The sequence below is a fragment of the Bufo gargarizans genome, chromosome 2 (genome assembly GCF_014858855.1).
Source record: "Bufo gargarizans isolate SCDJY-AF-19 chromosome 2, ASM1485885v1, whole genome shotgun sequence".
In the NCBI taxonomy this organism is placed as follows: domain Eukaryota; kingdom Metazoa; phylum Chordata; class Amphibia; order Anura; family Bufonidae; genus Bufo; species Bufo gargarizans.
In genome coordinates this window covers 554,943,344-555,087,522 of record NC_058081.1, presented here as the reverse complement: position 1 = coordinate 555,087,522, position 144,179 = coordinate 554,943,344, and the positions used below count along the sequence as shown (strand labels likewise).

The following is a 144,179-nucleotide window of genomic DNA, read 5'->3' as shown; positions in this document are numbered from 1 at the left end:
GCCACCTCCATCTTGATTGAAGCTCTAGAGTGAAATCTCGAGCAACCTGTGATAACATCATCACATCGGGCGGCGTGGTAATTTGTGGCAAATCAAATTTTCCCTGATATTCTTATCAAAGTCTACTTTGTGGACTACGATTCGTTGAACACTAAATGTAATGTAACCTATTTCTACGCGGGCGCAATAGATACCCAATTAAAAACACATTACTAGGGGCAAATGCATAACATGGATCTCCTGGGCTTCTGGGTACAATCTGTTAGGCCCCCAAATACCACTTGTTCATTATCATTTATAATATTGGTGTGTTCTTACATGGCAACAGAAGCCTTTGACAGGGGCGTAGCTAGCATGGTTGCCAACTGTCCCAAATTTGGCTGGACTGTCCCTGATTTTCAGAGACAGTTCTGGCAAATTTGCAATGTCCTGAGACGAAAATAGGTGAGGCAAACTTAAACCCCGCCCATTCTTAGAGGTTCTAAGGTGGTGTCAGGGCGTTGCCAGGGGCAGGGCTTAGATGCCTCTACTTTACCAACTGAAACGTTGGTAAGTATTAGTTAGGGGGCAGTAACAACCACTTTGCTCTGGCCAGGATATTAAGATAAAGAGCTAGGACAGTGAACTAAACTTTTCCCCTTGGTGAAAAAAAGCCTAGCTATAGCTCTGCCTCAGTGTAACTGCACCTCTAAGGGTATGGCCACATAGTCAGGTTTCTGCATGCAGTTTTGGAAGCCAAAATCAGAAGTGGATCATAAAAGAGATGAAATTATAAAGAACAGATATGACATCTCCCTTTTTTAATTGCATTCCTGGTTTTGGCTTGCAGAACTGCATCAGGAAACCTGACCGTGTGGGTGTACCTTTATAGCTACACCCACGATTAGGGGAACCAAGATTCCACATCAAACATCTCCCAATCTAGGTGAGTCTTCTGCTTGGTCAAGAAGATCTCTGCTCCCTAACATGGGGGAAACTGAGTGAACAAAAAATGACATTCCTTGCCTAACATCAACTCCTTTAAGTCCTAAAAATAGTGTAAAGAAACTCATGACATACTATTTATCAACACAATGATCAATTACCAAAATACCCAAATTATCAAAGTTTATTGTAATCACATTAAAAACATACATACATACAGTACAGACCAAAAGTTTGGACACACCTCATTCAAAGAGTTTTCTTTTTTTTCATGACTATGAAAATTGTAGATTCACACTGAAGGCATCAAAACTATGAATTAACACATGTGGAATTTTATACATAACAAAAAAGTGTGAAACAACTGAAAATATGTAATATTCTAGGTTCTTCAAAGTAGCCACCTTTTGCTTTGATTACTGCTTTGCACACTCTTGGCATTCTCTTGATGAGCTTCAAGAGGTAGTCACTTGAAATGGTTTTCACTTCATAGGTGTGCGCTGTAAGGTTTAATAAGTGGGATTTCTTGCCTTATAAATGGGGTTGGGACCATCAGTTGCGTTGTGGAGAAGTCAAGTGGATACACAGCTGATAGTCCTACTGAATAGACTGTTAGAATTATGTATGTATTATGGCAAGAAAAAAGCAGCTAAGTAAAGAAAAACGAGTGGCCATCATTACTTTAAGAAATGAAGGTCAGTCAGTCTGAAAAAACTGGGAAAACTTTGAAAGTGTCCCCAAGTGCAGTCACAAAAACCATCAAGCGCTACAAAGAAACTGGCTCACATGCGGACCGCCCCAGGAAAGGAAGACCAAGAGTCACCTCTGCTGCAGAGGATAAGTTCATCCGAGTCACCAGCCTCAGAAATCGCAGGTTAACAGCAGCTCAGATTAGAGACCAGGTCAATGCCACACATTCTAGCAGCAGACACATCTCTAGAACAACTGTTAAGAGGAGACTGTGTGAATCAGGCCTTCATGGTAGAATATCTGCTAGGAAACGACTGCTAAGGACAGGCAACAAGCAGAGGAGACTTGTTTGGGCTATAGAACACAAGGAATGGACATTAGACCAGTGGAAATCTGTGCTTTGGTCTGATGAGTCCAAATTTGAGATCTTTGGTTCCAACCACTGTGTCTTTGTGCGACGCAGAAAAGGTGAACGGATGGACTCTGACACTGTTGGGGATTTATTCAAAATTGAAGGCATATTGAACCAGCATGGCTACCACAGCATCTTGCAGAGGCATGCTATTCCATCCGGTTTGCGTTTAGTTGGACCATCATTTATTTTTCAACAGGACAATGACCCCAAACACACCTCCAGGCTGTGTAAGGGCTATTTGACCATGAAGGAGAGTGATGGGGTGCTGCGCCAGATGACCTGGCCTCCACAGTCACCGGACCTGAACCCAATCGAGATGGTTTGGGGTGAGCTGGACCGCAGAGTGAAGGCAAAAGGGCCAACAAGTGCTAAGCATCTCTGGGAACTCAATAAAGACTGTTGGAAGACCATTTCAGGTGACTACCTCTTGAAGCTCATCAAGAGAATGCCAAGAGTGTGCTAAGCAGTAATCAAAGAAAAAGGTTGCTACTTTGAAGAATCTAGAATATGACATATTTTCAGTTGTTTCACTTTTTTGTTATGTATATAATTCCACATATGTTAATTCATAGTTTTGATGCCTTCAGTGTGAATCTACAATTTTCATAGTCATAAAAATAAAGAAAACTCTTTGAATGAGAAGGTGTGTCCAAACTTTTGGTCTGTACTGTATATATAGACATGTGGAAACATAATAAAATGCCAAAAAGCGACAGCTCGCATATATCCTGAGACACCACAATATGATATTAATAATGGACTACCATCTGAAATAAGTAAAAATGTGGGTATATATCTATATCCTCTCAGACTGTCCTTGCAACCAAATGTGGTGCATGTCATGTGGTCACATAATACAATACATACTATACCAATCCAAGTACGTAAAAAATCATAAGCCGGTTCATAGTAATCAATGTTAACATGTATCTAGACACATATCCTAAGAATGTGGTTGCATGATCTTATCCTCTCTTACCTGGTTACCCAGGAGTGAGTCAGTCAGGATTCGCAGTCGCTAGCTGGCATGACATACTATGTGAACTTCTAGGAAGCTAGTGAATCTAAAGGGGGATTGTATGGCCATCAGGTTCCTTACCTTCCCACAACTCCTTAGCTTTGGGGGAAGCGACCCAGTTATAAAAGCCCTGATGGGATGTTCAGATGGCAGCTGGAAGATCTCAGGGCCCAGCATACCTCCTTAAAGTTGCAAGGGCACTATACCTAGCTGTTGTCTAAGCATGCACATGTTTTGAATGGGCAGAGCGAAATCAGCCACTGCCATAGTAGAATCAACCACTGCCAGATCTGGCAGTGTCTAATCTTCTGTGGGAAGAAAGGATCCAACATGTCTGGTCCTTTTTTTCACCGACATCAGCAGTCAGGGGAGAGTTAGGGCACTTCAGTACAAATTAGCCAGTTAGCTGGTCCTGACAAATTTGGTGAGTTCAGGAAACTTTTATTCAATGTGTATGACTACCTTAAGTTTGAGCAGGGTTTGCTAGTTCTAGTTCTTGGCTGACCCTTGCACGGCCTTCTGGTTCACTGAAGTCAGATTACGGTACCTACATCATCTCTGCCAGACCACCATCATATAAAGAAGGTTTTATACTGTGCATTTCATAAAAGCATAATACAGGCTGCAATAAATTGTAGCCTACATTCTTCTGCCAGATTTGCAGATTTACAAATGCATTTAGGGATTACTGTTAAAAAAAAACAGGACCAAACGATGGTGGACGACTTGGTGTGACCTTTATATAGGTATTGCATCCACCTACTAGTCCTCCTCTTCTTGCTACTTTACTCCTGAGCAGGTCATTGTAAGCTGGTATTATTCACACTCACAGCGCAAGGATCCGTCGTCGACGGAAGGTATGTGTCACCAAGGTTCCTGGCCTCAGTGAAGTAAGAGCCGGTATTTTCAGGTGTCAGCGGCACCTAATGCTGATTGACACTTTGCTATTTTAATATGGCTGTATAGCTGATCCGGGACAGCTCTTACTGGGAGTAGTCAAAGTGATGGGTGGGTGACTACTCCCCACTTTCCAGATCGGGTCTTGACTGGCCTAAAAAAAAACAGCCAGCAGTGTCAGCTGTAAGTGATTACCTCTCTCTGACAGAGGAGCTATGGCAATCGCTGGTGTGGGAACTGAGCTCTGTGCTGGGTTTAAAAGCTGAGACCTGTGTGTTGGGAGAGCAGGTCACCTAAAGTATGCATTTTGACTGCTGTAGGCAAAACCGCCGACAAGGTGACTTATTTTGTTATGCACAAACTTTCTACTTGGTGTGAACAAACACCAACCTTGCAAAGAGTGTTTTTTGTTTGACTTTATGTGTGAATAAACAAGGACATTTGAATTACAGACTTGTACTTTGTCTCTGTACTGTACCCGCTTATCCCACCTACCAGAGCGAATCCCCACACTTGGTGGAGGATGCGGCAATGCAGTGAGGCTGGCGCGAAGGCAAAAATATTTTTGTTTTTCCGGGCACGGTTGTATGTCTTACATCAAACCAGCGAGATTACAACCGGTGTCCCTAGACAAAATGGAAGCCGTCTTGAAAGCCCTCGTGGAAGCTAATCTGCAACAGCGGGAGGCCAATAAGCAACAGCAGGAAACAAACCAGCTGCTGTTACAACATGTGATGGCTTTACAAGTGCAGCGTCCGGACACCCTAGGGGTGATGTGCGTGAGCATACTAGTGATAAGGTGCCGAGGATAGTAGTACTCATGGTTAAGTTGTCCCTTTGGGCCGGCATGCAGTGGATGGGAAGACAGCACAAAATCTTCCAGGGCACTCTCGGTTGCAGGGAACACCAGCCAAATGGAAGTTGAGGTGACCTTGATGGTGGTGGTGTTTAGGGTGCTTGTGGCAGCTGGGCCCCAGGTTCATGATGCCAGCACCATTAGGTGCAAATGTTGGTGGTAGTAGTAATGATAATATAGGATAATGAGACTAGAGCTTTCAACAAACTCTCAGTACTTTAATGAAGCTGATCCCCAGGTCATTAATGTATGCAAAAGTAATTTACATCAAGGCGGCGTTTACAGTGATTCACATTAGTTCCCAGAAGTTGCATAAGGAATAGTCCTCTATGACAATCAGTCTTTCTCTCTCTTGTTTCTCCAGGCTGGAGGGATGAACTATCTCTGCTGTCCTATACTTCGGTATCCTCTTCTAGGAATACTATACTCTGACAAATGGCCTTTTTGTCTTTTATATGGTGGATAGCTTGTAGCTTGAGATCTCTCCACCTAATGCAAAGGAGTCTGGAGTCTGATAAATGACAGTTACCTCCCTTTGTCAAAATCCTCATCCCCTCTCAGAGTTGCCTGGAGATACTGTGATCTTTTCCCTTATATGGGCTGGTACATGAAACTAAGTATGGAGTTTGGCTAACTCTCCACAATGGCTGCTGAGGTTCAGTTTGTCCTCAGATATCACACAATGACCTTCTACTTCCTGCACTGTGCACTGAGTGAGGGGCAGAGTTAGCCCTGAGAGGCTTGTTAGAACCTCTTTATGAGAACACATTTACAAGTACAGTTTACAAGAAACACAATCACAACATTAAAGGGAACCTGTCATCGGGATTTTCTGTATAGAACTGAGGACATGGGTTGCTAGATGACCGCTAGCACATTCGCAATATCCAGTCCCCATAGCTGACTTATCTCAGGGACAGGACTTATCTCAGGTTAATTTGCATATGTATCAAATAGTTTTTTTTACACAATAAAAGCACAAAGAGCTATGGGGACTGGGTATTGCGGATGTGCTAGGGCCATCTAGCAACCCATGTCCTCATCTCTATACACAAAATTCTGGTGACAGGTTCCCTTTCAGCAGTGTGTTTCAGGGCACTGTACAAGCAGCAGGAGCATCCCAGAGCGTCCACGATGCCCGGAAAGCAGTCTGTGCGGCAATCCCCAAGATGACCCCCACAGACGTCATCGAGACCTATTTGCCAATCTTCGAGAAGGTAGCCGTGAGAGAGAAGTTACCCTGGGAGCAATGGGCTGAGATTATGGCTGAGTGAGATCCTGGCAAGACTGGGGGTGACTGTATTAGTCCAGACCCAGCGGGTGCATCAGTGGGAGTTTAACCCGGCTGAGCCTGCGAGGCTCCAGTATTATAACCTATTACACCTGTTGCAAAAATGACTCCAACCTGACGTGCTGAGTCCTACTGCTATGTTGGACCGTCTGTTGGCTGATGTGTTCTAGAGGGCTTCGTCGTACCCCTTCCAGCACTGGATCGGCCAGTTTTCTCCTGGTATTGCCCTTGAGAAAGTGGACCTGGTGGGAACGCTATAAGGCTAATAGGAATTTGAAAGGGGGTTAGTTTGGGAGGGGGGCAGACAAACCCCAGTAATCTCTATCCCAGACCCAGAGACTTGTGCCAGCCAAGGCTGCCTGGAGTGTAACCCCGATAGATCCGACTCCGATAGTATGCTGGTGGTGTCAGGAGCCTGGCCATGTAAGGGATGACTGTCCCCATCGGGGTGAGCCTCAAGTATCCCAGAGACGATAGACAATATCCACCTGTGCCAGGTAGAAGTAGGAGACACTCTGGCAATGGCTTTGTTGGACTCAGGGAGTCTGGTGTCCCTGGTAAGAGCTGACCTGGTGCGGCCCGACGAGTATACTGGCAAAAAAATCGGGTCGTGTGCATACATAGAGATTTAAAGGACTATCACACCGCCCTGGTGTCTCTATCCACGGGAGGCGGCAAGTGGACCCACGAAGTGGCCGTTGCCACCACTTTACCTTATGAACTAATAATAGGGAGAGGCTTCCCTGCCCTGTGGCCGACTGTGAGAGTTATTGATGCCCCTGAGTCATGGGTAACTTCAGCAGAGTGGCCTGGCGCGGGCAGGAGACCAGAACCCTGGGAACCCGAGGTCAAAGGGCCAGCGGTAGGGGTGACCGCCACTTTGGTGGAAGAGGGGGAGACAACTCCGCTGAGTGTGTTGGTAGGAGACATTGAGGACTTGCCACCGGGTCCTGAATTGGCAGACCTCAATGTCTCCGGTGAAAATTTTGTAACCACACAACACCAGGACCCAACCTAATCCTGGGAGAATGTGTTAATAATTGATGGTGAACCACAAAAATCTGTGGCTGAGTCGATGTTTCCCCGTTTTGTCGTTCACCAGGAAATGCTGTATTCGCTAAACCAACCCAGGGGTGAGCATATTAAACAGCTGGTGGTGCCCAAGGCGTATCACAAGCTCGTATTGGAGCTTGCCCACCAACATGTTCTTGGGGGTCACTTGGGGTGGCAGAAAACGCAGGACCACATACTACAGCGGTTTTGCTGGCCCTGTGTGTTCAGAGAGGTAGAAGAGTTTTGTAAGTCTTGCCTAACCTGCCAGATAAATAGCCCCCAGCCCCCTGGTGCCTCTCCCGATTATAGAGGTCCCGTTCGAGTGAAACGCTATGGATCTCATAGGCCCAGTACAGAAGTCTGCTAGGGGGCACCAACACATCTTGGTCGTCCTCCACTACGCCACTCGATACCCGAAAGCGGTGCCACTGCGACATACATCAGCCAAACTCATAGCTAAGGAGTTAATGGAGATGTTTTCCCAAGTGGGCCTACCTAAAGAGGTTCTGACTGACCAAGTGACCACTTTTATATCCAAGGTCATGAGGGAACTCTGTAAGTTGTTCCACATAAAACAGCTACGGACGTCCAAGTATCAGCTGCAAACGGATGGCCTGGTAGAGAGATTTAATCAAAAATTAAAAATTTAAAAAACATGTTAAAAAGAGCGGTGTCTAAGGATGGGAGGGACTGGGACCTACTTCTGCCCTATCTCATGTTCCAGGCCGGGTCTTGACTGGCCTAAAAAAATAAACTGCCAGCAGTGTCAGCTGTAAGTGATTACCTCTCTCTGACAAAGGAGCTCTGGCAATCGCTGGTGTGGGAACTGAGCCCTGTGCTGGGCTGAAAAGCTGAGACCTGTGTGTTGGGAGAGCAGGCCACCTAAAGCCTGCATTTTGACTGCTGAAGGCAAAATCGCCGACAAGGTGACTTTTTTTTGTTATGCACAAATTTTCTACTTGGTGTGAACAAACACCAACCTTGCAAAGAGTGTTATTTGTTTGACCCTTATGTGTGAATAAACAAGGACATTTGAATTACGAACTTGTACTTTGTCTCTGTACTGCACCCGCTTATCCCAACTACCACAGCGAATCCCCACATACTTTATAAGAGAGGTGTGTGGCGCACAGGCTAACAGGCTATAATGGTTTAGCAGGATAGAGCATGCTTCACAGCTGAGGCGGACTGGGAACTTAAAGTGGCCCTGGAAAAAAATCGCAAAAGTGGCCCCATCTTGTAGGGGGGGTCCAAATTGACAGAAGGCGAGGTCAGCAATAACATAGCACAAAATACTGTCTCATCAGAACCATATACCGCAGAACAGCACAATATATTATCACAAAATCTGTCCCTCTGTCATGGCCATTATTGGCTGCCATTTTCTGTCCTCATCCTCTAGTTCTCTCTGATTAAGATACAGTATGAAGTAAGGGGCTTAAGAAGTGAGATGTGGGCGAGATTCAGTTGGATTCACAGAGGGCATGTACAGTCACTGGCCGTGTACATGAATACCTGATTCTCACAGCGGCAGAGAGGAAGGCTTGGGCAGCCCCCTGGGCATCAGCCCATCGGAAAATTTCCCTGTGAGGTCTAGGGTTAATCCGCCCCTACTTCACAGGGAACACCCACTGAGCTTTGAACTTGCTGCTCCACAAACAGGCAAATTAGAAAAAGCAGGTTGTGCAAGTAAAAAGTAGTTCAGAAACTAGGCAGGAATATAGTGCAACCTGAACCACTCCAGGTACTCGGTACAAGGCTGACTTCAAAATGTGACAGCTTCCATTAGTAAAAAAAATTGGACAGGAGGAGGCAGGCCACGGGCGGGAGCATCTTGGCCCGACTAATTTACCAACATGTGCCACAGAAATGTGGTCCACATTGCACCAGAAATCTACTCCAGTTTCTAGCTGTTGCATTGTTCTTTTCTGGCGCACGGACAGCAGAAGATGGCACAAATTTGTTACCTTCTTAATAGACTTGTCGCATCATAATGTGAAATGCTGATCTTTAGTAAATGGCCCCATTATCTTACAACTAGAACAAGCTTGCAAGAAGTCTTGACCATGAGTGATAAATAAATCCCTTTTTCCTATTCGAGTGTACACAATGCTGGAATGAACCTTGACTAAGTTATGGCCGGACTGGGGAGCAGAGCCTTTAGGGGAGGCCATCATGACAGGGGGTTTGGTTCAGGGAGACCCCTGGGAAACAGGGATGGGCTAGGTGGTTAGAGGGGTGGGTTTAAGGAGACTCTGGGGAGCAGGAAGTGTCCGTTTTGAGTTTAGGGGGAGTGGGTAAGGGGTTAAATAGTTAAGGTCAGGAGAGGTAAGGGGCCATTTTAGGTATCTTTGAAAAGAGCTCAGACACGCAAAGTAGTGCAGGCTTTACCTTTCAGATGGAGCAGCTTGAGGAGACCATTAGACAGCTGAGGACGGCAGTGGAGTTTTGCAGTGTCGGCTGGATACAGGAGCAAGTGCAGCAGATGCTGCGGGGGACAGGTGAGGCACCAGCTTCGCCTCAGCCCATTGCAATCCGGCCGTGGCGGGGCAGGCCGCCGGTGCGCTACAGCCCACAGACTTCCCAACCTTCCCGGGCTCAGCGCCGTCAGGGATCCTCCACACTGGGGGATCAGCGGGGACAGCTTCCTCCCGTACTCCCTGATGTGGGAGGAATCTGGCATGTAGCGGAGCTTGCGAGATGGCCAGACTCGGTCACCTCGGTCTTCTGTGAGGAGCAGCGTGGGAGCAGTAGCAGGTATGGCGGGTACCTTCCCAGGACCAGGGGAGGAAGGTGGTCCCCAGCGTGAGCAGGACATCAGGAGGAACAGGGCTGCTGCGAGTCCAGTGGTGGCATGCAGCAGGCCCCCATCACCATCATCCAGACTACAGCACAGAAGAAGCTCCGCCCCCTCTGAGCAAGCCCAGGAAGAGAGCAGATCTAACGTCCCTGACTCGTGCCTAGCCAGGGGACTGGATGAAGATGCAGCATCTGAATCCGGAGGGTCATCGCAGAGGTTATTGGGGGGTTAGCGGGCTTGTTAGCAAGCTGGGGTATGGGGGGGACATCCCTGTTGCTGGAATGGGGGGTGTCGGGGCCCCCGGGAGGATCTGGCATGGTGCGGGGAGGCAGGTTAGGGATAGGGTCCACGGTGGAGTCGGTACAAACGCAGGCGGGGGCGCGGCGGAGGAGGAAACGGTGAGGTTGGATGATAAGGAGAGAGGGGAGGTTTATGTTTGTTTTGAGGGCCCGTTGGGGGCGCATTTAAAGCAGGAGGTGAGGGCACGGATTTGGAAAGTGGAATACGGGGAGATTTTTTCCTTGCTCCTGTTGGATAAGTTTCATCTGTATAGGGTACGGAGGGAAGAGAGGAAGAAGGAGATGGAAGAGAATCAGAGATATCGGTTGATACCTCGAACTTTCACAAATTGGTTGCAGGCGTTTGCGATATTGGCAAGCGTGATAGGGGAGAAAGCACCGCAGTGCTGTTCAGCACTGTTCTGTTACTTGGACGCAATTGGTGAGGCGTTTAGGGTGTATGGGGGAATAGCATGTTTGCATTACAATGAACAGTTCAGGCAGTGGAAGGCATAGCGTCCAGAAATGAGGTGGGACCATAAGGATATAGCTTTGTGGTTAAGGGTGACTGCGCCTGTTAGGCCAGGCCAGTCCTTTTGGGGGGGAATCAGGAGAAGCCTCAGTGAAGGGTTTGTGCTTCACGTTTAATGACAGGAGCTGTAAATTCGGAGCTAAGTGTAAATTTAAGCATGAATGTTCCATATGCGGGAGGTCTCATGGAGGCGCGGTGCTTTAGGGGCATTAGACAAAAAGGGGGGGGACACCGGTCTGTCTGGAAAAGATGGAGCGGTTTCTAGATAGCTATCCGGATAGGGAGGCAGCAGCTTTGTTACGGGAGGGGTTTTCAGTTGGCTTTAAAATTCCATTTGTGCCAGGAGAGGCGATGTTGTTAAAAAAGAATTTGAGGTCGGCTAAGGAGCATCCGGAGGTAGTGGCAGAGAAACTTAACAAAGAAGTCATGCTAGGCAGGATGGCTGGCCCGTTTTTTGGAACTGCCATTAGTGAATTTGCAGGTGTCACCTTTGGGGGTGGTTCCAAAGAAGGAGTTAAATAAGTTTCAGCTTATTCATCATCTGTCTTTTCCAAAGGGATCGTCGGTCAATGACTGTATTGATCCAGCCTTGTGTTCGGGGGTTTATACCTCATTTGACGCGGCAGTTGGACTAAGAAGTTTGGAGGAGGGGCGCTGCTAGCAAAGACTGATATTGAGGTGGCGTTTAGGTTACTGCCAGTGCATCCGGATTGTTTACATCTGTTGGGGTGTTTTGGGGATGGGGGATATGTTGTGAATTTATCATTCACTACTTGGTCGATTTCCTGTGTATTGGCCCCCAGATTCTAGGGTGTGTGCACTGTTGTTACACACATTGGGTACGCTGTTTGGGGCGTTTGGGGTCCCATTGGCAAAGAATATGACGGTAGGGCCAGTTACTGAGTTGACGTTCTTTAGGAATAGTGATTGACACGATAAAGATGGAATGTAGATTGCCTAAGGATAAGTTGGCAGAGTTAAAGGGGAAAGTAGCGAGGGCAAGTCGGTTAAGAAAGTTAAAGTTGCGTGAGCTTCAGTCACTTCTGGGACAACTCAACTTTACGTGCCGAATTATGCCATAGGGAGGGTATTTAGCAGATGGCTAGCAGAGGCGACAGCGGGGGTGGTTTCGCCACATCACTATATTCGTTTGGGTAAGGAATTGAGAGCGGACTTGAAAGTATGGAGTTCATTTTTGGAAAATTACAATGGTCGCTCACTATTTATGGGTGATGTGGTGAACTCTTTTGATTTTTAGTTATTTTGGACGCGGAGGGGAGTGGGGGTTTTGGGTTTACTGCGGTGGTCAATGGTGTGCTGGGGTATGGCCAGATAGTTGGGTGGAAAAGGGCTGGGTTAAAAATTTTGCATTGTTGAAGCTTTTTCCCATAGTGGTGGCGATTATGTTGTGGGGAGAAGTTTTTCGGGACAAAAAGGTTCGGTTCCACTGTGATAATCTGGGTGTGGTTCAGGCGATAAAGGGGTTGTCGGCCTTGTCGTCGTTAGTTGTGCGGCTGCTACAGCGGCTGGTATTAGAGTGTTTGTTGCTCAATGCATGGGTGGTGGCTGTGCATGTACCAGGGGTTGACAACGGCATTGCTGGCGCTCTTTCTTGTTCACAGTAGGATCGTTTCCAGCAGCTGGCCCCAGAGGCAGAAGAGTTTGGGAGGGAGTGCCCGAGTTGTCTGGGGGGACTTTATTGGGATAGTTGGGTTTCTTATAGCAGGATTGTTCTTTGCTTTGGTCTTCTGGTTCCAGGTGCAGTAACAGCACTAGTGTGGATCCTTGGACATTCTTATGTCTTCTGGGGGCTGTTCGGGCAGCGATTCGGCTGGACGGGCAGCAGTTAGGGTTTCCACGGTTGACGGCATTGGTAAGGTGGTTGGGTCGTAGGGGCATGGTTTGGGCCGGGGTGTTGCCGGAGATACATTGGTTTGTTAGGCAGGATAGGGCACCGGATGTGTTAGTGCTGCATGTGGGCATTCAATGATTTGGCAGCATTAAAGGGGTTCTGCACTTTCATTTAACTGATGATCTATCCTCTGGATAGATCATCAGCTTCTGATCGGCGGGGGTCCGACACCTGGGACCCCGCCGATCAGCTGTTTGAGAAGGCAGTGGCGCTCCAGCAGCGCCGTGGCCTTCTCACTGTTTACCGCCGGCACACTGACGTCACGACTATTATCAACTAGCGTTGATACTAGTCGTGACGTCAGTGGGCCGGCGGCAAACAGTCAGAAGGCCGGGGCGCTGAGGATAGATCATCAGTTAAATGAAAGTGCAGAACCCCTTTAAGTTTGACTGAGGCTATGGGCGCTGTTTTCTAAAATGGTGACGGTATGGTCGGATATAGTGCCGAGGATGGTTTGGAGGGGTGCCAGATCTGTGGAGGGTGTGAACAGGGCGAGAGTTAAGGTGAACGGGGCAATAGGTCGTTTTATGGCCAGGAATGAGGCTGTGGCAGTAAGGCATATGGAACTCGTGAAGGGGTTGGGTATGTGGAGTCTGGCGGTACAAGATGGGATCGAGACAGCTTTGAATTTATGGAGGGACGCGCAGACTTAAGGGGTCAAGTCTGGGCATCAGTGGACGGAGGAGGTCCTTGAAGTTGGTTATATTCACAGGGGAGGATGATGGGAGGGCACCATGGTTGGGGCTGAACTCCCAGTTGTGGTGTACTTAAAAGGGGCCTTTCAGTGGTGCTTCCAAGCTGGTGGGGAATGTCTGGAGGCAAGATGGCTCACCCCGGTGGTGTAATTTCAGTTGTTTGGGGTTTCAAGGACCTCTCCTTGGAGGGAATTATTATTTAAAAGTGTTCATGGTTTATATGTTTTTATGTTAATAAAACGGCTGCTATGGCCGATTCATTCCAACCTGGTGTCCAAGTTTTATTATGGTTAAAGGGAGACCGATCACTGGGTGGGGGAATTTTTAGGTGGGGAAGGGGTCAGATGAGGGGCAGGAGAGGATTAGAGGGGTCAGACAGAAGGTAACCAATACCTCAGTCAAGTATTTACTGTACAAACAGATAATTTCAGATTCCTGTGTAATGAATGAGCTGCACTTAAAATGAACATTGATTATAAATTACTGTTTAATTAATACTGTAGACTCCATATAATTGTGATGAGACTCTTAATAATGGCAGTGGGAAACATGGGGTGGGAAGACTGGTTAAACATCTACAATTAACTCTTCAGTTATATTGAAAATGCAGAGACAATTTCCAGAGTTTGCAGGATTATGACAGATTAAAGAAACGTTCCTGGAAAAACGGATACACTAGGTTATGTCTTGTGCGGGGCAGTACACAGGGATTTTCCCTTTGGTTTTCTTTAAATCCCTGTGTCATACATTGTCCCTCAACAGTGATGGTCAGTTCGCAGTGTTCGCCAACGAACGCATGCGGGCGGCCATCTTGACTCACCCATCTGGCGATGCACAGGTAAGCCCTTACCTGTGCCTGTGTCGGGAGCCGATCTGAAATCAAATGCGGTCACAGGGAGCAGGCAGTTCCAAGAACAGCCGCAGGGGCCTTCATCGGGCTGTTCTCGGAACTGCCTGCTCCTGGTGACCGCATTTGATTTCAGACCGGCTCCCGGCACAGGTAAGAGCTTACCTGTGCATCGCCGGACGGGTGAGTCAAGATGGCAGCCCGCATGTGTTCGTTGGCGAACACTGTGAACTGACCATCACTGCCCCTCAAGCCTTGCACTAGGCATTAGGCCTGATACACGCGACATTGTTTGTAGATCGGATTCAAACCCATTAATTTAAATGGGGCCACAAAAGATACGGACAGCACACTGTGTGCTTGAATAGATTCTCCTTATCTCATATATCCCTTTTATAGAATCACAGTTCTTGTCATTGGTTTGAAGGGGTACTTCAGGATTTTGATATTGATAATCTTTAGGATAGGTCATCAATATCTGATCGGTGGGGTGGTCAGACTACTGGCAACGCCACCTATCAGCTGTTTGAAGATGACACAGCACTCTAGTAAGCGCTGCAGCCTCCTCACAGCTTACCAAACCCAGTGCTGCAGCCTCTTCAAACAGGTGATTGGCGGGATCCTGGGACTCAGACCCCCACGATCAGATATTGATGACCTATACTGAGGATAGGTATATCAAACTCCCAGGCAACCCCTTCAATAGTTGATCATTTAGATTTTTTTTATTATTCTTAACCAGGGTCGCCTATCAAAATTTTTATTTTTCTGGACAATTCATGCAAAACTCACAGAATGTCAACATTTTGTTACGAATACATTGGAAAACTATAATGAACTATACAGATCATAAGTAATACATTGTCTATAGGTTTACTGTGAAGTGTAAAATGCTTAGAATTACAATCAAATTGACCTGCTCAAGTACCACCAACCTCCCCCAAATTTTTTATTTTTTTCACAGACAATGCAATTTTTACGGACTGTCCAGGAATTTCTGAATCGTTGGAAACCCTGTTCTCAACCCATCATGATTCTGGTGCATTTTTGCCCCTGTAGCCTGCAGTTATTCCTGTGGGTCCCAGCATTAGATTAGGTATGTGACTTTTACTGCAATGCATTTGCAAGCAGCATTCAAACGGTGATATTGGCATGAATCGTGAGAGAATATAGACATAGGACTGAACAGAAGGTACATTGAAAGATTAAATAACCAATACAGAGGAAAGATAAATAGCTCGAAAGATAGATAAAGATAGATCAGCAAAAAAGACTATGCGGCTCGTATGTAACAGCCAAGCGCTTTCCTTCCCAACATCCCATAACTAATTAATGGTCCTTTATTGATCCCACCTAATGCCTGGAGGGGGTTGTGTGCACAGAATGTACTTACACTGCAGTGTCGACATGCTTACACTATCCGGCACTCTGCAGGCGCCACCTCATCCTCTTAAAAAGACAGTACACTCAAAATGATGCGTGCAATGGGGTACAGTGGAGTCAATAAGTAAGGCTGGGTTATACTTTACAATTCTGCAAAAATAAAACCTGCAATGTCATTTTTATGCTGATTGTGAGGATTCTTGTTAGATGCAATTTGAATGAAAGAGCTTATGTGAGATTAGAAAAACATGGCTGCTTCCTTCTAGAAACATTGCCACGCTTGTATAGAGGCTGTGTCTTCTGTTGCCGTATTCACTAGCATGTGACTGAAAGGTGGCAGCAATGTTTTTTCAATCTCATACAACCCTTTTAACCATATCACCCTACAACTCCTGCAAGGCTAGCAGAGATACTAGAGGGCACCACAACAAAGTCAAGAATGGGCCCCTCCACCTGGCTGACAGTAACCCCAACTGTAGTTATTCAATAACAACATGGACTAAGGATATGGATGTAAATGCCATAGATGAGAGCTGACATAAAATGTCAGATACCAGAAATCCAGCACCTTGCTTTTAACCTAGACTCTTTCAGCCTCTGGGCCCCATGCTATCTGCTATAGCTATAGTTACACTGATGCTTAAAGGGGTATTTTTATCTTAGACAATGGGGGCATATCGCTAGGATATGCCCCCATTGTCTGATAGGTACGGGTCCGGGTCCTATATTGAAGCTTGTTCGTAAGTGCTGTGGGGATACAGGGGAACATGGGAACATGGGAGAGCGCAGCGTTAGTTAAACTTAATAACAGGATAAGGATTAATGTTTATAAATACTTCAGTGAGCGGAGCCCAGTGTAAGAGCCCCTAGTTCCGGACTCCAGCCCCTCCTCTCTCCCGGCTCATACATCGCCTGGATAAGTGTAACGGATCTCCTGGCACCCCGACCGGGTAGATGCTCCTAGTGCTTTCCGAGGACTCCAAGCACTCCACTTGACACTGTACGCACTGCAGACCCCACGAACCGCCGAAGCTTAGTTGAGGTCTCACCGTCTCCTACCCACCCTGGACCTACGACAAGGCTCCAGGCTTCAGTGGGTGAACCTCTCCTAAAACCAGAGAGCAGGAACAGCTCTTACAAGAGCTAGTAGTAAAGCCAGGGGAGTATAGCAAATCTTCAGTTACCCAAACACCAGCCTCAACATGATGAAGGATAAAACAGGCACACTTTATTGAGGGCTACCCACCCGTATTTATGCAGGTCCCCATCTGGTCCCTAGGGGACCAGATGGAAGACTGTGACACAGGACAGATATGCAGCAATTCAGGATACACAATACATCCCCACAATGCATCATGGTTTCCTCCTCTCTGCCCTGGAGACACCCAAGGAGTAATTCAATTATCTCTCAGGACAAAGGGAAATCGCCAATACACATGTGGGGACAACAGGACAGAAATCACCATTTAAACATACAATGTCACAACCCTTACAGTAAACACAGACATTTAACATATCCCCAGATAGCTCAAGTCTGAGTGCATATTATTAGGTGAATGGCACTCAGACTACACAAATACACTAAAATTAGCTATCTGGGTACCCTCACATAACATAAAATACAATTCCAAAGACCTATTTAAGCTGTGCGGCCGGTCTGTCTTCTCCTTTAAAGTTAGTATGGGCCATTATCCTGAGGCAAGAGGCTGGTAGCCAGGCCCCTCCAAAACCCAGTGGGGAGGTTGGTTTCGCCACAATAAGTAAAAGCGTTTTAAAGTTATTCACACATAAAGTGACACTGGTCCGATTTGCAAAAAATGGACTGGTCCTTAGGGTGAAAATGAGCCCCGTCCTTAAGGGGTTAAAGAGATTGTCTGACTTCAGCAAATGGCATTTAGGCCTTATGCACATGACCGTTGTGTGTTTTGCGGTCCGCAAATTGCAGATCTGCAAAACACGGATGGCATCCATGTGCGTTCCGTCTGCAAAACAGTCAAGAATAGGATAGGTTATATTTTTTTTTGCAGACCAAGGAACGGGGCAACGAATGCAGACAACACACGGATTGAAGTGAATGGGTCCGCATCCAAGCCGCAAAAACTGCAGCTCGGATGCGGACCAAAACAACGTTTATCATGTAGACAGAGTTAATACAAGTCACTTACTAATGTATTGTTATTATCCATATTGCTTCCTTGGCTGGCTGGATTAATTTTTCCATCACATTATACACTGCTTGTTTCCATGGTTACGACCACCCTGCAATTCATCAGTGGTGGTTGTGCTTGCACACTATAGGAAAAAGAACCAGCCTCTCTAGTGACCGGACCGTGGGACTGCACATAGGCTAGTATCGTGGCTGAGCAATAAGCAAATAACCTAAACCAGGGTTGCTCAACTTGCGGCCCTCCAGCTGTTGCCTGGACAGCTTACAGCTATCAGCCTACAGCAGGGCATGGTGGGAGTTGTACTTTTGCAACAGCTGAAGGGCCACAGGCTGAGCATCCCTGACCTAAACCATGGGCAGTAAGTCTAAAGCCATGCATGTTATTTTTACTCACTCAGTCCAAGCACAGCCTTCATGATTTTCAGCTAGGGATGAGAGAAGCAAGCTTCAAATCCTAGACTTCGGTTTAATGCTGTACACAGATCTGTCGGGCCTCCGTATGGGCTCCGACTAGGCCAAGTCAGTTATTCCTGAAGTCTCGTGAGACTTTGGTGAATAACTTTGGTATTTGATTTTTAAACTGAAAAAAACTATTTTAAAACTTGGATCCAAACTTGGCTTCGGTTGCGAGGTACCAGTCAGGTACATTCCTGAAATATTTCACAGACTAGGCTTTTCCCAAGAGGCTGCATACAGGAGGTGGCTATTATGATGTTAATCTACCCTGAGTCTCGCTCTTTATAATCACTAGAAAATAAGGTGTGCAATTCCTCAATATTTCTCTGCAGTGCCCAACTACGGGGTACAATCCTAGGTTGGAAGGCCAGTCACCGAGACTTCGGTATTTCGTTTTTAAACTAAAAAAAAAAAAAAAAAACATTTTAAAACTTGGATCTGAACTCGGCTTCGGTGATTACAGCCAAGTTCAGATACAAGTTTTAAAATGTTTTTTCATTTTAAAAATCAAATAAAGAAGATAACTGACTTCGCCTCGTCAGAGGCCATGCATTTTAATGCTGTATGGAGATTAATCTCTGTACAGTATTAAACCAAAGTTTTGAGCAAAGCAACTTTGGATCTAGGACCTGAAGCTCGCTTTGCTCATCACAATTCTCAACCATCTCCACAATTCAATGTCTAGTTTTCCTGCCTTCTCTTCGCAAGACTTTCACCTACATTATAATAACCTCACTATTTCAATCAAAGAGATTGCCTATGTAATTTAAAGACCTGTAAAAATTCCCCAAAAGGTCACTCTGCTAGTAGAGGGCAATGTCAGAGTGGGCTTCTTTTGGCCCACCAGAGAAAACTATTCTGATACTGTTTAGACCAGGCAAGACAGGCAGAAACTTCACCAAATTATCACAATGGCATATCCTGTGTGATAAATATGGTGCTTCCTAAACATTAGACTCTTTTCCTTATGCCAATTTTTGGCTGGCATATTTTATACCGGTAGACACAAAGGTGCCCTCACCTGCTTATGTGCACGGTTGTACGACTGAACAATAAATGAAGCTATCGTGGCTGCCTCTAGGGAGGTGAATAGCCGGGGTCCTTTGCGATGTCATCCTCCCTGGATGCTGAGGGACTCCACTGTGACACACACAGTGTTTTGTATATGCATGCTTTCATGAGAGCTGCCATACTGATGGCTGCCACTTTGGTTTGCACTTGGACAGACCTGTTAATCCAATGAATTAGCACTTTGGTGAATGGGTTGGAATGGAATAGAGAAGCCAGCAAGTAGGCCTCCTAGCCTCCACGCACAATTGCTTGCAGCTGCACCAGAATGCTGGGCTGAATCCTGCTTTCAGAAACCTGGACCAGGTAGGGGGGTACAGTGGTCCTGGGGAAGTGTGGTACCAGCAGAGCCGTGGATCATACAGATAGTCTTGTCTCTATAGAATCCATAGAATCCATGGTATCCTACAGAAGGGGGGTGACACAGACGCTAAAGTGATGTGAACCTGCAACACTAGCTCCCCTGCTTGAACCAACAGGAAGTAGGTGCATCGGTGCACTCTCGAACTCCATAGGACTATCCCATCAGCTGCCCTCCTTAAACATAGCCAGTACATAACTCCCATAAACTGCATTTAAGGCAATCACTCAACCAGTCAGAATCGTTCTCTGTACTGATGAGAGGCAAACACCCTGAAATAGCTCTCTGAGATATAGTATATGTCTTGGCTATTTTCCCTTGTTGAGCTCAAAGACTTGTTAAAAGATTGGATATAGGCTAATAGGGATCAATTTCCCAAAGGTGGCACTAACAAGATGGTTCTCTTTCTCTGGGAAATACCTCTGCATTCTTATGGTCTGAATATCTATTGGCCATGTGTTAGCTCAGCGGTCTGTGTCGGCGCTGCTGCCCCTAACAGCGGGCAAGGGCGGCGGGCTCCCTCTTTCACTGATGCCATGCGCCGTGCTGACAAGTCCGGGCAGCAGATAGCTTAACTATGGTATCTGTGTTCCATGCCAGAGTTTCCTTCCTACTGGTGTTTGAGCTTGCATAGGTGTGTCTCTCTTCACCTATGAAGCAGCACATACACGCCCTCTGTCTCACCAGCTTATGGCTGGATTGCAGGAGGTATTTAAAGGCGCTTACTATGACAGAAAGATGCCTGAGCAACTCATGGTCTCTAGCTTGTCTAGATTCAAGAGCAAAGGTGTTTCTCTTGTCTGCTTCGCTGTGTACCGGACTCTGCTTATTGAACTCCTGGACTTTGCCGCCGCCTGCCTCTGACCTCATTTATGGACTTTGCCTGTTTTCCGCCTGCCTCTGACCTCGGACTTCGCTTACTGACCTTTCTTGATTGCTGCCTGTACAGACCCGGGTCCTCCTGGCCACGCACATCCCCTCGGTGCTCGGGTACTCTGACTGGTCAGCTGCCATTGACTCAGGGACTGCTATGGAGTGGCACCTGGCAACTACCCAAACTGTTCAAGCCTATCCTCACCATCAGAGGCTCTAGTGCAGTGATGGCGAACCTTTTACAGACTGAGTGCCCAAACTGTAACCAAAAACCTGCATATTTATCGCAAAGTGCCAACACAGCAATTTACCCTGAATGCTACAGTCCAATAAGGAATATCTTCCATGCACTTTATCATTTAGCTATAATAGCCTGCCTACATTCAATGTGCTACCCGTGCTGTTCATAGTGTGCCCTGCGCTAATGAAGGAGAAGCCTAAGGCATATTGGTACACAATAGACTTTTTCCAGGGCGCGGGTGCCCACAGAGAAGGCTCTGAATGCCACCTCTGGCACCTGTGCCATAGGTTCCCCCCCCCACTGCTCTAGTGAAAACCAGGTAGTGTCTTAGTTACCTGCTTGCGTAACAACCTGCTTATTTTTCTTGCTCATATGATTAACAAAAGTTCTTATGAGGATAAGTGCAACAATTAAAATGTTGAGGATCTTATAAAATGTCCATGGGACAATTTTTATAATCATATTGTTCTGGCTTCTTAGGTAAGGCATACTTTCCAACAGTCCTGTGAACTAGAAATTTGCATGGAAAAATACATTTCTACCCATTTGGAGGCATTCCCTGGTGGAATGGGGTCAGGGCTAGAAATGTCCTGCAATTTGGGATTCAAATTAGAGATGAACAAATTGATTCTAGCAAATTGATTGGTCTCATCAGTGGGACTTCACCTGTCGAGAGCTGTCCCTGCAGGTTAAGAAGCACCCACCTACCACTAGATTGAAAGAGACGGGCATTTATCCCAGCCCTGACAATTTCCTGCCTGTGCCACTGCTGTGAAGCAAGAGCTTCTGCCCTTGTAGAGCCCTGGAGCAAGGATACTTTAAAGTATGGACATTTACCCCTGTTTCCCCTATGCAAAGTCATCAACTCCTTGCTTTATTTCATTTTTAAGGGTTTACCTTGCACTGATTTATACTGTTTAATACTGTGTAAGTCCATTTTATATGTTTGTTGTGATATATATCCTGTTCATTTGCGCAGCATTGTGGAAAGGGTTAATGAATACTAAGAGACTTTTGGAACTTTCTAGCTAATAAAGAGAAGCTAGTCATTTTCCACAGTTACCATAAGAGTTAAAATAGAGTATGTTTTGGAGAGAAAAAGCCAGACTTGTTTACCACCTAGGTTGGTGTCCTTAAGAAGCGCAAGAGCTCTGTAATATTGTATTTGTTTAGGTTGTGTTTCTTTACTTCACCCCTCCCTTAAGAAGGTTCTAGCTCAGTTAGAAACTGTATATAAGGAGATCAATCAGAGTCCCTAGTGTTCTACAATTGGGGATCAGTGCTTAGAGGAAGAGACTCATGCCAGTCTGCATGGGTGACCAGACATTGGTCACCAGCCCTCTGACCAAGGAGCCAGCCGGACTACTGAGCCACAGACTGTGGGCCTCTAGCCCTTTGGCCAGGGTTCCAGCCTTTTGAGAGATAGAGGGACAGTGATCTCAGGCCTTTCCTTAGCAATGAACCCTTCTTCTGCCAGAGAGGAGACTAGACTAGCCAGCCCAGTCCCTTCCCTGTATTGTTTTGCACTTGAATTCTTCCATTAAAGAAGCACGCTGGTTCACTGCAGACCCCGTCTCTCTGGACTTAATTCCCATTGCTTTACCATCCCTTCCAGAGTGTAGCAACACGTGGAGACACCTTAACGGTGTCCGGAAGACCCAGTGTAGCCTTGGGGCCATCCCAAACCTGGTCACTGCACTCTTGCTCTGCTAATTGGAGCAGCAGTGCAGGCAGGAAATTGTCAGGGCCGAGTTAAGTGTATGGCTCTGTCAATCTTGCAGCCAGTGGGTGTTTCTTCACTTGCAGACAGCCCCTTCACAGGTGAAGAAGTCCCACTGATGAGACAAATCGATTCATTAGAATCAATTCATTATTTCTAATTCAAATGTTAGCATGTAGGTATAGTGTTTTGGATGATTTTTTGAATATACAATAGATACTGAATTTCTTATCTCATTGTTCCCCAAAGGGCTCTTGAGCTGTAATAAAACTAGTTGTTATGGCATGCTGTAGCTCTCAGGTTGTGGAACACTGCTTTATCTGATAGGTGGAAACCTCATATCTACCATGACTCAAGGAAGACATACACAGGTCAACATTGGTGGGCATCATGTCAAGTCTGTTGTTATGGTTCCTCAATCCAGTTGATTGTCCAGGATAGATAAAACTCTCTCCATAAAGAAATCACTGTACACATTGAGATTATTGACTCGTCCTGAGCTTCATCAATCTTCTTTTACAACCACAGATAAAGTGTTATGACATAGAACAAGCAGAGGAACAACTGGGAAGAGAGGCTGCTGCCCAGCAGCGCTGTCATCAGTCATCAGGCGAAGTTTAGTGAAGCTGCAGCGTCCGGGTGCCAGGCATCAGATCTATTCAATGTGCTTTTAGAGTCTAAGAGTTAAAGGGTTTATACCAAGATGAAAATGTATCTCCAATACACAGAATAGGGAATAAGCACCTGTTTGGGGGGCTCTCTGACTGCTGGACCCCCATTGATTCCTAGAACAGAAGTCCCAGTCCTCTGAATAACTAGAGCAGTGGTCGAGCAGGAACACTGCCGCTCCATTCATTCTCTATGTGACTGCTGGCAATAGCAATGCATCGTATTCAGCTATTTCCAACAGTCTTGTAGAAAATAAATGGCAATGGCAATGGGCATGCAGTGGCAATGGGCATGCCTGCCCCCATTCATTCGAATCAGCACCCCTGTTCTCAGATCCCAGAGGTCAGACCCACACCAATCAGTTTATCCCTTATCTTTATACTTGCTTGAAGTTGTAAATTGCCTTGATGTTTGGCATTTAAGCTAGTAGAGGGCATTACTACTGTGAAGGGGTGCAATTAGGGCAGAGAGGGCACTCGCTGCTCACAATGAAGGTGGGCGCTTTGCATGTGGAATAGGTGGAAAAGAGGGAAGACAGTACACAGGGTGATAGCCAAACCACCCTCAGTTCGTCTTCTCAGCGCGAATTGGATGATGATGAGAAGGAGCAGTAGATTGTTGCCTCCGCTACAGAGGGTAGTACCCAGGGTAGTACCCATAGCAGGTTTACTCCATCTGTTCAGCGTGGATAGGCCGAAGAGGAGGAAGAGGATGAGGAGATTGAGAATCATCCTCCTGATGAGGACAGCGAAGTCTTGTCTGTTGGGCCTCTGGCACACATGGCTGACTTTATGTTATGCTGCCTTTCCCGTGACCCTCGCGTTATACACATTTTGGCCAACACCAATTACTGGTTGTTCACCCTTCTCGACCCCTGCTACAAAGAGAACTTATCATCTCTCATTCCTGTGGTGGAGAGGACTAGCAAAATGGTGCAATACCAGAAGGTCCTTATGAAAAAATTGCTCCAAAAATTTCCTGCTGACTACGCTGGCGGCAGAATACATAGTTCCTTGGGCAACCAAGGAGGGGAGACGAGGGGAACACACAGCAGTTCCAACAGAGGCAGGGCAACACTCTCCAAGGCATGGGACAGTTTTATGACACCCCGCCAGCCTCCTCACCCTGATGCGTGGCCTAGTGTCACAAGGAAGATGGTGAAGGAGACCATAGCAGACCATGTCAGTGTCCTCAGTGATTCCTCTGTGCCTTACAACTATTGGGTGTCCAAGCTGGACACTTGGCACAAACTGGCACTCTATGCCTTGGAGGTGCTGGCCTGCTCTGCTGCCAGCGTTTTGTCAGAGCGGGTATTTAGTGCTGCTGGGGGCATAATAACTGATAATCGCATCCGCCTGTCAACTGAAAATGCTGACAGGTTGACTCTTATCAAAATGAAGAAGGCCTGGATTGCCCCTGACTTCTCTACTCCACCAGAGGAAAGCAGCTGAACATAAAGGCACTCTAAATGTGGCTTTTATGGTGTCCTCCTCCATCATATCAACATGCTTATTAGGCTGCCCTCGCTCATAATGTTTTAGAGGGTCAGCTCAGCAGGAGACCCCCAACCCGAAATGTTTTAGAGGGCCACCAGTAGGCCCTCACCCATAATGTTTTAGAGGGTCAGCTCAGCAGCAGGTCCTCGCCCCTAATGTTTTAGAGGGTCAGCTCAGCAGTAGAGCCTCACCCCTAATGTTTTAGAGGGTCAGCTCAGCAGCAGACCCTCACCCCTAATGTTTTAGAGGGTCAGATCTTCAGCAGGCCCTCGCCCCTAATGTTTTAGAGGGTCACCAGCAGGCTCTTGCTCCTAATGTTTTTAAGGGTCACCAGCAGGCCATCAATCATAATTTTTCAAGGGTGTGTATGATGCCCTCCTTTTCTGTGTAATAAAGGATGTATTGGAGTGACGGTTTTGGGCATCCTTTCACTTAGTGCATAGGCTTTATGAGTGTAGGAGTCCCACTACATGAACATCTGTACCACACTGTGAATTTATGTGATATACAGGTTGTATCGGAGTGCCTCTTCCATGTAATTTTTGGCAGCACTTGCACTTTATATACAAGTAAATATACAGGAAAGAATGTTCCCTAACAATTTTTCCTCTAAAATCGATATTATCTTCGATTTTGTGCGTATTATTGTCTGTAAAAGTGGCTTACAACTCGGACAACATTGTTCCCAGCAGCAACCTGGGAGTCCAAGATGCATCCAGACATCCTCCCCATGCTGTTCCCGAACCATTTCAGTGGTGTTTCCATCAATTTCTGACCTTTTCCTGTGAACCAGACACCCTTCCCTCTTCAGAGCAGGGGGTGCCTGGTTTAATGCTCTGGTTCTCCTATTGACTTCCATTGTGCTCGGGTGTTTTCTAGAGCAGTGTTTCCCAACCAGTGTGCCTCCAGCTGTTGCAAAACTACAACTCCCAGCATGCCCGGACTGCCTTTGGGTGTGCGGGCATGCTGGGAGTTGTAATTTTGCAACAGCTGGAGGCACACTGGTTGGGAAACACTGTTCTAGAGCACCCGAGCATCCCAAAGTGTTCTACTCGAGCACCAGAGCACCAGAGCTCTTTGGTGCTCGATCAACACTACAGCTTTACCTGTCTGAAATCCATTTGCAATGTCACAGCATCTTTCCTGACTGAAACCTAACTGAACTGTCTTGTGATGTCACAGCAGCTTACCTGAATGAAAGCCACTTGTGATGTCACAGGAGCTTAGATAAAGCGCCCTATACTCTCTTTTTATTTTGATCGGTCTCTTAATGTAATTCTGGCAGTCCAGTGATTGTCCAGCAGGAAGGTGCAGCAGTCTGGTTCTCCGGAGATATATGCCTTGTTCCGGTGTTTGTGCCAGGTGTTGCACAACAGAACCTGGTCACAAGCTGCTGTCATGAAAGCAGAAGATTCATCACCTGAGGTGCACTAGGGGAACACCCCTATATATTTTTCTTTAGAGCAACTTACCTGACTGAAACCCTATTGTGATGTCACAACAGCTTACCTGATGGAAATCAATCAGCTGACCTGACTAAAACCCACCTGCGATGTTACAGCAGCTTAACTAACTGAAACCCACTTGTGTTGTCACAAACATTTACCTGATGGAAATGCACTTGTGTTGTCACAAAAGCTTACCTGACTGAAATCTACTTATGATGCCACAACAGAGTACCTGTCAAAGACCCGCTTGTGATGTCACAAAAGCTTACTTGATCTAAACCTCCTTGTGATGTCAAAGCAAATTACCTGAATAGAACCCACTTGTGATGTCATAGCAGTTCGCCTAATTTTAACGTACTTGTGATGTCACAGTATGTTACCTGACTGAAACCTACTTGTGATGTCACAAAAGCTTGTCTGATGGAAATCCACTTGTGATGTCACAGCAGCTTACATGACTGAAAATAGGGCTGTTATCTGTCACATGGCTAGATAAGCATCTCACCTCAGGCGGCGGTCGGCTTACCTCTGAGGGGGCAGCAGTTGATGGCAGGGCACAGAAGCCAATGGCTCCTGTCCCTGCCATTCACACTCATAGACCATACAGGGAAATTTTCCGGTGGGCCCTCCTCAAGCAGCCAGGTATGTAACGATCTGACACTCCCAGCATTAATTAACTATGGGAACATCAGGTACTTATGTACCTGGCTGGGCACCACAGGTACCATTCTCAATTCAACTGTATCCCCATTATCAAGACAGTGACACAATTTAATACTGTGCCAGGCAGAGGAGCCCATGGCTTCCTACCCTGCCGTTCACCCTCACAGAAAATAAGCCTGCGAGGCCGTGTACAGGTGACACAGGGATGCAGGCACCCAAGGCCTCAGGCTGGATGGGGTCTGTGGCCTGCACTGCAGATGGCATTTCTGACCCCACCTACTTGTTTTGCCCCATCTTCTATGAATTTGGTTGAGCCAGTTTTTTTCAGGTCCTCTTTAAGTTGCCAGTCTGCCCCTGACTAGGACTGAGACTATGAGGCAGTATACCGCCACAGGTGGTTGTGATCACTCATTACAGCCCCCCTGATCCACATCCATATGCACCGGGGTCAAGTCTACATGTGGGTGTCGGGACAAAGCCCTGCAACTCATGCGGAAACATGAAGCTGGAGTCAAATGAGTATTTAGTGTTTTGTTTTTTTTCCCTTTCACAACACTACTGGGAACACGAAAGTAGGGAGAAAAGCTAAATACTAAGTAAACAAAAGAGGGGAGTAATGCTATATACTGGGTGCACTAAAGAGAGGCCATGATAATTACTGGGGACACTAAAGAGAGGGGCCTTGCAAAATAGTGGGGACACTTAAGAGAGGTGCCAAATACTATGGACATTAAAGAGGAGGCCACACTAAATACTGGCGACATTATAGAGGGGAGCCATGCTAAATACTGAGGATGCAAAAGAGGGAAGAAAGTCTAAATACTGGGGACACATGCTGAACACTGGGAGGCACTAAAGAGGGGGGGGGGCATGCTAAATACTTGGGACACTAAAGAAGTGGGCCATGCCAAATACTAGGGACACTAAAGAGGGGGGGGCATGCTAAATACTTGGGGCACTACAGAGGGACTGCCATGCTAAATAGTGTTGACACAAGAGGGGGTCATGATAAACAATGGGGGCACTACAGAGTAGAGTCATGCTAAATTCTTGGGGGCACTAGATAGAAGACTGTGCTAAATACCAGGAGGGCAGTGCTAGGAGCATTAGAAACATTGGGTGAATTACAGGGGCCATTATAATTACTGGGGGCACTACAGTGGGTTATTATAAATACTGGGGACATTACACATAGTGGGGGGCTCTACCTGGGCAACCATTATAAATACCGGTGGCCCAACTGGGTTACATTATAAACATTTGGTGCACTACAGGAGCCATTATAAATACTGGGGACACTAATGGGGCATTACACATACTGGTGGCACTACAGGGGTTATTATCAATACTGGTGGCACTACTGGGAGCATTATAAATACCAGGTGCATTACAGAAGCCATTATAAATACTGGGGCACTACAGTGGGTTATTCTAAATACTGGGCACTACTGGGGACATTATACATTCTGATGATACTACTGGGTGCATTACACATACTGGAGGCTCCACAAGGGCAGCCATTACAAATACAAACTGATGGCACAGCTGGGGTCATTATAACTACTGGGAGCACTACAGGGGCTATTATAAATACCAGTGGTGCTCCTGGGGGCATTATAAATACTGGGTGCACTACAGAGGCCTTTATAAATACTGAGGGCACTACTGGGGAATTATTAATACTGGGGGCATTATACATTCTGGTGGCAATACTGGAGGGCATTATAAATACTGATGGCACTACAGAGGTACATTACAGCTACTAGGGGCACTGGGGGGGGGGCATTATAACTACAGGGGGCACTGCAGGGGATATTATAAATACTGAGGTACCGAGGGCATTACAAGGGGGCAATCTAATTACTACTGGGGGTATTGTGGGGACATTATTATGGGACACTACGGAAGGCACTACAACTATTTGGGCACTCTTGGGGAGCATTATCACAATTGGGGGCACTATTACTAATGAGGGCAATCTGGGAGAGAATTATTAGTATTGTTGGAATTTGAGAAGCACTATTAATATATGGATGTCTATATGTATGGCACTATTATTTCTGGGGATATTAAGAATTACAATGGACACAGTATTTGGGTTGATAGCAGGATAACACTGTTGTGGCACAAGGATGGCGACAATGATGGGAAACTGAGGAACCTAAAATGCCTGTATCGTAAACTCTGAATAGAAAAAAAGTGGCTGAAATAATTCATCATTGCGGCCTGGTCCAAATGGAGATGAGAAAAGAGAATGTCTACATCAGAGGAGACATCATTGCAGAGAAGTATTTAGTGCTGGATGTAATGTTTATCCAAATATGCCTTTAGCAGTAGGACTGGATAGTAGGGTTTGGACTGAATATTTGAATGGGAAATGGGTGCCATTTCATTTTGACTAAATCCCCCTTGTGATGTCACAGCAGCTTACCTGACTGAAACCCGCTTATGATGTCACAGCAGCTTTCCTGACTGAAACCCACTGGTGATGCCACAGAAGCTTACCTGACTGAAACCCGCCTATGATGTCACAGCAGCTTACCTGACTGACACCCGCTTATGATGTCACAGCAGCTTTCCTGACTGAAACCCACTGGTGATGTCACAGAAGCTTACCTGACTGAAACCCACTTGTGATGTCACAGAAGCTTACCTGACTGAAACACGCTTATGATGTCACAGCAGCTTACCTGACTGAAACACGCTTATGATGTCACAGCAGCTTTCCTGACTGAAACCCACTTGTGATGTCACAGAAGCTTACCTGACTGAAACCCACTTGTGATGTCACAGAAGCTTACCTGACTGAAACCCACTTGTGATGTCACAGAAGCTTACCTGACTGAAACCCACTTGTGATGTCACAGTAGCTTACCTGACTAAAACCTGCTTGTGATGTCACAGCAGCTTTCCTGACTGAAACCCACTTGTGATGTCACAGAAGCTTACCTGACTGAAACCCACTTGTGATGTCACAGAAGCTTACCTGACTGAAACCCACTTGTGATGTCACAGTAGCTTACCTGACTAAAACCTGCTTGTGCTGTCACAGTATCTTACCTGGATGGAATCTTCTTGTGATATCATAGCAGTTCACCTCACTTGTGATGTCACAGTATCTTACCTGACTGAAACCCACTTGTGATGTCACAACAGTGACCCAATAGTGGTGGATTTACTGTTATTGTTGCTACCTTAATACATCTGGACTGGGGATAGCGTGTTATAGGTCTCCATCTACCTCATATCTAATTTATTAAACTTGCTCTTTTTTGTGCTACCATTGGACAGAACATCAGGTCTCGATACAATGATATCCAGTGCAGATCACAGTAGACTTCATCTTATCAACAATGGAAACAAAAAAACAAGTGGCCAAACAAAATCAGATAAAGGTGATAAACTTGAAAAAAAAGGTCAATGTAGATAAGATGGTCCAATGCATTGGCAACATTTCAATAAAGGTTAGGTCCCTCTTAGTACAGTCACCGTTTCAGCAATTCTTAAATGACACCACCAGTTCTAATGCCAACACTACACTAATCCTAAATACACAATTCCACTGGTAATGCCCTCTGTATATGGCAGAGTTCATGATATTTGAGTAAGTGACTCGACTCTATGTTCTGACGACAGTGTCAGCCGGGCAAGTAAAGTATTTACTGCAATAATTACATTTTTATACTGTATTCAGTGAGAGAAATCTACTGCTACTTGTAAATAGATGGAAAGGGAACAATTTAGTGGGATTTCAATTGCATTATGTCACCACCTTGTGGTGAATTGTGATATGACCGCTTCTTATAAATCTGCAAATTGCTTGGTGTCTTCAGTGGAAAAGGGGTTAAGAATGCAGCACTTGTTCAGTCCATTAGTCTATTTTTATTAGTACTACATTCCCTTTCTCAGGATTGCTGTGCTCCTTGTAAGTATTCATCCAGCATTAAGTGGGCAGGCCAAATAATGATACCACTCTTGGTCATTACAAATATCAGACGGCAAATATGCACCAGTGGTCTGGCACCTAGGGTGCATTTCTTGTATGCGGTGTAAATGGTAAACGTTGGTAGATTTAGAATGTAGGCATTTTAGTCTAAAGTGAAGTGAAGCTACAAATTAAATAGACTGGATCTTCTCTAGCAATGGAGGACAGTTTAGGTCTAGTCTAGTGACATCTCAGATCAGAACAAAATCAATGTGCTGCGCATTAGATGGGGCAGTGGCAGACCTCCACATGATCTGCTGGATCATAGCATGAGCTAAAAGTGTAATTTTCTAGAAAACGAGGTTCCCATTACTGACCAATGTAGCGCTCCCTTCCTCCACTTGCCATTTTTAGAAAGTTTTTTTTACTAGCTCTATAATACCGTCATACAGTGGCAAGACAATACTGCTACAAACATCCCACATAATACAGCAAATTAAAGAGGCTTTTCGGGATTACAATATTGATAACCATCATCATCAACGGTGGGGGTTTGACTCCTGAAACCCTGCAAATCAGCTGATTGAAGGAGCCACAGCACCGGGGCAAGGCTGCAACCTTTTCATTGTAGACAGTTCTCCAAACACCATACGTTAAGTAGCGGTGGTATCGCATTTTAAAGGGGTTTTCTGGGATTTTTATATTAATGGCCTATCCTTAAGATGAATCATCAATATCAGATCGGCAAGTGTCCAACTTCTGGCTTCCCTGTCGATCAGTTCTTCTGCAGTAGCTACGGTGCTGGAAACAGGCACCTAAACTATTCACCGCCATCCAATGTGTAGTGGATAGAGCTGGTTACTGCAGCACTGCGCCCATTTACTGGGATGAATGAAAACAGTGCATCACTCGACTAAGTGCCCAAGCCCTATCAGATGGCTGATCAGCAGAGGTGCCCAAAATGAGGCCCCCCAAACATCTAATATTGATAGCCTATCCTAAGAATATGCCATTAATATTGTAATCCCAGAAGGCCCCTCTAATTCTAATATTAAGACTGGCATTTTAGATGATAACCCCTGCACTGGCGGTGGCACCGGCCTCTACATAACTTCGGCGCATCCACTACCGGTCTAAATCTAAGCCCCGTGCTGGCGCAGATTAAGAACATTTCTAAATCCCTCTTCCCTCCACACCCCACACCCACATTTTTAAACCTGGTGTGGGCGGCAAGAAGTTGCAGACTGCGGCACAAATATCCTTTGCGCCAAAAACTGTGACAAATATTATACGCCAGAAAACTGAACCCCATAGTCCATTCACAACTTCCATCCTTGTGAGTTAGGCTACTTTCACACTAGCGTTCAGGTGTCCGCTTGTGAGCTCCGTTTGAAGCGTCCCCGAACGCATCCGTCCAGCACTAATGCATTCTGAGTGGACGCGGATCCGCTCAGAATGCATCAGTCTGGCAGCGTTCAGCCTCCACTCCGCTCAGCAGGCGGACACCCGAACGCTGCTTGCAGCGTTCGGGTGTCCGCCTGGTCGTGCGGAGGCGTGCGGATTCGTCCAGACTTACAATGTAAGTCAATGGGGACGGATCCGTTTGAAGATGACACACTATGGCTCAATCTTCAAACGGATCCGTCCCCCGTTGACTTTACATTGAAAGTCTGGACGGATCAGTCTCAGGCTACTTTCACACTTAGAAATTTTTTAACAATATAATGCAGACGGATCCGTACTGAACGGAGCCACCGTCTGCATTATATGAGCGGATCCGTCTCAGACGGATCCGCTCTGAACGCAAGTGTGAAAGTAGCCTTATCTTGAACCTCTGTCATGGCTCATGCTGCAGTATTATTTATGTATGGCATTGTTATATGTAAATTGCCTACTAGTATTGTGTGAGCATTGTATGGTGGTATACCTCGTGCACCAAGTGGCGTACTAGACTAGGCAGCATGGGGGGCCATGTTTATTATTGGGGGCCCTTTGCTGGCACTCTTTTTATGGAGGTACAATTAATTATTGGGGGCCCTTTGCTGGCACTCTTTTTATGGAGGTACAATTAATTATTGGGAGCCCTTTGCCGGCACTGTTTATAAGGAGACACCATAAATTACTGGGGCATTTTGTTCACACTGGTTATGGGAAAGCACTATGGTGGCAGTATTATTTATTGGGGGCTCTTTGCTTATACACCGCTTATGCACCGCTTATACGGAGGCCCTATTAATTATTGGGGGCACGGTTTATAAGGAGACACTATACTGGGGCACTTTTCCAGCACTGTTTATAAGGAGACACTATAAATTACTGGGTCACTTTTCTGGCACTGGTTATGGGAAAGCACTATGGTGGAAGTATTATTTAATGGGAGCACGTTGTTTGCACTGCTTATACACAGTCCCTATAATTATTGGGGGCACTTTGCCGGCACTGTTGATAAGAAGACACAATAAATTACTGGGGCACTTTGCCGGCACTGGTTATGGCGAAGGACTATGGTGGAAGTATTATTTATTGGGAGCAGTTTGCCTGCACTGCTTATACACAGTCCCTGTTATTTATCAGGGGTACTTTTCTTGCACTGCTTATACGGAGGCCCTATTAATTATTGGGGGCACTTTGCCGGCACTGTTGATAAGAAGACACAATAAATTACTGGGGCACTTTGCCGGCACTGGTTATGGCGAAGGACTATGGTGGAAGTATTATTTATTGGGAGCAGTTTGCCTGCACTGCTTATACACAGTCCCTGTTATTTATCAGGGGTACTTTTCTTGCACTGCTTATACGGAGGCCCTATTAATTATTGGGGGCACTTTGGTGGCACTGTTTCTAAGGAGACACTATACTGGGGCACTTTCCCAGCACTGTTTATAAGGAGACACTAATAAATTACTGGGGCACTTTTCTGGCACTGGTTATGGGGAAGCACTATGGTGGAAGTATTATTTAATGGGGGCACTTTGCTTGCACTGCTTATACAGAGTCCCTATAATTATTGGGGAATTTTCCGGCACTGTTTATAAGGAGACACTATAAATTACTGGGGCACTTGTCTGGCACTGGTTATGGGGAAGCACTATGATGGAAGTATTATTTATTGGGAGCACTTTGCCTGTACTACTTATACACAGTCCCTATTAATCATTGGGGGCACTTTGCTGGCACTGTTTATAAGGAGACACTATAAATTACTGGGGCACCTTGTTCGCACTGGTTATGGGGAAGCACTATGGTGGCAGTATTATTTATTGGGGGCACTTTAGGCATTCTGCTGGCAGTAGTGTTTCTTGGAGGCACACTGCTAGCATTGACTGGAGGCACTCCACTCGCAGTTTATGGGGGTATTTTGCTGACACTATTGTTTGTTGGGACAGTCTGCTGGCAGCATTGCTTAGTAGGGACTTTGCTGGCGCTGTTTATTTGGGACTGCTGGCACCGGTGTTTCTTGGAGGCACACTGCTGTCCCCATTTATTCCATTTTAGTGAAAAGGATTGTAACGCTAGTTTCATACAGGTAATATTTGTGAGAGCCAAAACCGTGGTAAATCAGTAGACTGATCTGTCAGAGAGCTGCACATGGAGGCATTTTTTACATTGTGGTCAACAGGAGGCTGTTCATGACATTTCTACTATAGAATTCTGCAGCCGCAGCCATAGTGGAACGTGCGGTGGAATTAAGTAGTGTGAACCTAGCCTAAGAATTAATGCCGCGCAGGCTGTGTGTAAGCGATCCACCTACTGTCACGCTGGGCAGTGAAGGCCAAGTGTTCAGACCGGCACAAAATGAAGGCATTTTAATAGAAACTGGTATCAGGGTTTTACAGAGTCCAGCGCCTGAAGTCTCCAGGGCTGTCTGTCCTGATTACACAGCATGTTAAGCAAATTTCCCTTTACAAAGTATATGTTTATGTAGCACAAGGAGCATCTGCAGTCATTTCACAGTATAAATACAGCACAGGAACAACTGTGTAAATACAAGGCTACATTATCACACTCTTAGGCAAGCAAGCCGTCCCTCCGGCGCCCACTGCTAATATGGGGAAGATCCAGCTGCAGCTCCTGGCTGCCCGTCATTCTTGCCACATGGCAAATTATACAGTGAAATAATTCAAAGTGCACCTTTATTCAATACCAAAAAGTTACCTAACATATTAGGGAATTGCAGAAAAATAGCAATTCCCCAATATATTGATCGTAACATCATCTTACCAGTTTTCTGTAAATAGGTCACCAGTATCTGATCAGTGGGGGTCCGTCGCCCTTGAACCCCCGCCGATCAGCTGTTTGAGAAGGCAGAGGCTTCTCCAGTTTTTCCTAGGCCATGTAATGTCCCTTTCATCGGTCACATGGCCTAGGTCAGTGGTGGTGAACCTATAGCACAGGTGCCAGTGGTAGCACTCGGAGCCTTCACTGTGGGCACCCGCACCCTGGATAAAGTCTATGGTGTACCAATATGCCTTAGACTTTTCCTGTCATTCATCAGCAGCGGGCGCGTTATGAACGGCACAGGCAGCGCACTGAATGCAGACAGCTATTATTATTATAGCTAAATGATGAAGTACATGGAAGATATATTATATTGGACTGTAGTATTCAGCTTAAATTGCCATGTTGGCAGTTTGCGATAAATAAGTGGGTTTTGGGTTGCAGTTTGGGCACTCAGTCTCTAAAAGGTTGAAGAGAATGGGGCTGAGCTGCGATACCACACACAACCGCTATACAATGTACGGCGCTGTGCTTGGTGAGCAGAGTGAAGGACGTGATGCTACTGATGGGTGTCCCAGGTGTCAGACCCCCACCAATCACATACTGATGACCTATCCAGAGGATAGGTCATCAGTTAAAAAATCCCGGAAAACCCTTTAAAGCTACAGTATGTGGCAATGCGCTATTGTCTATGGCCAAATTGTCCCAGAGCCTAATAAATAGATCTGCTATTTGGAAACTGTATAGCACTATTATATAGGCTTTAGGTAGCAGTATTATATGGGAACCTCATGCTAATATAGCACTGTACGGTGGTATTTCGGTACTATATAGCACTTGCATTAGGGAGTGGCAGCATTACTCCCCAAAAACAAAGGTACAAAACCCTATACAGTCGTGGCCAAAAGTTTTGAGAATTACATAAATATTGGAAAAGTTGCTGCTTAAGTTTTTATAATAGCAATTTGCATATACTCCAGAATGTTATGAAGAGTGATCAGATGAATTGCATAGTCCTTCTTTGCCATGAAAATTAACGTAATTCCCCCAAAAAACCTTTCCACTGCATTTCATTGCTGTCATTAAAGGACCTGCTGAGATCATTTCAGTAATCGTCTTGTTAACTCGGGTGAGAATGTTGACGAGCACAAGGCTGGAGATCATTATGTCAGGCTGATTGGGTGGACAAACAAAAACCCACTAATTCTGACAAACTCCAAGAAGTGATTATGACAGAATGGGTTGCTATCAGTCAGGAATTGGCCCAGAAGTTGATTGAGAGCATGCCCAGTCGAATTGCAGAGGTCCTGAAAAAGAAGGGCCAACACTGCAAATACTGACTCTTTGCATAAATGTCATGTAATTGTCGATAAAAGCCTTTGAAACGCATGAAGTGCATCTAATTATATTTCACTACATCACAGAAACAACTGAAACAAAGATCTAAAAGCAGTTTAGCAGCAAACTTTGTGAAAACTAATATTTGTGTCATTCACAAAACCTTTGGCCACGACTGTATAATTACCCAGGTGATTCCATGGAGGTTCATCTGGTCAATGCAAATACATAGCAAGGGTCATTACACATCCAGGGTGTACATCATTATGGCACAGCGTGGAAGTCTGGTTGCATAGAAAGACACGTTGAACCCTAGCAGCAGACCCAGAGCTTGGACATGCTGGGAATTGTGGTTCTGTTAACAGTTGGGGAGTTACAGATTGGAAAACACAGCCTTAGGGAGCATTCACACGACTGCGTTGGTTTTGCGGTCCGCAAATCACAGATCCGTGTGTTCCGTATGTCTTCAGTTATCTTTCCGTTCCGTAAGTCTGTATAATAATAGTCTGTGTGTCATCCATTTTTCACGGTCCGCAAAAAACTGAAATGGGACTGAAATGGGGTTTCCTAGAATGTTTTCAGCCCAGGGGTCTGCAAAAAAACGGATGCATTTCCGTGTGCTATCAGTTTTTTACAGACCCATTGACTTTCTATGGGGCCACGGACTGCAATTTGCACCAAGTATAGGACATGTTCTAAAATAAAAGGAACGGACAGCACACGGATGACAATGAAAGGCATTCCGCAATATTTGCGGACCCATAGAAATGAATGGGTCCGTGCATTGTCCGCAAAAATTGCAAAACGGACACGGAAGAAAAACGCGGTCGTGTGAATGCTCCCTAAATGGAATGAAAAGAAGCTTTTATTCCATTGCTGTGAACCAGAAGATTTTGTATCCCTGCCCTTCAAAGCTTTATGAAGAGCAGGACAAATGCTCATATTGAGGATGAATGGCCAGATGGGATCCCACATCTGGTGGCAAAGAACATTGTTCTATACTTGGAAGTTGGAATTTAAATTAAACCGACAAATTCCTTATGTGGCACAATGTGAAAATAACTACTGCTCACAAACATTAAAAGTGCAGAGTTCAGAAGTATGCCATGTGGTGCCAGCCAGGAAATGGCAAAAGAAGGCCTGTCGAGACCTCATGACGAGGGGCAAAGATGATGTCGTATTTCCATGGGATGGGAAACTGCAACGAGTAAAACCTGTAAAAGAGCATCCTCCAATTGGTGCCTAAAACTGGGGGCAGAATCCAGCACGATTATGGGGGCCACAGATGAGAACGGAAAATAACGGATGCACTATGACTCCAATGAACATTATTTTGGCGAACGTATTAAAAAGCACCTTTACCCAGCACTGAGGGCCCCAGCGTCCTCTTACATTTGCCAGCTTCACTCATGAAGTTGGTATCATGGCTCTGTAACAAGCAGCAGAGGTCTTCCTACTAGAACTGGCCACCACATCAGGCAATGAATGATGTAGGCATCTCACCCAAAAGACTGGAGGTCTAATCTGCTTTGCATTTCAGTTTTCAAAATCTCTGCTTGCTGACAGTAAATTGAAACTCTAGTTCAGAGGCTAACAACCAGTCCTGACAATTTCCTGGATGGCTCATTAGAAGACAGTTCTGACACACTGTAATGAGCTATAAGCCCCTTTCACACGAGCGAGTTTTCCGCGCGGGTGCAATGCGTGATGTGAACGCATAGCACCTGCACTGAATCATGACCCATTCACTTCAATGGGTCTGTGTACATTTATTTTTTTCACGCATCAGTTCTGCGTTGCGTGAAAAACGCAGCATGTTCTATATTCTGCAATTTTTCACGCAGCCCTGGCCTCATAGAAGTGAATGGGACTTCAGTGAAAAACGAGTTGCATCCGGAAGAAAGTGCGGGTGCGATGCGTTTCTCACTGATTGTCGCTAAGAGATGTGGTTTGTAAACCTTCAGTTTTTATCACGCGCGTGAAAAACGCATTGCACCCGCGCAGAAAAAAACTGAACGCCATCGCAGACAAAACTGACTGAACTTTCTTGCAAAATGGTGCGAGTTTCCCTGAACGCATCCGGACCTAATCCGTCACACTCGTGTAAAAGGGGCCATACTGTTGTGTTGTTTTAAAGGGGTTGTGTCAAGATTCAAACTTACCCCAAACTGCAGGATAGGCAATACGTTTTTGTTTTTTGGGTGGGGGGTCCAACAGTTGGGACCCCACCAATCAGGAGAATGGGAGTCATGTCCTCCCATATGAATGGAGCGGCAGTCCATTCATCTCTGTGGGTCTGTTAGAAGAGAGCTGAGCACAGCCATCATAGGCAGTCCCATGCAAAATGAATGGCGGTGAAGCAAGCTTGACTTCGGCTGTATACATCTTGGAGGACTTAGGCGCCCACCGGTGGGGGTCCCAATAATCGGATCCCCAAAGCTCTGGCTAGGGGATGTTTAAGTCTTGGCACTGATTCACAGACGGCAAGCAGAGATCTTGAAAACTGCAAGAAAAATGATAACTACAAACCAACATTTCAATTCAAATCTAGAGGCAGCCATTTGTCCAAACGGAGCACATGGTGTAATATCAGCAGAGTCACCCTTGGGTAGATTAGAAAAAAAATCAAACCCTTAAAGACGTCGTCCGCTCGAAACACAGAGAAGACAGATGTTGAAAATGACTTTACTTTTAATGCATTTTTAGGAAGGAGGCCATTATCCAGAGAGGTAGACAATATGCCAAATAATGCGTTACTGTAGATGTCATTAGACAAGGGGATTTAGAACTCACAAGGTGAAGAAAAAGCTGGCATCAAGCGAGCAGGATAAGCGGCGCAGAAAAGTAAATCGCATCTGGTTCTAGGAAGTTTTCCCTTATACGAAAGAACAAAAAACTGTGCAGCCACTTACCAATGGGATCCCCCCCCCCCCCCCTTCCCCCAGTCTATGGAAATATATTCATATATGTATATTAAATACAGAATACAAATACAAACATATAATACACATAGAAAGATAGATACATATGTATAAAAAAAAAAGTGCAAAGCTTAATAAATGGAGAAGCCGTCAGGTTTTTCGGTGCCCCTCCCCCGCCCGTCATCCATTAGCGGATTCTCCGTTTTGTTTGCAGTAGACAAGCTTACGATCATATGAATGATGAATGAGCTTCCTCCTAGGGATTATGGTGCTTGACACAATTCCTCCCCTTTCCCTTGCGATGAAGCCGAGAAGTAGCTGCGGCCCCTCCAAACAAAGTGCATGTACAACAAATAATCTCAATTAACCCAAACTAGGCAACCGGTGGCTTTTTTTTTTATATATATATATTTTTTTTATCGAAGTCAGCAGCACTTGTAAATCAATATCTGAAAGTCTGAATGCTTTGCTTTCATCTACGGCAGACTTCTAATCAATCTTGTGGCTGACAAGACCCTTTCCAATTACCAGATACTGTAGGACAGTCTGGAAGATAACCTACAAATACTTCATCTTCCTTCCACTTCTTTAATAGCAAAAGCGATGGCTGCATGGAATAATATAACGTGCTCCCCCTCCTCTTCCTCGCTGGAAAAAGTTGTAGGCTACAATTTTGGGGTATGATCTAGCGGTTCGTTAGGAAACCATTAGTGCAGACCAATATCATCACAAGGAGCTTTGGGAACAGTTTCAAAGAGGTTTTTTTTTACACCCCTCAGAAAACCAGGCCACTCTTGCCCATGGGCTCAATGTGGTACTGCCATACCGGACACAACCCATGGAGCTGTTTCTAGGAAGAATGTTGACCCTTTATCCTGAACAACCGCTTTAAAGGGGTTGAGCCATCTGGGACATTGATGGCATAGCGTTAGGATATACCATCACAGGAGCGAGTGCCAGATTTGAAACCCGCACCTTCCTAGAGAACGGACCCCCAAATTAAAGAAGAGCACGCTGCACGTGCGCAGTGTTCTCTCTATTTATGGCTATGGGAGTTCTGAAAAGAGCCGAGTGAGAGCGCAGACGCCTCGCCATTCACTGCAATAGGACTGCCAGAAATAACGGAGCAAACACTCTATTATCAGAACTTCCATAGTGGTGAATGGAGGGTGGCCACACATATGCGGCTGCTCTCCCTTCACTTCAAGTGGGACCATTCTGGACATAGAAGCGGGTACCAGATGTGGGACCCACTCCTGTTTGACATTGATGGCATATCCTAGCAACACGCACACATTTTAGAGCAGGTAATGTGAAAATGCCTAAAACACCACCAAGAGCTACAGCATGCTGCATTTTTTGAAAAGAAGACAGAAAGACAAAAAAAAAACTCTGTGTCCTGAATTTCATATTTCCCATAGACCTTCAACAAAGATCTGGAGCTGGATTTTTACTGCAATAACACACACACACAAAAAAAAAAACACCCTTGAAGCACCCTTAGGCCTGTTTCAGATTTGTTGTTGTTTTCCGGTATTGAGATCCCCTGCCAGAGGAAACAAATATTTCCGTTTTGACCCCATGCATCCTGAATGGAAAGGAGAGATCCGTTCAGGATGCATCAGGATAACCTCTGTTCCGGCAGCCTTCCGTTTTGTGACCGGACACAAAACTGCTGCAAGCTGCGGTTTTGTATCCGGTCATAAAAATGGAAAAAAAAAAAGATCAGTCACTAAAAACAAGGCAAGTCAATGGTGACGGATCCGTTTTTTTCAGTTTTGATTTCATACAACCGCATCCTAATGGAACGGATGCATGCTGATGTGCAAAATCAAAATGGATCCGTTTAATTCTGGTATTGAGATCCTCTGCCGGATCTCAATACCGAAATTAACAACCCAAGTGTGCAACAGGCCTTAGGGTAGCAGTTTTTTTTATCCAAAGCCAGAGGTGAATCCAGCAAGAAGCAGAAATCTTTCCTTTAAATTTCTCATTCCCTTCCAACCCAATTCTGGCTTTGGCTCAGAAAACTGCCATGCTAAGAGTGGATTCACACAAGTTTTTTTTATTTATTTATAAAAAATATATATGCCCTTTTGCATTGTTGTGGCATTTTTTGCACATGTGATTTTTGGTGTAGTATTCCTGGTAAAAACACCAGCTGCAGATATTAGCTGAAGGTCTACAGGAAATATAAAATGCAAGACACACAAGTTTTTGGTTACTGCCGTAATTTTTAATTTGGTGGCTCTTCTGTGTGTCTGGAGTGTTTTTTTATTACAGCATGTTGAAGCAGTTGCATTCATTCAAGTGTTTTTAAACTCCACTATAGGACTGAAAATGCCATCTACACACTGGCTTTGAAAAACACTATAGAAAACACATGCGGTATAGTAAAACCCACAAGCGTTTTTTTATGGCTTTTTTTAGTGGTAAAAAAAGCCACAGCAGATCTATGTATAATGGAAGATTAAAGGGTTGGCCAGGAAATTTACAGATCTATCTGACCTGTCAAATTAGTCAGGTCATTACTGAGTAATTGGCGAGGGTCCAACCTCTGGTATTTTCACTAAGGGCCCGTACACACGTAGGATTTGGACTCTGTTGTTAAAAGGGTTGTCTGGGTTCAGAGCTGAAGCGGGGCATATCCCCATTTTCATCCCTCCAGCCCCTCTAACATGAGCATCAGAGCATTTTATGCTCCAATGCTCTCCCTTGCCCTGCACTGTATCGCGCAGGGCAGGGGCTTGTTTGTTTATATTTTGACACTGCTAGGCAGAGGCTTCCACCTAGCAGTTTTGCCAGTGATGTCATCAGCACTGATGGGCAGGCTTTAGCACTGCCCTAGCCGTTTTACAGGCTAGGGCAGCACTAAAGGCAGTCATTAGGGTCGGTGACGTCACCGGGCTCACTTCTGGGTGGAAGGCTCCGCCTAGCAGGCCCTATGGAGAGTCCGGTACGTCACCAGATCTCCATAAAAGGCCTTTGCCCTGTGGGATTCATTGCAGGGCAAAGGCGTGATGCTCATGTCCGGGTTCAAACCTGCTCTCAGCTAAGCTCAATTCCATTGAATGGACCTAATCCCCAAGCAGCTGCAGCAGCGGCTGTCCACACACCATACCAATAAGGGATATGTATCTTCTTGGCCAAAAAAATAAAAAATACTTTGAGAAGAACAAGACTTCAAATCTCTACAAAGAATGAGGGCTCACTGGCAAAGGCGAGGAGGTAGGAATCCCCAGATCCCAGCCTTTACCTGCACGGTTGTTCCTTCACTTCAAATAAGTAGGTACAGTCAGCTGTCCCCTTTGGGGGTGCTGCTGAACAAGACGGGGCACTTCCCTTTAATGTATACATTTGCCACAAACTAAATAAAATAACATTCCCAAAACTGGAAACTTTAAAGTGATTTTAAAGAGCAAGCCTCACTAGGCATCTCATGTTCAAACCCAATGCACAAGATTACAAGGTCAAGCCGGGTGAAACTGTAAATTGCACCCCTAGGCATGAACCTATAAGGGCTGCTAGCTTAGGCTTGACCAATGTTATCTGTGTCGAAAATATAAGACACACTCTTCAAATATACAAAGGCAGCACACCTTCCATATACAATAGCTACTCATCAAGGTCAAATAACGTTCAGGGCAGCGGTGTATCGCTAGAAAACCGTATTCTGTACGATCATGTGTTTGCTGTCAGTTTTCAGTTATGAATGGAGGTTAATGATTAATAAATGTCGGTTATGAGCGAGTACGTGGCTGTGCAGAACCGTCCACATAACGAGAGTCTGGATACAACGTAAGTGCACACCGAGTACATGTAGTATTAGAGGGCACGGATGAGTGTGGCTGGTCAAGGAGACAGGCTCTGTGAGGTTGTAGTGTCCTCTGTGGGTAGTATTTCGATACTACTGTCGGGCTGACTGGGGGACACACTGTCGGTGAGGTCCAATTCGTGGACCTGGCTTGGAGAGAGGGGTTGTGGAGGGCTGGCTGTGTCCGTGCTGGGTGCTGGACTCTTTGCATCCACCATGCCGAGTAGCTCTTTAATATTAAGAGGTAATTCCTGCAAAAGGAAAAAGACGTTGATGAAAGGACATCGCCGAATGCTCTTCAAAATTAACCCAATGGCTCCTGTAAATATTTTTATAAAGGAACAGGATCTCAAATTACGACTGCACATCACTAGAGAGATGAAATCCTGCACGGGGGTTGAGCGGATACCCAGATACCATGCCTAAGATCTATGTTTAGGAGAAATTTCACTACACTGCATTTTCCATCACAATGTCCTTGCACTGCTGTTAACTTTGCATTAACTTCAAGGAGATTTTACTCCCCAGTTTTGGTTGAAATAGTGAAGCCCAAGTCTGGGTCCACATCACGTTTTTGTCTTACATTTAACACATACAAAAAAACATGTTACCTTAAACCATTAATATAGGGCAAAAAAGGTGACGTGAACCCAGCCCAACAGGAACACAATTATATTCCTAAGGCTACAGGGTGGCGAGGAGTTTTTCTATGTTATAATCAGCCTATCCCTCATTTACCAGAATATTGGGAGCTTTTAAAACAATATGCATGCCTGTCAGGAAGGCGCATTTCATAGCAACAATCCAAGCGAGGTGACCACAAGTTCTGTGGTGAGCTTTTTGTGTAATGCGGTGGTCACCTCCCAAGGAGGAGCAGTGGATCCTTTAACCTACACAATGACATAGACAGAGGTAGTACTGCCTTCCTGGCTGTCTATAAGTGATGTAACATGACGGTGCCTTCACACGTGGCAGATTTTGTTTCAGAAATCCATGTGCTTGCCACCAAAATAACTCCATTCAGATGAATGGAACGGATTTTCAGTTGCATATATATCTGCCAACAAAATCTACTGCGTGTTCTACAGTTGTCTACCTGTATGTGATGCAGGGACCGATAGTGCTGCCCTGCAAATCTCCATGTAAATGGTGTAAGTACAGAGATTAAGGGGGCAGCGCTCTCCATGTAAATGGTGTAAGTACAGAGATTAAGGGGGCAGCACTCTCCATGTAAATGGTGTAAATACAGAGATTAAGGGGGCAGCACTCTCCATGTAAATGGTGTAAGTACATAGATTAAGGGGGCAGCACTCTCCATGTAAATGGTGTAAGTACAGAGATTAAGGGGGCAGCACTCTCCATGTAAATGGTGTAAATACAGAGATTAAGGGGGCAGCACTCTCCATGTAAATGGTGTAAATACAGAGATTAAGGGGGAAGCACTCTCCATGTAAATGGTGTAAGTACAGAGATTAAGGGGGCAGCACTCTCCATGTAAATGGTGTAAATACAGAGATTAAGGGGGCAGCACTCTCCATGTAAATGGTGTAAGTATAGAGATTAAGGGGGCAGCACTCTCCATGTAAATGGTGTAAGTACAGAGATTAAGGGGGAAGCACTCTCCATGTAAATGGTGTAAGTACAGAGATTAAGGGGGCAGCGCTCTCCATGTAAATGATGTAAATACAGAGATTAAGGGGGCAGCGCTCTCCATGTAAATTGTGTAAGTACATAGATTAAGGGGGCAGCGCTCTCCATGTAAATGGTGTAAGTACAGAGATTAAGGGGGCAGCGCTCTCCATGTAAATGATGTAAATACAGAGATTAAGGGGGCAGCACTCTCCATGTAAATGGTGTAAGTACAGAGATTAAGGGGGCAGCACTCTCCATGTAAATTATGTAAGTACATCTATTAAGGGGTCAGCACTCTCCATGTAAATGGTGTAAGTACATCGATTAAGGGGGCAGCACTCTCCATGTAAATGGTGTAAGTACAGAGATTAAGGGGGCAGCACTCTCCATGTAAATGGTGTAAGTACAGAGATTAAGGGGGCAGCGCTCTCCATGTAAATGGTGTAAGTACATCGATTAAGGGGGCAGCACTCTCCATGTAAATGGTGTAAGTACATCGATTAAGGGGGCAGCACTCTCCATGTAAATGGTGTAAGTACATCTATTAAGGGGTCAGCACTCTCCATGTAAATGGTGTAAGTACATCTATTAAGGGGGCAGCACTCTCCATGTAAATGGTGTAAGTACATCTATTAAGGGGTCAGCACTCTCCATGTAAATGGTGTAAGTACATCTATTAAGGGGGCAGCACTCTCCATGTAAATGGTGTAAGTACATCTATTAAGGGGGCAGCACTCTCCATGTAAACGATGCAAGCACAGATAGCGTGGCCCCCTTATTCTCAATATAAATGACGCAGACATAGATAGGTGTTGCTCCCCGACTCTCCACGTAAATGAGTTACAGATTTACACTCAAACTCTTAACTCATTGTGATATCCTGTAACAAAAGTCACTGAAAGCAATTGAAGGTGTCGGCTTAACACCACTAGTTTAGCCAAGCATGTGCGTTAACTACATCTGCAGACCTACATAGGGCTGCCCCCTTACTCTTCATGTAAATAATGCTGTCGCAGACAGGGCAAAGGCATTTTCAGGAGTTCCGGTGACAAACCGGACTGTCCCAGGAAGCCCGGTGACATCACCAGCACTGATGGGCGGGCTTTAGGGCTGCTAAAGCAGCCTCCGCCCGGCAGTGTGTTATTGTAAACAAAGGAGCCCGTGCCCTGCGCGATCTAGCACAGGGCAAGAGAGCGCATCGGCGCATGAGATGCTCCGATGTTAACATCAGGGGGGCTGCCTGGGTGAAGCTCTGAACCCGGACAACCCCTTTAAAGCACAGATAGTATTTCTTCCCTGTCTCTTATTCTAAATATCATAGAGGTTGCCTCCCTTTCTCTCCCTGTTAAACACTAAACTGCTACTTTCATACTTGCGTTCGGGGTTCCGCTTGTGAGTTCCGTTTGAAGGCTCTCACAAGCGGCCCCGAACTGATCCGTACTGCCCTAATGCATTCTGAGTGGATGCGGATCCACTTAGAATGCCTCAGTATGGCTCTGTTTGACCTCCGTTCCGCTCAGCAGGCGGACACCTGATCGCAGCTTGCAGCGTTCTGTGTCCGCCTGGCCGTGCGGAGCCAAACGGATCCGTCCAGACTTACAATGTAAGTCAATGGGGACGGATCCGTTTGAAGTTGACACAATATGGTGCAATTTCAAACGGATCCGTCCCCCATTGACTTTCAATGTAAAGTCTGGACGGATCCATCTGACTAACTTTCAGACTTAGAATTTTTTCTGAAATATAATGCAGATGGATACGTTCTGAACGGATCCTATAGTCTGCATTATAGGAGCGGATTCGTCTGTGCAGACACCAGACTGATCCGCTCCGAACGCAAGTGTGGAAGTAGCCTTAAATTATAAAAGTAAACCAGAGATAACGGTTTATATTAGGACCTAGTAAAATATGCTGTAGAGCAGGGGTGTCAAACTCAAATTCAGCGGGGGCCGCATCAGCAGTTTGGTCACCCTCAAAGGGCCGGTTGTATCTGTAGGACTATGTGTCCACTCTTTATTATCATAAATTATTGTCACTGCATTCAATTATTACTGTTTTTTGTAATAATGTAAGTAATAACTAGCTCTGAAAGCTTGACCTGCAATCGCTGACTAGGGTCACATAGCATTATACTGATTTATGATGCTATGTAACCCTTACAGTTCTGGAATGTGTTGGATAACACTGACATAATGCTGTCAGTGTTATCCAACACATTCCAGAACTGTAAGGGTTACCGTATTTTTCGCCCTATAAGACGCACCGGCCCATAAGACGCACCTAGGTTTTTGAGGAGGAAAATAAGGAAAAAAATATTTTGAACCAAAAGGTGTGCTTTTGGTGGGTTTTGAACTAATTGTGATCTGTGGGTGGCTCTTATGGGGGGGGATCTGTGGGTGGCTCTTATGGGGGGGGGATCTGTGGGTGGCTCTTATGGGGGGGGGATCTGTGGGTGGCTCTTATGGGGGGGGGATCTGTGGGTGGCTCTTATGGGGGGGGATCTGTGGGTGGCTCTTATGGGGGGGGATCTGTGGGTGGCTCTTATGGGGGGGGGATCTGTGGGTGGCTCTTATGGGGGGGGGGATCTGTGGGTGGCTCTTATGGGGGGGGGGATCTGTGGGTGGCTCTTATGGGGGGGGGGATCTGTGGGTGGCTCTTATGGGGGGGGGATCTGTGGGTGGCTCTTATGGGGGGGGGATCTGTGGGTGGCTCTTATGGGGGGGGATCTGTGGGTGGCTCTTATGGGGGGGGGATCTGTGGGTGGCTCTTATGGGGGGGGGATCTGTGGGTGGCTCTTATGGGGGGGGGGATCTGTGGGTGGCTCTTATGGGGGGGGGATCTGTGGGTGGCTCTTATGGGGGGGGGATCTGTGGGTGGCTCTTATGGGGGGGGATCTGTGGGTGGCTCTTATGGGGGGGGGGATCTGTGGGTGGCTCTTATGGGGGGGGGATCTGTGGGTGGCTCTTATGGGGGGGGGATCTGTGGGTGGCTCTTATGGGGGGGGATCTGTGGGTGGCTCTTATGGGGGGGGATCTGTGGGTGGCTCTTATGGGGGGGGATCTGTGGGTGGCTCTTATGGGGGATCTGTGGGTGGCTCTTATGGGGGATCTGTGGGTGGCTCTTATGGGGGATCTGTGGGTGGCTCTTATGGGGGATCTGTGGGTGGCTCTTATGGGGGATCTGTGGGTGGCTCTTATGGGGGATCTGTGGGTGGCTCTTATGGGGGATCTGTGGGTGGCTCTTATGGGGGATCTGTGGGTGGCTCTTATGGGGGATCTGTGGGTGGCTCTTATGGGGGATCTGTGGGTGGCTCTTATGGGGGATCTGTGGGTGGCTCTTATGGGGGATCTGTGGGTGGCTCTTATGGGGGATCTGTGGGTGGCTCTTATGGGGGATCTGTGGGTGGCTCTTATGGGGGATCTGTGGGTGGCTCTTATGGGGGATCTGTGGGTGGCTCTTATGGGGGATCTGTGGGTGGCTCTTATGGGGGATCTGTGGGTGGCTCTTATGGGGGATCTGTGGGTGGCTCTTATGGGGGAACTGTGTATGACAGTTATGGGGGGGGGGGGATCTGTGGATGACACATATATAGCATCTTATGCTATGTGTCATCCACAGATCCCCTCCATAAGTGTCCCTGTAGTAGTGAATGACCCTCAATACACGGGCTAGGGGCTGACATCTGCTTTTATAATGACAGCGGGGCCCGTGCAGTGACTATTCTACTACACGGGCCTCGCTCACTGTATATTTGTATCTCTAATAGTTAATGGTTACCGTATGTATATAATCACATAAGGAGCGCTGTGTATTACCGGTACTTACAACTACAAGCGCTCGCCGAGAGGAGGGAGGAGGCAGGCCGGGAAGACAGGCGCTGGCAGCGTGAGTCATACATCATGCGCCCACGCCGCCTGCTTCATTCATAAAGTGGGCGGCGCAGGCGCGTGACGTATGACTCACACTGCCAGCGCCCGTCCTCCCGGCCTGCCTCCTCCCTCCTCTCGGCGAGCGCTTGTAGTAGTGATAATAAAAGGTGAAGGCTGGCGGCCGGCGGCGGCTACGCGGGCCACATGACGAGGTCTGGCGGGCCGGATTCGGCCCGCGGGCCTTGTGCTTGACACCCGTGCTGTAGAGTGATTGTCAGTCTTTTAGTATACCATACAGAGAACACAGGAAGGGTCAGGGCTTTTCAAATTTTTTTTTTGTTCTATTTCAAACAGGGCAACGTAGGGAGGCTCCTACTTAGGGTTGTTTCGATACCAAAGTTTTGATTCGGTTTTGGAACGTCCGGCCTATAATAGAACAGTCCGATCCTATTTTTGGGGGGGGACAACTTGACTAAAAAAAATGCTGAATCGCGCAGATTTTTTATTTTCTCTCTTTTTCTCTTACGGCGTTTATTTATTGTTTATATATTTTATATGTAAAATTGGGAAAGGGGGTGATTTATACTTAATATTTTTTTATCTTTTTTTTTTTATAACTATTTCCCCCCTTAGGGGCTAGAACCTGGGATCTTTTAATCCTTTTGTCCTATTCACCCTAATAGAGCTCTATCAGAGTGAATAGGATCTCACACTCTCCTTGCTGCCCTGTGCTTTGTGCACACGGCAGCAGGGAGCTTACCATGGCAGCCAGGGCTTCAGTAGTGTCCTGGCTGCCATGGTAACCGATTAGAGCCCCAGGATTACACTGCTGGGGCTCCGATCAGATGCTGCCACTGCCTCCAATGGTGAGGAGGGGAGGGGACCCTGTGGCCACTGCCACCAATGATTTTAATACTGGGGGGTTGAGGGGAGGGTGCGCACTGCCCCACCAATGATTTTAATACTGGGGGGGGGGGTTGAGTGGAGGGGGCTACTGGGCCACCAATGATTTTAATACCTGGGGGGACCACTGCGCCACCAATGATAATTAACATTTAATACAGGGTGCTGCACCTGAGGGGTTAACCGCTGCTGATCACAGCTCCCCGCCAGCACCCGCCTTCTGGATTTGTAGTAAACGTTTACTTTCATTGGTGGCGCAGTGCGCCCGCCTCTCTCTCCTCATTGGTGGCAGCAGCGGCACAGGGGAGAGGGAGAGAGTTCCTTCTCCCCTGTGCTGCTGAGAACACGGAGCGCGCTGAGAGCAGCGAACTCTATGTTCTCCGATACTAGACTGCGCAATAGCGAAGCCTAGTATTGAAAAAAGGCAAATCTCAGTATCAAGGTCGATACCAGACAAAAGTATTGATTAGGTATCGAAAATTCGATACCCGAAACAACCCTACTCCTACTGCAGCCAGCTGTCTTACGGCCAGATAAAGGACAGGGAGAAGAAGCAGCGGAGACACAGCTGAACTCCCAGGACACACAAAAGAGATTTCATTATATATTTTTCAGTTTAAATCTTAAAATCAGACAAAATAGGATCAATAGAAAGCAGGAGGAAATGCTAAGCTTTTTTTTTTTTTTTTTTATAGGTTTTTGTTCATTTTCTACGTGTCATTTATTATTGTAGGCTTGGGGAGTGCTGCTCTTCTGGCTCTAACTGTGAATTATATAGGCACCGATATAGTATTTCTTCCTGTATATGGTGAATTCTAATAACGTTAAAAGAGGAAATGCAGTTAAAGTGATCTCAGAATACCGCTGCTTTCCACAAAGAAAGGGTTCTATAGTGATCTCAAACACCTTTGACATTACTTTAGAGATTTCTCTTACTGTAAATCCGGCATAACAGTCCCAACACACTGACATTGATTTGGAAGGTCTTTTGCTTAGAATACTGTGTCAGATAACCAGTAATGGGAATTTCTGAGCACTGTCAATGGAATGGGTTTTCTTTATAGTAAAATGTGCTTCTTTTTCTTAAATCAGACCTGATTTCTCCTTTAGAAATACTGAATTAAAATTCACATAAGAGTTTAGCAACCTTTATAAAAACAACATAATAATAATAATAATAATAATATTATTATTAACTATATTATTTACATTCCACTAGAATATTTAAAACAATTTGGAAATTATGGGATAAACACCATACAAATAAACTAGGTGGGTGCAGAGTAAGGCTTCGTTCACATCACCGTTCAGCCTTACCGTTCCGAGCAGGAAAACGGAAAGGACGGATTCGGCTCACAACTGAGCCAAACGGAATCTAAGGACCCTATAGACTATAATGGGGTCCGTCAGGTTCCCTGCTCAGAAAAAGATTTTGGAGCGGAGACAAAAGTAATGCATGCAGGACTTTTGTCTCCGCTTCAAAAATCTTCTTCTAAAAGCTCATTTGCATCCCTTTCTTTCAAGAATTCCAGAGAAGCATGTATGGCCGATAAGGCTAGGTCTACACGACGACATTTGTTGCGCGACATTTTGTTGCACTAATGTCACGCTACAATTTTTATAATGGCAGTCTATGGTGTCGCACTGCAACATGCGACATGCTGCGACTGCGACGCAACAGTCGCAGAAAAAATCCATTTGAGGTGGATTTTTCTGCGACTGTTGCGTCGCAGTATGTCGCATGTTGCAGTGCAACACCATAGACTGCCATTATAAAAATTGTTGCGCGACAGTGCAACAAAATGTTGCGCAACAAATGCTGTGCCCTATCTGTCGCGTGACTTACTGTCGCGCGACAAATGTCGTCGTGTAGACCTAGCCCAAAACTTCTCATGCCGATTAAGGCGCTTTCTCCCCAAGGAGAGATAGTACCCCCCAAATCCTGACTTGGGCCTCTCACCCAGTTAAAGGGAGTCTGTCACCACAATTTGCCCTGTAGACCACTTACATAGCACTGTAGCACAACTATAGATCAGTCAAACGGTACCTTTGTCTTTTTGTTTGGATGTTCACCAGGGGCAAAAACTGAGTTTTATTCATATGTTCGGGCTGTAAGTGCCCAGGGGCGGCGTTCGGGCTGTAAGTGCCCAGGCCGCTCTGCCTTCTTCTCACATAACCCCTCACCAGCCTGTTGCTTGGCCCGCCCCGTAAGCCTCTTACGTCCTCCAGTGTACTGGCCGATATCCCGCCCGCGCATGCGCACTGCATGGAACGATGCTGCTGCCCACAATGGTCATCACAGTGCGCATGCGCCGGAAGGATATCAGCCAGTACACTGGATGACATAAGAGGCTCCCTTTAAGGCTACTTTCACACTGGCCTTTTGGTTTCAGTTTGTGAGATCCGTTCAGGGCTCCACAAGCGGTCCAAAACGGATCAGTTTTGCCCTTAATGCATTCTGAATGGATAAGGATTTGCTCAGAATGCATCAGTTTGGCTCTGTACCGCCTCCAATCCGCTTTGGAGGCGGACAGCAAAACGCTGCGTGCAGTGAAAACGGATCCGTCCCGATTGACTTACATTGTGTGTCAGGACGGATCCGTTTTCACTAACACAATAGAAAACGGATCCTTCCCCTGCTGACTTTCAATGGTGTTCAAGACGGATCCGTTTTGGCTATGTTAAAGATAATACAAATTGATTTGTTCTGAACGGATGCATGCAGTTGTATTATCTGAACTGATGTGTTTGCGCAGATCCATGACGGATCCGCAGCAAACGCGAGTGTGAAAGCAGCCCAAGCCAGTACTCTCTGATCTGCACTGATGAGGGGCAATTGCTGGCTTATTTAATATCAGAGTCATGTCTCAAGGCCTATTTAAAGGGTCGAACATTGACTTATAGGATAGCTGCCTCATATCTGGTGGCATTAGAGGCAGGGCTTGTTAAGAGCTCATTTGCATCCCTTTCTTTCCAAAATTCCAGAGAAGCATGTATGGCCTACAAGTCTCCTCACGCTGATTAAGGCGCTCTCTCCCCAAGGAGAGATAGTACCCCCAAAAAAGTAACCTTTAATATATAGCACCAGCATTTTGCAATCAATAAAAGCAGTCATGATATAACATAAATAATTGACAAAGATGGAGACAAAGAGGACGCCCTATCACAAAGCAAAACAATATTTGTGTCACGCAGAGCAGACTCCAGTGCTGCATTTTTATACTCTGAACTACTACAAAGCCAGAGCTAATCCAATACAGAGCTGGCTGGTGAATGGGAGGCAATGGAGAGGTCAACAAGCACTGGCAGGGATGCGACGCTAGCAGCAATAACCCCTCTACTCACCTGACAGTGTGCCAGCTGCTGATTCAGGGCTTCAGCCCGACACAGAATGTCCTCCACACTCATCTTCATGGTCAGCTCGTTAATGTGCTGAACAGGAGCAAAGACAACAGACAATTAATTGTAAAGCAAAGTGGAGAGGGGAGGGGGACAACAGGAAACGAATTACAGTCGTGATAACAAAACAAAGACAATACAGATATGCACAGGAGTCAGCTCAATTATTTTACTTCAGGTGACAAGATGCTCATAACAGTTATTCAACCTTCAGGGTCAGAGATGTGTTCCAAGAGGCCATGTTAGTCTTGGAGCCCCAATTACCTCACCACCAGCACCATCGCTGACCAGAACCTTACCAACATCTAGATCTGCCATAGACATGACTAGTGGTCTGTTTACTTGCATGCATACCCTGCAGGGAACCAGTGCAGTGCCTTTAGTACTTATGTAAAACATTTGTGCAGCCTTTTCCTTTAAGGCTCAGTTGTTTGTGCTGAAGACCACTCTTTCTTTTGTACCCACCAACAGGTAGTTGTCGTCATTCTCTGCTACAATACCACTTGTTACAGTGAGTTTCACCCGGTCATAGCCACTGCTTCTACTGCCCCACTCATGTGCCACCCCTCCTCTTTTCCGGTGAGTGACTGCGTGAATCAGTGCCAAGGCTGCTGTGATCACAGGACTTTATTCCTTAGCATGTCACTCTACAGACACAAAGACAGGGAATAAAATATATTTTTGTAAGATTAAGTTAATTTAGCTACAGTACATACCGTATTTTTTGTCTTTTAACGTGAATACTAGTAAGTGCTTTTTCCATAATGAAAGTGCTCACTAGTATGAAGGAAGTGCGGTGAGTGTAGCACTGATAGTGCTGGCTGTATTGACCGCTCCCTGGTCTTTCTACAGGCGCCGCTCTGAACGTGTCCTGACTGCATATAGTGTCGGTATGTAGACCACGCACTATGACCTGATGATGTACACAGTCAGTTTATAGTGCAAAGCGGGCCTGTAGAAAACCAGGGAGCAGTGAGTGCAGGAGAGACAGACGGATCTGCAGAGTCGTGGAAGAGCAGGAGAGGTAAGTTAAAAGGGGATATCCACTTTTTACTATTCATGACCTATACTAAGGATAAGTCATCAATATCAGATCGTGGGGAGGTCCGACTCCCAGCACCCTTGCAGATCGGCTCTTTGAAGAGAAGGCAGAGGCGCTCCTGTCATCACTGGCCTAGAAAAGACAGAGAGAAGGCCGCAGCGCTCACAGGAGCACCGCTGCCTTCTCAAACATCTCAAAGGTCATCAGTTAGAAAGTCTCAGAAAGCCCCATTTAAAGGCAAGTTAATCACTGCTAGAAAAGGAGAATATTTTGTATATAATTTTAATTGCCTAGTACTCCCAATTTTTTAAAAAAATAGGCAATAATTCTAAAAGAAAATAATAGTTTTCCATGGATATGGAGTTAAAAATAATGCCCCCTTCTGACAGAAGTGTCTATTAAATTATACATAAACATTATCCCTGTCCTCCCACTGGAAACAACACTCCCGCAATTTTGATTAGAGATGAGAGAACAGAATTGAACAAATCAATCAATGAATTCATAAAATTTAGAAATAAAAGGCTCTTCAAGATCGCTGCACTTGTCACCACACTATACACCAGTGGTTATCAATGTCCCAATGCCATGTACCCCCATTCCTAAAACTATACCTCCAAACTTACTCCCACATACCATGCTGCATCTATTAAAGGTGCAGCATGAGAAAACTATGAGTACCCACTAGAAATACACAATATACCCCATGAAGTAAAGGTATCGGGGGGGGAGCCTGGGCTCTACACCATTCTGAGATCACCTTTTCTTTACACAAATTGATCCATTAGGGAAATTGCAGCCCCAGAACTTTCCACCTGCCAAAGTAACTGATGTCTATAGGAAACCCAGGCAGAGATCAGTCATTCTACTTGACATGAGGATTTTATTTTAGGCATTACTTAAAGGGGTTCTGCAGTTTGTTTAAACTGATGATCTATCCTCTGGATAGATGATCAGCATCTAAACGGCAGGGGTCTGACCCCCGGGACTCCCACTGATCAGCTTTTAGAGAAGGCAGCGGCGCTGCAGGAGCACCACGGCCTTCTCACTGTTTACCGCAAGCCCAGTGGCGTCACAACTAGTATGGCGCGGCTAAGCTCTGTTCACTAAGCCTGGGCGTGGCTAAGCTCTGTTCACTTGAGTGGAGCTTAGCCGCGCCCAGTCCAGTTGATAGAAGTCGTGACGTCACTGGACCTGCGGTAAACAGTGAGAAGACCGCGGCGCTCCTGCAGCGCCGCTGCCTTCTCAAACAGCTGATAGGCGGGGGTCCCGGGGGTCAGACCCCCGCCGATCAGATGCTGATGATCTATCCAGAGGATAGATCATCAGTTTATCAGTTTAAACAAACTGCAGAACCCCTTTAATCTGTATGTCAGCAGAACTACAGATTAAGCAATCTTTATTGAAGGCTGGCTCAGTCATTTGTACTGAGGAGACTTAAAGGGAACCTGTCACCAGTTTTATGGTGTCCTAACTAAGGGCAACATAATATAAGTGACTGATTCTCTTAGCAAAATGCTGGGTCACTTTCTTTAATTGACCCAGTCAATCTGCCAACATCTTGTATTGAAAAGCTCCAGCTGATAATGATGAGTCATGAATATTCATGAGCTCCTGACTCTCCCCGTCTACCTGCTGCTGATTGACAGTTATTTTCTATATGAATCAGCAGCAGGTGGGCGGGAGAGTGGCTATAGCTGTTAATTAAATAAACGCTGGACTCAATGACATCACGCTGGACTCAAATCAGCTCATTAGCATGCGGCATGCAGCATCTTTGTGTGTATATTATGAGGTAACCATCTGTCACACCAGTAAGTGAATACATCTAAGGCACTTTTTAGTAGTTAATGATTGTATATAATTAGTTAGATTATAATCCAATATCCACATGACAGGTTCCCTTTAACACATCATTTTAACTTTTCAGAATTTTAGATTTCATGTAGTGCCTGATCTAGCAGGGAACATCTGGATGGATTGAGCAAGACTTTCCATCTTTTACCACAAAACTAGGGTTCTTATAACATGAGACTTATCAATTTAGAAAGATGACAACCAAAAATTAAAAAATAAATCTTTATTTAGCCTAACATAATGGCTGCTTGTCTGTAGTTTTCAAATGGACAATTTACAGTTCTATATTGTAACTATGGACAATGTTCTATGGTGAAGCTCTTGAGCCCCAATGCAAAATCTGTAACAGGGCCCCAACCTACTATGTGTCATTTATAATACTGGTGGGCCCCCTCAGGCCCGGTAGCACTCTATAGGGAGACCCTTGAATATGGATTCTATACCTTTCCTTGCAGAAGGACTTTAGAGGGAACAGATCAGAGGCTAAGCCTAGTCTCACTTACTTTAAGAATCTCATTGAAGCCATAGTCGGAGTTCATCAATGCTTCCCGCTCCGAGTCTAGGATACCACATGCCACAAGAAGGTGGTAGTTAGGACACGGCAGCCCCGTCCACAGAACCTTGATGCAAAAACAAACAAGGAAGATGATTTCTGTGCAAGAATATTATTATAACAGATCTGAATTAGGATGAAATTTGGCATCATGGATTCTGTCTGCAGATTTTCACATGGAACATCTGATATGTGGGCAGCGTGAAGCTGTTCAGAGCGATACTCACATCGTGACAAAAAGGATCTATTACTCTGACGAACAACCATCTATGGATACTGACAGCAGTTGGGATGGGTAGTATGATAAACACTGGCCACTTATGTCCTTGTTTCAAGTAACGTTCTGGCAGGACAGGGGTTAAGGAAGTCACTTATATACATACTGATGTGCACTAAGGCCAGCTGATACAGTGCAATTCTGGGCAATCCGGAATCCAATAATTCAATAGCAGTCTGCCTGATTAAATTGAATTTTACAAGAGAAGTGGAATACCTTCAGAGAAAATAATATATTCTATGTCCACAGACACTTTTATTAGGCTCTACCAAAAGATCTCTTGCTTTATATTGGGGGACCACAACAGACAAACCCCGACTGCCATAGTGACTTCGCTTTGGCACATCGTGGGGACGGCACCACAGCATGTAATACAGAAAATATTAGGAGTACTGTCACATCCACAGGTTAGACCATAAGTGTCCGACAGAAGCAGGGCCACCTCTGGGTCCTGCACCTATCTGAAGAACAGTCGTCGCCAACCCATCTAATGAGGCAGATTCTGGTTGTTGAACCAAAAAGAAAATGGATGGAGAGGTGGCTATGCAAGTGTGTTTTCACATCTATGGGCGTTAGCCAAGCACGTGAATGGAGACGGCTACACATACTCATCTGAGGCCATCTCTCCACATGGATGGCCATGCACGTCAGGGGACCCCTGTTATTCACATACATGCTGAATCCAGAGTTAGGACCTGTACCTATCAAGACATGTATGGCATATCCTGTGGATAGGCTACAAATGTGCAAGATGGAACATAGTCACTGGTGCTTACCTCCCATAGGAGAAGAATATCTTGGAAGGAAAATTCCCGTTTGAACCAAATGAGCAGCCACCGGAAGCAGCAACTTAAATTTCCAGATTCTTTGGAATCTAACAAACATATAAAATTTTTTTTTTTAAAAACAGTGTTCATAAAATATTCACAATGGTTAGAAAATATATATTTTTATTTAACACTAGAGTGGAGAGGACTCTTATCTGTAATGTGTGTAGCTATGTATCCAGTATGGTAGTACACTGTGAGGATATTCAGTTTGCTTCCTACTCCACAAACATATCTGTCCATTAAACTACAACGGATCAGGGTTCAGCAACCTCCACAATTCCGGCTGTGATGAAACCACGTGTACACTTGCTCAGCTGTACTGAGAACTTTCACACTTGCGTTAGGCTTGTCCGACACCGGAATAGCCTGCCGGATCCATACTAAAGTTTGCACATGTGTGCTGGCGGAAGTTCACCCTGGCCCATACACTATAATGGGGACGGGCCAGAGATGAGGCCGCAGCATGCTGCATTTTGTCGGTATATTTGCTGTGCTGTGGCCGCATCTCCGGCCCGTCCCTATTATAGTGAATTGGGCCAGGGCGGACTTCCAGCAACTCACGTGTGCAAACGTTAGTATGGATCCGGCAGGCTATTCCCCTGCCGGACAAGACTAACGCAAGTGAAAAGAAGCCTAAAATATACGATAGAAAAGAAGGATTATATCAAAAGTCGCATTCCCAAATATACACGTGGGGCAAAAAATGTGCGCACTTTAGCCTGGACACCTTATAACATCCTATGGGTATACATATTTTTCTTATCTTTGACATTAGATATCATGCATGTAGTAGTATATACTTTCTCATCCATGGTTTGTCTGGGCACCATTCTTTTTCTTATTAGGAATTAGGTGTGCATTAATATGTAGGGATGGATTTTGGTCCCACGTGGGGTCTTTATTGTATCCAATATTTTAACCTCTTCTTCTATTGTGGCTTTAATAAAAATGGTTATATTTTTGGCTGTGCAACTTTTGATATAGTTCTTCGTTTCCATTATATGTTCTAGTTGGTTGCCTGAGCGATTAGTACTGCACACCTACATTTTCAGTATGATTTTTTTCACAGTCTAATGTCCCATTTAGATTGCCTGATGTTCGGGCATATTATCGTTAGCCACGTTCGTACAAAAACCCGTTAGCGGTAATCTGCTGGTGTAAAAGTGCCACCAATTACCCAATGAATGAGCGAAACACCTGTTCATCAGGTAATAGGATCGCTGGGTGCGGTCAACTAAGGCTACTTTCACACTTGCGTTCGGAGCGGATCCGTCTGGTATCTGCACAGACGGATCCGCTTCTATCATGCAAACGATGGTATCCGTTCAGAACGGATCCGTCTGAATTATATTTCAGAAAAAAATCTAAGTCTAATTGTTAGTCAGACGGATCCGTCCTGACTTTGCATTGAAAGTCAATGGGGGACGGATCCGTTTGAAATTGCACCATATTGTGTCAAAGTCAAACGGATCTGTCCCCATTGACTTACATTGTAAGTCTGGACGGATCCAGTTGGCTCCGCACGGCCAGGCGGACACGAGAAACGCTGCAAGCAGCGTTCGGGTGTCCGCCTCCTGAGCGGAACGGAGGCCAAACGGAGCCATACTGATGCATTCTGAGCGGATCCGCATCCACTCAGAATGCATTGGGGCTGTACGGATCCGTTCGGGGGCCGCTTGCGAGAGCCTTCAAATGGAACTCACAAGCGGAACCCCGAACGCAACTGTGAAATTAGCCTAAATTATAATTTGTCAGCAGCAGATTGTGCCGTCTTAACAGCACTCTGCAACTGGAAAACAATGTATGGGGACAAGCGATGGCATAAGTGATTACTCCTCCCCATACTGTGGAGGAGATCACTGTATGTAAATTAAGCTGTCTCCTTCACTGACGGGCAGGAGATTGCCAGGACGGAACGCCTTCTTCTCAACAATCGTCTGCTCAATTGAGCATTGTAAAGGAGCCTTAAGTCATGACTTGCTGTAGGACAGAAGGTGCACATCAGTTAGGGGCTATTCAATCAGTAATGGCGCAGCTAAACCACATGTAAATGCTGATCTCTTTTCCTGAAGTTGTACCATGAAGAAATGAATGTAAAAGCACTGGAAAAAACAAATGTATTTACACTGGTTTGTCTCAGCGTTGTAATGGTGCAGCTCTCTGCCTTCCATCGGTCCAGAGACCAATCTAAGTCTTACCCCGTTATAAACATCAATACATCTCTTTATAGAGGTCATTCAATGGGATGTCTGAGATATTTAAATGGAGCACAAAGCCACTAAATGTGATTAAACAAAAAAGAACAAAAAAAAATTATATAATTATAAATAATATATTCTATTAATCCCCTGCCAGGATATCTTTACTTTGACTGCAGCAATGACGTGCCGTATAACCGTCAGAGCTGAATCCAATGACTGGAGGCCAGTATACAGCACAAGCCTGTTGAGGGTAGTGATTGGCTGCAGAGAACACGTGGTGCATATGGCAAAACGTATGCCAACTGATGGCATTTGTAAGACGGATCAGGATCCTGATCCGTCTTAAAAATACATTGAAATGCCGGATCAGTCATTCCGGTGTCATCAGGAAAAACGGATCCGGCATTTATTTTTCTCACCTTTTTGAATACCGGATCCGGCACTAATACATTTCTATGGGGAAAAAAAATGCCGGATTCAGCATTCAGGCAAGTCTTCAGTTTTTTTGACCGAAAATAAGGCTACTTTCACACTTGCGTTATTCTTTTCCGGAATAGAGTTCCGTCACAGGGGCTCAATACCGGAAAATAACTGATCAGTTTTATCCCCATGCATTCTGAAAGGAGAGTAATCCGTTCAGGATGCATCAGGATGTCTTCAGTTCAGTCGTTTTGACTGATCAGGACAAAGATAAAACCACAGCATGCTACAGTTTTAAATATGCACTCAACTGTAATAACCTAAAGAATTTATTTAAAGGGGTTGTCCAAGTCATTTTTTTTATTCTTTCTATGTTTCTAACTAGGCAAATGTAACAGCTTTCCAATTAACTCACTTTATCTCCAGTGGCCGGTTTCTCAGATTTCACTGAGGGTCACATGACCTGTGATGTCAGCTTCTCTCCCTGCTCTGATAATGATCGTGCACAAGCCTGAGAGGTCTGTACTCAAGATGTCACTGTGCTGGCCACACCCCCCTGTACTGCCATCTGCTGCTGGCTGCTCTCTCCCAGGATTCTTAAGCCCTTCAGCTGCACAGACTCAGGGCTGAAGTATTTATTGAGTAGCTGCAGGCAGTGAGGAGACAAATGCCGGGCATATGACCTGAAAGAGAAGTTCTGCAGAGCATTGCAGGGAGGGGGAAGATCCTGTGTGTATTAGCAGTGTCATTGTACAGCTGGGACTTGTAGTTCTACACATACAACATGCTGCAGTCTCCCAGCAGGCAGACATGTCACTCAGGGCAGCTCTTGTATTCACTCCCTTAGCAGAGCAGGGGGCGGGGCAGAGATTGTTTTTATTGCAAGTAAACAAAGTGCCAGAAGAGAACCAGGGAAATGAGGAAATAGATATTTTATTGCCTAAAACTTGCTTTGCTTAGTTAGGCTACTTTCACACTTGCGTTTCAGGGTCCGCCTGTGAGATCCGTTTTAAAGGCTCTCACAAGCGGCCCCAAACAGATCAGTTTAGCCCCAATTAACCCCTCAGGATCCTGAAAACTCAGATCTGAAAAAGCTGTTATGCAGACGGAGCCGCAATGAACGGATAGCAGCGTTTGCATTTATAGGTGCTGATCCGTCTGTGCAGATACCAGACGGATCCGCACCTAGCGCAAGTGTGAAAGTAGCCTTATACATAGCTGACCATCTTTTTTTCCCCATAAGTCGGACAACCCCTTTAACCTATTAAGGACTAAGCCCTATTTCACCTTAAGGACTTGGCCATTTTTTGCAAATCTGACCAGTGTCACTTTAAGTGCTGATCATTTTAAAACGCTTTGACTTATCCAGGCCATTCTGAGATTGTTTTTTCGTCACATATTGTACTTCATGACACTGGTAAAATGAAGTGAAAAAAAATCATTTTTATTTATAAAAAAAATATCAAAATTTACCACTTTCAATTTCTCTACTTCTATAATACATAGTAATACCTCCAAAAATAGTTATTACTTTACATTTCCCATATGTCTACTTCATGTTTGGATCATTTTGGGAATGATATTTTATTTTTTGGGGATGTTACAAGGCTTAGAAGTTTAGAAGCAAATCTTGAAGTTTTTCAGAAATTTTCAAAAACCCAATTTTTAAGGACCAGTTTAGGTCTAAAGTCACTTTGCGAGGCTTACATAATAGAAACCACCCAAAAATGACCCCATTCTTTAAACTACACCCCTTAAGGTATTCAAAACTGATTTTACAAACTTTGTTAACCCTTTAGGCGTTCCACAAGAATTAATGGAAAATAGAGATACAATTTCAAAATTTCACTTTTTTGGCAGATTTTCCATTTTAATAATTTTTTTCCAGTTACAAAGCAAGGGTTAACAGCCAAACCAAACTCAATATTTATGGCCCTGATTCTGTAGTTTACAGAAACACACCATATGTGGTCGTAAACTACTGTACGGGCACAGGGCAGAAGGAAAGGAATGCCCTACGGTTTTTGGAAGGCAGGTTTTGCTGGACTGTTTTTTTTGACACCATGTCCCATTTGAAGCCCCCCTGATGCACCCCTAGAGTAGAAACTCCAGAAAAGTGACCCCATTTTAGAAACTACGGGATAGGGTGTCAGTATTTTAGGTACTAGTTTAGGGTACATATGATTTTTGGTTGCTCTATATTACACTTTTTGTGAGGTAAGGTAACAAGAAATAGCTGTTTTGGCACCGTATAAATTTTTGGTTATTTACAACATTCATCTGACAGGTTAGATCATGTGGTATTTTTATAGACCAGGTTGTCACGGATGCGGCGATACCTAATATGTATACTTTTTTTTATTTATGTAAGTTTTACACAATAATTTCTTTTTTTAAACACAAAAAATAATCATGTTTTAGTGTTGCCATAGTCTGAGAGCCATAATTTTTTCAGTTTTTGGGTGATTACCTTGGGTAGGGTATGATTTTTGGCACTATTTTGGGGTGCGTGTGACTTTTTGATCGCTTGCCATTACACTTTTTGTGATGTAAGGTGACAAAAAATGGTTTATTTAGAACAGTACCTAAAATGTATACATTATTTTTTATTTATGTAAGTTTTACACAAAAACTGCTTTTTTAAAACAAAAAAAATGATGTTTTAGTGTCTCCATACTTGAGAGCCATAGTTTTTTAAGTTTTTGGGCGATTGTCTCAGGTAGGGGCTCATTTTTTGCGGGATGAGGTGACGGTTAGATTGGTACTATTTTGGTGGGGTAATGCCTTTTTGATCGCTTGCTGTTATACTTTTTGTGATGTAAGGTGACAAAAAAATTATTTAGCACAGTTTTTATTTTTTATGGTGTTCATCTGAGGGGTTAGGTCATGTTTATAGAGCCGGTCGATACGGACGCGGCGATACCTAATATGTCTAAAAAATTTTACCAATTTTTTTAAACTTTATTTGGGGAAAATGACGTTTTGGTTTATTTTTACTTGAAACTTTAAATTTTTTGGGGGGAAAACTTTATTTTTTCAACTTTTTTTTTTTGTCCCACTTTGGGACTTCAACTTTTGGGGGTCTAATCCCTTTTACAATGCATTCCAATACTTCTGTATTGGAATGCATTGGCTGTATGAGTAATACTGAGTATTACTCATACAGCTTCCGGCCTGTGAGATCCAGGGGGCTGGAGCTCACAGGCTCGTCACCGGAAGGCAGTGCAGATGCCTAAGGAAGGCATCGCGCTGCCTTCCATGCCATCGGGTCCCCCCTACAGCCGCATGGGGACCCGATGGCACCGCTGCCAGCCGGATAAGGTAAATCCGCAGGTCTGATGCGGCGATGCGAATGATTTCAGCGGACATCCTGTTTCAATTAACCCCCGCCGCAATGTAATTTTAAAAAGTTAGGACGTACCGGTACGCCCTGGGTTCTTAAGGACTCGGCAAACATGGCGAATCGGTACGTCCTAAGTCTTTAAGGGGTTAGTATGAAAACGAAAAAATAAAACCCCAAATCACTTATTTATATCCTCACCGCAAAAAAAAAAAATTACATAATTAAATTGTTAATTTAAACATACAAAGCCTCATACAGCCACATCAACGGAAAACTAAAAAGATATGGCTGCTGAAATGCAGAAGTTAAATTTAAGAAATACAGTGTGTCAGGGGTTTACTGGCCTCCATTGCTGACAGGTCTTGGTTGAGGGTCCAGTATCCAGAGTCCATTAATTAGGCCTCAGGATGGGGCTTAAAGGGGAAAATCCCTTTAAAAATAGTTTTTTTTGTGCTTACCTGTAAAATCATTTTCTAGCTGAGTTTATTGGGGGACACAGGAGACCATGGGTATAGCTGCTGCTGCCACTAGGAGGCGACACTAGGCAAACAAAAGTGTTAGCTCCTCCTCTCAGCTATATCCCTACTGCATACACTGAGCTAATCAGTTTGTACAAAAGCAGTAGGAGCAGCCAACAGAAACCAATCTTAAGAAAGAGAGCTGGAGATGGGTCAGAACCAAGAACAGGTGGGACCCACCAAAAATAAACAGCAATGTACTTAATGGGTCGGTGCTGTGTCCCCCAATGACACAGGAGAACATGGGACGTTCCAAAGAAGTACCATGGGGAGGGAACAAAAGAATAGAACAAATCTAAGGCTGGCAATGAGGTCCTGCACAGAAATGTGGGGAAATAATGCACAGAAACCCTGAATAGGACAGGAAGAGCATAAACCAGGAAGGCCAGCAAGAGAGCGTAGAATGCCCAAGGGCTCGAGAGGGTTCAGAAGATGTGGATAGCAGCACATAATATCCACAAGAAGGATAAGCATTGTCTGACGACTGAAGATGATGTGCGGAAGGTACTTCCGGATAACGAGGACCAAAGAATTGCTGTGTGTTTACTCAATAGAAAGGAGCCTGTAGAATCTGGGTATGCACAAGACCTGGCGAACGAGCAACAGGAAGACCCAGACACGACTTTACCAAATGTATAAGTATCGGGATGGGATACTTCAATTACAGGGTATGGGGTGGTGAGAGGGGGGCGCAAGGAGAGAGTACGGGCCGGGAAAAAACAGCATTTGGCCGGGGAATGGAGGGGTGTAGAGGGGAGGAATGGAGAGGGAAGGTTTGGGGGAGGTGGTGGATTGGGGGTTTGGGGGAGGTGGTGGATGGAGGAGTTATACTCCCCCTGTGTTCACAATACTCACCAGGGCTCCAGATGGCGACCAAAATGGTCGCCAATGCGACTTAGAATTTACAAATGGCGACAAGACTTTTTAGTCTTGTCGCCATTTGCAACTAGATCCGCCGCCGCAGCTCTGCCGTTGAATACAGCGGCGGGGCACAGGAGATGATTCTCTGCCCCGCCGCCGATGTTCTTCTCAGCAGCGCAGTGGAGGAGTCTCTCCCTCCCCCCTGTGCTGCCGCCACCGCTGCCAGTAAGGAAAGAGACAGGAGGAGAGGGGCTGTGGCCATTGCGCCACCAATGAAGAGAACTGACCTGTTAATACAAATACAGGAGGCGGGTGCCGGAATAAAATAGCCGGCACCCGACCTCTATGACAGGGAGCTGCGATCAGTGGCAGTTAACCCTTCAGGTGCGGTACCTAAGGGGTTAACTGCAGCCCCCCCAACACCCCAGTATAATAAACATTGGTGGCGCAGTGCCAATGAGGGTTAAAAAAATAAATAAAAATTAACTCACCTCCTCCAATTGATCGCGTAGCTGCCGGTCTCCTGTTCTTTCTTCAGGACCTGTCAAATGACCTGTGGTGACGTCACTGAGCTCATCACATGGTCCATTACCATGGTGATGGATCATGTGATGTACCATGTGATGAGCACAGTGATGTCACCACAGGTCCTTTGACAGGTCCTGAAGAAAGAACAGGAGACCGGCAGCTACGCGATCTATTGGAGGAGGCGCGTTCATTTATTATTATTTTTTAACCCTCAATTGACCTTCTACTAAGCATTCTGTGATAAAGAATTCTATTATTTTCCCTTATAACCATGTTATAAGGGAAAATAACACAGTGAATAGACTTTCATCCTAGCAACCATGCGTGATAATCGCACCGCATCCACTAGGGTATTTTCACACTAGCGTTTTTCATTTCCGGCATAGAGTTCTGTCACAGGGGCTCTATACCGGAAAAGAACACACTTGCTTGCGGATGCTTGCGATTTTCACGCAGCCCCATTAACTTCTATGGGGCACAACATAGAGCATACTGCGATTTTCACGCAACGCACAAGTGATGCGTGAAAATCACCACTCATCTGCACAGCCCCATAGAAGTGAATGGGTCTGGATTCAGTGCGAGTGCAATGCGTTCACCTCACGCATTGCACCCACGCAGAAATCTTGCCCATGTGAAAGGGGTCTAAGTGTGAATAGGACAAGGGTTCCAGCCCCTAAGGGGGCTAATAGTAAGTATAAAATAAAAAAAATAAAAAACACTAAGGCTACTTTCACACTTGTGGCAGTGTGATCCGGCGGGCAGTTCCGTCGATCTGGATGTGACTGAAAGCATTTGTGAGACGCATCCGGATGCGAATCCAGCTCACAAATGCATTGCAAGAACGAATCCATCTCTCTGCTTGTCATGAGGACAGACGGATCCGTCTTGTATCTTTTCACACATTTTTACTGGTCTGCATTGATCCGGCATTCCGGTATTTTGAATGCCGGATCTGACACTAATACATTCCTATGGGGAAAAATGCCGGATCCGTCTGCATGGGGATATGCCTGATCAGTTCTTTTCCGGTATAGAGCCCCTGTGACGGAACTCTATGCCGGAAATGAAAAACGCTGGTGTGAAAGTACCCTAAAATATTAAGTTTAAAGCCCCCTTTTCCAATTTTACATATAAAATATACAAACAATAGATAAATAAACATATTACATAGCGCTGCATCCGAAAAGTCCAAACTATTAAATTTTAAAAAAATATCTCCTATGCGGTGAGCGCCGTAACAGAAATAAATAAAAACCGTGCAATTCGCCATTTTTTTGTCACCTTGTCACCCCAAAAAATAGGATAGGACTGTTCTATTATGGGCCGAACGTTTGATAAAATGCGAATTGCACGCAGCTTTTTTTGGTTTTTTTTTTATGGTGACGAAAGCAAATCAAAATTTTGGTATCGAAACAACCCTATGCCGATCTGGCGCACTGCTCACCCCATCTTCATCCTATTCTGTCCCCCCCCGTCCCCCCCCCCACATCCGCCCTCAGGGTACCAACAGGGTCACCTCTTCAGCCACTAGCACGGAGGTGGTAGTGACGCTGGAGTGGAGGGTAACCCCATGGCTGGCGGGATGCTGGGCCTCCCTGGTCCATTTTTGCCTTCCTGGGGAAGTTTGGGCTGTGAGGGGAACCGACACCGGCCTTCCTCCCGGGGTAAACAGAGAGGCAAGGCGTCTCTGTTTCCCCTATCTACAGAGTAAAAAAGGTAAAAGAACAAAAGAAGACACCCCGCAAAGCTCAGTGTCTGCAGGAGTGATAGTGGCAGCTATACCCCATGGCCTCCTGTGTCCCCCAATGATACAAGCGAGAGGTTGTTGTTGTTTTTTGACAAATACTTATTCCACAGAATAGGGGATAATTTACGGATTGGTGTGGATCTGACCACTGGAACGCCCACTGATCACAAGAATAGGGATCAGTGTTCCCAGTTGGATGGATTGGTGGTCAAGCTGCTGCCCTATTCAACTCTCCCTGGGCGTAATACACAAATGAGAATACAAACCCAGAAAATCACAGAGTGCAGAATCCAGGACACGCAGCAGAAGGTTGAGCTGGGACAGCTGTCTCTTCATACTTTCCTGGCTCTCCTCAAAGTTGTGGTGCTGAGATGCAGGAGAAACAAATCAATGCATTGATCACAAGCTGCTCTCCCTAAAGCAGTGGCTGTCAGCAAGTACTATGTGGTTATAGATATAGTAAAAGTCCTTTAGACAGTCATCAATACGATCTAACAAAGGGTGGATCAGGAGACAGTCACAATATGTATTCTGTAGGCATTACATGGCCTCAGAACCAGAGGCATTTAGATGCCGCTGCTCAAGGAGATTCTGACTATAGAAGGAAGGAGGAGGATTGGTACCAACCAGTAACCATGAGGTGGTCTTGGATTTTTATATGGTCGATCAATGATTACCTATAGGCCTCTAATATTAAATCACTTCCGCGGCACCTTCATTGAACGGCTTTTTGAAGAGCGTTGCGACCTCTTCACCGTTTTCGCCAGTGCTGTCTAATGGATGTGTGCTGTACTGTGGCACTTGAAGAAGCAGTGGTTTATAGCACGCTGACTTTATTCAGTGGTGCCCGTCTCCTCATTTAATACATATTGGGGAAAAAGTTGTATGAAGTACAATGCACAGCCACTACAGAACGTACAGCACTGTGCCTGGTAATGGAAAGGGGGCAGTGCTCGCCCACGTGCCATGGCCTCTTCAAACAGCATGTGGACACCGGGAGATGGACCCCCACCGATCTGATACTGATTGATCAATATTAAAATCCTACACAACACCTTTAAACTGTAGGCCGAACTGAATTCAAACTCAGTGTAATGTGGAAGCTGAGATATCAGAATACTACTATTCCGCAATGTGACTGGCAGCAGATCTACAGACTTGGCTCCATATAAACAGCTCCTCCTAACTCCTCTTCCTGACTGCACGCAGGACTTTTTTTTCCCGTCTGAAATAACGGATCTCAGACAGAAATGGCTAAAACGGATGCCAAACATGCATAAATGAGCATAACGGATGCTTCAAATACAGGATCCGTTATTTCTTTATTTTTCTGTTCTTCTGACAGATCAGAAGAATGGAAAAACAAACGGTGATGTGAACCCAGCGAGTCTTTAGGCAGAGGCTCCACGCCACACAGTATCAGTTTCAGTATAGAACTTACCACCATCTCCATGAATCCTGTGAAGCACCAGAAGGCATCCACCTCATTCTGCATGACATACAGTATGGGGGAGAGGAGGTCGCTCATTCCCTGAACATAACCTGAGCAACAAAAACAAACATAAAATTAGCTAATCCTGAAATCCCACAGGTAGGAACCTCTCCCCAAGTCATCTGGGACACACGGACTAATAGAGTACAAATGTGAAACCTAAAAAGTCTCATCTCCATTAAGGACCCATTACACAAGCAGACCAAGACAGCAATTATCAGAATCAAAAACTGTTCATGCCTCATAATTGCCTACTCAACAGAGGAGGCGAGAGCTGCATTTACATGCAGCAATCCCCTCCACTCAGAGATTCATTGTTTTTGGGCAGCAGATCGCTGTTTACGACAGGGCGATCTGCTGCCCAGAAACTATGACTTAGGTGTCCACATCATTGATGCTTTCACCAGATGAACGAGTATTTGCTCATTCATCGGATGACTGGCACCTTCAGACAGGGCAATGACCTAGCATGGGCATTCCTAGGAACACTCCGTGATAACTGCCCCAATCACTGGCCCCTGTTAAAGGGCCTTTAGAGGTAAAGGTGAGTGCAATCTATTGTTCCTTGTGGTCAGTAAATTCGAGCTGGGCAGAGGCTGGCTGTACTGTTCAGTAGGATGTTTGATTGAAGGTTCCTGCTTCTATGATTAGTACTTCATCTAGTTGGTACTATATGGGGCACTATTGGGCACCCCTATATAAGAGGAATAGTGACCAACTATTTTGCGGCATTATGGCTGGCACTTTTTATGGGCACAAAACTGCTGCCAACTCCCCTTTTGAAACAACTAGTATCCTACATTATGTAATCAGTGACAAACATGCAGTTTTGTCTGTTCTTCCTGAAGAGGTTCTGCAGCAGATGAGTTGTTTATTACAAGGATTAAGTAGCACTCTTACCCTGACAGGGGCCTTTTGCTCTATACATATATCTATAATCAATATCATTTCCCCCCATATAGAACGGTATCAATAAATGATAATGCTCTCCATAATCCCAACCTCAGGAGGAGGACTATGGATGTGAATACTGAAGACTATAAATGACATACCCAGATCAAAATTATACATGCAGTATGTGGTCAAGGCGTCATTGAGAAGGCAGAGCCCTGGGTTGTCATTCCCCTCATAGAACTTGTTGTTCCGGTCTGTACGGCTGACATCTCTTTCTGCAGTTTAAGGAAGGACAGTAAAATTATTTACACTGCGCACATTATTCATCTATATGATACTGGGTTTTCAGGCAATTAAATCTGCAAAGTCATGGACACATCTGTTATGTCTTGCCACCGCAGATTTCCAAAATGATAGGTTCACCAGAGAGCTCGGCACTGCAGGCCCATCCCTATTGTTCCCTTCACAGTGCCACTCATGGCCACCGGCTGTGCAAGGAACTGCAGCCAGCTCCATTCATCTGGATGGTGTGCGGCTGCAGTTACCCTGCACATCAGGTGGCTGAAGCAGAGCTGTGCAGGGAAAGACTACATGTACTCAATCAGCGCTGCAGCCCTTCATTCTCAGGATTAGTTTGGGTCCTCGCCAATCCTAAGGTCATGTCCTATCGAATTAAAGGGGTTTTCCGGGAGTACAATATTGATGACCTATCCTCAGGATATCTGTACGGTGAGAGTCAGCTGATCCGCAGAGTCCCCACTGACCAGCTGGTTGAAGAGGCCAAGGCGCTCTGATGAGCACTGTAGTCTCCTCCTACACCAGTGACGTCACATTCGTGGGTCACGTGGCACAGCAAGTGTAAGGCGCTTTGCTTAGTTCGCTGTGAGGAGGTTGCAGCAACCAAAAGAGCGCGACGGCTAAGGGGTATCTGAACCCTACTGATCAGGATAGGTCATCAATATTGTAGTCCTGTAAAAACCCCTTTAAAGTACCTCCAGGTCTGATCAGCTAAGTGGCACCACTAGCCTGCGTCCAGTCCTTTGGTGCCTCTTGGCCAATCAGGCCACAAGATGCTGTAATCTGAACTCCCATCATAGCACACAGTGTGATGGTTCCTATAGACCTGGGGATGGATCCCTTTAAACAGAGTTGACCAGTTTAGAAAACCTATTTTATATACCCTACAAGGGAAATCCGAGTTAACACACTGACCAGAGTGTAGAGTGGCTGCAAAGAATGTCTCCCAATTTGTGGGACCTCTTCTGCCCTGCGTAACAAGCAAATAGCTTTTTACCATTGCTTTGAATGGAAAAAATGTGTACTGCGTAAAGAGGATCTGTCCCATATCCTGACATGTCACTTTTAGTAACTACTTGCATTCCCCATGTAATAGCAAATTCTGGAGCATCTGGCAATAAATTGCGAGCAGTCTGCAGTAAAGGTACTGCTGGGTGTTACCAGAAGCAGATGTGTCCGCCTCTGTCCAATGAGTGCAGCTGGTGTCAGAATGTGCAGGTACACATCCCAACTGGTAACACCCATCTGTACCTTTATTGCAAGCTGCTGACAATACATTAATAAACTTCAAGTAGAAAAACAGGGGAATGGCACAACATGGATTCACACAAATAGCTTTTCCAGAATTGTTCTTACATGGGGAATGCATGTAGTTACTAAAGCAGGAGATATGAAAGGTCCTCTTTAATTTCTTCAGTTGCGACGCTGCATAGAAACCGAACACATGCTGCCAGGTTTCCCTACAGGTCCATGGGATGACTCCCGGGGGACACTTTGGGATCAGCTTATTGTCTAGAGACCCTTAGGGCTCATGCACGCAAGCAGACTGCCCAATATATGGGCACCGCCGCGAGCACTCTGTATCATGGATAGGGACCCATTGACTTGAATAGGTCCACAATCCTACGGAGGCAGGAAATGTGCGGAGGCACAAAACGGAGCCACGTAATGTGCGGAGGCACGAAATGGAAGCCCGAGGAAGCACTACAAAGCGCTTCCATGGGATTTCGGTCCGTGCCTCTGCACCACAAAAATAGAACCCAATTCAAGTCAATGAGTCAGCATCCGCAAGAATTCAAGTCAAGGCATTGCAGACCGATACATGCGGTCAGCAGCAAGTAGGAATTGTTCACGGCGGAGAACCTCTTTAAAAACTCAAAATTGTTGGCGGATCACAGAATTTAGTGCAGGGTTTCTGCCTTTCACCTAAGCCTAGCACATGTTGTCCTAAAATGTTGAGATTATACTGACCAATTAAACTGCGGTAACCTCTCAGCAGAGAATTCCTCTTTTCCTGATCTTCGCTCACAGATTTCCACTGCAGCTTCATACGGAAATACTCATCCCTGGAAACAGCAAGACAGACATGTGCTGAGCAGTGTCCCACAGAGATGGCACCAGGCCCATGCTATCTGCCCGCTTTCTTGGTGCTCTTACTGTTTACAACGTGTAAGATGTGTGGGAGAGGCGGCATTAACCCTTCTGTCCCCAAAGCTCTTCCCTCATTTAGAACACATTACTAGATAAGGCCTCTTGAACACGACTGTGGTTTGGCTCCACATCCGAGCCGCATTTTTTGTGGCTCAGATGCGGACCCATTCACTTCAATGGGGCCGCAAAAGATGCGGACAGCACTCCGTGCCGTGGTCCCGCAAAAATTATAGATCATGTCCTATTCTTGTCCGTTTTGCAGACAAGAATAGGCATTTCTATAATAGGCCGTCTGTTCAATGCCGCAAATTGCTAAAGGCACACGAGCAGCATCTGTGCTTTGCAGATCCGCAATTTGCGGACTGCAAAACATGGCACGGTCACGTGCACAAGGCCTAAAGGAAACTTTCCATTAATTATGTATTTGTATTCCAGGCCAAATCTACTGTAACGTTTAAAGCTAAACTTTCACACTAGCGTTTTTAGCAGATTCGTGGTCGATCTGCAAAAACGTTTGCGTTACAATAATACAACTGCATGCATCCGTCATGAACGGATCCGGTTGTATTATGTCTTCTATAGCCATGACGGATTAGTCTTGAACACCATTGAAAGTCAATGGGGGACGGATCAGTTTCCTTTTGTGCCAGATTGTGTCAGAGAAAACGTCAGAGATCCGTCCTGGCACACAATATAAATCAATGGGGACGGATCCGTTTTCTGGCTCCGCTTTGTCAGGCGGACAGCAAAGCGCTGCAGGCAGCGTTTTGGTGTCCGCCTCCAGAGCGGAATGCTGACTGAACGGAGGCAAACTGATGCATTCTGAGCGGATCCTTTTCCATTCAGAATGCATTAGGGCAAAACTGATCCGTTTTGGACCGCTTGTGGGAGCCCTGAACGGATCTCAGAAACGGAAAGCCAAAACACCAGTGTGAAAGTAGCCTAAGATGTGGGCTTGTCACTCACAAATTATAAAATATATATCTCTATCTCAGGTGATCATATCCACTTTGGTAGATAAAATGAATTCCAGTAACATGAGTCATTACTGTCATGCGGTATCTATGGCCACTTTCATCTTTGTGATACACATACTGAATCAGACTGTGGCTCAATGATCTCTACTGTAATAGAAGAATCGTGGTGTTTCCTATAACAACCAGGCTCCTATGCCATTTTGCCAGCATCATATTAGTGTATAGGAGTCAAGTATTAGACCTCTAGATCTCACAGCAACCAATCAGATCACTTCTTTCATTTTCCTTTCGTAGTTGTAATCTGATTAATCGCTGTGGGCAACTTCTCCATCTTGTTCACCCTAATGCATGGAGGACTTTGAACCAGAACATAGTGAGGTTAGACTTTACTAGATTATGGGTAAATGCCCTGCTGTACGCCCAGTGTTCGCTGGTTCAAAGTCCCCACCAGCTAGGGTTGAACCCGAGGTAAAGGGATTAGTACACACCTACTTCGATACTGCGGAGTGTCAGGGATCGGAGTTTAGTTGTTCTGCCTCCATTATGGTTTCAATTGACTTCCTGAGTAAGCACCATGCCAAAAGTTAAGCAGCTTGCCAACAGCCAGGCCAAGCAATTCCCATCTTTGCCCGCTATATTAATATGTTTTTTATTGTTAGTCAAGATAGAAATGTGACAATATTCCTTCTTTCGTAAAATAGGCAAATCATTAAAAGGGGTTGTCTGGGCTTTTAATATTGACGACCTATCCTCAGGATAGCGGTGGTCTGACACCCGACACTGAATAAGATGCTGCCGTCTCCCTTCCTGTTCGCAGCTCTATTGCCATAGACAGCAGTGGTGAGAAGGAAGAGAAATTGGAGACGGCACATGCGTACACTTTCCTTTCATGCAGCTGGTCGTCGGGGGTTCCGGGTGTTGGACCCCTGATATCCGGAGTATAGGTCATCAATATTAAAAGCCTGGACAACCCCTTTAAGTTGCTTAAAAATACATTTTATGCAAAACCAGGGTTAAAAATATGACAGCAACTGCACAAATGCTGCACTAGCCTTACTGTCCACCAGGGGGCTCACACTCACTACTAGATTATACTCTCTGCAGAAAGCTTACGTTTTTCTCCGTACTAAAGATTTCCTGTCTTCTGCTGTGCTATCCCATGGATAATAGCCCAGGAGATACTTCCAAGCATCTTTTCGAAGCCCTGGACACAAGCCCTAAAAATCAAATGAACAACAGCGCATTTCATTAAGTAGATGGCAGCAGCATGTGACATCTGCAGTGTATTTAGGATTATAGAATTTTGTGAAATGGCGCCATCGTGTGTGCCTAAGAGGAAATGCGTACAAGCAGCAGATGCCCTGGACCACATTCTGCAGTAAATGCTGCAGTGTATAGATCTAATCCCTGCTCTGCAGCCGCACTTACCCCAGAAAAGATCCTCTTCTTCAAACCATCCACATTCATCACTTGACCTTCAGAATTAATATAGGATTCCCATTCCTGCTCGCTGACAGGTGCCTGGCGCTGTATGACTGGACGCTCGCCCAGCTCCACTTGCTGAAATAGATTTCTGGATGTCAGTTTACAGCCTAAACCCACAGTAACAATACCCAAGACTCCATATCACTTAACATGCTGAACTCCAGGCAAAAGCCACTGTAATTACAAAACCCCTTTAATTGACCAAACCCTCGTTCGATACGCCCCACAGCCCTCAGGGGCTCGCACCGCTTCCTCCAATACACGGCAAATGAATAAATCCTGGACCGTGAATACTCACACAGGAGATCACTTCAAAACCAGGTTCATCCTCCAGACCGATTGCCATCTCAGATAATGGCCTCTGGTGATGTGCATCCTGGTGCCGCAAAGCTCCACGGAAAAAATTGGTAACTTTGGAGAACCCACCAAACGTTGCAGAATAGGGGTCTTGGAAAAATCTCTAGAAGTAAATAAATAAAAATATATATATATAAAAATAAAAAAACTTTATAGGATTCATGGCAATACCTCATAATGCCACATCTCTACACAGTGCCACATCTCTACCAATCAGAAATCCGCTTTGACCGGCACACGAAGAGTGGCTGCTCACATGAAACGTTCCTGTTAGAGTAGTAGCAGTGAAGGACCATGGCGAACTTCATTTATAGAGCGCCGCCATAGCAATAACTACTTTGTAGGCACTGGTACGTGATGTTTTTATGAATGGTTCTGTGCGTTGGGGTGACACAGTGGTGTGGGCTCTATTATTACTACAAATGGGTCTACCCTACTGTATGGGCACTGCAGATGGAATGCATGTAAGGTGGCACTAAAGTACACTACTATTTGGAATAATTTGGGCGAGTCGTCGTCCATTTATTTTTTATTCAATAAACTGAAAATCCCCTTTAAAATACATGCAAAGGATATTTAAAGTGGGCCCCTCTACGACATCCAAATGCCATATGGCAAAAGGTTGTCTTCAAGGACAATCCCTTTAACAGGCAAATATAGGCGTCACATCATTTCATGGATTAGAGAAAGGAAATGTTGAAGCTAAAAGGTGAGGGCTGAACTTACAGACACCAAGTCCGAGGAGCCATCATCGTCAAACATCTGGAGTTCATCAAATGAATGGGAAAGGGCATGAGAGTCGTGTGGATAAACCAAAAAGAGCCGAGAGTCCTTTGGAGAACTGAAAAAAAAAAAATAAGAAAAAAGCTTCACATTAGGCCTCATGCACACGGCCATTGTGCGGCCGTTCCGCAATTACGGTCCCCAATGCACGGGCAACATCCGTGCAACGGGCCAGACCCATTCAACTGAATAGGTCCGTGGTCTGTCCGCAATTCAAAAAAAATAATAAAAAAATTTCATATTTATTTGCAGTGCGGAACAACGGAAAGAAACACCATGGAAGCACTCCGTAGTGCTTCTAGTGTTAAGTCCAGTGACTCCGTTCCGCATCTCCAGAATTGCGGACCTATTCAAGTGGTGCACGCGGCCGGCGGCAGTGGGATGCCGACCCGCCATTTGCGGGCGCAATACGTGTGCATGAGGCCTTATAGTGACATAAAACCTAAATAATATCAACCTGAACTCCTTAACTAAGCATGGCTGCAGATGCAGTGAACTGAAGGCTATAGAAGACAAACTGCTGAAACTTTTAATGAAGACCAACTGAAAAAAATAATTTTAGCAAATATAAGTAGAATGATAATAAAAAAAATATAAATAAATTATCCCTCAAAGGTGCCCATATCATTTAAGACCCTAAATAGGCCAAACCCTAAAGGATTAAAGTGCTATTCTGGTTGTTACAAGCTCCTGTGGATAGGGGATAGCTATGGGATCAGTAGGGGTCCTACCACTGAGATCCCCATCGATCATGAGAATGGGGACCCCATATCCATCTGAGCCAGAGGACAGACTGGGAACTTAAGTGGCCTCAGGGGAAAGAAAAAAAAAAAAAAAAAAAAAAAACACACCACACCCTGTAGGGTCTATGGCCAGTCTGCCCCTGCTCGGAGCCCGCCTGAAATGAATAGAGAACCAGGACAGGCATGCAAACTGCTGCTCTATTCATCTCTGTGGGAGTTCCGGAAAAAGTCAAATGCTGTAATTTGCTGTCTCCAGACATTGAATGCACAGTTATAAAAAGTCCAAGAATAGCTTGCGCGTTTCGCACCGTTGTGTGCCATGAGTAAGCAAAAATTTGTGCGAAACGCGCAAACGATGTCTATTTTTGTATTAATTATGTATTGAGGGGATTTTGTTTATCAATGATGAAGAATATGAAACCTTCATGAAAAGGTAGACAATCTCCAAAAGGACAGGACTAAAGAGCAGAAAATGTGGAGAACTCTTTCTGAGGAGTCATACGGGGGAGGCTCACTGGAATCCATTACCTAATAATTGGCACTCTTAAGGGCAGGCTGGGGTAGAGCACCCAAAGGGTAGCGAGGTACAGTGGAGCAAAAGTGGGGCTGGGGGTTAGTAAAGGGGATGAAGTACTAGGCTGAGGTTGTTTTGTTTTAGAAACAAAGGGATTTGGGGGGTGAATAGGAGGCCAGCATTGGGCCTGGAGTGCAAAGTGGCCATAGATACAGATATCAAAGAGGCAGCCAGGTCAGTGGGAATCAGAAGGGTTTTTATGTTACCCACTCGCCCTCCCAGCTGGAGCTGGGTAGAGACATTTCATAGTGGTACACCGCAGTATGTGTAAGACGGAGTGGTGGCACTTCACCTCTGGTTACAGTAATATTATAGGCCCCCAAATTAGGGCAGTGCTGTGCGGTAACGTCGCTCCTCATAGCTCTCACAAGCTGAAGCAACTGACAATCAGACGTCCTTATCTCCTGGTATCTACAGAGCTCAACTACTAATGAGATCCATCTCCTGCCCAGTTAATCTGTCCTTGCAGCACAAATCAAACCAAGGACCATGGCCTCCTCATCAGCAGTTATGAGCTTTGTGATGACACAGACAACGCTATTAAGAGTCAATGTCAAAGCCCGGATTGCTGGATTCACAGCGTGCTGACTGGGAGGAAAGTGGCAGAACATCTGAACAATAAAACAAGTCCAAAAGGAGAAGTCAACTATAATGATGCGTCAGTTACGGCTCATTCACACGACCATATGATCGGGTCCTCATCCGTTCCGAAATTTTGCAGAGCGGGTGCGGAACCATTCATTTCAAAGGGGCCGCAAAAGATGGGGACAGCATCCCCATCCGTTGTTCCGTTCAGCAGCCCCGAGAAAAAAAAATATAGAGTGTGTCCCATTCTTGTCCGCAATCGTGGACAAGAAAAGGCATTTCTATAATGGGCCGCCTGTTCCATTCCACAAATTGCGGAACCTACACAGGAGGCATCCGTGTTTTGCGGAGCTGCAATTTGCACTAGCATTATTACATGCAATGCAATTACCTTCCCAACTGTCCAGAGAGAGATTTAGCTATATATGTCAATGAATTTAGAAGTAGGGATGAATCAATAAAAGTTATCTGGGCTCCCTCAGTAGGCCAGCACCGAGCGGAGAAAGGGAGCAAAGGAAGCTACTGATCATCTCTGGCCCACCACTGAACGCAGCAGAAAACTGACCAGAAGATAAACAGCAGGGGGCGATAAACAATATTTTTATTGCATGTATATCACAATACTTCATATGAAAAGTCCTAGACATTGCATAGTAATACCCCTTTAATAGGCACTGAAGTGGCTGGGCTAGTGATGGCACGTTCTATTCATCTGGTGTTTAACCCACTACATGCCCTTATAGCGGTTGTACACCTCCAGACATCACAATTGCTGGGTTCACTCTATTTTTTATTATTTTTTAATATGGGTTGTATGGGGCCTGAGTGGCTTATGTCAATTTGCACAAAATCCCATCTGAGGCACTTTTAATTAAAACACCCATTGACTGGTTTCCTACACGTAGCTAGCCGCAAAGAAGGCAATTATCAGATCTTGGAATCGCTGCGCCAACCAACAGGCTTACCTTTGGGCGATCCTTAAAAAAAGTGTTATCCTGACAGTCCCCTGGTTTTTACCCTTTAACCCCTATACAGGGATCTAGACTTCACCGCTGGGGAGCCACCAGGCAGCTACCTCTTGGAGTAGTCCCCATGTGGTTGACAGCTGACCCACGGAGGCCAGAGACACCAGTGCAAAGCACTGAGGGATCAGGCAAAACCACAATAAGCGACAGGCTGAGGTCAGGGCAGGCTAAGTACTTGCCAATACATGAAACACGTCCAAGGTCAGGTCAGGCAGCAATGGGCCAATACAGCCCAGGCACAGGTCAGATCAGGCAGTGGAGGGCGAGTCAGGAAACGGGCAGACAAAACAGAACATCAAACCTTAGCAGGGACTAGCAAGCTATAAAAACCTATTGCTCAGGCACCCTCCATTAGGGGAAGGTACCTTAAGTACCCCATGGTTGCCAGCCATCGGCTGGTGAAGATCAGCGTGCGCACACAGGCCCTTTCAGAGACAGGGAGCGCATGCGCCATATGGACAGCCTGGAGAGGCCTAGCTGGAAAGTGCAAGGTGCAGACTGTAACGGGAGGCTCATTATTTCCATTTCATTCTGTCCTACCTATTTTGTCCTCTTCGTGAGCAAATACCTTCACTCTCAGGAACCTGAACTTACATTTGATTTCATTTCCTCAATATAAAGGTTCAATGATCAAATGACATTGAAATAATAACCAGTGATTATAGTTCCTATTCACATTTGGTCTACACATCGGAAGTATAAATCAGGAGTTTTCCCAACACTTTCATCAAACTGTGTTCCCCAAAATGTATATGACGTATGCACAACCAATATACATTGTAGGCCCGTGATATTACTCACACAAAATGTAATGCTGCTGGTAACCTGTTCTTACTCCCATTCCTACTTTTCCCCAGTAAATATATTGTCCCCAAGTCCATGATCTTCAATCTGCCCTGAATGATTGATAGATGGAAATCCTACCTCTGGGACCCCCACCTATCAAGGAAACAGATTCCCTCAACCCAACTCCTGTGGACTATAATATATGCGGATGTGCTATACAATCTCTCCATATTTCTGCCTGGATGTGGCAAAACCCAACCAAAAAGAATGAGGTGTCAGGAGACCCCCAATCTTTCCATAGGTGGATGTCCATTTGTATTTTTTTGTGACAAAACATCTACAATTATACCAATATAACTAATAAAATTAAATCAATCAAGCCTTTCCTCTTCATAAGGAGTTCCAGGTCAGGCACTTGAGAAGCAATTCCGCAATACCCAAGTTATCTTAATAGCCTCGACTCATCGCCTGTCAGCAACCCGCAGGTTCCGGCAGTAGTTGTAGTAAGTGAAACTATAGCGTTTCGTTATGACGCGATGAACCTCATAAATAATAGACAGGAAAACAAATATGGCCACTCGATAATTCTTCCAAACCGGGGAGGTCTATTAACATTGTGCTGTCTACTCACTTTTAACATTGATGGATTTAAGATGCAATCTTTCCAAAGTACGGTAAGTAGCGCAAAGAAGCAAATGACATCTTATTCCTGCCACTAAAAAGGCATTAAAAATAAAATAACACAAGAAGAAAATGTACTGATCACAATTCACCTGCAGGAGGATCCCCTTTCACACTCCCACTGCCTTGCTTGAATTTCCCCATTCATTAGCTTTATCCAAGGATGCGGTACTCCCGAGGTGCATGCTCACCTGAGGTCTGTATTGCAGATATCCATCTCTACAATATCCTCTCCTTTTCATAAACTTTTCATTTTTTTATGCTTTGCATTGTCATTAAGTTTCATGAATTACATTCAAAGAGGTCCTCCAATTTCTTTTAACGGTTTTTGTCTTCCCCCCTACCACCCGGACCTGTGGAGGGAAGCACACTTTCCTGCCCCCTGCCACTCTGTTCTGACTCCTTTGGTTCATTGCTGTGTTTGTAGAGCGTCGGTAACTGCTTTCAAACTTCCTTTACAGGTGGGTATCACTTGTGCCAATGCAGCTGTGACTATGCCATAAACCTCTACCGGTGGCTATACACAGGGATGCTTGAATTGTCTATATTTCTGCATAAATTTGACCTAAAACTACATCAGATTTTCACACAAGTCCTAAAAGTAGATAAATTAAACAAATCAAACAGATAAGTCAAAAATAACAAACCTGGTCAATTACTTATTGAGGGAAATGATCCAATATCACATGCCTATTAGTGATAAAAGTATGTGAACCTTTGCTTTCAGTATCTGGTGTGACCCCTTGTGCAGCAATAACCGCAATGAAATGCTTCCAGTAACTGTTGATCAGTCCTGCACATCAGCTTGGAGATATTTTAGCCCATTCGTCTACATAAAGCAACCTCAACTCTGTTACCGTATTTTTCGCCGTATAAGACGCACCGGCCTATAAGACGCACCTAGGTTTTTGAGGAGGAAAATAAGAAAAAAAAATTTTGAACCAAAAGGTGTGCTTTTGGTGGGTTTTGAACTAATTGTGGTCTGTGGATGACACACTTAGGGGGGGGGGGGATCTGTGGGTGACACACTTATGGGGGGGGGATCTGTGGGTGACACACTTATGGGGGGGGGATCTGTGGGTGACACACTTATGGGGGGGGGATCTGTGGGTGACACACTTATGGGGGGGGATCTGTGGGTGACACACTTATGGGGGGGGGGATCTGTGGGTGACACACTTATGGGGGGGGATCTGTGGGTGACACACTTATGGGGGGGGATCTGTGGGTGACACACTTATGGGGGGGGATCTGTGGGTGACACACTTATGGGGGGGGATCTGTGGGTGACACACTTATGGGGGGGGATCTGTGGGTGACACACTTATGGGGGGGGATCTGTGGGTGACACACTTATGGGGGGGGGATCTGTGGGTGACACACTTATGGGGGGGGGATCTGTGGGTGACACACTTATGGGGGGGGGATCTGTGGGTGACACACTTATGGGGGGGGATCTGTGGGTGACACACTTATGGGGGGGATCTGTGGGTGACACACTTATGGGGGGGGATCTGTGGGTGACACACTTATGGGGGGGGGATCTGTGGGTGACACACTTATGGGGGGGGATCTGTGGGTGACACACTTATGGGGGGGGATCTGTGGGTGACACACTTATGGGGGGGGATCTGTGGGTGACACACTTATGGGGGGGGATCTGTGGGTGACACACTTATGGGGGGGGATCTGTGGGTGACACACTTATGGGGGGGGATCTGTGGGTGACACACTTATGGGGGGGGATCTGTGGGTGACACACTTATGGGGGGGGATCTGTGGGTGACACACTTATGGGGGGGGATCTGTGGGTGACACACTTATGGGGGGGGATCTGTGGGTGACACACTTATGGGGGGGGATCTGTGGGTGACACACTTATGGGGGGGGATCTGTGGGTGACACACTTATGGGGGGGGATCTGTGGGTGACACACTTATGGGGGGGGGATCTGTGGGTGACACACTTATGGGGGGGGATCTGTGGGTGACACACTTATGGGGGGGGATCTGTGGGTGACACACTTATGGGGGGGGATCTGTGGGTGACACACCTATGGGGGGGATCTGTGGGTGACACACCTATGGGGGGGATCTGTGGGTGACACACCTATGGGGGGGATCTGTGGGTGACACACCTATGGGGGGGATCTGTGGGTGACACACCTATGGGGGGGATCTGTGGGTGACACACCTATGGGGGGGATCTGTGGGTGACACACCTATGGGGGGGATCTGTGGGTGACACACCTATGGGGGGGACCTGTGGGTGACACACCTATGGGGGACCTGTGGGTGACACACCTATGGGGGACCTGTGGGTGACACACCTATGGGGGACCTGTGGGTGACACACCTATGGGGGACCTGTGGGTGACACACCTATGGGGGACCTGTGGGTGACACACCTATGGGGGATCTGTGGGTGGCTCTTATGGGGGATCTGTGGGTGGCTCTTATGGGGGATCTGTGGGTGGCTCTTATTGGGGTCTCTGTGTATGACAGTTATGGGGGGGATCTGTGGATGACACATATATAGCATCTTATGCTATGTGTCATCCACAGATCCCCTCCATAAGTGTCCCTGTAGGTGACACACCTATGGGGGATCTGTGGGTGAAATTATTTTGCAATTTTCAATGATACACCCGCCGCGATGCCGCGCGGCGGGTGTATCATTGAAAATCGCAAAATAATTTTGCACGAAAATTCGCAAATCGCAAAATAAGCTGCATTCGCCGTATAAGACACACTGCTATTTTCCCCCCACTTTTGGGGTGAAAAAAGTGCGTCTTATACGGCGAAAAATACGGTAAGTTGGTGGGTTTCATCCCATGAGCTGCTCACTTCTATTGGAATAACATTTCTATTGGATTAAGGTCAGGACTTGGACTTGGTCATTCCAAAACTTTAACTTTATTCTTCTTTAACCATTCTCTGGTGCTTAGGATTGCTGTCTTGCTGCATTAACCCATGTTCTGTTGAGATTCAGCTCACAGACAGATGTCCGGACATTTTCCTTTAGAATTGGCTAGTACAATTCAGAATTCATTGTTCCATCAATGATGGCAAGCCATCCTGGCCCAGATGCAAAAAAACAGACCCAAGTCATGATACTACCACCACTGTGCTTCACAGATGGGATGGGTTTTTTATGCTGGAATACATTGTTTTCTTTTCTCCAAACATAACACTTCTCATTTAAACCAAAAAATATATTCATCCACGAAATATTATTCCAAGAGCCTTCTGGCTGGTCCAGGTGATCTATAGCAAACTGCAGATGGGCAGCAATGTTCTTTTTGGAGAGCAGAGGCTTTCTTCTTGCAATCCTGCACACCATTGTTGTTCAGTGTCCTCCTAATGGTGGACCAATGAACATTAGCTAAATGTGAGAAAGGCATTTAATTGCCGACAGGTTACCTTTGCTCTGGGAGTGATCTTTATTGGTCGGCCACTCCTGAGGAGGGTAATAATGGTCTTCAATTTCTTCCACTTGTACACAAGTGTTTGACTGTGGATTGCTGGAGTCCAAACTCTTTAGAGACGGTTTTGTAATCTTTTCCAGGATGATGAGCATCAACTCTTCTTCTGAGGTCCTCAGAAATTTTCTCTTCATACCACGATACACTTCCACAAATATTTGTTGTGAAGACCAGACTTTAAATAAAACAGGCCAGCCACTCACACCTGATTGTCATCCCATTGATTGAAAACACTACTTTAATTTCACTTTTAACTTACCTGCTAATTATACTTCTTCCAGTTACAGACATGTGATATTGGATCATTTATCTCAAATAAATGGCCAAGTCGTGTGTTTGTGTGAAAATCTGATGCAGTTTTAGGTCAAATATATGTAGAAATATAGAAAATTCTGAAGGGTTCACAATGTTTCAAGCATCACAGTACCTTTAATAGCTATTGACCACTCATTTAGTCAACAGCTATTCTGGCCTCACCGTACACACATGCACGTCCAGTTCAACTGAGAGTGTTATGTGTTCTTGGTAGGGAGATGGGAATAAACCCCTGCCAGATACATCTAGCAGCAACTTATTTCCTTGAGAACAAAGGATCAAGCATGTTAAAACTCAACATGCCCAATCAATTTTCCCTCCACGAAATCTGCTGAATGAACACTGGCCAAACACAGATATTGGATGGCTGACCAATCCCTACAAAAATTGGAGGGTTCATTCTACAGTAGTCTAATGTGCATGGGCACCTTAAGATTGGGAAACCATTTAGCTCTATAGCTGTGTGAAGGTAAACATTGCTCCAAGCTGGTTTTCAGCCAGGCCACTTATGTATAAATCTGTGACCCACTGACAAACCGAGCAGGTTCACTACTTACACGGCCAGTATGACATATTTCCGGAGCGCCTTCAGCAGAGCTTTAGTTCCACCTTGATGAAAATGAAGGGCTTGTAAGGACACCCCTTCCTTGGTAATAAATATTAAATAGGACCAGCTCAGACCCGGCTTGCTTTTGCGGACAGACTTGAGTTCGGACAGACTGAGTGAGAAGGCCCATTTTTCACGAATCCCAGGTTTCACGGCTATAGAAGGGAAAGAGAAAACAGAACAACATAAGGCCATTACTCAAGCAACAAACCTAACCCAGTGAACCGCTGGGAGCAATGATGGGAATAATAATGTGGACATTTATGTGAAACAAAAGCAGCAGCTTGGCACACCGTATCAGGATGGCAGAGCCCATGCTGTGTCACTGGTCACATAATCAAGCAGTCACATTGTTTCATCCATCTCGAGAGACAGGAACAAGTAACAACCTGTCAAATCTTCCTGTGGGCGAACTTTGTTTCCTACTGTGCTGATGACGGCCCAGTCTGGTTCATAACCGGGGTCAAACATATCCTCCTCTGCCCGACATGCCGCGCTGCCTGGAGACTCCTGTACAAACAGTAACAAAAAAATAAATAATCATAATCCAATTTTATTCATAAAACACAACAGGGGCACTGTTTTATCCAAATTCACTGTATGCCTGATGCAGAAAGATGCAAGTGCCCGTCAATGACTGAAGTAACTTATTAGAAAAGTATTGATAAAACGCTTATCAAAAGACAACCATCATAAAACGTGTTGCTAAGAAATGAGAAAATAATTGAGGAAGCGGACCCCTGTGTGCAAATACCATGACTGGCACCCAGTGACCGCTAAACATAGAGTACTCAGCTGCCAAGGGACATACAGACGTGGACAAAATTGTTGGTACCCTTTGGTCAATGAAAGAAAAAGTCACAATGGTCACAGAAATAACTTTAATCTGACAAAAGTAATAATAAATTAAAATTCTATAAATGTTAACCAATGAAAGTCAGACATTGTTTTTCAACCATGCTTCAACAGAATTATGTAAAAAAATAAACTCATGAAACAGGCATGGACAAAAATGATGGTACCCCTAACTTAATATTTTGTTGCGCAACCTTTTGAGGCAATCACTGCAATCAAACGCTTCCTGTAACTGTCAATGAGACATCTGCACCTCTCAGCAGGTATTTTGGCCCACTCCTCATGAGCAAACTGCTCCAGTTGTGTCCGGTTTGAAGGGTGCCTTTTCCAGACTGCATGTTTCAGCTCCTTCCAAAGATGCTCAATAGGATTGAGGTCAGGGCTCATAGAAGGCCACTTTAGAATAGTCCAATTTTTTCCTCTTAGCCATTCTTGGGTGTTTTTAGCGGTGTGTTTTGGGTCATTGTCCTGTTGCAAGACCCATGACCTGCGACTGAGACCAAGCTTTCTGACACTGGCTAGTACATTTCTCTCTAGAATTCCTTGATAGTCTTGAGATTTCATTGTACCCTGCACAGATTCAAGACACCCTGTGCCAGACGCAGCAAAGCAGCCCCAGAACATAACAGAGCCTCCTCCATGTTTCACAGTAGGGACAGTGTTCTTTTCTTGATATGCTTCATTTTTTCGTCTGTGAACATACAGCTGATGTGCCTTGGCAAAAACTTCGATTTTTGTCTCATCTGTCCACAGGACATTCTCCCAGAAGCTTTGTGGCTTGTCAACATGTAGTTTGGCATATTCCAGTCTTGCTTTTTTATGATTCGTTTTCAACAATGGTGTCCTCCTTGGTCGTCTCCCATGTAGTCCACTTTGGCTCAAACAACGACGGATGGTGCGATCTGACACTGATGTTCCTTGAGCATGAAGTTCACCTTGAATCTCTTTAGAAGTCTTTCTAGGCTCTTTTGTTACCATTCGGATTATCCGTCTCTTAGATTTGTCATCAATTTTCCTCCTGCGGCCACGTCCAGGGAGGTTGGCTACAGTCCCATGGATCTTAAACTTATGAATAATATGTGCAACTGTACTCACAGGAACATCTAGTTGCTTGGAGATGGTCTTATAGCCTTTACCTTTAACATGCTTGTCTATAATTTTCTTTCTGATCTCTTGAGACAGCTCTTTCCTTTGCTTCCTCTGGTCCATGTCGAGTGTGGTACACACCATATCACCAAACAACACAGTGATTACCTGGAGCCATATATATAGGCCCAATGGCTGATTACAAGGTTGTAGACACCTGTGATGCTAATTAGTGGACACACCTTGAATTAACATGTCCCTTTGGTCACATTATGTTCTGTGTTTTCTAGGGGTACCATCATTTTTGTCCATGCCTGTTTCATGAGTTTATTTTTTTACATAATTCTGTTGAAGCATGGTTGAAAAACAATGTCTGACTTTCATTGGTTAACATTTATAGAATTTTAATTTATTATTACTTTTGTCAGATTAAAGTTATTTCTGTGACCATTGTGACTTTTTCTTTCATTGACCAAAGGGTACCAACAATTTTGTCCACGTCTGTATATTTAGGGCAGTGGTAGACTTTAGGAAAGTCCTCTTTTCCCCAAAAGTCTGAAAAATACATGAGGAGTATAGAAGCAATGGTGTATCCCTGAATACCTAGCTACCCATACAGCTAGCTGACCCAAAGTAATTTCCATATTTTCTAGACTATAAGATGCACCCCAGGTTTAGAGAACACAAAATTGACTAAAAATGTTTCTCTACTACATGCACTCACACACAAAACATGGGGCACCTGTTTAGTAATAGACAAGGGGCACCTGTTTAGTAATAGACAAGGGGCACCTTTTCTGGCATTACTGGAAGAACCCCATTTGAGGACTATAAGAAGCATGTCGTTTTTAGCTAAATCTTTTCTTGCTAAAAAAGTGCGTCTTATAGTCTGGAAAATACTGTAGGTCCTAATCACTTAGGGTGCGGTGAATAGCCAGTGAGCGATACACCGGTGTCTGCTCCTATACTCCCTATGGGTGCCCTATGTCAGACTTTGGGGATAGGAGGACTTGCCTAAAGTCTACCACTGACCTACACATGTATCCCTTGGCTGAATACCCTGCTACCTTTAGCGGTCACTGGGTGCTAGTCATGCTATTTGTACACAGGGGTCCGCTTCCTCCATTATTCGCTCATCTCTCAGCAACACATTTTATCCTTTTAATCTTTTGATAAGCATTTTATCAATAGGTTTCTAATACAAGTTACATTTTATTTCTCCAGGCTTCAGTCGGTGAAGTATACACTGCCTTATCCATCTGCTCCATGACGCCATCCTTCCCCTTTTCTTATTAGAAACCACAATCTCAGAGCTGTGATAGGAAACAGTCAACAAGTTTGTTGCCAGACATACTAATAGCGGAGTTCCTGTAAGGTTAGGGTTTCTTTTAGCTTACTGTACAGTACCTGGTGTAAAGATTACACTTCCCATTATGCAAGTCACCAGAGAACGCTCTGTACTGCTGCATCACTACAGCCTGTGCTGGCACTATCCTGACTAATGGAAATGGAGACACGATATTAGGGTACTGCTACTTATCCAACTCATTAAGACCCCGAAAGTAGGAGCTTGAGGTTAGAAGCAGAGGCCCAAAAGTGTTCATTAGCAGCAAAATAAAAATAAAAATGTCCTTACTTTCTTAGTATAATGAATCTGTGTGATATCTCCATCTTCTTCTATGGGAATCCACTGAAGGAGCACATCCGATGTCTGGAAGAAATAATATATACTAACATTGAGTAACCTTTAACCCCTGAAATGCCTAAATCTCCAAAAGGACCGACAGGCAGGCTCACATCTGATACATGCAGGAGCAGAGAAGAGAAGTGCACATTGGGAGGACCACCATAGGATAGGCAAGTAAAAACAACCAGGAGGTTTATCTTATGGAGTGGTGAAAAGGCACAACACTTAGCAGCGCGGGGGTTATGTTCCAGAGGCTTGTTACAGGCCGACAGAAGACCGGAGACAGTAAGGAATAGAAGAAAGTCTGCACGGCTCACAAGAGGAATGGGTAAGAGAGAGTAACCTGGTTTAATTATTTATTAATTAAAGGGGTTACCCAAAGTCTAAAACATGCCCCTCATATAGATTTAATTTACCACGTTCCTGGCACCAGAGTCACTCCTGATCCGCGCACGGCCGCCGCAGCATTTCCCCGCTGTGTGGATCAAAACATTTGTCGACGGAGAGATCAGCCAATAGTATAGGGCAGGCATCCTCAACCTGCGGCCCTCCAGCTGTTGCAAAACTACAACTCCAACTCCAAGAATGCCCGAATAGCCTACAGGTATCAGCCTACAGCAGAGCATTGTAGGAGTTGTAGTTTTACAACAGCTGGAGGGCCGCAGTTTGAGGATGCCTGACATGGGGGAGTCCTCCCTAGCATCACCCGCGATGTTAGGAAGGCTCGTCCCCGTCGCAGCCTGCTATTGAGATGCAGCAGAGGCCGTGCGGGGATCAGGAACGACACACGTGCTGTGGAGCGGGGCTAAGTACAATCTATATGAGGGGCCCGGACATTTGGGAAAATGTTTTAGACTTTGGATAACCCCTTTAAGGGATGGATATAACACATTTCAGAGCCAAAACGGGCTCCTTCTTCAGATAACATCCAGATATTGACATACAAGCAACGGGCTTTGACGGATTTGCGCACTTACAATGATACCGTCTACAGACCAGCTGACAAAGGAGGAGCTATTGTGATTCAAGATTATGACGACTATCATAAAGCACTGAATATTCTACAGCATTCCAAATACTACCAGCCGATGAGCCGGGAATACTTTTCCTAAGGTTAAAGGGAACCTGTCGTCTCAAAAACACATATAAAACGGACAGCATTACCTCATAGTAGCCCCCAGTCTGTTCATAATCATATGTTTGATCCGGTAGTCTGATGCTCAATAGCTTAAAAAACAACAACTATTTTTTAAGCGCCATCAGGGCTATCTTGTAGGTCAGCTTGAAGTCAAGGTAAGCACGCCCCCTAACCGTCCCCTCTCTTGTTAGATTGCCTGCCTGAAGTGCGGCCGGGATCGCAGAAGTCTCACGCATGCTCGGTGCGCCACTGAAAGCCGGCTAACAGCGGCAGCCGGAGACGGGATCGCGCCTTACCAAGGAGCGCACCGCGCATGCGCAAGACTTCTGGCTGTCAATCAAACAAGAGAAGGGATTTTGAACAGACTGGGGGCTAAGGTAATGCTGGCAGTTTTATATGCGTTTTTGAGGTGACAGGTTCCCTTTAAGAAGAATTTAGAAACATTGCTTGAGAATGGTTATCAGAACCTAGTTCTGAAGATATATATTCCTACTCCAATGGTCAAAAAGACCTAGAATCCCTTTGGGGGTCTCTAACTAATGTTAAAATTAATATTTTTAATGGTATGTATTAAAAGAAGATTGTACTTCACACACAAAAGAAGAAGGAATGTGTAAAATTATCAGTATCTGATGGCAAGTGAGCTGGATCCTCTTATGGTGACTGCCACGGTCACTAATTAAATGTATCGGTTACCACGGACAGCATAGGGGTAAGTGTGTTATTAGGAGTCGTGTTTATGCTTCACATATATATCACACGTGTGTCCGGGTGAACAGTACGGGTCTCATCCACCCGTCTGTCACAGCCATTCACAGACACTCAGTTAATATTTTGTGGCGATCTCCAGACAAAGGCACGCCACTTGCTACATGCGTGCACAACTGTCAGGGCCTGCAATCTCTATTCCCTGCCAGGGATGGACGTGCTGCAACAATGTTGCCGCGTCTCGCCACTCGCTGCAATTTGGTTGGTCCTCAGCTAAACCTTCGCTGTGGGCCTGCCTCTATTGCTATTGATAGAGGTCTGTGCAATGGCCTGATCCCTCAGTCTTCAACACCCCTTACACACTTGCTGTCCCTCCTCCTAACTATAATCCGATCCTCACTGCCATACAACTGTCTAAAAACTTGATCGCGCTATACCACCAGGGAGGCCTACTGTCACAACGACCCATTCCACCGCCAGTAATCTAAACCATTACGCTGACATGTACCTACAGACATACGTCACACAACTGCCCGGCTAGCTCAAGGATTCCACACAGCTTAGCAATGAAATAACCAGCCTCCCCTGGCACAGAGACCTCTACTCCAATATCGAGCACACCCTTAAATTAAATAGTCAACTTTTTTCAAGAAAGTGAATAGCAATAGCCATTTACATTACAAAAGCAATCACTATAAAAAAAATGGATCTCAATTCTCAAAGACTCAGTTTAGTCAATTAAAAAAAAAAATCTGAAACAACTGCGCAAGAGGACAGAACTTCTTCAGGACCAAGCTGTCATACTCAAAAAAACGCTTCCGGGAAAAGGGATATCCTTCCCCGCCTTATAATAAAAAATAAAAAAAACGTATACCAGCACAAAAAGGACTTTACACAGGCCCAGTTACTACAATCTACTTTAAAGGGGTTGTCCAGGTTCAGAGCTGAACCTGGACATCCCTCCATTTTCACCCCGGCAGCCCCCCTGACATGAGCATCGGAGCAGTTCATGCTCCGATGCTCTCCTTTGCCCTGCGCTAAATTGCACAGGGCAAAGGCATTTTTCCTGAGTTCCGGTGACGTACCGGGGCTCTCTATGGGGCTGACAGGCAGCCCGGTGACGTCACCGGCACTGATGGGCGGGATTTGGCTCTGCCCTAGCCAGTAAAACGGCTAGGGCAGAGCTAAAGCCCGCCCCTCAGAGCCGGTGACGTCACCGAACACACTGCTGGGCGGAAGTTACCGCCCGGCAGTGTGTTATTGAAAACACAAGAGCCCGTGCCCTGCGCGATCTAGCGCAGGGCACTGGAGCGCATCGGAGCATGAGATGCTCCGATGCGAGGCTCAGGGGGGCTGCCGGGGTGAAAATAAGGGTATGTCCGGGTTCAGCTCTGAACCCGGACAACCCCTTTAAGGAAGGAAAACGCTAAAGATATGCATAGGAGCAGAAGTTTCCTCACCACCTTTTCAGCGGCACATGGCGAAATAAATCCTTCTGAAGCACTGGCCCTTAGGCCCCTTTAACACAAGCTAGTTTTCCGGACGGGTGACGTGAACGCATTGCGCCCGCACTGAATCCTGACCCATTTATTTCAATGTGTCTGTTTACATGAGTTTTTTTTTTTTTTTACGCATCAGTTCTGTGTTGCGTGAAAAATCGCAGCATGTTCTATATTCTGCGTTTTTCACTCGGCCCTGGCCCCATAGAAGTGAACGGAGCTTCAGTGAAAAACGCATTGCATCCGCACTTGCTTGTTTTTCACTGATGGTTACTAAGAGATGTTGTTTGTAAACCTTTAGGTTTTTTATCAAGCGCATGAAAAACGCATCAAAACGCATTGCACCCGCGTGGAAAAAACTGAACAACTGAATGCAATTGCACACAAAACTGAGTGAACTTGCTTGCAAAATGGTGCGAGTTTCATTGAACGCACCCTGAACGCATCCGGAGCCCATCCGTCACGCTCGTGTGAAAGAGGCCTTATTGATGCAAGACGTCCACCTGAGCTAAATACTTCCACGGAGGCCTCCAGTAACCTTTAAACGGGCACCATCTATCAAGACCATCTTGGCCCCAAGCAGGCTCAGACAGCATCAAGAGATTTCTCCACGGGCACCTACAAAGCCACCAGGCAGCTATAGGCGCGGTGCTACCGGATGCCTGTGTGGTTCTTGCATCACTCATCAACAACTGGAATTCCATTCCAAAGGCACAGGCGAAACATTCCCAATGACATTTTACATGGAGTGCGTTATAAACCTTACTGAGCGCTGATGTGAAGTATAATATATAGGTTGTACAACACAACAGCTTCATGACCGCCTCAGGCAACATTGGCACAATATCAAGATAGGTTTTTTGAAGCAGAGTGTTGGCAAGTATTGCACCCTTAAAGGGGTTGGCATCTTTCTGGCTATTGTTGACCAATGTGTTTGAAAGAGGATTATATGGGTCTTACTGATATAGCCTTAGTTGAAATTCTGCACCATTTCCTATATTTTATAAAGCTATGCCCCCTTGTATACAATGTCTTTTGCGCTGTCCACACATAGGTCCTGTCCATAAGATGGCTGCTGATGGAGGATCATGTGACCAGGCAAATCACCTCCACGTCTCCTCCATTCAAATACACTGCACCTGCCATCTGCACTTGTCCTGTTGGGAGTTTAGTCTGTATTGAGGAGACATCACCTGGAGGTGATTTGCCTGGTCACATGACCCTCCATCAGCAGCCATTTTATGGACAAGACCTCTGTGTGGACTTGGCGAACTAGGGGGCATACCTCATAAAATATAGAAAAAGGTGCAGAATTTCAACAAAATCTATATTAGTAAGTGTCATATAATTATCTTATATACACATTGGTCAACACTATCCAGAAAGCGGCCGACCCCTTTAAACATCCTGGAATGCATCCCGTATTACTCCAACTGAACAGATCCCTCCCAACGCCTACCACCGTTTTGAGGCTCTTAAAAAGAAGAAAGTATTTTGGATGCTCAAACTCTCCACTATTAACCCTTTAGGTCTTAATTGGATCACAGGGACGATTGTATAAAGTATCATGTGCTGTTTGAGGTAGTTCATCAATTCTTCTTATTCTCAGGTACTACAGCCCCATCTAGTGGCCAAACAGTATTTCTGTCACTGGATTTATTTATTTCTAATGTAAGTTATTTATGTATTATTGTTTGTACTGTTCATAATAATATAAAAAAGGTCAAAGATTTGAGCATCTCTCACCTGCCGAGGATTCCACTGTGTAGCACGGAACAACTCCTTCACCCGAATCAGGAGAAATACGAAGTATGAAGAAAAAAGGGAATTTTGTCCAGCTTGTAGTTGTGGTAATCCAAAGGCTTTTATTCAATAATCAAGTGAATATAAAATCCAGGTAAAGAAAGCAGGTCTACATGTTTCGGGCACAATTCAATTTGAAATTCAATTCAATTCAATTTCAAATTGAATTGTGGCCGAAACATGTAGACCTGCTTTCTTTACCTGGATTTTATATTCACGTGATTATTGAATAAAAGCCTTTGGATTACCACAACTACAAGCTGGACAAAATTCCCTTTTGTTCATAATAATACTATCCATTTTTGAACCTGTGAATATTTTACATAATTATCGATTATTAACCTTTTTTATATGCATACTTTCTTTTAACCATGAACTAACCCTTTAACTGCTGAACGGTTTAAAGGGAACCTGTCATCAACTTTATACTACCCACACTAACGGCAGCATAACGTAGAGACAGGTGAGTTGATTTCAGCGGTCTGTCATTTATAAGTTGAAAGTAATTGGTTGCTGAAAACCAGCATCACAATCATTGCAGACTAGGCCTGGAAAAGAGTCCTGGCCACCTGAGAAGAGTCCTGGTTATTCATGCCTTCCTGCTCTCCTGCCCACCTGCTGATGACTGACCGTCTTCTACCTAGTTTTCTCCCTTTCTCTCTAGGAGAGAACTGCCAATCATCAGCAGATGGGTGAGGGTGCAGGAGATTATGAATAACCAGGACTCTTCTCAAGTAGATGTGACTCTTTTCAAGGCCTGGGCTGCAATGATTATGATGCTGGTTCTCGGCAACCACTTACTTTTAGCTCATGAGTGAGAGGTTAGCATAAGGTTCCATTCACACGTCCACAAATGGGTCCACATCCGTTCCGCAATATCGGGAACAGGTACGGACCCATTCATTCTCAATGAGGCAGAACAGGATGCGGAGAGCACACTATGTACTCTCCTCATCCGCATTTCAGGACCGTGGCCACGAACTTCCGGACTTCGGCCCAAAACTTCCAGGACGCGGCTCTGCAAAAAAAAAAAAAATAGAACATGTCCTATTCTTGTCCGCAATTGCAGACAATAGGCAGTTCTACGGGGGGTGCCGGCCGGGTGTATTGCGGATCCGCAATACACCACGGACGTGTGAATGGACAGGTTTCCTTTAGCTTTTTATGCACTGATTTGTCTGCTCTCCCCTGCTTTCTGCCACTTCATTTGTCATTATAAATTGCTTGCTTGTATGTCAATATCCGCATGTTATCTGGAGAAGGAGTCCGTTTGGCTCTGAAACACGTTATATGCATCCCTTAATAAAGAATTAAACGAGATTACTGCCTCTTAGACCCCTTCCACACGAGCGAGTTTTCCGCACAGGTCCAATGCGCGACATGAACGCATTGCACCTGCACTGGATCCTGACCCATTCATTTCAATGGGCTGTGTACAGGAGTGTTTTGTTTTTTTTCACATCACTTCTGCGTTGCGTTTAAAAAACGCAGCATGTTCTAAATTCTGCATTTTTCTCGCAGCCCTGGCCCCATAGTAGTGAATGGGGCTTCAGTTAAAAACGCATTGCATCCGGATGCAAGTGCGGATGCAATGCTTTTTTCACTGATGGTTGCTAAGAGATGTTGTTTGCAAATCTTCAGTTTGTTATCAAGCGTGTGAAAAACGCATTGCACCTGCGCGAAAAAAAAAAAAACTGAACGCCATCGCAGACAAAACTGAGTGAACTTGCTTGCAAAATGGTGCGAGTTTCAATGAACGCACCCAGAGGCCTTAACGTTCCTCTTCTGAACATCTAATACATGCTAGATGTAAAGTTCTGTACGAGGTCATATTAAAGGGGATGGCCACTTTATAAAAAAGATTTGCCAAAAAAAACAACCTGTATTGGTGTGAAATATCATACATGAATCTCATCAGACATTACTCTAGCTGCTCAGCAGGAGGTCCTGGAATGCCTATGGGGTGTAAGATAGCGGTGGTCATGTGATCACTGTCTCAGCAGTCTCTGGACGCATCCTCTTCTGCACAGGCGCTAATACCTCAGATGATGCTGCCTGTATCTGCACATGCGCTAAATGCCAGCAGTTGCCCTTCAGTGCCTGCACGGAAGTATGTGTCCACGGGTGGCCGGGATAGCAGTCATGTGGGTAAATCGGGTGACCGACCCAGCTACCGCGGCTCGCAGTATTTAGACAGTGGGCACCTTCTGCTAATCAGCTGGGGTAATGTCTCATAAGATTACCATAGCCATGTGTACAACCACATAGTTTAAGGCCATTTGGTAACTGGCCAAAAAAAAAAAAAATATCCCTTTAAGGGAGCTCATATGGGAACAAGGGATCGTTGCTCCACATGACACAAGTGAGACCACTGTATAAGTCTGAGTTTACATAGAAAAAAAAAAATCCCTTTCACGATTCTAAAATTCTAGGGCATGACGCTTTGGGACAAAAACCCTGAAAGCTTCTCCCCACCAAAGAGAAATCCATGCAGGAGAAGGCCCTTGGTCCTCACAGCATCTCTATCGTTCACACTGTATTGTGCGGTTTTTCTAAGCTGGATGCATAGTGACAGGTTTAGGTCCCATGCACAAGATAGTATTTTTGGTCTGCATGTGATACCCATTTTTTGCGGATCGGACGCAGAACCATTCAAGACTATGTGCTGTCTGCATCTATATGTCCATTCTGCGGCCCAACAAAAAAAAAAAAACATGTCCTATTTTTGTCCGTTTTGCAGACAAGACTAGGAATTGGTACCATAGTGAGGGACCTGCAGAAGGAAAAATGCGGGATACACATGGCCAATATCTGTGTTTTGCAGATCTGTGATTTGAATACCGCAAAAATGGATATGGTCGTGTGCATGAGGCCTTTACAACAGTTTTGGCAGTTAGGCTAGGGCCAAACAAGTTGTGGGAAAATTGCAAGATTATTTTATTATTTTTTTCCGAGAGTTCTCTGGGAACGATTTAAAATGGCCTCCAGCAACCTGTCCTAGAATGTGTGCAGAACTGGTTACCTCCACTCGCAAAGTCGCCTAAGGGGGGTGAGGTGGCAGGGCCTGACTACACACTGAACAGCTCTGCAATGGATGGTAATGATGGATCCTGCCTACGATATGTCATTAAGGCTGAGCTGCCGGATAGGAAAACGCACCATTATGTGGTACATGTAAGTGCTAGAATGTAATGTGTAGTGAGACCCTGGCTCTACAAGTGGAGGTAACCAGTCCTGCTCACATTCTAGGTTGCTGGTGGACATTTTAAATCCTTCCTAGAGAACCCCTTTAAGTTTGTGTTCACAAGTAACTGACCAGGTAGGTCCACACAAGATGTAAAATACAGACGAAAGATCCGTGGATGTGAAGAAAATACACACAACAAAAATTGCTGCCGACTTCACTTTCTTTATTACAAAGAGTGAAATTGGTGGTGGAGATCCGCGGTATAAGCTGACACGCGGATACAGCATTTGGGTAGTTCTGTACACAGAGGATACATTGCCGCATTTCCTCAACAAGAGACACCATTTGGTGCACTATTTTATCTGCTGCAGACAACCTGCAGCATTTCAGTCAGGTGGGGACATGCCCTCAAGGATATGTCCTCCTGTGCAAACAGTAAAGGGGGAAAAAAATGAAGCACCTGTGCAAATAGTTTTCATTCAAAATAGTGGAACATTTGGTGCATGCAGCTCCTATGCCAACCTATGTGTCTCCACGGTAACAGACAACAAACAAACTACTGTGTAGTCTGAGAATGACTGCAGTCTAAGGCTAGGGCTACACGGCGACAATAAGTCGCGCGATAAAAAGGGTACAACTATACTGTGACATATGTTGCACTATATTTTTTGTACTGATAGTCAATGGTGTAGCACTGTGACCGCGACAGCCGCACAAAAATCCAACTTGGATGGACTTCTTGCGACTGACGTGTCGCAGCCGCAGCATGTTGAATGTCACAGGGCGACACCATTGACTATCGTTACAATAAATGTCCTGCGACACATTGCCATGTAGCCCTGGCCTAGACTAAGGGTTTGGCTACTCGACAAATGGGGTCGCAGCACGACTTGCACTTTTGCGGAGAGCGCTATCCGGCAGTGCATTTCTGGGGTCATGGCACACGTGAGTCACACAGCAACCACATTCATTTCTACACTAGCACCGCTACACTGCGATACCTTGGCACAACAGCTTGGTCACATGACCAAGGTCACCATGTAGCCAAAACCTTAGACTGCACGAGGTTTATTTGGAGACACATACAGTGGATATAAAAAGTCTACACACCCCTGTTAAGATGTCAGGTTTCTGTGATGTAAAAAAATTTGAAAAAGATAAATCATTTCAGAACCTTTTCCACCTTTAATGTGACCTATAAACTGTACAACTCAACTGGAAAACAAACTGAAAAAAAAAATATATATGGTTGCATAAGTGTGCACACCCTTAAACTAATACTTTGTTGAAGCACCTTTTGATTTTATTACAGCACTCAGTCTTTTTGGGTATAAGTCTATCAGCATGGCACATTTTGACTTGGCAAGATTTGCCCACTCTTCTTGGCAAAAACACTCCAAATCTGTCAGATTGCGAGGGCATCTCCTGGGCACAGCCGTCTTCAGATCACCCCACAGATTTTCAATCGGATTCAGGTCTGGGCTCTGGCTGGGCCATTGCAAAACTACTTTAATCTTCTTCTGGTAAAGCCATTCCTTTGTTGATTTGGATGTATGCTTTGGGTGGTTGTCATGCTGAAAGATGACGTTCCTCCTCATGTTCAGCTTTCTAGCAGAAGCCTGAAGGTTTTGTGCCAATATTGACTGGTATTTGGAACTGTTCATAATCCCCTCTAGCTTAACTAAGGCCCCAGTTCCAGCTGAAGAAAAACAGACCCTTGGCATGATGCTGCCACCACCATGCTTCACTGTGGGTATGGTGTTCTTTTGGTGATGTGCAGTGTTGTTTTGGGGCCAAACATATCTTTTGGAATTATGGCCAAAAAGTTCAACCTTGGTTTCATCAGACACCTTTTCCCACATGCTCTTGGGAGACTTCAGATGTGTTTTTGCAAAATGCAGCCTGACTTGGATGTTTTTCTTCATAAGAAAAGGTTTGTCTTACCACTCTACCCCATAGCCCAGACATATGAAGAATACGGGAGATTGTTGTCACATGTAGCACATAGCCAGTACTTGCCAGATATACCTGCAGATCCTTTAATGTTGCTGTAGGCCTCTTGGTAGCCTCCCAGACCAGGCATTCAGGTAGCACATGGCAATGCCGGATCTCTTTACCGCTAATGTGAAACTAGCCTAATCCCTATCATCAGACAGACTCCTTTGAAGGGGATGTCTCACTTCAGCAAATGGTTAATACAAGGCTCTTACTAATGTATTGTGATTGTCCATATTGCCTCCTTTGCTGGCTGGATTCATTTTTCCATCGCTTTATATACTTTCATTTCCATGGTTACGACCACCCAGCAATATAGGAAAAAGCACCAGCCTCTCTGATGTCCAGTACCGTATCAGTGCGGATAGGACGCCACATTTTCCTACCATGTGCAAGCGCAGCAATCATTGCTGGATTGCAGGGTGGACGTAACCATGGAAACGAGCAGTGTATAATGCGATGGGGAAAATGAATCCAGCCAGCAAAGGAGGCAATATGGGCAATCACAATACATTAGTAAGTGCCTTGTATTAACTTTCTCTGCATGATAAATGTCATTCGCTGAAGTGAGGCAGCCCCTTTAAAGGGGTTGTCCAAGTTATTTTTATTGATGACCTATCCTCAGGCACCAGGAGAGGTATAGAGTGAGCTCGGCATGCATGTTGGTACCTGCACTCCCTGAATTTTATGGTGCCATTATGGCACATAACAGATAGGACTTAGTGTTAGGTTCCCGTCTAATAGCATTAGCACCAGAATGTTTTCTATAATTAGGGATTATTGTACGTTATTTGGTTTGCAGAGTGCTGCTGCATTGTGTTTTTTTCTTCATGTTTCTAGCCATGGCAGTGTGCACCTGCGTATTGGGATGTGCTGACTGACCCCCCTTTTTTTTTTTTTTGCAACTAACCTCAGCATAGGTCATCAATATCAGATCGGCGGGGGTCTGACACCCCAACAATCAGCTGGTTGAAGTGAAGGAGCACGCCGTGCCAGCGCAGCCTTCCGTTTATTGTTTACCTGCAATAGAAATAACTTGGACAACCCCTTTAAAGCTCTTTTCACACTGTGTTCTGCAGTGTCCATCAGAGGTATGCGTTGTGAGGACATATGTCACTGTACAGACATACGGTGGCACATGTCACCCATCGGCTCGATGGATGCCTCTGTATAGAACAGCACGACACACTGCGCTATCCCACATCTTAGAGAAAGGTATATACCGTCCTATACCTGCACGACAGAGGAAAGGACTCTCCTCTGGTGTCTGTCGGTTAAATGGGACCTATGGATACGTGTGCTGTATGCGTCTTACGCTGTGAATACGCCTCACATGCACTACAGAAGCAGTGTGAACACGGCCTGAACTGTGGTGACGGCAGCATATAAACCGCAGTCTTTTGCTTGCAAGCATTATAATAATCAGACTGAAAGCTGGAACTTTCTAGAATCACAGTATGGAAATCCAGGGTGAGCCCGATCCACTTACCGTCTCTATCAGAAGTATAACGCCCGGAATCATCGAATCCTGATCGTTCTGCCTTTTAGCGCTGGTATGCAAGAAGACTCCATGTTTTTCAAACACAATCTGATAGAGAAAGAAAAGAAATAAACCTTCTGAGCACTTGCCACACAGGAAGGACATGTCACTGACTAGGGATGCTCCTCTATACATCATGCTTTACACTGCAGGTGTACCAGGTGCTTTATACTGATGACACATCAGTATATGATCGGTGGGGATCTGAGTCCCTCCTGGCGATCAGCTGTTTGAATAGTCTGCGGTGCTCCAGTGAGTGCCACGGCCTCCTCACAGCATACCGAGCATAGCGCCACCAATTGTATAGCGGCTGTGCTTGGCATTGCAGCTCAGCCCCATTCACTTAAATAGGACTGAGCTGCACTTAGGTCACAGTCTCTTCAAACAGCTGATCGGCAGGGGTGCACAGAGTCAGACCCCCACTGATCAAATACTGACGACCTATGCTGAGGAGAGGTCATCAATATTAAACACTCAGAAAACCCCTTTAAAGTGGTTGTCCACAGGATAGGGAATATGTTTCTGATCAGCGGGCCCCTGCTGATCATAAGTTCTGCCCAGTTTGAATGAAGCAGTTGTCACGTAACCGCACTCCCGTTCTATTCACCTCTATGGGACTGTCAGATAATGCCAAGCGCTTGTTCTTGACCGTCTCTGGCCGCCCCATAGAGAGGCGGACACACGTGTGCATCTACTGCTCCATTCAAACAGGGAGCACAGACCCCCATTCTCATGATCGGCAGTTGGAGTCCCACCGATGAGACACTACTGTAATCTACACTATACATGTTGCTGCAATGGGAGAAACCTTTTAACCTTTGCCCAGGTTTATCAGTGGGGGTCTGAGTTGTGAGACCCCCACTAATCCCAAGATCTGGGGGTGCTTGCTGGCTGAGAGGACTCAGCGGTCTCCATATGACCTGTAAACAGGGGAGTCGTTTATGGGGGTCTTCATTCAGGACACTCATCTGTTCTCCGGCTGCTATAAAGTGCGTCTCTCGCTCTGAGGCACCTGGCTTGTCTATGCAGCACTATTCCATTGATTTCAATGGGCACCAAGGAATGCTTGATTTAAACATCCCGGCCCACAACCCGTGACTAGACTGCACAAAAAATGAGACACATTATACGGAGTGTCACATTAGACAGCTATCAATACATTTCCACATAACGTTCCATAGTCCTGCATACATCTAATATGTTTCTGTTTCAATTGCTCACCATTCTCCTAATCTCTGCTTGCTGTCAGCACATGAAAACACTATTCTCCTTCAAAAACAAAAACTTTGTTGAAATAGAAACATAGAATGTGTCGGCAGATAAGAACCATTTGGCCCATCTAGTCTGCCCAATATACGGAATACGATGAATAGCCCCTGCCCCTATCTTATATGACGGATGGCCTTATGCCTAAAACCCATGCATGCTTAAACACAGGTACACATCATGAGAGAGTTGCAAAATGATCAAGGGCAGGTTTTATGCAGACCGTGTTTCCATTCACAGACAGCAAACCGAGATCCTGAATGCAGGACGTATATTAGACAGTCAAGAAGCTGCTTTTCCAGTGATCTCCAGCTGTTGCTAACCACAACTCTCATCATGGCCTGACAGAGGCAGGCCTGTGAAGTCGATACAGTGTGACAGGTCACACCTCCAGTCTGTTCTGACATTAGGAGAAGGTTTGTTACTTTGTATTTTTCACCCGATGCATCAGGGAGCGATCACAAGACACATCACCTGATTAAAAATAGCAGCCTGCGATCTGCACGTCTCCGCAGCGCCATCTACTGGTCCACTGACGCCCAGCACCCCTGCTAAATCCGCGGGAGACAGGCGAATGCCTAGCACTGTGAGCGGAGCTTGTACTCTGGTCCCCCCCAGTCACCGAGGCCGGACAGCTCCACAGACTCGGTACCGAATCCCCGAACTCACCTTGTAAGCATCAGACTCCATGACCAGCCAGTCCAAAACTTCCGCGTTCACCACGTCACTTCCGCCCCCGTGACAGGTTACCACCCTCATTCTAGACTGTTGCCATAGGGACAGCCCCGCCCCTTAGACGCCTCTCCGCAGCTCCTGACAGAAAACCAACCCCTAAAATGGAGGGGATATGTAGAAAGCGCGTCACACATGTAATAAAACAGCTGACAGAGCACATAGCTATGCATGACAAGCATGTATTATTTACTATCCTTCAATGGCGAGACCTGCCTTTGGTGGACCTACCCTGGTGTATTAGGGAGATTCATATTTTTGGAGGCCTCCCTCTTTCATTATAGGAACACTACCTTTATTGGGAATAACTCTGTAAATGTAGTTCCATCATTTACAAGGAGAGGATGAAGCTAGGATGTAGGCCTCATGTCCAGGACCGTATCCATTTTGCATATTCCCGGATTCCCAAAATACGGATGCCATCCGCGTGCCATCCGCATTTTTTCACTTACCCATCCAAGATCTGCATTTTGCGGACATAGTCTATCTTCTTGCGGATCCGGTCCACGGACCCATTAAAGTCAATTGATATGCAAAAAATGCAGACAATACAGTTTCTGTATTTTATGGATCTGCAGTTTGCATGAGCCTGAGACCTTATGGGGTCTTCCAATCAAGACAACCACATTTCTCCATAGATATCCCCCCCATAAATGGCTGATATGGAAGTGGCATCTGTAATGTATGGTACATGCCAGCAATATGAACCGCTCTTTGTTTGCCGCTCTCTGCTATAGCTAATAGAGAGAGGTCCTGTCCAAGTGACCCCTCCTGAGATACGAAAACTGGTGGTCCATATGAGACCACCTCCCACAGAAGTGAATGGGGGTGACGGAACAACGTAGCACAGGGAGCTCGCCTGTTCCCATAAAGCCGGGCCACTTTCATGGCCTGGATGTAGCGGCCACAGGTGGGAGCGGGTCACGGGACCCCCTACTAGAGGTGGGGTCCACAGCTGTTAGTCCCTTATGGCATATCCAGTGTATATGCCTTGAGAATACCCCTTTAGGGGACTGAATCACTGCCGATTACATTCATGCTGTGGATCCCCACAGGCACAGGGTGAAATCTGCTGCAAATCTGGAGCAAAAACCGTAGCAAATCCGCGTGTAAATCCACCACAATTGTCAGGTGGGACGTCTGTATGGTAACACACAGTGAATAGAAGGCTTAGGATGCTGGGTAAACAATCACGCCTCATGGCCCTGGCTTTATGAAGTGAGCAGAGCCCGTGGTGCCTCGGTGAGTGCACCCAAAGGGTCCTTGCCCTGCTCGATTGGAAGAGTGAGAGAGAATAGGCCCACTCATGAAGTACAGAGAGGACGGACAGGACAGACTGCGGTAATGGAGACTGTACATTATCCACACCCCCACCTCCTCTCTGTACTTCATGTCTCCTCATGAACTCCATTCCTACAGAGATTCAGCTGAAGATCTTATCATCTGTATTCAGGATCATAATCCCTGACAAGTAGAACAGAGAGGAGGATGAGGCAGCTCTTTACCTCAGTGTTGTGAACTAACTTGTCCTGCTGTGTGATTAGGACAGGTTTTGTGTGAACTAATAGGACGGCGGCCATTTTATTTCTCCTAATGATCGCTCCCCAGACAAAAAGAGCTATTACTAATGAAAGGTATTTGGGGATATACTGTATTAATAATAAAGTAATATTGTAATGTCACTAATTTTATTGTCTCAATTCCCGGAGAACCCCTTTGTGATTTAGCGCACGTGGTTTAACAGTTGTAACTTTTTTATTTGTTGGACCACCAAAATAATTTTTGCAATGTTTATTTACATGACACATTGGGCTTTTTATTATGTTTTTTAGCATTTTTTTTTCTTTTTTTACTTTAAAGCGATTCTGTCACCTAATTTTACCCTATAGAGATGCGGACATGCACGGCTAGATCTCCGCTAGCATGTCCGCAATATACCTCTGTGTGGTTTTATTTCGTTTAAAAAAAGATTTTATAGATATGTAAATGAGCCTAGTAAGGAGCCCAAGGCATGGTTACTTACGGTTAGGAACCCAGCCACGCCCCCTGTAAAGGAGCCCAGCACCGCCTGCATCCAGGAATCTCCTCCTTGCTCACAAAGTTACAGTGCCATAATCTCGCGATGCACGAGCTAACGCATGCGCAGTTCGTTCACTGAGGCTGATGCCAGCAAAGGGAACAAACACTTTGCCGGCACTGTGCATGCCCGAGCTCGTGCATCGCGAGATTACGGCACTGTAACTTTGTGAGCAAGGAGGAGATTCCTGGATGCAGGCGGTGCTGGGCTCCTTCACAGGGGGCGTGGCTGGGCTCCTTAACCATAAGTAGCCACGCCTTGGGCACCTTACTTGGCTAATTTACATATCTATAAAATAATTTTTTAAGCAAAATAAAGCCACGTATAGCTATAGGACAGGTATATTGCGGACATGCTAGAAGAGATCTATCCGTGCATGTCCGCAGCTCTATAGGGTAAAACTAGGTAACAGAATCCCTTTAACCACCTCCCGACCGCCTAACGCAGGGATGCGTGCTGCGGGCGGCCGGATTATTCCTCCTAGATGCATCGATGCGTGATCTCGCGAGAGGGGAGATTTCGCGTGAACGCACGTGCGCATGCACGCACATTCACAGCGATGCGCAGCTGAGAAGTTAATCTACAGCCTGCCAGTAGCGATCATTCGCTGGCAGGCTGTAGATGCGATTTTTTTAATCCCAAAAAGGTATATTAGACGCTGTTTTGTTAACAGCGTCTAATATACCTGCTACCTGGTCCTCTGGTGGTCCCTTTTGCTTGGATCGACCACCAGAGGACACAGGCAGCTCTGTAAGTAGCACCAATCACCACACTACACCCCCCCCCCCCCTGTCACTTATTAACCCTTGATCACCCCATATAGACTCCCTGATCACCCCCCTGTCATTGATCACCCCCCTGTAAGGCTCCATTCAGACGTCCGTATGTGTTTTGTGGATCCACAAAACACGGACACCGGCAATGTGCTTTTCCGCATTTTGCGGATCCGCACATTGCCAGAACTATATAGAAAATGCCTTTTCTTGTCCGCAATTGCGGACAAGAATAGGACATGTTCTATAGGCTCTACAAAAAACGCAGTGTTCGCCCGACCAGGCCTGATCTTGTGAGCACACTTGCGTTCAGTCCGCCCCACAGTAGTGACAGAATTTTTTTTTTTTCTGATCACTGCAAAAACACAGTCAAATCGCTCCGGCGCTATAAAGATCACATTTGAGGGGCATGGCGAGTTCATAGAAGAATTTTCTTTTGGGCACAAGTTAGCGGAAACTTTTTTTTTTTTTTTTTCTTACTAAGTCTCATATTCCACTAACTTGTGACAAAAAATAACATCTTACATGAACTCACCATATCCCTCACGGAATCCAAATGCGTAAAAATGCCCTGTGAAATCCTAAAGGTACTCACTGGAATTTGGGCCCCTTTGCGCACCTAGGCTGCAAAAAAGTGTCACACATGTGGTATCGCCGTACTCAGGAGAAGTAGGGCAATGTGTTTTGGGGTGTATTTTTACATATACCCCTGCTGGGTGTGAGAAACTTTGTATAATTTTTTTTTTTTAAGTTGTCATTTACAGAGATATTTCTCACACCCAGCATGGGTATATGTAAAAATACACCCCAAAACACATTGCCCTACTTCTCCTGAGTACGGCGATACCACATGTGTGACACTTTTTTGCAGCCAAGATGCGCAAAGGTGCCCAAATTCCAATGAGTACTTTTAGGATTTCACAGGGCATTTTTACGCATTTGGATTCCAAACTACTTCTCATGCTTTAGGGCCCCTAAAATGCCGGGCAGTATAAATACCCCACAAGTGACCCCATTTTGGAAAGAAGACACCCCAAGGTATTCCGTGAGGGGTATGGTGAGTTCATGTAAAATTTTATTTTTTGTCACAAGTTAGTGGAATATGAGACTTTGTAAGAAAAAAAAATTCAATTTCCGCTAACTTGTGACAAAAAAATAAAAACTTCCATGAACTCACTATGCCCATCAGGGAATACCTTAGGGTGTCTACTTTCCAAAATGGGGTCATGTGTGGGGTGTTTCTACTGTCTGGGCATTGTAGAACCTCAAAAAACATGACAGGTGCTCAGAAAGTCAAAGTGCGTAAATTAATTTTTTTGCACCATAGTTTGTAAACGCTATAACTTTTACCCAAACCAATAAATATACACTTATTGCATTTTTTTTTTATCAAAGACATGTAGAACAATAAATTTAGAGAAAAATTTATATAGAAATGTAATTTTATTTGCAAAAATTTCGGTCATTTTCGATTAATATCAAGAAAAGTAAAAATGTCAGCAGCAATGAAATACCACCAAATGAAAGCTCTATTAGTGAGAAGAAAAGGAGGTAAAATTCATTTGGGTGGTAAGTTGCATGACCGAGCGATAAACGGTGAAAGTAGTGTAGTGCAGAATTGTAAAAAGTGGCCTGGTCATTAAGGGGGTTTAAGCTAGGGGAGCTGAGCTGGTTAAAGGGTTTGGATACTGAGTGATCTTTGTCGCGTGACAGCTGTGATCACCCAAGGATCGCAGTTTAGCGGTGCTACCATAAAAATTAATGGGGTTTGCAGCGCGACTTGCACGTGTGACGTGACCCCAGAACCGCAACTTGCGCTGTGACCCCATTGATTTTTATGCTATCACCGCTACACTGCCATCCTTGGGCATAACAGCTGTTGTGTGACCAAGATCGGCATGTAGCTGAACCCTTTTTTGGGGAAAACTGTGGGAAAAATTTTTTTTTATAAATTCTATATTTTTTTTAAACTAAAGCTCTTTTTTCTTTACATATGCAAAATGACACCAAAATAAATTATTTTTATTTTGTGTCAGTCATTTTGATATATAATGAGGGTCCTTTGCAATGACCAGGGTTTTATGCCGGTCTTTGATTTCCCCATTCGCTGCTGGAGAATGCGCGGTGTCATAAATTAGGCGCATCTATAGCAGTCTGTGCGCCTGGAGTGAAACACTACTCCGCGCTGAGTAGAGTGCTTTTTCTACAACATTTACGTTGTTTCCAGGATTAAATGGTAATTTTGCCAGGGCCGATGTATCGTAGAAGCACCAAAGTAGTAGAAGTGACAAAATATTGTCACATGAGCGTTTTAAAAGTCACAAAAAGGGGTCTGGTGACATTTTCATAGCAGCTTTGTGTTAGTAAATGACCCCCGTAAAAATCCATGGCTATGCATGCTCTCTCTGTTAAAAAGAGTCGCTAAACTTTGAAAACCTTTTTTCACATGTAATAGCGACAGTGGAGGTCTGATCATTAGAACGAGGAGAGAGAAGAGCTTATATATTGCCCTCTCTCTCCGCGCTTCAGGAAACGCACTGAATAGTCCATGGGCCTGTCCCGATTCCACCTCCTGCAGTGCGGTCAGAGCTCGAAATGTGAGCACTTCTCTCTCCTCGTTCTACTGATCAGCGAGTGTCGTTGGTCACCTGAATGTTAAATGGTCTCTATATTCCCAGAGAAAAGTGGGGACAGGCAGCCGCTTATCCTCTTTCTTGCAGCCCATTATGCCCACTTATCTCTCTGGCCAGGTTTACAAGGTCATCCGGTTTTTGCCAGCCGCTCTGCTGCCTGACTCCACCATGACCACCTGGAGTGGAGCATCATACATGTTTATTACAGGAGGGGCATTGAGGAGTTTTAGGTCCCTCATCCCATAAGTCGTCTTCAGGGGCCCAGAAACACCCTAATAAGGGCTCATGCACACGAGCGTTGTTTTAGTCCGCAATTTTTGGATTCAGACTCATTCACTAGGGACCACAAAAGATACGGACAGCACACCGTATGTCCGTTCTGTGGCACCCGCATAAAAATAGAACAAGTCCTAATCTTGTCCACATTACTGACAAGGATAGGACAGTTCTACCATGGGCCGGACGTTCTGTTCTGGAATGCACACTGCCGGGTTTTTTCGGATTTGCAATTTGTATACCGCAAAAACGGCTGCGGACGTGTGTACATGAGCCTTAACCCCGGCATAGCGGCGCGCCACTCCGTGAACTTGTGCACATTGTCCGACCTCTTTCACCATTTTCTTTATTTCCACCACTGGAAGCAGTACCGGAAATTCTGACGGAAACTCAAAAGACATTCGACAGGCATCTCTGGAAATTGGGCCTGTAATACATTATGTGCGGCTCATCATATTGAAGGTGTAGTTCTGAAGGAGGTTTTGTTTCATGGATGGTTCTGACAGGTTAGGGGACAACTTGGTCCGGTATACGGCCTAGGATGGCGACTGCGGCAAGGTTTTGCCTGAAATATTTAAATTATGTATGACTGTAATGAAGGAACACATACATGTGGGGCGCACAAAGCCTCATATGTATTGGTGAACTTGTAGCTCCCCTTAGATGTGTTCTTCCATCTTTGTTGATCGGTAAAGCTCGGCTGTGGGATCATTCCTGTCAGTCCCGGGACAATACACTGGATTATAATACACCAGGTTCATAACACGTGTCCTATGGGACCGTCTGGACTTGCATTCGCAAACTGCGCTATGAAATAAACAACCTGAGGGGCGTGGCCTCTGGCACACGCCTCCCTCTGTGGGGAACCGCACGCAGCCATCCGCCATTTTGACTAAGGGCAAGTGACTATCTTCGTGAACGGCTTTTCCCAAGCCATTTTACCGGCACGAGTAGGCGAGGGTGCTAACAACGGCATAGAGCGACTTCTCTTGTTTATTAGCTCTTTTAAAAAAAAACGCTGCAGGAGTCCCTATGAAAAGTCCAGAAAGACAGAAACCATTTTTGTTACTGGCACGTAAGGCGATGGGCGTGGACCTGATGTAAAGAGGCGTGGTTAGGAGCTATAAAAGGAGGTGGGCGGGTGGTGACGCTTGTGGCTGTGCGACCCTGGGGGATCTGGGTTTTGGATCGGCTGCAGGTAACTAGTATGGGCTGCTGCTTGTCCCCATATGCATCCCCGGCTCCTATACCGGATCCCTTATAGAGCTCCGCAAACCGGGACCGTCCGTCTCCTGCACACATCCCGTGTTGTCAACGGCTCCTTACCACTTTCTAGTCGTTTGTTCTACTGCTGCATAAACAGGACTACATCTCCCAGTATTCCCTGTTGTTCGCTGGCAATAGCGGGCATGCTGGGACTTGTAGTTCTGCTTAGTGACTGGTAAGTTCTGTCTATTCCCGCAGCTAGAAGTTTGTGCTGAAGGGCCCCTGAAGTCAACAGCCTGTAGTTTCTGCCACCATCCACACCTCTGCATGAGGAGGATGGGAGGGATTGTCCTGGCTGGTAACAGGGAACAGTAGACTATTCAGATGCAGACTGGGGCTTCATGGTCTGATGTAATCCAGGCAATATTTGGGATTGTATGTGCACGGCTAGCCACTAGATCCCTGCAGAAAACTACCCTGTTAGGTTTATGGCAGCCTGTGTTCTGTGAATGCAGGACTTAAAGGGGGTGATGTGATTCTGCCAAGGGGGCTGTGGGCAATCTGATGTGATTGTAATATACCTATGAAGTTGATGTGTATAAGATGACCTCTGTTCACTGACAGCAAGCAGATCTGTGAACTCAGCTAAGTTTCCTGGGATATCCTAAACATAAGGGGGTCCATGTAATGAGCCCCCCACAGTAGAGCTGGATGTGATCTCCTGGCAGAGTGCTGCAGCCATTTCTAAGGCCACTTTTACATCTGTTTTGCTGTACGGTTTTTAGATCCTTCACGGGATCTCAAAACTGCAGCAAAATGCTTGTTTTCTCCCTATTTTCAAAGGGGACAAAACTGACCGGAGTGCATCAGAAAGTACCCTGTGTTCCCATGACTCGCACAAAACCACTGCAAGCAGGATGAAAAACAATACAAGTCCATGGTGCTGGATCCCCCTTTTTTTTTTTTTTTTTTTTTTTTTTTTTTGGAGATACAGAAAAAAATCTGATCCATTGACTTACAATGGTTTTAGTGCCGGATCGGTCTTGTTCATTTTGGAGCTGGTACAACCAGATCAGTTCTGAATGAATGCGTTTTTGCTGATCCTTTGCGGGATCCAGCAAGAATGCAGCTGTAAAAGTAGCCTGAGATGTTTGCACTGAATGGCTTCCCTTTCTGCAGACCATGTGCTCACTAGCGGCACTGGACTACCATGTGCTGCTTCAAGCAGGTTTGTTTTGTTTGTCAATAAAGCTGGTTGAGGACGGCCCCAGTTAATGCATTTGTACAGGCTGCACTTTTCAGGACTATATTCTGCCCATGGAGCTGCAGTTACAGGGGGTCGTAAAATGGCTTGTTTCACCTGCCTTCTCCATAAGGCCAGGGGTCTACAGCTATATGGCGGTTGGCTAGGTGTTGCAGTGAAATCCCAGGACTTCCACACCCTGTAGGAGACTTCTTGGAGCTCTAGCCTTTATGGCATACCGCTGCTTGTAAAGGGGATGGTGTGAACAAGTGTGAGTCCTGAGGGGCAGGTCTGCCTCGTATGCAGAGTTGTATCTGTTTACCCCTACATGGCTACAGGAGTGTGCAGGGACTGGGTCTCACCCAGCTTTTCCAGAGAACGGCTGAAAAGAACCCATCCTGACTGCTACAGAATATTATGGGGAGATCTTTAGCGTACTCCACCTACAATGGCAGCCGTATGAACAGTGTTGTAGGTGGAGGTTCCAGTATCTTACAGATGCCATTAAAGGGGTCTCTGGGCTCCTGACATTGACCTATCCTCAGAACAGGTGGATCAGTGGTTCCTTGCAGACTCTGGTGCTGGAATTGGTACTGGATGGAGCAGGAAGCTCCGCTCAGTACTGGTCATGCTCTGTTATTGCAGCCTAGCTCCCACTGAAATGAACAGGAGCTCAGCTGCAGTAACCAGTGTGGCCAGTACACTCTGGGTGGAGCTGTTCTTACTACTCCATTCATAGTGCTATTTACCCGGCAGTAGAGGCTGCAGGGAACAGCTGATTTGGGGGGGGGGGGGGGGGTCAGACTCCTTCTTTTAAGGGGTTCCAGGCTTTCTTATTCCATAAACGGCACCACCCTGGTCCACAGGTTGTGTGGTCTTACAGCTGCTGTACCGGCTAAGACCCATGGACAAGTGAGGGGCAGTTTCTGAAGTAAAGCATCCATGTTTTCTAAATTTGGGGGTGAAATATTAGCTTCTGATCGGTGGGGGGCTGACTCCTGGCATCACTGCTGATCAGTTTAAAGAGGCCATGGTGCTTGGGATGGGTCTGGCATTTTCTTAGGTCAGTGATATCGTATTTATCAGTCACATGGCCAATTTACATTTCAGTCTCGTTCAAGTGAATGAGCCTAGGTTGCAGTACCAAGTACAGCCACTGTACAACATATGGCACTGTGCTTGTAACAGCTCATCAGTGCAGGGCACTGATCAGATATTGATGGATAGGTCATCAATATTGTACTCCTGGAAATCCCTTTCCCTAGTAGGAAGGATGTCTGACTGTGCTTACAGGTGACTTTATTTTCCTTCCAGGGTGAAAACATTTCTCAATCATGACTGACATGGCTGACAACCACAAGGAGGCCTGGGAGGCCCTAATCAACTCTGCAGAGAAATATCGCAGACAGACTGGAAATGACATTGTGCTAATCACTGCGTACAAGTCCAAGATGTTGACCAACTACGCTTACACCGTTCATGGGAGCGGCGTGCTCCTGGAGGCTACCCAGAGATACCTCGATGACATTGCTGTAGTGCACAAAACCACTGCTTACACCAGCCCCATGCCCATGAACAAGGCGACCAAAGAGACTGCCGGGGGCAGACAGGACTCTTACTCCAAGAGCTACCCTTCTATATACGGCAAAGAAGGCTTTTCTGTGCTTGAGGACAATGAGAGGGCCAAGCTGGGGTCTCAGAGCCAGATGCCTGACCAGCTTCCACATCTCGATGCCCCTGATGAAGACGACTATGACTACAAGGATAGCCAACTGCTTAAGGCTGACAATATTTCTAGTGATGCAACAGGTGAGGGCTGCACCCGGGGGCAGTGTAAATGGCGGTAATCTGATTACAGGATCTCGCTGCTCCTGGCAGGTCCTGGTAAATACTTCTGGTCTCAATGCTGAAGCTCCTTATTGTTCCTGGAAACATATACCATGAATACTAGACGTTCCTATTACTAGTGTCAGTGGTGTATCCTAGTCTGACGTTGGCCTGTGTAATGACATGCTCTGTTGGCAAGGAATTGTAGCTCCCAGTTCTCAACTTGGTCACCCATTTCCAGGCACAATAAGACTACTTTCACACTGGCGTTTTGGCTTTCCATTTAAGATCCGTTCAGGGCTCTCACAAGCGGTCCAAAATGGATCAGTTTTGCCCTAATGCATTCTGAATGGATAAGGATCCGCTCAATGCATCAGTTTAGTCTCCATTCCGCTTTGGAGACTGACACCAAAACGCTGCTTGCAGCATTTTGGTGTATGTTTGATGAAACTGAGCCAAACGGACCCGTCCTGGCACACAATGTAAGTCAATGGGGACGGATCCGTTTTCTATGATGCAATCTGGCACAATGGAACAGATCATCCTCCATTGACTTTCAAGGGTGTTCAAGATGGATCTGTCTTGGCTATGTTAAAGATGATACAAACGGATCTGTCTGACGAATCCGCACAACACGAGTGTGAAAGTAGCCTAAGGCCACTTTCATGTCGGTATTTGTTCAGTGATCTCTGGTGTTGCTTGTAGACTCTGCTTCTGGCTTTGGCTGACAGATGAGGTATGAGATTTGCCCCTCTGTCTTTGACCTGCACCTAGATTTGGCCCACCATCACTGACCAAACACTGAGGTTGCTGCCGCATGTCGCAGCTTCGTTCTAGATGCAGCATTCTGTTTAAAAGTGGCCTAATGGAGGAATGGCATAATGCTGAGTTGTCAGACTCTCCAGGATTGTTTCATAGGAAAACAGAATTGTCAAGTGGTGCCTGGAAGCATGGGGGCCCTTTGTGTGACTATAAAGGGCTGTGCTAGGGAATTGGGTTACTTTCACACTAGCATTTTGTCTTTCCGTTCAGGGTTCTCACAAGCGGCCCAAAACGGATCAGTTTTGCCCTAACGCATTCTGAATGGAAAAGGATCCGCTCAGAATGCATCAGTTTGCCTCCGTTCAGTCAGCATTCCGCTCTGAAGACGGACACCAAAACGTTGCCTGCAGCATTTTGCTGTCCACTTGACGAAACTGAGCCAAGCGGATCCGTCCTGGCATACAATGTAAGTCAATGGGGATGGATCCGTTTTCTGACAATAGAAAACTGATCAGTTTCCCATTGACTCAGTGGTATTCAAGATGGCTCCGTTATGGCTATAGAAGACATAATACAAACAGATCCGTTCATGACTAAAGCAGTTTTGCAGTTCCATGACAGATCCGCCAAAAACACTAGTGTGAAAGTAGCCTTTACTGTTCATGTCCAGTGGACATGCAGCAATCTACTATGGATGGAGATTACCAATCACTACTACAATTGTTGGTCCCCATACAGACACTGTTTATATGGTGTCATGTGCTACTGGCAAAGTAATTTAAGATTTTCTTGTATGTGGGGCAAAAACAAAGGTGTGTTTCTTTTTTGTTCCTCCCCCCCCCCCCCCCCCCCCCCCCCTTCATATATAGGACCTTGAGGGGGTTGTCTGGGATTTTGGTACTGATGGCCTAGCCTCTGGGTAGCTCAGATTTGAGGTGATCTGATGCTCTGCGTCCCATCATTCAATTGTTATTCCAATGCCAGAACTACAGCCCTGTCTCTGCACAAATCTGTATAGTTCTGGAGCTACAAGGAACAGCTGAATGGTAGTGGTAGAGAGGGGGGGGGGGAGGAGAGACCTGATGCTACAGGCCCTCCTGTGAGTCTTGTGCTGGGATATGAACACAGGGTGCACGTCAGAATGTCACCTGGGTGTTACTGATAACCATTAGTAAGCGATTATGTTTCCTATCAATTGATGCTCAAAATTGCAGAACTAGATAGAACCTAACCCCCCCCCCCTCTACCACTACCATCTAGTTCTGCAATTTTGAGCATCAATTGATAGGAAACATAATCGCTTACTAATGGTTATCAGTAACACCCAGGTGACATTCTGACGTGCACCCTGTGTTCATATCCCAGCACAAGACTCACAGGAGGGCCTGTAGCATCAGGTCTCTCCTTCCCCCCCAAAGACACAGCATCACCGCTGACCTCACATCTACAGGGCAGGGTCCAGAAGAGCATAACTCTTCCCACAGATGTAGAAGTGGTGTCATCTGGATAAGGAACCAACAGTCATGTGACCACAATGGAGGAAAATGGGGCGTTCCAGATAAACAATCACTATTAGTAATAGGATGTGTTTCCTGTCAATTGATGCCCCTTAACCTGTGCTTCTGCTTGATTTGGGGGGGGGGGGGGGGGGTCACTGCCGTCCATTAAAGGGGTTGTGTCTGACAATTCTTAGGATTACAGGATTTAGCATTGTCATCATCTGACTCCAAATTTAGTCCTTGCCCTTTATCTCTGTCCTTGGCCGGTGAAGTCACTGGTATTTGGAGAGTAATTGGTTATTAAAATTTAGGTTATTGAATAACTCATCAGCAGAAAGCAGTGTTCAGTATAGTGCACAACTAACTGTTCCTTAATGGCTTCCCTGGTTCCTGTTGTGATTTTGCTGTAATAGCAGTGAAAGTAGAGAGGAAGCTGCTCATGGTAAAGGGAAGGAAAGTTCGAGCTTGTGCTATTTCCATTAATAGAAGATGGAGACCATTGCAGTGGCCACAACCAGCCTGAGCTGCTGCCTGCTATGGAAATTCCTGGACAGCATAGTCCTTACACGTTGGTGAACTTGGGTCATTCCTGGAGATCCCGTGAACCATGTACTGATCAGTGGCTGGCTGTGAAAGTCACATGAAGGTGTAGGAGCTGGTCCATACTGGTCAGAGCAGTTCTATTAATGGGAAACTCCAGTGCATATTAAAGGGAACTTATCAGAAAATGACCTATTCATCAGAATTGATATATTCCATGTCTGTCTAGCTAAACAAAAACCATAAAATCCTGCAGTTTTCACACTAACCACTCAGCCCAATAGGTGCCACATAGTGGTCTGTACAGATTGCTTTACTGCAGTTACCTGCTTATCTGTCATTCCAATCCTACCTGTAATGATATCACCTGTGTATAGAAAGCTCTGACCATCACTAACTGGTGGATCCTGTCTTATCTACTCTTCCCTTGTACAATGACCCCTGCACAGATCAGAGCATGCCTTGTATTCTCTCCCATAGAAGCCAGTGGGGCCCCCTCCTAACCAGTCTATGGCCCATGGGGCTGTCAAAGCAATTTTATTACTGCTTTCTAAATTAAGAACGGCTCAAGCAAGATGACCGCCCCCATAATCATGTTCAGGAGATGGAATACATAAATCTGCAATCAGAAAATAAAAGCAGATTGGCATAAGATGGCCAGAAGCCATCTCCTTCAAGTAAAGGAACCTCCTGCAATCTCCAGTCGGTTGACAAGGCGGTAATGTTCTAGAGCAGTTATGCCCTCTGTTGCACAGTCTGTGGCAGGTAGCAATACATGGCAAATGTAGGTTTGCTATTATGGGATCTAGTGCATGCCCCCACCCAATATGTAATATATGGCAGCATTTGATAACATGGGCTACATCAAAACCCCAGCACTGTCTGCAGGTTGGCAGAGGGAACATGTCATGGCCAATTTATCTTAATATATGTACAAAGAAGCCCACCTACACAATTCTGACTATTCATGTAATTTTGTCCACCCCATACGATTTTTACAATGGACAGGAAAATGGCAGTTTACACCAGGGCTTGTGCTGCCCACAAATATCTTTAGATTTGCATAAGAAATGTGATCAATGCCGTGAGTGACTTGGCACTGACCTGTTTGGGTGATTATCACCCCTCCACCTTGGAAAGGGGAACTCTGTACCAGTTTTTTTTTTCTGTTACTTTCACACTAGCATCTTTCTTTTCCAGCATAGAGTTCCGTCACTGGGGCTCTATACTGGAAAAGAACTGATCGGGCATATCCCCGTGTGTTCTGAATGGAGAGCAATCCGTTCAGTTTGCATCAGGATATCTTCAGTTCAGTCGTTTTGACTGATCAGGCAAAAGAGAACCGCAGCATGCTATCTCCAGTGGTGGAAAAAAAAACCTGAAGACTTGCCTGAATGCCAGATCCAGCATTTTGTCCCCCTCCCCCATGGGGATTGTTTTAGTGCCGGATCCGTCCGTCCTGGTCTGCGCAGAACAGTAAAAATGTGAAAACAGATACAAGACGAATCCGTCTGTCCGCATGACAAGCGGTGAGACAGATGCATCTCACAAATGCTTTCAGTCACATCCAGATCGGCAGATTCGGCAGGCAGTCCCGACAACAGAACTGCTTGCAGGATCACACTGCCGCAAGTGTGAAAGTAGCCTTAGTGAGAACCGCTAACCTAACCTGTTGCAAATAGCCAGACAGCTTAAAGAGGACCTGTCGCCTCTCCTGACCTGTTACCAATTGAGGGGGACACTGCCCAATCAGTGCTGTCAGATTGGACACGCCGCACTAACACCCAGTTGTACCTTTCTATAAACGTTTAGTAGGAATAATAGAGGAAGACCACCATGCAGAGTTATGAGTCTTTGCTCCCGGGTTGTCGTGTGGAATAGTCTTGTCTACAAATAGACATGGGGTGAAGGGTCCCTCTAAGGGTACTTTAACACTAACGTTTTTTCTTTTCCAGCATAGAGTTCCATCACTGGGGCTCAATACCGGAAAACAACTGATCAGTTTTATCCCCATGCATTCTGAATGGAGAATAATCCGTTCAGTTTGCATCAGGATGTCTTCAGTTCAGTCGTTTTGACTTGGGCAAAAGAGAAAACCGCAGCATGCTACGGTTTTCTCTCCGGCGGAAAAAAACTGAAGACTTGCCTGAACGCCTGATCCAGCATTTTTTCCCATAGGAATGTATTAGCGCTGGATCCGGCATTCAGAATGCCGGATCCGTCGTTCCGGCATGCGCAGATCAGTAAAAATGTACAAGACGGATCCGTCGGTCCGCATGACAAGCGGAGAGACGGATCCGTCCTTGCAATGCATTTGTGAGACGGATCCGCATCCATCTCACAAATGCTTTCAGTCAGCCGCGGATCCGGCGGGCAGTTCCATCGTCAGAACTGCCCGCCGGATCACACTGCCGTAAGTTTGAAAGTAGCCTAAATTTTAATTTAAAGTTACATTTTATGATTCAGGAAGGCCTCAATGGAAACCAAGAAAATGCCCTTACCTGTTATGTACATGGGGTGGCGCTGTGCGGGCACTGTCTGCCTGGTGATGCAATGCAGCATATAGACTTCAGTGCAAGCATGACATCTAGGGTGCGGATTACGTGTTTTTTTTTTTCCATAGATTTCCTGCAGGGAAAAAGCAGAAGTGGCAAAGTGAGGTTGGACAAAACTCATGTACTCTGCTGCTTCTGTGCAGAGGTGAATCTGCCATGCAGTTTTTAAAATCTGCAGTACGTCCCCAATTTTTTTTTTCTACTTTGCTAGTAGACCTTTTGGGCACCTACACATGGATGCAGCATGTATCTAGCATGAGGGGGCAGCAGCTTGGACATCAGTATATTTATTGTATGGCTTTTGCAATGATCTGCGCCCAGACCAGTTGTTTCTTCCGTCCCTCCACACCATACTGGGATCTCGATGCAACATAAAGCCAGAGTTGGCTGACGTGACCTATTCACACGGCTGTTTAGTTATATGTACAGCGCTTCGGGTTTATGCCGTCCTCGTCCAGGTAGAGCTGGATTATCCTGGGCACCTGAACAGGTAACCTCTGACCTTGTCCATATCCCGGCCTGCTCAATGTAAGGAATGTGCTTGGCTGCAGTGGTCCTCTAGGTGGCGCTATTGGATTGGTACATATTATAGCTATGTTTTTGTGTTTCCCCCTTTAGGACTGTTTGTGATGGATGAAGACTCAAATAGCCAAGACTGTGAACCTTTCTTTGAATCTGATCCAGAAGAGAGTACAGATGGTGAGAGTTCTCCATTAGCTTCTATATTCCATTACCTGCTGTATCTCAGACCCACCTTCAAATCTGGAAGTAGTCCCCAAGTCTTCTGAAAGGATGTGGCTTTGGTGTAAAGCTATATAGCAGTATATGGGGCTGTCCTATTGGGGCACAGGAACACCATGGCAGGGGGGAATTTGTTGGGATGAGGGAACTGAAGGTTAATGACTTGTGATATGTGGCTGTCCGTTTAAGACCTATTTGGCTAGCTCAAGTATGTATTCCCTATGTACTTGATCCAACAAAGTCTATCGTCTGACAGATGGCAGCCTCACTGAAGATGCTCCAGGGCATCCTGCTTCCCAGCGCAACCTCCAGCAGTACGCCAAATCTCTCCCAGTCACTGTGCCTGTGTGGGGCTTCAAGGAAAAGAGACAGGCCAACAAATCGTCGGATGATGAAGGTGGCAAGGTGAGGGTCAGGAGAGCTTGCCTAGTAGCTTGAGGGATTTTTAACTAATGTCTTCATATGTAATACCTCCGCTCTAATCTTGGGTTTCAGTAGGAGTTATCTAACCTCGGTCTGTCATCTCAATTGGTTACTGAGGCATCAGCCATGGCTGTGGCCTGCTCCCCTTGCAGAAGCTATATTTTGAGTAGGTTATTCTAAGTACATGTTATGGGTAGTTCACAAACTTCAGCCCATTGCAGGGTGGAACAGGCATGATATAAGGCTTCTGCCAGCTAGTCGTCTATAGGAAGCAGCTGTAGGCACATTTATCCCGATCCTCTTACTAGGATACCTACAAGTCAGAAGTGATCGGACATGGTGCTGGAGACCAGAGTTGTCACCTGTCTGCTCTCCTGACATGTTGACTTTAGTAAATGCTTGTGTACCCCATAATTCTAGAGTATCTTGGCGCTCTGTTATACCTCCTCTATTTCTGCTGAAGGTGATTAAAGGGGTTATCCAATAGTAGCACCCACCCCCAAAAAAAGTCTGTGCCCCTCCTATAGACAATATTTACCTGGTCCCCAGCACCCACGTCCCTCCAGATCCCTGCACAGCTGCTGTTGCATCTCCCTGTCGTGCAGATCAAAACATCCAGAGACTGGGGGAGCAGCCAATAGCGGGCCACCATTGTGGCCAGCCTCAGTGTCACCCATCACACCATTCTACTATTGGATGCCCCCTTTAAACTAACTGGGATTTAAAATGGCTTCACACCTGCGGCACAGCTCCAGCAGGCTGTTCTGGCTGGGAATCGGCCATACAAATTACTGCAGTTTTTGTCTAGCAGAACCCTAGTATAGTTGCTGGAGAACTGACAGATCATATTGTAGTCAATGGGGGTCCTGTGGTCAGGTGGCAAGACCGTTATCGACCCAAGCTGTGCCACAGATGTGAAACTAACCTTTACCAGTTAGGCCCTTTTCACACAGGTGAAGTGAACGCATTGCACCCGCACTGAATCCGGACCCATTCATTTCTATGGGGCTGTGCACATGAGCAGTGATTTTCACGCATCACTTGTGTTGTGTGAATCGCAGCATGCTCCATTTTGTTTTTCATGCAATGCAGGCCCCATCGAAGTAAACAGGGCTGTGTGAAAATCGTTTTTCATGCACAGTTGCTAGGAGACATCAGGATGGTGACCTGATCATTATTTTCCTTAACATGGTTCTAAGGGAAAATAGCATTCTTAATACAAAATGCATAGTATAATGGGGCTGGAGGGGTTAAAAAAATAAAAATTTAACTCTAATCCACTTGTTTGCGCAGCCCGGCTTCATCTTTGCTGTGCACAGGAAAAGAACCTGTGGTGACGTCACTGCGCTTATCACATGATCATGGTGAAGGACCATGTGACGAGCAGTGACATCATCAAAGGTCCTTTTCCTGTGCACAGCAAAGATGAAGCTGGGCTGCGCGAACAAGTGGATTAAGTACTCTATTGTACTATGCATTCTGTTAAGAATGCTATATTTTTTTTTTTTTTTCCCTTATAACCATGTTATAAGGAAAAATAAAATCTACACAACACCTAACCCAAACTTCTGTGAAGAAGTTCAGGTCTGGGTACCAAACATGCCATTTTATTTTTTTCTTGCGTGCAAAACACATTAGTGTTTTGCACTCGCACAGAATCTCATTTTCCCACAACGCACCTGCTTCTTATCCGGGCCAAAAACATGACGCCAGAGTGAAAGAGGCCCTAGGGTTGCGTCCCTGCAGTCTGGCCATGTGCTGACCAGTGGCAGACTGTGGACACTCCCACTTGTTAATCATCAACTTCCAGGTAGAATAATAGAGGAACAGCACAATGCTGAGAGGAAATGAAAAGTCAGTATTATAGAAGCCTTTCCCTTTGTCATATACTAAAACTAACCCTCTATCTGCAGTTTCCTTCACCGGACCTGGACAGAATTGCTGCTAGCATGAGAGCCTTGGCTCATGACACCACACAACCGTTTGGTGACCTTCCTCGTCCTCGACTGAACACCGGTGACTTCCAGGCAAAGTACAGAAAGTATTAACAAGTGGTTCATCTGACCACTGGTCTGAACACTAAGGACTCTTCCTTCAGAATACCAGCCAGCAGGTGGAGCTCCATACACTGCAACTGCCCACCCATTAGGAGGCCAAATCCATCCCTACCTAATGTGGGAAACTGAGTTTTAAAATATCCTTTTAAATTTTTTTTTTTCTGTGCCCAGAGTGGTCAGATTTCTTTTGGTTATTTGCAAAAAATATTTTACCCCCACTTTTTTTATACCTCAATAAAAAAGAGGAAATCGGTGAGTCGTGTTTAGTTTTTCTTGATCATATCCTTAAATACCATATGTAATCGGCTCCTACATGGTCCGCTTCCCAACATGACGTACCAGTACGCCAGCAGGAATTGACTTCCCGCAAATTGAAGTACTAGTGCGTCATATTGGGTGGGCACAGGAGCTGTATATGCCCATTCAATGCCAGGGCCTGGCTGTTACTGGCAGCCAGGCCCCTGCTGTATCTGCCGGCATCGCTGTAAAAGCTGATGCCAGCAGATTAACCCCTTATGCCACAATCAATACTGGCCACAGCATAGAAGGGGATTTCAGTTGGAGGGTTCTGCTGACTGCTGCCATAGCAACCTTAGTCCTGGCAAAGGCCTTGGTGAATGCCATGTATGGAAGCCTGTGGGTCTCATGAGCACACTGTCAGTGCGAAACTGACAGTTTCAGTGTAGTACAATACAGCATATATTGTACTACAGGGATCAGACCCTGAAATGTTCAAGTCCCTGTACTGAGACAAAATCAAGTGAGAAGTTTTATTTAAAAAAAATTCAGTAAAGTGCTCCTTTCCATTAAATTTTTTTATGCAAAAAATTGCCTAGTTTCTTTTGTTACCTTGCCCCAAAAGTTAATGGAATAATCAAAAAATCATATGTACCCAAAAATAGTACCAACTCTTCCTGCAAAAAACAAGACCCTACACAAGACTATCTGCAGGAAAAAATAAAATATTGCTTTCAGAAAATGGAGAAACTTTTTTTTTTTTTTTTCCTCAAATACTTTGTTAAACTGAAAGAGGACCTGTCCCCTCTCCTGACATGGCTGTTTTAATGGCTCCATGCATTCCCCATGTAGTAATTCTGGAGCATCTATTCTTATGGCTGTGTTGTGCCATTCCTTTATTTCTACTAGAAGTTGTGAATGAAATTGCTATTGGACTTGAGTAAGGGTACAGAGGGGAGGTAACCAGTTGGAGTGCAGGTCCCCTTCCCCCCCCCCCCCCCCCCCCCCAAACAGGTTACCACCCTTCTGTACCCTTACTGAAGGCTAATGGCAGTTCATTCATAACTTCTAGTGCAAATAATAAAGGAATGGCACAACATACAGACATAAGAATAGATGCCCCAGAATTATTACATGGGGAATGCATGGAGCTATTAAAACAGACGTGTCAGAGGTGAAAGGTCCTCTTGAAACCAAATAAAAATACATATTTGGTATTGTCGCATCTGTAACAACCTGCTCTCCTGTTAGGTGAATGCTGTAAAAAAAAGTGCTAGAACAGACATGCAGGATCAGGGTAATATTGAATTTCATTTTGTGCTTGCCGCTTTACAGGAAAAATGCTGCAAAATGAAATTTTGCCTCCATTTTTCCTCTACTAACCCTTGTGTTCCACAAGAATGGAAGTTTGTGAAATCGTATTTGAATAACTTGCGGGGTGTAGTTTCTAAAAATGGGGTCACTTATGGATAGGTTTTATTATGTAAGCACCACAAAGTGACTTCATAACTGAATTGGTCCTTTTTAAAAAGTGGGTTTTGGGGGGGGGGGGAATTCTAAATTGCATTTATCTATCATCCAAAAAAGACCTTTCAAAATGATGCCAACATAAAGTAGACCTATGGGAAATGTATAGTAATGACTATCACTACCTGTCATAAATGTAGCAAAATGGAATTTTGAGAATTGTGAATTTTTCCAAATTTCTGGTAAATTATATATTTTTTAATGCAAAATATACTCAAATTTACCATATGTCATGAGAAAACAGTCTCAGAATGGCTTGGATAAGTAAAGGCAATCCAAAATCACCTCATGTTAGATTTGCAAAAAAATGGCCTGGTCAGGAAGGATTGGCTGTGCCAAAAGAATCGCTAACATCTGGAGTTTGCCTCCCGTCGGTTTAGAACAAAGCCAAACTCGTATTGGCCAAAGCAGAGACTCCTCTGTGTAGATTGCACTGGTTTGGGGTTGTTGCAGAATGATGGATAAGATGCCTTAGGCCTTATTCACATGTTAGTTTCCAGGGTGAGAGTCAGTGGTTCATCTGAGACAAATCGGTGTTTGGTCCGTGAGGTTTTTGCGCTCAGTGTTCTTTTGCATGGCTGAAAATTACATTTTTAGAGCATCTCCTATAAATGGTCTGTTTCTCACAGATCCATATTTTATAATGGATCCAAAAACACAGACAAAGTAAAGCATGCTTCCATTATTATAGCGCCATATCGCTGATAAGGGGTACACAGACAATTGCACTAAGCATGAACAAGACCATTTACAAACTGGTACAGGAGGGGAGAGCCCACAATCTACATGGTATGGGAGAAGGACACAGTAGGTGAGGGTGAAGCTGGTCCTGGCGGTATAGAGGCAGCAGGGTCACTGATCGTAGGCTTGTCTGAAGAGGTGGGGTTTCAGGTTTCTTGTGAAGGACTCCACAGGAGGTGATATGTTGGGGCAGAGTTCCAAAGTATGGGGGAGGCACTGGAGAAATCTTTGTGGTGATTGTGGGAAGAGGAGAGAAGGTCTTGTGAGGATCGGAGGTTGTGTAGGGATGTATCGGGAAAGTAGCTCAGATGTAGGGAGGTTGTGGACTGCCTTGTATGTACAGGTGAAACTCAATGAGAATATCATGCAAAGTTAATTTATTTCAGTAATGCAACTTAAAGGGTGAAACTAATACAGGCATGTGAGACTCATTACATGCAAAGCGAGATGGTTCAAGCCTTTATTTGTTATAAATTGGATGATTATGGTTTAGTTTATGAAACCCCAAAGTCACAATTTTGAGGTACCTTTGCTCAGGGGGTATGGATTAATTAGCTGACTAGAGTGTGACCTGTTGAGCCTTTTCACAAAATTCTAATTTTAAGTTGTATTAAGGCAATTCCTTTTAATGTGCATTACTGAAATAAATGGACTTTTGCGCAATATTCTAATTTTTCGAGTTTCACCTGTAGTTAGTATTGTGAACTGAATTCGCTGGGTAATGGGGGAGCCAGTGAAGGGATTGGGAGAGGTGGATTAGTCGGGCAGCAGAGTTGAGGATAGATTGGAGGGGTGCTAGATGGAAGACCACAGAGGAGGATGTTGCAGTAGTCTAGGCGGGAGATGATCAAAACTACGGACCAATGGACAGTGCTAAAGCATGGATGTGTGAATACATGTCTAAAAATAAATTGGTACGTGTGCTTTCTGAGGAGAACACATCTGAATCACTGATGTGTGAATAAAGCCTTAGATCCAGCCCTGGTCATAGTTTCTCAATGAAATATGCAAATGAATACCAGTAAAGTCATACACCCATTTCTGGTTTGGTTTGCATACTTCCCCCACCACCACCCATGAAGCACTAATCTGCTGAGAAAGTAAGACTTGTATTGGGGCTCATGCACATGAATGTATTTTCTTTCTGCTTCCGTTCTGTTTTTTTGCGGAGCCATTCACTTCAGTGGGTCCGCAAAAACAACGGAAGGTACTCCGTGTGCATTCCATTCTGCAAAAAAGTAGCGCATGGCCTATTGTCTGCAAATCACGGTCCGAGGCGCCATTCAAGTCAATGGGTCTGCAAAAAATACAAAACGCCCATGGAACACATCTGTATTTTTTGGATCCATACTTTAGAAATGCTATGCCCGGCCCATATAGAAACATAGAATGTGTCGGCAGATAAGAACCATTTGGCCCATCTAGTCTGTCCAATATACTGAATACTATGGATAGCCCCTGGCCCTATCTTATATGAAGGATGGTCTTATGCCTATCCCATGCATGCTTAAACTCCTCCACTGTATTTGCAGCTACCACTTCTGCAGGAAGGCTATTCCATGCATCCACTACTCTCTCAGTAAAGTAATGCTTCCTGGTATTACTTTTAAACTTTTGCCCCTCTACTTTAAAACTATGTCCTCTTGTAGCAGTTTTTCTTCTTGTAAATATTCTCTCCTCTTTTACCTTGTTGATTCCCTTTATGTATTTAAAAGTTTCTATCATATCCCCTCTGTCTCGTCTTTCTTCCAAGCTATACATGTTAAGGTCCTTTCCTGGTAAGTTTTATCCTGCAATCCATGTACCAGTTTAGTAGCTCTTCTCTGAACTCTCTCCAAAGTATCAATATCCTTCTGGAGATATGGTCTCCAGTACTGCGCACAATACTCCAAATAAAGTCTCACTAGTGCTCTGTAGAGCGGCATGAGCACCTCCCTCTTTCTACTGGTAATTCCTCTCCCTATACACCCAAGCATTCTGCTAGCATTTCCTGCTGCTCTGACATTATCTGCCTACCTTTAAGTCATATTGCTCATGTGTTTGGTGATTAATAAGTTTCTGTATACGATCTGCAAAAAACGGATTGCATACGGATATGTTTTGTTGAATAACGGAACGGAAGAGGACTTAAATCGGAGAAGAAAAAAAAAAAAACTCGTGCATGAGCGCTAAAGCAATCTGTCATTGTGGCCCCAATTGATGGTAAAGGCAATCTGTCGTTATGGCCCTAACTTGGCCCACCAGCTGCATCCTTGGCATAAGTGACTTCATATACATACATGGTGCACTTGGGTATGATGGGGTGCATTGCAGATTAACAATGGAAATCCTGTAATAAACCCCTACCCTGGTTAGTGGGTTATTGTCACGGGTCTGCAGTAGATTCTTGCACTGTATTTTCCATTACGTGTGAATGTACCATTAAAGATCTGCCAACTTCTCGCCCTCACATCTAGACTCTCACTAGGGACACTTCTTTCAGAAAAGGATTTAAAAACTCTTCATAGAGAACAATACATTTTTAGACCTTTTTGGTTTTTCTTTGTTTTGAGAGTATTTTACCATTGAAAGTGGTCACTAACCCACAACCTTGCATAAATCGACAGTACAGGCAGATAAACTGGCAGGAGAGCAAGAGACTTTTATCTATCACTGGTTCACCCCCTCCCTGCTTTCTAAACTAAGGGCTGTATTACACCAGCCAATTGTTGGGCAGATCATCGCTGACAATTGTTCGTATGAATGCTCGGTAGTGATGATCTGCCTGTGTAATACTGCCGCCAATGAACGAGCAGATCACAATCTTTCAGCAGGTTTAAAAATCATCACTTGCCGGCAGCAGATCATGCTGTCTAATCATGATCTGCTGCCGGCAAATAATTATTCAGTATGGGGACAAGCGCTCTCACCTCCCCATACAGTGGAGGAGATTGCTGCATGTAATGGCAGTGGTCTCCTCCGCTGACAGACAGGCGATTGCTGAGAAGGAACGCTTCCTTCCTGACAGTCATCTGCCTGATTGCCTGGTGTAATACAGCCCTAAGGCTGCTTTCACACAGTCATGAATTCAAATTATCATTCCTCTGGCGTTCCATCCTCGCTGCTGCCAACGACTGCAGCATGTGCATGGGTATTTTCTGCTCACGTGGCAGTGCGCATGCTGTAGTCTGTAGGCAGCATTGAGGATGGAACACTACAGGCATGAATATTTGCTACTGCGCAGACACATCACTTAGGACGGGAAGTCTGTGTAGTATAACACACAAGCGGAGCATGCACAGTCGGCTGAACGGGGTTTTGCACTGGAATTATTTTGGTTGATGTCATCTAGAGGGGCCAGTGCTGCCAAAAGCAGCAACCTCATCCAACAACAGCAGGGTAGAAACACTATGTTGAAAATGCACTCAAGAGAACAGAAGCAGGCGCAGAAAACCTGTAATTTATAAATATAAAAAAGTGGCCAACACCTTTAAGTCTGGATGGCCGGCAGAAGGTATGGCACGTCAGCAAGGCCCTATAATGCTCCTTGTTGGGAATGAGAAGATGGGCCAGACTGTATATTTAGTCTGAATGGCCTACAGGAGGTATGGTGCACCAGCAAAGCCCTATAAATAATCCTTTCCGGCGATCTGGGAGGGTCGGCAGTTGTCTGCTGTGGTCTGCTTGTGCGGTATGTTCTGGTGGTGTGTACCCTAGGAGGTTTAAAGAGTCCTCAAGCGTTTTGGACCTTTTGCAGCAGATCCATGGCTCCTCCGGTGTATGAATTGCCATGTGTACGGTTCCGGAGCAGTTGTGAAATCACAAGGAAGATTGGAGAGTTTGGCATCTGACCTACTTCTGGTAGGTGCGACGGAAAAGATAGAGATCTGAGCTTCGGTCCTGTAATTTAGTCTGCACTGAAGGGCTAAGTGATGGCCCAACAGGCAACTTCAGTTTTGGTCATCCTGGTTCAAGATAAGTAACTTTCTGAAAATAATAAAAAGGTGGTCATTTAACCACTTCAGCCCCGCTAGCTGAAACCCCCTTCATGACCAGAGCACTTTTTACACTTCGGCACTACACTACTTTCACCGTTTATCGCTCGGTCATGCAACTTACCACCCAAATGAATTTTACCTCCTTTTCTTCTCACTAATGGAGCTTTCATTTGGTGGTATTTTATTGCTGCTGACATTTTAACTTTTTTTGTTATTAATCAAAATGTAACGATTTTTTGCAAAAAAAATGACATTTTTCACTTTCAGCTGTAAAATTTAGCAAAAAAAACGACATCCATATATAAATTTTTCGCCAAATTTATTGTTCTACATGTCTTTGATAAAAAAAAATGTTTGGGCAAAAAAAAAATGGTTTGGGTAAAAGTTATAGCGTTTACAAACTATGGTACAAAAATGTGAATTTCCGCTTTTTGAAACAGCTCTGACTTTCTGAGCACCTGTCATGATTCCTGAGGTTCTACAATGCCCAAACAGTAGAAAAACCCCACAAATGACCCCATTTCGGAAAGTAGACACCCTAAGGTATTCGCTGATGGGCATAGGGAGTTCATAGAACTTTTTATTTTTTGTCACAAGTTAGCGGAAAATGATGATGATTTTTTTTTTTTTTCTTACAAAGTCTCATATTCCACTAACTTGCGACAAAAAATAAAAAATTCTAGGAACTCACCATGCCCCTCACAGAATACCTTGGGGTGTCTTCTTTCCAAAATGGGGTCACTTGTGGCATAGTTATACTGCCCTGGCAATTTAGGGGCCCTAATGTGTGAGAAGAACTTTGCAATCAAAATGTGTAAAAAATGACCGGTGAAATCCAAAAGGTGCACTTTGGAATATGTGCCCCGTTGCCCACCTTGGCATTAAAAAAGTGTCACACATCTGGTATCGCCGTACTCAGGAGAAGTTGGGGAATGTGTTTTGGGGTGTCATTTTACATATACCCATGCTGGGTGAGAGAAATATCTTGGCAAAAGACAACTTTTCCCATTTTTTTATACAAAGTTGGCATTTGACCAAGATATTTATCTCACCCAGCATGGGTATATGTAAAATGACACCCCAAAACACATTCCCCAACTTCTCCTGAGTACGGCGATACCAGATGTGTCACACTTTTTTGCTGCCAAGGTGGGCAAAGGGGCACATATTCCAAAGTGCACCTTTCGGGTTTCGCAGGCCATTTTTTACACATTTTGATTGCAAGGTACTTCTCACACATTTGGGCCCCTAAATTGCCAGGGCAGTATCACTACGCCACAAGTGACCCCATTTTGGAAAGAAGACACCCCAAGGTATTCCGTGAGGGGCATGGCGAGTTCCTAGAATTTATTTATTTTTGTCACAAGTTAGCGGAAAATGATGATTTTTTTTTCTTTTTTTTTTTTTTCCTTACAAAGTCTCATATTCCACTAACTTGCGACAAAAAATAAAAAATTCTAGGAACTCGCCATGCCCCTCACGGAATACCTTGGGGTGTCTTCTTTCCAAAATGGGGTCACTTGTGGCGTAGTTATACTGCCCTGGCAATTTAGGGGCCCATATGTGTGAGAAGTACCTTGCAATCAAAATGTGTAAAAAATGGCCTGCGAAATCCGAAAGGTGCACTTTGGAATATGTGCCCCTTTGCCCACCTTGGCATCAAAAAAGTGGCACACATCTGGTATCGCCGTACTCAGGAGAAGTTGGGGAATGTGTTTTGGGGTGTCATTTTACATATACCCATGCTGGGTGAGAGAAATATCTTGGCAAAAGACAACTTTTCCCATTTTTTTATACAAAGTTGGCATTTGACCAAGATATTTATCTCACCCAGCATGGGTATATGTAAAATGACACCCCAAAACACATTCCCCAACTTCTCCTGAGTACGGCGATACCAGATGTGTCACACTTTTTTGCAGCCTAGATGCGCAAAGGTGCCCAAATTCCTTTTAGGAGGGCATTTTTAGACATTTGGATCCCAGACTTCTTCTCACGCTTTAGGGCCCCTAAAAAGCCAGGGCAGTATAAATACCCCACATGTGACCCCACTTTGGAAAGAAGACACCCCAAGGTATCCAATGAGGGGCCTGGCAAGTTCATAGAATTTTATTTTTTTTCGCATAAGTTAGCGGAAATTGATTTTTTTTTTGTTTTTTCTCACAAAGTCTCACTTTCCGCTAACTTAGGACAAAAATTTAAATCTTTCATGGACTCAATCTGCCCCTCAGCAAATACCTTGGGGTGTCTTCTTTCCAAAATGGGGTCAGTTGTGGGGTGTTTGTACTGCCCTGGCATTTGAGGGTCTCCGCAATCATTACATGTATGGCCAGCTTTAGGAGTTTCTGCTATTCTCCTTATATTGAGCATACAGGTAATGAGATTTTTTTTTCCGTTCAGCCTCTAGGCTGAAAGAAAAAAATGAACGGCACAGATTTCTTCATTCGCATCGATCAATGTGGATGAAAAAATCTCTGCCCAAAAAAAAAAAATTGAGGGGAAAGGCGTCTGCCAGGACATAGGAGCTCCGCCCTACATCCATACCCACTTAGCTCGTATGCCCTGGCAAACCAGATTTCTCCATTCGCATCAATCGATGTGGATGAATAAATCATTGCCGGGATTTTTTTTTTTTTTTTTTTATATATATACAAAGTGTTTGCCAAAGCATAGGAACGCCGCCTCCTCCTCAGCTCGTATGCCTCGGCAAACGTATCTGTCACTGCAGAGGAGAAAATCCCGTCTTGCAGCGCCGCATACACCGACTTGCGTGTAATCTGACAGCAGCGCAATGCTTCTGTCAGAATGCACATCAGTGCTGCAGCTAGTAGATCGGTTGGTCCACCTGGAAGGTAAAAAGACAAAAAAAAAAGAAAAAACCAGGCCACAACGCAATAATTTTATTAACTTTGCAACAGAACATGTAACTTTAACTTTTTGAACTAAACATTAACGTGTTTGCTTACTGGTGTTTTTTTTGTTTGTTTTTTTGTTTTTTTACCTTTATAGAACAAACCTCTCCTTCCCCATGGGTCAATGTGCAAAGCGCAAATCGCCCAAAGATGTGGCGAAGTGCGTTATGCACTTTGTCCCATGTGAAAGGAGACGTTTGCAGCAGCTGTGAGTGAATGGGCCCTAATAGCCCTGTGTGCCTATCCTGGTGAGATGATCCCTATGCTAATAGTGTACCTGTGAGTGGTACTTCCGGAAACACTCTCCAAAGCATAGGGCAGGGTGATCAGGACAGTCAGGACAGAAATAGCGGGTGTCACGCCTTATTCCACTCCTGCTACAGACACGACATTTTTTTCGGGGTGGCGGTCGGTTTGAGGTACCAGGAACGACACTGGGGAAATGTCGCTCGTGTAGACGGCTAACTACACTGGTGGATGGGGCCACGGAACCTCCTGGGTACAGGAGGTTCGCGATTATCTCTTCCTGAAATTTGAGGAAGGATCCAGTTCTCCCAGCCTTACTGTAGAGAACAAAACTATTGTACAGAGCCAATTGAATTAAATATACAGACACCTTCTTATACCAGCGTCTGGTGCGTCGGGAAACTAAATACGGAGCCAACATCTGGTCATTGAAGTCCACCCCTCCCATGTGGAGGTTATAGTCGTGGACTGAGAGGGGCTTTTCAATGACACGGGTTGCTCGCTCAATTTGGATTGTCGTGTCTGCGTGAATGGAGGAGAGCATGTAAACGTCACGCTTGTCTCTCCATTTCACCGCGAGCAGTTCTTCGTTACACAGTGCGGCCCTCTGCCCCCTTGCAAGACGGGTGGTAACGAGCCGTTGGGGGAAGCCCGCGCGACTAGTTCGCGCGGTACCACAGGCGCCAATCCGTTCTAGAAACAAATGCCTAAAGAGGGCCACACTTGTGTAAAAATTGTCCACATAAAGATGGTACCCCTTGCCGAATAAGGGTGACACCAAGTCCCAAACTGTCTTCCCACTGCTCCCCAGGTAGTCAGGGCAACCGACCGGCTCCAGGGTCTGATCTTTTCCCTCATAGATCCGAAATTTGTGGGTATAGCCTGTGGCCCTTTCACAGAGCTTATACAATTTGACCCCATACCGGGTGCGCTTGCTTGGGATGTATTGTTTGAAGCCAAGGCGCCCGGTAAAATGTATCAGGGACTCGTCTATGCAGATGTTTTGCTCAGGGGTATACAAATCTGCAAATTTCAGGTTGAAATGGTCTATGAGGGGCCGAATTTTGTGGAGCCGGTCAAAAGCAGGGTGGCCTCTGGGACGGGAGGTGCTGTTATCACTAAAGTGCAGGAAACGCAGGATGGTCTCAAATCGTGTCCTGGACATAGCAGCAGAGAACATGGGCATGTGATGAATCGGGTTCGTGGACCAATATGACCGCAATTCATGCTTTTTTGTCAGGCCCATGTTGAGGAGGAGGCCCAGAAAAGTTTTAATTTCGGAAACTTGGACTGGTTTCCACCGGAAAGACTGTGCATAAGAGCTTCCCGGGTTAGCGGTTATAAATTGTGTGGCATACCTGTTTGTTTCGGCCACAACTATGTCTAAGAGCTCCGCAGTCAAGAACAGCTCAAAAAATCCCAGGGCCGAACCGATCTGAGCCGTCTCAACCCGAACTCCAGACTGGGCAGTGAAAGGGAAAACTACAGGTGCGGCTGAAGTTGGGGACTGCCAATCAGGGTTTGCCAGCACCTCTGGGATTCTAGGGGCTCTACGGGCACGTCTTTGCGGTGGCTGCGACGGGGTCACTACTGCACGTGCCACCGTACCAGCTTCAACTGCCCTTCTGGTGCTCGCTACTTCACCAGGTTGTACGGCAGTGCTGGTACTAGGTCCAGGAAGGGCTGGGCTGCTGGTGTATGCCTCACCACGTAATCCGACAGCACCAGCCCCACTCTGCTGCTCTTGAAGCGGATCCTGCGCAACCTGCGGTCTAGCGACACGGGGCCGGGTACGCCTGCTGCTATCAGGGACCTCAACCTCCTCGTCCGAACTTTGGGTCAGAGAGCCACTGCTTTCTACAGGTTCGTATTCTGACCCGCTGGATTCATCAGATGAGGGTTCCCACTCCTCATCCGACTGGGTCAGAAGCCTGTAGGCCTCTTCAGAAGAATACCCCCTGTTAGACATGTGGGCAACTAAATTTAGGGGTATTCCCTGAGACTACCCAAGAAAAAAAAAGCAAGCCTGTCTTACAAAGGGGAGGCTAGCGAAGTACCGGAGGCCGCTGCGGTTGATAAAAAATATCAAAACTGATTTTTTTATCGCCGCAGTGCGTGTAAAGTGAATGTGCAGTGATCAAAAAAAAATAATTTTTTTGTCACTCCGGGGGGGCGGGCGTGGGCGAACGCACGTGTGGGCGACCGATCAGGCCTGATCGGGCAAACACTGCGTTTTGGGTGGAGGGCGAACTAAAGTGACACTAGTACTATTATAGATCTGACCGTGATCAGTTTTGATCACTTTCAGATACTATAAAAGTACAAATGCTGATTAGCGATACGCTAATCAGCGAATAACGGACTGCGGTGCGGTGGGCTGGGCGCTAACTGATCGCTAACTACCTAACCAAGGGACCTAAACTATACCTAAAACCTAACGGTCAATACCAGTGAAAAAAAAAAAGTGACAGTTTGCACTGATCACTTTTTTCCTTTTCACTAGTGATTGACAGGGGCAAGAAGGGGTGATCAAAGGGTTAATTGGGTGCTGGGAGGTGATCTGGGGGCTAAGTGTAGCGTAGTGGGTACTCACAGTGATGTGTGCTCCTCTGCTCCTCTCCTGGAACCAACCGACCAAAAGAAGGAGCAGAGGAGCACAGCAGCCATATAACCCCATCATATTTACTAATATGTGGGGTTAAATGGCTGCTGATTGGATTTTTTGAAAATCATCAACCTGCCAGCCAATGATCGTGGCCGGCAGGTTGATGACGAACTTCTTCTTTGAATTTTGCCGGCCCGCGATGCGCATGCGCGGCATACCCGGAAATCTCGAGTCTCGCGAGAGGACGCACCGGCGCGTCCACCCAGAGCAGCACGACCGCCGAGAAGACGCAATCCTGCGTACGGCGGTCGTGAGGAGGTTAATAAGACCGGTATTTTAGGTGCCCCTAATCTGTCGGTGGATCGCCGAACTTATGTAGAGGCGCCGGCCTCTACATAACTTCAGCATATCCAGCGACGCTTCTAATTGTAGGACAGCTTACTTGCTGTCTTACATTTAGACCATTTTGTATGCCTGCATGATATATGAGACGGGCCTGCCCACGCCCACTATTTTAGACCTGGCGTGAGCGGAGAAAAGTCACAGATTGCAGCGTAACTAACCATTGAGCCGCAATATACGCCTGAAATACCCCTTATATAGGCGTATTTCAGGTTAATAAAAGACCCCCTAAGTCTCTTTTGATTATTTTTATAAGAACATGATGAGTAATCCATATGAGATTCTCACTAGGATCATTTCTGGTATAAAGTCCCAGGGTTCTTATCTCAGCCTTGGGGGTATTTGTCTTAATCAGACTCCTGTAGTTCGGGCCTCTCTTTGGCTTTGGGTTTCATCTGCTTTCTTTCAGGTCATTTGGGGTCTACTTAGTTTAAGAACTTTCAAGTGTTGTTCCTCCCGAAGTTTTTTTTTTTTTCCTATGCTATCCTCTCTATGGTGGTGTCATGGGTGAAGGGAATATGTTACTTACACTTACTGGTAATTAGATTTTCCAGAACCCATGACAGTGTTCTGGTTCTCATAACAACAGCACCCCTCTAATTCCCTCCCTTGAGTTTGTAGTTGATGAGAATCTCTTTCTTTCATATTTCATAAAACAAAAGATTAGAAGAGTAGCATCTGTAAAGCTGAGAAATGTTTTTTTTTCCACAATAATGCCTCTTGTACATCGTCTTATTATCTTTTGGGAGACACCTATGTAATTTCACGTCAAAAAATTACTTGCTGGTTGAATAAAAGTAACTTTAAGTAAAAATTTTACAGGGGTATGAATAATTATGGGCAGCACAGTGGACTGGCCCTCTACTGTTTCTGTAAACTCCCATTGTAGTACATGGGGGGCTATGCAAACAGCATAGCCTCTATTCACTACACTGTGAGCTATGTAAACAGTGGAGGGACAGCCCGCTCAACTGTTTCCATAAGCCTGGGCACCTTGGGCAGTGGACAGGGCAAGAAGGGACAACCCCTTTAACCTCTATCTGCTGTTGTGCTGTAGAATGTGCTTTTATAATCTGGGTCAATGGCAGCCATATACCCTATATGGGAGACTTTCCTGATTTGACTACAACTGTCGTCAATAAGGGTCATCTTTACAAGGGCGCTTTTTTTTGCCCAAAATAAACACCAATCGATGAAGCATGTCGAGCGGCATGTTTTTAGCTCCGGGTGCATGGAGCAATCTGTACATGCTGAACCAATCACAAGTGCGATCATTCGTGTACATGCAGCTCCTTTATTGCTGGTAGTACATTCTGGTTTACACAGGGAGATGTGCTGCTGACTAACCCTTCATCATCAGCCTCTGTAAAAGGGGTTTACTCAAATCAGTTCTAGTGGGAATGGGCTTTCTCAGTGCAACCAATACAATCAGGAGTAGGGATGAGGGAACTTGTGTTTCAAGTTCGGCATACAAGGTTTGGGTTATCTAAGAATTCCGTCATGAATTTCGCTACCACGGACCACCATAAGTTATGTTCTGTGGTAGTGGAGACAGAATTCTTAGATAACCCGAACCTTGTACTCCGAACTTGAAAATACAAGTTCGCTCTTCCCTATTCAGGGGTAGTATTTGACACTGAAAGTCTTAGGTATCTTCTCTAAAGGTGACTTCACCTGTCCCATCACTGACACTACTTGTGAAAGACGAACCCTGCAGCGTCTTCTCAACCACCTTTGCTCTTGTTTTGAGACAGTCTTGGTTACTAAGATCTTCCATCAGGGTCTGGGTTGTGAGGTGCGCAGCTCGCTACTGAATGGAAACCCTAACTGTGCTTGTGGCTTTCTTAAAATACCATTGTGTCTGCAGTGAACATATGGTTGTTTGTATCTATTGTGGAGCTTTTAGGCCCCATTGTCAGACCACTGTTGGATAGACATCCTAAATCATTAGTCACGAGGCGACCAGATCAACAAGTCTTGTTTTTTTTCTTTAGCTTTTACACTTGCATTGTCTTTACTAGATCCTCTGCACCTCGTCACCCCATGGGTAGGCAGATTTGCCATTTAGGAGCTTGTGACAATGTCTGCGGGAGCCATGAAGTGTCATTTAAATATTATTGCATGGACAATGTCGTTTTTGTCCTATGAGGTAAATGTTCAAGAGCAAGTCCATTTAGTATTTTGACTCCTTTTGACTGATTTAAATGAGTTTTACAACCCCTATAATGCCCCCCAAAATGCCTGGACACCGCATACAGGTAATACTTACCCGCTCCCCGACACTCGCGTCGCTCCTGATGCCCACCTGGCCAACACTGTATCTCTCCGTCGCGCTTATCAAAACATCCAGCGGCCATGGGGGCGGGTCATTCATTAGCAGGTCGTGACAGGAATGAGCTTCCCTAGCGTCACCCGCGATGCTAGGGAGGTTTTCCTACAGTTAAGGGCTCATGCACATGACCGTGGTTTTTGTCCACATCTGATCCGCGTTTTTTGTGGATCGTATGTGGACCCATTCACTTTAATGGGGCAGCAAAAGATGCGGACAGCACACCGCATGCTGCCGCATCCGTATGTCTATTCTGCGATCCCGCAACAAAAAAAATTGAACATGTCCTATTCTTGTCCGTTTTGCAGAAAAGGATAGGACAGTTTGATTGAGGGCAGGACGTACCATTCCACAAAATGCGGAACGTACATGGGTGGTATCTGTGTTTAGCGGACCGCAAAAACGGCTTTGGCCGTGTGCATGGGTGCATTCACATGATCATGGTACAGCCATGCCTGTGCTGCAGACCGCAAACTACAGATCCACTAAACACAGGCACCGGCCATGTGCACCCCACATCACGTTGCGGAACCTTTGACTTCAATGGGTCCACAATCCGCAAGATGTGGCGAAAGATAGGACATGTTCTATCTTTCGACGCATCTTGCGGATCTCGGACTCATTGAAGTCAAGGGGTCCGCACCGTGATACAGGGTGCACATGGCCAGTGCGGATCCACAGGTTGCAGTATGCTAAACAGACACAGCCATCCCACGGTCATGTGAGTGCACCCTAACACTGGGTAGGTGATAAGTGTCTGGCTGCTGGGACCCACATTGGATGCTACAGTGGTAGTTCCATCTTCTCATCATTCAACTGTATTACAAAATAAAGACAGCATTGGAATCTGTAGCATGTACAAACTTCATAGATGCCCCGCAACCTGAGTGTTATGTCCAGTACATAGGATTAAATGAGGAGCAGCCCTTTAAGCTTGGGTGTAGCACTTTCTCAAAGAATGAACATTGGCAAAGCGACATAATGCCAGCTCACACCTGCTAAGCAAATTGCTCCTTGCTTGCTGAGAAGTCATAAGGGCTTCCTACACCAGTTTCTGTCATGAAAAAAGTCGTACTGCCCCGTTTTGAACTTTTTGAACTCCTGTACACCTAAATTTTTGAGGGACGCACTGTAAACAAGCCTATTTTTCAACGCAAAATGGACAACAGTAGGACAGGTTCTGTCATTTGCGATCCAATCGCAGCGCAGAGCTCACAGCCTGGGAGAAAAAACCTCCCAGGCTGTGAGCTCTGCGCTGCGATTGGCCAGCGCTACAGCCTAGGAGAAGGAGACGCCCAGGAGAACAAGGGCAGTCTCCTCCTACTATAACCAAGTTTCCTAAGTCTCCGCCTACTATAACCATGTGACCGAACATACTGGAGGACATAGCGGCAGAACGGAGCGGTGCCCAGGGATAATAGTAAGTGCAGTGAGATCCCTGGGCACCGCTGTACAGATCATGATACTTAGTTCACAATTTCCTGCCATATGAAAGGTCCTCTGTGCCCTCCAGCACAATATAGCGCTTTTTTTTAGTAAATGAATACTTACCTAGCCATAGTCCCACAGCGAACAGAGCAGATCTTTGCAGATCCGCTTCAGTCTGTCTGACAGCTAGGCACAATGGCATCATTTTTTCATGCCTGCCAGTACCACACCGCCGGTCGCAGGGTGAATGGTGGCTGAGGACACGGATGCAGTACAAATAGGTGGTGCTAACAGGGGGACCCTGCTGCATGGTCTGCATAGAGTTTTAGGTTCCATGGACATATCCATATTAGGAGCTTTACTTTCCCACCCAAGAGAACTTTCTCCATGTAGTGTATACAATATATGCTATGTATTCTGTTATGATTAGTAGGAACCTAGGTTCTGTAACCTACTGTAGATGAGAAATTCTTGTAGGCAGATATTTTTACTCCTCTGGCATACCTCTAACAAATTGCGCTCTAGCTTGTCCGCTTGCCAGCCTGTTATCTGTAGTGCTGACACAGCACAGTGGCTGTCATGCACCTGGCTGAAATCTGGCAGCTTTATCTATTTATTGCAGAGATTAGAAAGTAAAACCTGGGAAGAGAGCAACATACTCTGACCAAAAAACTACGCACCCAGATAGAAATCTCACATTGCTGCAAAACTCAGCATGTAGTTATATTTAAGGCAGATATGTAAATGATTGCAGGTGTGGTCTGAATGCACACTGGATCATGCCACAAGAGGATGTAAAAGTGCTTCCCCCGCAGCCCTATTAAAAAAAACTCCCAGAGGCTACTTTTGGGTAGTGCACCTCCTGGTGAGAGATGGTTTACTGCTAGACATGCCTCTGTGATGCACTCTGTGAGACATTTTGCCTAGCTGACAAATTTTGAGAGGGGCATATTATTGGACCGAGAGAAGCAAAATGATCATTTCAACGAACTGCCCACAATCTAGGCCATTCTGACCTAGCTGTTAGGAGGTGTTGGAAGCAGTGGTTACAAGAGAGCACATGGCAAACAGGCTCCAGATGGCTTAGACAGACCACACCTAGAGAGGAACATTTGATCCACCAACTAGCACGAGCAGCTCCCAAAGTTTTGTTGTCCAGCATCTAGACACACCGCCATCTCTGCTAGTCAGACCACACATGGAGTACTGTGTACAGTTCTGGGCTCCTGTAAACAAGGCAGACATAGCAGAGCTGGAGAGGGTCCAGAGGGGGGCAACTAAAGTAATAACTGGAATGGGGCAACTACAGTACCCTGAAAGATTATCAAAATTAGGGTTATTCACTTTAGAAAAAAGACGACTGAGGGGAGATCTAATTACTATGTATAAATATATCAGGGGTCAGTACAGAGATCTCTCCCATCATCTATTTATCCCCAGGACTGTGACTGTAACGAGGGGACATCCTCTGCGTCTGGAGGAAAGAAGTTTTGTACACAAAGATAGAAGAGGATTCTTTACGGTAAGAGCAGTCAGACTATGGAACTCTCTGCCTGAGGAGGTGGTGATGGTGAGTACAATAAAGGAATTCAAGAGGGGCCTGGATGTATTTCTGGAGGGTAATAATATTACAGGCTATAGCTACTAGAGAGGAGTCGTTGATCCAGGGAGTTATTCTGATTGCCTGATTGGAGTCGGGAAGGAATTTTTTATTCCCCTAAAGTGAGGAAAATTGGCTTCTACCTCACAGTTTTTTTTTTGCCTTCCTCTGGATCAACTTGCAGGAAAACAGGCCGAACTGGAAGGACAAATGTCTTTTTCGGCCTTATGTACTATGTTACTATGTTACTATAGTGTATTTCCAGGCACTTAGCAGAAGGAAATTTGATGTCATGGCTGCCATTACTTGTCTTGTCATTGACAACCAGTCACCATCACCTTTGTTTGCAGAGGTGTCATGAACAAGAACTCTGGACTGCGACAGACTGGGACCATATAGCTTTTAGCAACAAATCCAGGTTCTATCTAGCATTTGATGATGGTCAGGTTTGAGTATGGAGGCCTCGTGGTGAGCGCTTAATTCTTCTTTTGCTGTGGGGCAACATGCTGACCCAACTGCTGGTGTAATGATCTGGACAGCAATTGCACATGACAGTCGGTTACCCCTAGTAGTGATACCAGACACACTAACAGCTCAGCGATATGTGCAGGACATCCTGTGGCCACTTGTGTTGCCTCTCATGGTAGGGCACCCAGGTGGCATTTTCAGCAGGATAATGCTTGCCCACACACCAAGGGTTTCCCTGGAATGTCTCCGCCAGATTGCAACACTTCCTTGGCCTTGCCCAGTCACCAGATTTATCGCCAATTGACACCAACTTTGGCAACCTATGAGTGTGCAGCCATTTCAATATCTGTGGGCAAATGTGCCACAGGATAGCTTAGGGAGCCTGTATGCCTTCATGTCCAACCGTATCTCATCTTGTACTAAGTAGGATACGGTTGGACATGGACTGCCTCCTTTCAGTTGTAAGGTTTTCCCCAATAAACTTCTCCTTTTGCTGTAATATTGTAATCACTTACATATATCATCAGGACATTTACACATAGTTTCATTTGATTCCAACAACTCTTTCTTGGTGCACTATTTTTTGTCCATGAGTATATACACTGCCTGTCCAAAAAAAAAGTCACCACCTGGATTTAACTAAGCAAATAGTTATGAGCCTCCTATTGGATAATTACTGCTTGGGCGATTATCTTTCAGCTGGAAACATGTTTGTGCAATGAGTTGCTTCTCATTTCTTAAACAACCATGTCGAAAGACAGATCTCGTGGTCGTGGAAAAAATGTTAGTCTGTTTGAGAAGGGTCAAATCATCGGCATGCATCAAGCAGAAAAAACATCTAAGGAGATTGCAGAAACTACTAAAATTGGGTTAAGAACTGTACAACGCATTATTAAAAACTGGAAGGATAGTGGGGACCCATCGTATTCAAGGAAGAAATGTGGCGGGAAAAAAATCCTGAATGATCATGATCGGCAATCACTTAAATGTTTGGTGAAATCAAATCGAAGAAAAACAACAGTAGAACTCAGGGCTATGTTTAATAGTGAAAGTAAGAGCATTTCCACATGCACAATGCGAAGGGAACTCAAGGGATTGGGACTGAACAGCTGTGTAGCCGTAAGAAAACCACTAATCAGTGAGACAAACCAGAAAAAAAGACTTCAATTTGCTAGGGAGCATAACGATTGGACTCTGGAGCAATGGAAGAAGGTCATGTGGTCTGATGAGTCCAGATTTACCCTGTTCCAGAGTGATGGGCGCATCAGGGTAAGAAGAGAGGCAGAGTGGAGTGGCCCTTTCTTTGGCAGATCATGCACAAGATGAACTTGGGTCAAAAGTTTATCGGATGGGTGAAAATGTTATACAACGGCCCAGTGGCTAGAATCAATATCAATGGGGCGATTTCCCCTGCCGTTTGCTTGCAGCGCGTTACACGGCAGGGTTGCCCACTCTCCCCACTTCTCTTTGTAGTCTTCATGGAACCCCTGGCGTGTAGAATCAGAGCTGATCAGGGTATTGTGGGATTCGGGGGAAGGGGGGCGGGGGATAAGATCAGTTTGTATGCGGACGATGTATTACTTTACTTAAATGACGGGTGGAGAAATGTCCCACGTGTTATGAAAACGATAGACGAATTCGGCCGGGTGGCCGGGTACGAGATAAACTGGTCTAAATCCGTCCTCTTCCCTCTGAACTGTGTACCCCCACAAAACAACCTAAAGGTAAAAATTATCTCCCCACTAGAACACCTGGAATATTTAGGTATAAGGATTGGTAGTTCAATCAAGGATTATAATAAAATAAACATCATTCCCTTAGTAAAGTAAAGGAGAAGGTTAGGGTCTGGCAGAAACTGCCCCTTTCACAGATTTATAGAATCGCACTGATTAAAATGATCCTGTTGCCCTGGATACTGTACGTGGTCGGCCCCTGCCCCGTCTGGATAGAAGACAGCGTCTTCAACCTGATCGATAGATTGATTAACGACCTGATATGGGGCAGGAAAAAGGTTCGCATCAAGTTACATTATCTGTGTTTGGCCGAAAACGATGGCGGCCTTAGGCCCCTTTCACACGGGCGAGATTTCCGTGCGGGTGCGATGCGTGAGTTGAACGCATTGCACCCGCACTGAATCTGGACCCATTCATTTCTATGGGGCTGTTCACATGAGCGGTGATTTTCACGCATCACTTATGCGTTGCGTGAAAATCGCAGCATGTTCTATATTCTGCGTTTTTCACGTAACGCAGGCCCCATAGAAATGAATGGGGTTGCGTGAAAATCGCAAGCATCCGCAAGCAAGTGCGGATGCGGTGCGATTTTCACGCATGGGTTCTAGGTGACAGTCTATTCACTGTATTATTTTCCCTTATAACATGGTTATAAGGGAAAATAATAGCATTCTGAATACAGAATGCTTAGTATAATAGGTGCTGGGAGGGTTAAAAAAAATAAAAAAGTTAACTCACCTTATCCCCATGATCGCCTAGTTCCCGGCCGGTCTCTTCTTTAGCTGTGACTAAAGGACCTGTGGTGATGTCAGATCACATGCTCCATCACCATGGTGATGGACCATGTTATTGGAGCATGTGATCTGACATCACCAAAGGTCATTCAGCCCAAGCCCACAGCTAAAGAAGAGACCGACCGGGAACTTACACGATCATGAGGAGAAGGTGAGTTAACGTTTTTATTTTTTTTTAACCTTTCCAGCGCTATTATACTAAGCATTCTGTATTCAGAATGCTATTATTTTCCCTTATAACCATGTTATAAGGGAAAATAATAGAATCTTCAGAACATCAATCCCAAGCCCGAACTTCTGTGAAGAAGTTCGGGTTTGGGTACCAAACATGCGCGATTTTTCTCACGCGAGTGCAAAACGCATGACAATGTTTTGCACTCGCGCGGAAAAATCGCGGGTGTTTCCGCAACGCACCCGCACATTTTTCCGCAACGCCCGTGTGAAACCAGCCTTAGACTCCCACATTTTCAAAGTTATTATTTATGTTCACAATTGCAGTGGTGTATCAATTCCGGGGATGGTTTACTGATATCTTATCTTATTAAACAACAGCAGTGCCCTATACAGAATATATTTAGCACACTGGAGACCGGACTTTTGGGTTGTGGTGAATATACTTGCCCCATAGGCTCAATGCTACAGAAGGTATGGAACAAAATAAAGGCTCTCTTGCAGGTTACACATGCCCAGGAGTTTACCCCATTATGGGATAACCCCTTTCTAACTGAGTTTCTAGCCTTAAATGACAATAATTATTGGACCCGGAGAGGGATCATGATGCTTTCACATATATGCACCGCGGGAAAATTAAAACCTATAGGGAAAATATTTCACGGGAAACCAATTACTGCATTAATACACTATAGATATGCCCACCTTAAGCATGCACTAGCATATATGCAAAATAAAATTTCTCAAACACTAGGAACGCAGACACTGTTAGGTTTTTGTTACAATTCATTTGGGAAAAAAGTTAGGGTTTCACAAATCTACAGTAGATTAATAAAGGAATTAAGCACTATTATTAAATTCAAAAGTGTTGATAAATGGGAAGCGGATTTAGGGGAATGCAACCCACTTCAATGGCGGGAAATATATCAAAATATTAAGAAGGCCTCTCTCTCACGCCAACACCGGTTGACACAATTTAAAATAGCACACCGACTATACCTCACCCCGGGTCTCCTATCTAAAATGTATGGAACAAAAGGAAAATAATTTTATTGTCTGAAATGCTCCTTTCCTGATGCTGGATATGTTCATATGCTGTGGAGCTGTCCGGTTATCAAGACTTTCTGGCAAAGCATATTTCAGGGCATGGGGGCAATAACTGAAAATAGCCCCTCTTTAACTATTGAAGTAGCCATACTCTGACTTTTTCCCCCTGAGTTCAAACACAAAGTAGAACAGATTTCCTGGTTAAAGGGACTCCTATTGGCCAAGGTACTAATCCTTAGGAATTGGGTGATGGACAGGGCCCCTACACTACAAGAGTGGGAAAGATTAACGCAAAGAGTAAAAGAATTTGAGTTTATTAAATGTAAAGGGGAGAAACGCCGGACATAGTTGAAAGCGATACGGCTGGAGTGGAACTGATAACCGAAAATCCAAAACCAAATTGTGAATATTCTAACTACACTGATAATCGTCAGAGGATGACCAGGTTGCAGCATTCGCGTACATTGGGTGAATATAGTATGATTTATAGCGTACTATGAAACAGCCGGAATGAGGGCAGAGTCTAGGGTGGCCAGACGTCCAGTTTTAGGCCGGACAGTCCGGTTTTCAGGCTCCCTGTCCTCCGTCCGGCGCAGGGCCTGGACGGACACAGGGATGTCCTCCTTTTCAGTAGCTCACATCTCAGACAGCAGCATTGTGCTGTCTGAGCGTGAGCTGCAGCAACTGACCGAGGCTTCTCTCACCCCCAGTCAGTCACTAGAGCCGCAGATATGGCTCCCTGTGGATGACTGAGGGGAAGAGAAGCGCCCCAGCTGCCCCCGTTTACCTTCCATTCACAAAGTTCTTCCCTCTCCTCACTGGTTTTTCCAGCTGATGGTGGGGGCGTGGCTTCACTCGCATGGGGGCGTGGCTTTATGTGGTTTGGAGGCGTGGTTTGGATCATTCTAGGGTGAAGCCAGTGACCACCCTAGCGGAGTCGCCCGCCGCCTCCGCAACAGCCGTGGCCAGGCCTGGGGGGGGGGGGGGAACAGGTCTGTTTGATATGGGAGGAGGGAGATTAGTAACCACCCCGGGGCATTTTGTACTTTTATATGCTGACTGGCTTATTAGGCCAATGTGTTATATTAGAATTTTGTTAGTATGTATATAATTGAGATTATACATCTGGAGATGTACAGACGTGGACAAAATTGTTGGTACCCTTTGGTCAATGAAAGAAAAAGTCACAATGGTCACAGAAATAACTTTAATCTGACAAAAGTAATAATAAATTAAAATTCTATAAATGTTAACCAATGAAAGTCAGACATTGTTTTTCAACCATGCTTCAACAGAATTATGTAAAAAAATAAACTCATGAAACAGGCATGGACAAAAATGATGGTACCCCTAGAAAACACAGAACATAATGTGACCAAAGGGACATGTTAATTCAAGGTGTGTCCACTAATTAGCATCACAGGTGTCTACAACCTTGTAATCAGCCATTGGGCCTATATATATGGCTCCAGGTAATCACTGTGTTGTTTGGTGATATGGTGTGTACCACACTCGACATGGACCAGAGGAAGCAAAGGAAAGAGCTGTCTCAAGAGATCAGAAAGAAAATTATAGACAAGCATGTTAAAGGTAAAGGCTATAAGACCATCTCCAAGCAACTAGATGTTCCTGTGAGTACAGTTGCACATATTATTCATAAGTTTAA

General features: G+C 45.4%; 2 protein-coding genes across 4 annotated transcripts; one reads left to right on the top strand and one right to left on the bottom strand.

Annotated features, from left to right (window-relative positions):
- Positions 1 to 42,551: 42,551 nt before the first annotated feature.
- Positions 42,552 to 101,695, bottom strand: TBC1D17 (TBC1 domain family member 17). 2 transcript variants are annotated; one of them, XM_044281600.1, is made up of 17 exons: positions 101,622 to 101,695; positions 99,636 to 99,734; positions 87,766 to 87,840; positions 84,578 to 84,707; positions 84,139 to 84,343; positions 75,332 to 75,446; positions 74,547 to 74,708; positions 74,192 to 74,323; positions 73,877 to 73,980; positions 71,607 to 71,701; positions 69,497 to 69,613; positions 68,394 to 68,494; positions 67,219 to 67,318; positions 57,278 to 57,375; positions 56,175 to 56,291; positions 52,719 to 52,805; positions 42,552 to 43,220 (listed from the first exon to the last, which is right to left on the bottom strand). In XM_044281600.1, exons 1-17 carry the CDS (start codon positions 101,640 to 101,642, stop codon positions 43,008 to 43,010), a joined length of 1,971 nt encoding a protein of 656 aa, XP_044137535.1. In that variant the 5' UTR covers positions 101,643 to 101,695; the 3' UTR covers positions 42,552 to 43,007. The 2 variants fall into 2 exon arrangements, with proteins under 2 accessions (XP_044137535.1, XP_044137536.1); XM_044281601.1 differs by having other exon boundaries at positions 84,578 to 84,698.
- Positions 101,696 to 108,566: 6,871 nt separating this feature from the next.
- AKT1S1 (AKT1 substrate 1) lies at positions 108,567 to 120,552 on the top strand. Of its 2 annotated transcripts, none has more exons than XM_044278132.1 (5): positions 108,567 to 108,641; positions 111,207 to 111,701; positions 117,694 to 117,774; positions 118,073 to 118,221; positions 120,153 to 120,552. In XM_044278132.1, the coding sequence occupies exons 2-5, from the start codon at positions 111,227 to 111,229 to the stop codon at positions 120,285 to 120,287; spliced, it is 840 nt and encodes a 279-aa protein (XP_044134067.1). In that variant the 5' UTR covers positions 108,567 to 108,641; positions 111,207 to 111,226; the 3' UTR covers positions 120,288 to 120,552. The 2 variants fall into 2 exon arrangements, with proteins under 2 accessions (XP_044134067.1, XP_044134066.1); XM_044278131.1 differs by lacking the exon at positions 108,567 to 108,641 and adding an exon at positions 108,665 to 108,884.
- The last annotated feature ends 23,627 nt before the right edge of the window (positions 120,553 to 144,179 follow it).

Excerpts from the sequence above, each read along its gene's own strand:
- TBC1D17 (XM_044281600.1), bottom strand. The coding sequence starts at position 101,642 with ATGGAGTCTGATGCTTACAAG. Across the intron at positions 73,981-74,191 it reads AGAAGAGGATCTTTTCTGGG|GGCTTGTGTCCAGGGCTTCG; the intron begins GTAAGTGCGGCT and ends TTTGATTTTTAG. Across the intron at positions 71,702-73,876 it reads TCTTTAGTACGGAGAAAAAC|GGATGAGTATTTCCGTATGA; the intron begins GTAAGCTTTCTG and ends TGCTGTTTCCAG.
- AKT1S1 (XM_044278132.1), top strand. The coding sequence starts at position 111,227 with ATGACTGACATGGCTGACAACCACAAGGAGGCCTGGGAGGCCCTAATC. Across the intron at positions 111,702-117,693 it reads TATTTCTAGTGATGCAACAG|GACTGTTTGTGATGGATGAA; the intron begins GTGAGGGCTGCA and ends TTCCCCCTTTAG. Across the intron at positions 118,222-120,152 it reads CGGATGATGAAGGTGGCAAG|TTTCCTTCACCGGACCTGGA; the intron begins GTGAGGGTCAGG and ends CTCTATCTGCAG.